This window comes from Silurus meridionalis, chromosome 2 (genome assembly GCF_014805685.1).
Source record: "Silurus meridionalis isolate SWU-2019-XX chromosome 2, ASM1480568v1, whole genome shotgun sequence".
Classification (NCBI taxonomy): Eukaryota; Metazoa; Chordata; class Actinopteri; order Siluriformes; family Siluridae; genus Silurus; species Silurus meridionalis.
This window is the reverse complement of record NC_060885.1, coordinates 3916964-4056131: the sequence shown is the minus strand read 5'-3', so window position 1 is coordinate 4056131 and position 139168 is coordinate 3916964. Positions and strand designations below refer to the sequence as shown.

Here is a 139168-nt window from a genome sequence, read left to right as displayed (position 1 = left end):
ATATATATATATATATATATATATATATATATATATATATATATATATATATATATAAGCATTTATTTACAACAGACACCGCAATTATCAGTTATGTAAATAAACAATCAATAGTTTAGCAATAATCTCATATTATATATATATATATATTTATGTGAAACATTTAAAAAAAAAAGTGTTCATAAATTTCTTTTTCTTTTTAAACTGCTTTTGATAGAAATAAGCATTTTGCACCTCATCAGGATTCGTCTCATTTGTCAGCCTGAAGTGATTGATTCAAGCTGAATCTGAAACATCAAAGAAATTGCTTGAGATCATGAAAAGAAAGGGTGCAGATGTGAAGATGGACAGGGCGTCTCATGTGTCCAAAAAACATGAAGAAAGGAGCAGGACAAGGAACAGACAATGTTTTTAAAAACAGAACAGAACATATAAATAGCTTTAGCTTGCACACTCGCATTATTATACAATACCTTGTGCCAAATGTCCATGTTTGTGATCTAATAGCACAAAAATAGATACGAGATATGCATACACAGCACATTTCAGGACATAGGAGGGAATTTAGACATGCATGTGTAGTAGCTTGTGATTTTACAGCATTATATTAGAGTGTTATACTGATTATACATAAATCTACCATATTGTCTGGATTATTATTTTCAGTATTATCAGATTGAAGCTGTAAAAGCTAAACTGTATACTCCATGAGAAGAAGCCAGAGATGTGAATATGCATGAAATGTGATCATTGTGGTGTTTGTATTAAAAAGTACACTTTCATTAAGGAGCTTTTGTTGGTGGTTATGAATGAATGTATGGATGAATAAATAAATTAATAAATGGATGGATAAATGAATGAATGAAAAAATGGATGGATGGATGAATAAATGAATGGATGAATAAATGGATGGATGGAGAATGAATGAATAAATGGATGGATGGATGAATGAATAAATGAATGGATGAATGCTATTTTCCCTGGACGAGAAATTGAATAAATGAATACAATAATAAATGAACAAACAAACAAAACAATCAAAAAAATACATCCATAAATAAACAAATGCACATTTTGCCTGGAGGAGAAATTGAATGAAGTAATAAATTGAATGAATGAATGTATGAATGATATAAATCTGTCACTCAGACATCACAATGTGTGTATACATATTTTTAAATAAGATTATTAATTATATTAGCATTTTTATAACGCAGGAAAATACACACAACGCGTGAACATTATATAAAGACTCAAAAGGGATTGTTTTGAGTGTTTTCTTTAATATGCAGTTGTGGTGTTGTAGAGAAGAACAGCTGTTCATAGTATTTGTGACAGCTAGACTGAGACTAACCACAGCTCGGAGCGCGGTCCCTGGGAAAACTCTTTCCCCGACTTTTTTTTATTCGCCTGTTTTGCAGAAAGCCGTTAGCTGAAGGAGTTTACACATCAACACTCATTTAGGAGGGATATTGAAAATGATATGAAATTTAATCTCAGAGTGTTTATCGTTTTCTACATGTTTTTATTTAATTTAAATTGTATTTACGCAAAAAAATTAATTGGAGCCGACATCTAAATGTGTTAATTTTTTAGATAGTTTTTCCACAGATATGAGGTTTGTTTATTTCACTGATATTGTATTTACAAAATTAAGTCGTGAAGGAAAGCAAAAAGATTTTTTTTACAACTTGTGGATATTTTTTCCGACAAATAATTTCTCAGATAAAACATCCATAAAATCTTTAAAACCTGCCGACAATAACTACACCTTACTTTCAAACACGTTTGGTAATTTCTTTTTATTAAATATCATGTTATATATGTAGGACCTTTTTTAATAAAACCTTATTTTAAAGAAAATCGGCCAAAAGATCATGAAACATTATGTCGCAAAACCTTTAACCAAAAATCTTACCTGAAGACAAACACTCCTTTGAAATGTTTGGAACAAACCACAAGTCACGTGACCAACAGGAAGTTTATCATTCAAATTTCCGGAAGCTCGTTTTAATCACGCCCTTATTTATTTATTTATTTATTTATTTATTTATTCATTTATTTATTTATTTCCAGTGGTATTGCGATATTGACTGATGAAATTCAAGTTAAAAGTGCAACTCTGTTACACATATAATCAATTACATTTTATTTATACAGTTTATATGGTTGCTCAGAATAATGTAATTTATTCTTTTAACAATGTTATCCTAGTCATTATTAATTGCAAAAATATATACTTTTTGGAATGATTACAACTTATTTTAAGTTATATGCATGTTTTCTTCAATTCCACATTGAAACTGATATAAAACAAAAATGTTTCATAGCAAGAGTTATAACAATGAGGCAAAAATCGTAGTATTGTTCCCCATATAGAGGTTCCTAACATAATCACTGGAGCTCCATCTCCTTGTGTTCCTAGAACATCCTACAGACTTTTCTACAGGCATCAGGTTCATTTTAAACACTGAAGTAAACTTCGATGGAATGGGACTCCTCTGGAAACATCGTCTGGTGTGTAAAACTGCAGTGATTTCCTTCTACAGTATGGATGTGGTGTGTGAAATGACGTTTTGCAACCCTTCTTCATTATCAGCCACTTCACCCTTGAAAAAAACCCTGGATGTTCACAGTTTCTCAGACAGAAACATGGCCAAAGAAAACCGGCAGAGAGAAAACTTAGGCCACAGAGTTGTGTGTAGAAGTTTGTTTTGGCACCCCGGTGTTCTCCCACATTACTCGTCTCTCAGGGTTCAGGGTTGCTCAACATGCCAGCACGAGAGATCGTGACTGGTGGAAGACGTACACACTGGCTACAACGTGACTGCTGTGACTCGACAGGTACCATTCTCAACATATCTTTGGATTTCTGTTGTTTTTTCGACACATTGTTGAGAATGGCATTTCCAGTTTTATGTTTTGTTTTCTCGAGTACTATCGACTTTGTATTTCTGGAGTACTTCTGAGGGAAAAACCTTTAATTTGGATTCCCATTAGGATCATTTTGTTGTCAGACTCATTTTGTCAGCGTTTTTCAGATCCGACATGGACTGCTCGTTTACTGATTTAGCTAAACCGTTATACCGAAATTATTCATTATTATTCCTGAAATGTTTTGAGATTACATCTGATGAAGGGCTTATAAATGGCATCTGACCAATTTCATTTTAAAAATGAAAAATAACAAGTAATTTCATTGACACTTTTACCACTTTTTAACCACGAAACCTAAAAGGAAACCACGTATTGACTCCTAATGCACAAGCTGAAAGCACTATCTATCTATCTATCTATCTATCTATCTATCTATCTATCTATCTATCTATCTATCTATCTATCTATCTATCTATCTATCTATCTATCAGCATATTATCCAATATCTCATATTATTCAGGACAGCTATAAAGCGAGACAGAAAGTCTGCGCCTGGACCTATTAACTGCTCCTGGGAGTTTTAGGGTTTGACAGAGGAACTCTCTGACAGAGTAAAGATGGCCCGGGACATTGTTGTTTATAAGGTGAGCTTTCACATCAATGCTTGAGACAATATTTAGCAGAAGCATTTGAAAGTACTAACAAACTTGTAATTATTTAAATCTGCTCCGTCAGACATTTTCACAAGCAACGTTTTTAACAACGTCATTATCAACTCAAAATAATTAATAGAACATTGATTGTGTTCGCTATCAGCTGGAATGACCAGGCTACTAATTTGGATTATTTTAGTTCTACGATAGCTGGAGACCACCCGCTGAATCTGAGGATGTTCTCAACATGAACAGACATGAACAGGGTAAACTCAAGAACCATGAAAATGGATTTGGACTGTAATTACAGTTGATAACCTAAAAAATGACGCTCTATAATGGATTTGGGGTCACCTAGATGATCACGGGTTCCCTTTTGAGTTCCTCTAGAGGTTTTTTCTTTGTTACGTCTGAGGAAGGTTTTCATTGTCGTTTTTTTCCATCCGTTTTGCCATTAGGGAAAAAACTGAGAGTATACGGACTTTCTATACATTTCCAAAATTTATATTTGCAATCTATGGAATTCTGTAAAGCTGCTTGAGGACAATGTCTATTATTAATATTAAAAAATTATTAAAAATAATGTAAACAATGTTACATTGCACGTTGCACAATTTATACAAAACTTTGTATATTTGTAATTATGTCTTGTGTGTTTTTTTCCTTATATTTATTGTTTATTCTTTTCTTTATATTTATTATTTATTATATATATTATGTCATAGGCAGATGACTGTATAATCTGAATCTTCAATAGGAACAAATATAGTGACCAGAAAAGATCTAAGTATTTATATATTCTAAAAAAGCTCCTCTTAAAAAAAGCCTCAAAAGCTCTGAGTGTGGTATCTTCTCAGCCAGCTTTATAAAGAGCTTCACTCAGGACCTTTGTTGAATCACAGCTTCTTAATGGAATCTTTGAGGAACTTCAATTTTTTCAGATTTTCACATATACACATGCAAATGAAAAGAGATTTTCAACCTAGCATTTCCCGAACCTCGGTGTAGGTCCGTGTAAGGCTAGAGAAGGACGTGTTTAAATTTAAACCCGTCTTTAATTTCAATACGCATGAGGATAAATAATGTTTCAGATTTTGAATTTATTGAATGATTACCCGATTGTTGTTAAAAAGGTCCAGGCGAGACGAAACATAAATGAATCTATCAAAGCTTTGGGACGATGATGTATGGCTAAGGAAGTGAGAGAACCTAAATAATCACTCACTCGCTGAGTTCTTGATTTTTTTGGTGCTGGGATGTGTGGCCTTTCTGGATGTGTAGTTGGGGGGCAGCGCAGGAAATAATTACCCAGCAGGGGCACTGTGGGGCTCTGGGTTATAGCGGGATTATGGGAAGGGACATGCGGGGAAAGGGCCAGCCTAAACACACAGCTTCATATTAAGCACTTTACCTTTCCTGAGCCACAGCAGCTTTACGCTGCACATCTCCTGAAACACACACACACACACACACACACACACACACACACACATACACATACATACACGCACACACATACACACACACACCGCCTCAAAGCTCTGCCACACTATAAAGAGGAACGTAATGAGGAACATCGTGAGTATTTCTGACTTCAAATACACACATACAACACTGAGAGATACCACACAGTATAGAGTATGCCACATTATAACACACACACACACACACACACACATGCAAATCACATCAAAACACGCAAAGGCAGAACACACACACCAACATTACCTCATGACACTCAAATACTAAACACAAACACATTATGTAAAAATATGCAAAGGACACGAACACACGCATGCGCACACACACAAAAACACCACGCAAACATGGTACTAAAGCAAACGTAAACTAATATCATGGCTTAACATGGAAACACAGCACACACATAACATTACAACATACACACACACACACAAGAATCAAACCATAAGTGATATTTTACAGACTTATAACACACTGAGTGACAGTTATAGACGTGTATTGAGGTATAACTGCACTATCGGGTGTCACCCAGATGAGGTTGAGTTCCCATCAGAGTCTGGTTCCTCTTCAAGGTTTCTCCTTCATCCCAAATCAGGGAGGTGTTCTTCACCAACATCACCTCCAGCTTCCATAGTTGGAATAGATTTATATCTACATACAAATTTCTGTGAAGCTGCTTTGTGACAGTATCTATTGTTTAGAACACTGTCTAAATAAAATGAGACCGAATTCAATTCAGAACACAAAATATGGCACGCAGGCACGCACACACACACACACACACACACACACACACACACACACACACACACACACACACACACACACTACCTTATACCAGGCAAAGTGAGAACATGCCTGTAATTCACATCACAAATTTTGTCAGTGTGTTATTGGGGTCAATGTGTTTTTGGGGACCAGTGTTGAATTGGGATCAGTGTGCTGTTGGGGATCAGTATGTTATTAGGGTCCTGTGTGTTATTGGGGGATCAGTCTGTTATTTGGGATCAATATGTTATTGGGGACCAGTGTGTTATTTCAGGTCAGTGTGTTATTTTGTGATCAGTGTGTTTTTTTAAGGTTGATGTGTTATTTGGGGTTAGTGTGTCATTGGAAGGTATTGTATTATTGGGATCAGAGTGTTATTTGGGACCAGTTTGTTATTGGAGACACGTGTGTTATTTGGGAGCAGTGTGTTATTGGGAATCAGTGTGTTATTTAAGGTCAGTGTGTTATTGGGGACCAGTGTGTTATTCGAGGTCAGTGTATTATTTGAGGTCAGTGTGTTATTTGCCGTCAGTGTGTTATTTGAGGTCAGTGTGTTATTGGGACCAGTGTGTTATTCGAGGTCAGTGTGTTATTTGAGGTCAGTGTGTTATTGGGGACCAGTGTGTTATTTGAGGTCAGTGTGTTATTTGCCGTCAGTGTGTTATTGGGGACCAGTGTGTTATTTGAGGTCAGTGTGTTATTGGGGACCAGTGTTTTATTTGAGGTCAGTGTTATTGGGACCAGTGTGTTATTGGGACCAGTGTGTTATTCGAGGTCAGTGTGTTATTGGGATCAGTATGGTTTTTGTGGTCAGTGTGTTATTCAAGGTCAGTGTGTTATTTGAGTTCAGTGTGTTATTTGAGGTCAGTGTGTTATTGGGATCAGTATGGTTTTTGTGGTCAGTGTGTTATTCAAGGTCAGTGTGTTATTTGAGTTCAGTGTGTTATTTGAGGTCAGTGTGTTATTGGGATCAGTATGTTATTTTAGGTCAGTGTGTTTTTTGAGGTCAGTGTGTTATTAGGAACCAGCATGCTATTTGGGGATTAGTGTGTAATTTGTGATCAGTGTATTTTCGGGGATCAGTGTGTTATTGGGGACCAGTGACTTATTGGGGGTCAGAGTGGGATTGGGAATTAGTGTGTTATTGGTGGTCTGTGTGTTATTGGGGGGTAAGTGTGTTATTTAAGGTCTGAGTGTTATTTTGGATAAATTTCAAACATACCAAACATAATTTCCCATCAAGTGTTTGTGAATAGATTATGCTTTATAGGTATTATTGGTGTCCCTCTTACCTGGTTCAGATACTATCTCTCTGGGTGCATTCAGTTTGTCCAGTTTGGCTCTGTTTTGGACGCTCTTTTATTTATTATTGACTTATTACCACTTGGTCATATTTTTAGGTATGGCATTGATTTTCATTGCTGCACAGATGATACCCAGCTCTATTTGTCCTCCAAGCCAAATTGTACTCCTCTTTCCTCTTCTCCTTTGAATTGTTTAGAACAGATTAAATCTTGGTTCCCGTGCAATTTTCTCAATCTGAATATTGACAAATTAGAGGTTCTTTTGGTTGGCACCAAGTCGAATTTGTCAAAATTCTATCATTTCTCAGATTCTATTGATAATTCTATAATCTCCTCATCTTCTCAGGTTAAGAGTCTGGGTGATGTTCTTGTACATTGTCCTTTGAAAAGCATGAGAACAATATTACTCGGTCTGTGTATTTCCATCTACAGATCATCAGCCATCTTCGCCTGCTCCTCACAATCTGATTCCACAGCTATTCTTGTACATGCTCTAGTTACCTCACGCATTGATATTGTAACTCTCTTCTGTTTGGGTTGCCTCACAAACTCCTTCATAATCTTCAATTGGTCCAGAACTCGCTGCCCACTTAATTACTAGAACCTCCTCCTTTAAGCATATATCTACACTGGCTTCCTTTTAAATATCGAATAGGGTACAAGATTCTGCTTCTCAAGCTCAAATCTCTTCATAATTTTGCACCCTCATACCTCTCTGACTTGCTTTATAGCTGTTTGTTGTTTGTTATTTTTACCTAATTTCACCCCACTGTACAGTGTCTTTGAGTGTTTTAAAAGGCGCCTTTAAATAAAATGTGATAATATTATTAATATAAAGTGTGTTATTGGGAATCAGTGTGTTATTTTGGATGAGTGTGTTATTGGGGATCAGTGTGTTATTGGGGACCAGTGTGCTGTTGGGATCATTGTGTTATTGGGGATCAGTGTGTTATTGGGAATCAGTGTGGTATTCAGGGTCAGTGTGTTATTGGGGTCAATGTGCTATTGGGATCAGTGTGTTATTGTGATTAGTGTGTTATTGGGGACCAGTGTGCTATTGGGATCAGTGTGGTATTGGTGATCAGTGTGTTATTTTGGATCAGTGTGTTTTGTGGATCAGTGTGTTATTGGGGTCAATGTGCTATTGGGATCAGTGTGTTATTGTGATTAGTGTGTTATTGGGGACCAGTGTGCTATTGGGATCAGTGTGGTATTGGCGATCAGTGTGTTATTTTGGATCAGTGTGTTTTGTGGATCAGTGTGTTATTGGGGACCAGTGTGCTATTGGAAATCAATGTGTTATTCAAGGTCAGTGTGTTATTCAAAGGTAGTGTGTTATTTGAGGTCTGTGTGTTGTTGGGGATCAGAGTCTTATTAGGGACCAGTGTGTTATTTGAGACCAGTGTGTTATTTTGGATGAGTGTGTTTTGTGGATCAGTGTGCTATTGGGATAAGTGTGTTAGGAATCAGCGTCTTATTGGGGATGAGTGTGTTAGGATTCAGTGTGTTATTGGGGATGAGTGTGTTAGGAATCAGTGTGTTATTAGGGATGTGTTAGGAATCAGTGTGTAATTGGCCAGTGTGTAATTGGGGATCAGAGTGTTATTGGGGAAATGTGTGTTATTGGGGATTAAAGTGTTATTGGGGACCACTGTGTTATTGGGGATCATTGTGTTATTTGTGGTCAGTGTGTAATTTGTGGTCAGTGTGTTATTGGGGATTAGTGTGTTATTTGTGGTCAGTGTGTTATTGGGGATCATTGTGTTATTTGTGGTCAGTGTGTTATTTGTGGTCAGTGTGTTATTGGGGATTAGTGTGTTTTGGGGACCAGTGTGATATTCGAGGTCAGTGTGAATTGGGGTCAGTGTGTTATTTGGAATCACTGTGTTATTGGGTAGAAGTGTGTTGTTGGGAGTCAGTGTGTTATTGGGGATCAATGTGTTATTTGTGGTCAGTGTGTTATTGAGGGTCAGTGTGTTATTTAGGATCAGTGCATTAATAGGGGTCAGTGTGTTATTTGGGATCAGTGCATTATTGGGGTCAGTGTGTTATATGGGATCAGGGTGTTATTGGGGTTAGTGTGTTATTGGAGGTCAGTGTGGTATTGGGGTCAGTGTGGTATTTAGTATCAGTGGTATTGGGGTCAGTGTGGTATTGGGGGTCAGTGTGTTATTTGGTGTCAGTGTGGTATTGGGGTCAGTGTGTTATTGAGGGTAAGTGTGTTATTTAGTATCAGTGTGGTACTGGGGGTCAGTGTGTTATTTAGTATCAGTGTGGTACTGGGGGTCAGTGTGTTATTTAGTATCAGTGTGGTATTGGGGTCAGTGTGTTATTTAGTATCAGTGTGGTACTGGGGGTCAGTGTGGTATTGGGGTCAGTGTGGTATTTAGTATCAGTGTGATATTGGGGTCAGTGTGTTATTTAGTATCAGTGTGGTATTGGGGTCAGTGTGTTATTTAGTATCAGTGTGGTACTGGGGGTCAGTGTGTATTGGGGTCAGTGTGTTATTTAGTATCAGTGTGGTATTGGGGTCAGTGTGTTATTGAGGGTCAGTGTGTTATTTAGTATCAGTGTGGTACTGGGGGTCAGTGTGTTATTTAGTATCAGTGTGGTACTGGGGGTCAGTGTGTTATTTAGTATCAGTGTGGTACTGGGGGTCAGTGTGGTACTGGGGGTCAGTGTGTTATTTAGTATCAGTGTGGTACTGGGGGTCAGTGTGTTATTTAGTATCAGTGTGGTATTGGGGTCAGTGTGTTATTTAGTATCAGTGTGGTACTGGGGGTCAGTGTGTATTGGGGTCAGTGTGGTATTTAGTATCAGTGTGGTATTGGGGGTCAGTGTGTTATTTAGTATCAGTGTGGTATTGGGGTCAGTGTTATTTAGTATCAGTGTGGTATTGGGGGTCAGTGTGTTATTTAGTATCAGTGTGGTACTGGGGTCAATGTGGTATTGGGGGTCAGTGTGGTATTTAGTATCAGTGTGGTACTGGGGTCAGTGTGTTATTTAGTATCAGTGTGGTATTGGGGGTCAGTGTGTTATTTAGTATCAGTGTGGTATTGGGGGTCAGTGTGTTATTGGGGGTCAGTGTGGTATTGGGGGTCAGTGTGGTATTTAGTATCAGTGTGGTATTGGGGGTCAGTGTGTTATTGGGGGTCAGTGTGGTATTGATTGTCAGTGTGTTATTTAGTATCAGTGTGGTATTGGTGTCAGTGTGGTATTGGGGGTCAGTGTGTTATTTAGGATCAGTGTGGTATTGGGGGTCAGTGTTATTGGGGGTCAGTGTGGTATTGGGGGTCAGTGTGATATTTAGTATCAGTGTGGTATTGGGGGTCAGTGTGTTATTGGGGGTCAGTGTGGTATTGGGGGTCAGTGTGATATTTAGTATCAGTGTGGTATTGGGGGTCAGTGTGTTATTGGGGTCAATGTGGTATTGATGGTCAGTGTGGTATTTAGTATCAGTGTGGTATTGGGGGTCAGTGTGTTATTGGGGGTCAGTGTGGTATTGATGGTCAGTGTGGTATTTAGTATCAGTGTGGTATTGGGGGTCAGTGTGTTATTGGGGGTCAGTGTGGTATTGATGGTCAGTGTGTTATTTAGTATCAGTGTGGTATTGGGGTCAATGTGTTATTGGGGGTCAGTGTTATTTGGGTCAGTGTGTTATTTAGGATCATTGTGTTATTGGGGGTCAGTGTGTTATTTAGGATCAGTGTGGTATTGGGGGTCATTGTGTTATTGGTGGTCAGTGTGGTATTGGGGGTCAGTGTGTTATTTAGGATCATTGTGTTATTGGGGGGTCAGTGTGTTATTTGGGTCAGTGTTATTGTATAGTGTTTCATTTGATGCATGTGCAGTTTCCTTTCATTTCTTCTCTCTCTTTTTTACATTTTATCCCCCCTATTCATTTTGACATCTGCTTGACAGCTTGAGCCGAACTGCGTGGAAAAGGTCCAATAAAACCACGGCTCCGTTAATCCTGCTTCAGAAACGGCCAGAATAAAATCTACTTATGGATAATGACGCGGCATAATTAATCGCGCATGCGCAACAAAACATATACGCTTTCTTTTCCCATTGTTTTGAAGTTTCAATTTCTGGCATACATCAAAAATGCGTATTGGTAGTTTAACCAGTGTGTGTGTGTGTGTGTGTGTGTGTGGTTGAGAGAAAGAGAGCAATTCTGCAGACTGATACAGAAACTATAGCGCCCTAATATAACTCATTTGAATATTACCTATTTATTGTTAATATAATAATTAATTCTAAAAATATTTATAAATATATAATAGAAATACTTAAAAATATTTAAGTAATACGCACTATTACTACTTTTACAAAAAAAAAAATATATATATAATATAATAATAAAAATAATAAATTAAACACGTTTTTTTATTTTTTATTATTGTTATTATTTATTTATTATATATTATTTATATTTTAAGGTTAATTAAAGCTCTCGGAATTCGGTTCTGACTCATGTTTTGCACTCGAGTCCTTTTACATTTCCCCTTTTTTTTCCCCCCATTTTTTTTTTTGTTCGTTCACTCGGTGTCTCGGGTTTTTGTGTTGACGATCTGCAGCTCTCCTGCACATAAGGACTTCATCAATCATGCCAAATTACAGGCCAAGCCTCGCCATTAATGCACACGTCACCTCACATAAACAGCCTTTCCCCAATAAAGCTCTGATAAACACAGCAGAGACATCAGCTCTAACCTGGAGCAGCAGTGAAAATCAACTCCATCTCCTCCCTGACCTTCAGTCATTCACCTCAGTCCAGCATCTCCACAGTCAGAGGAAAGTGCAGAATTTATTCATTTTAATATTTTAACAAAAAAACAAAACAAAAAAAAAAAACAACCTTAACAGCAATTAAAAAAAATAATAATATGTATTTCTTGTTACAGTTTAATTAAGCAAATTAGAGATTATTTATATATATATATATATATATATATATATATATATATATATATATATATATATATATATATAAAAAAGAAAAACAGTTCAGTAATTTATTTTATTTTTTTTAAAATAAAAATGGTCATGGCAAGAAAAAAAAAAAAAAAAAAGACCCTTTTTTAGACCAAACTCCTTCTGAAGCCCGATTATTTCTCTTCATAATGACCATTTTGATCAGTTTGCGTTGTTTAGCCCGTATTTATTTATTCCCTCATTTTCGTGACACCACGAACAATACTTCATAAAACAAATAATTTCGGATAATTTTACCACTTGGTCATATTTTTAGGTATGGCATTGATTTTCATTGCTGCACAGATGATACCCAGCTCTATTTGTCCTCCAAGCCAAATTGTACTCCTCTTTCCTCTTCTCCTTTGAATTGTTTAGAACAGATTAAATCTTGGTTCCCGTGCAATTTTCTCAATCTGAATATTGACAAATTAGAGGTTCTTTTGGTTGGCACCAAGTCGAATTTGTCAAAATTCTATCATTTCTCAGATTCTATTGATAATTCTATAATCTCCTCATCTTCTCAGGTTAAGAGTCTGGGTGATGTTCTTGTACATTGTCCTTTGAAAAGCATGAGAACAATATTACTCGGTCTGTGTATTTCCATCTACAGATCATCAGCCATCTTCGCCTGCTCCTCACAATCTGATTCCACAGCTATTCTTGTACATGCTCTAGTTACCTCACGCATTGATATTGTAACTCTCTTCTGTTTGGGTTGCCTCACAAACTCCTTCATAATCTTCAATTGGTCCAGAACTCGCTGCCCACTTAATTACTAGAACCTCCTCCTTTAAGCATATATCTACACTGGCTTCCTTTTAAATATCGAATAGGGTACAAGATTCTGCTTCTCAAGCTCAAATCTCTTCATAATTTTGCACCCTCATACCTCTCTGACTTGCTTTATAGCTGTTTGTTGTTTGTTATTTTTACCTAATTTCACCCCACTGTACAGTGTCTTTGAGTGTTTTAAAAGGCGCCTTTAAATAAAATGTGATAATATTATTAATATAAAGTGTGTTATTGGGAATCAGTGTGTTATTTTGGATGAGTGTGTTATTGGGATCAGTGTGTTATTGGGGACCAGTGTGCTGTTGGGATCATTGTGTTATTGGGATCAGTGTGTTATTGGGAATCAGTGTGGTATTCAGGGTCAGTGTGTTATTGGGGTCAATGTGCTATTGGGATCAGTGTGTTATTGTGATTAGTGTGTTATTGGGGACCAGTGTGCTATTGGGATCAGTGTGGTATTGGTGATCAGTGTGTTATTTTGGATCAGTGTGTTTTGTGGATCAGTGTGTTATTGGGGTCAATGTGCTATTGGGATCAGTGTGTTATTGTGATTAGTGTGTTATTGGGGACCAGTGTGCTATTGGGATCAGTGTGGTATTGGCGATCAGTGTGTTATTTTGGATCAGTGTGTTTTGTGGATCAGTGTGTTATTGGGGACCAGTGTGCTATTGGAAATCAATGTGTTATTCAAGGTCAGTGTGTTATTCAAAGGTAGTGTGTTATTTGAGGTCTGTGTGTTGTTGGGGATCAGAGTCTTATTAGGGACCAGTGTGTTATTTGAGACCAGTGTGTTATTTTGGATGAGTGTGTTTTGTGGATCAGTGTGCTATTGGGATAAGTGTGTTAGGAATCAGCGTCTTATTGGGGATGAGTGTGTTAGGATTCAGTGTGTTATTGGGGATGAGTGTGTTAGGAATCAGTGTGTTATTAGGGATGTGTGTTAGGAATCAGTGTGTAATTGGCGGCCAGTGTGTAATTGGGGATCAGAGTGTTATTGGGGAAATGTGTGTTATTGGGGATTAAAGTGTTATTGGGGACCACTGTGTTATTGGGGATCATTGTGTTATTTGTGGTCAGTGTGTAATTTGTGGTCAGTGTGTTATTGGGGATTAGTGTGTTATTTGTGGTCAGTGTGTTATTGGGGATCATTGTGTTATTTGTGGTCAGTGTGTTATTTGTGGTCAGTGTTATTGGGGATTAGTGTGTTTTGGGGACCAGTGTGATATTCGAGGTCAGTGTGTTATTGGGGTCAGTGTGTTATTTGGAATCACTGTGTTATTGGGTAGAAGTGTGTTGTTGGGAGTCAGTGTGTTATTGGGGATCAATGTGTTATTTGTGGTCAGTGTGTTATTGAGGGTCAGTGTGTTATTTAGGATCAGTGCATTAATAGGGGTCAGTGTGTTATTTGGGATCAGTGCATTATTGGGGTCAGTGTGTTATATGGGATCAGGGTGTTATTGGGGTTAGTGTGTTATTGGAGGTCAGTGTGGTATTGGGGTCAGTGTGGTATTGGGGTCAGTGTGGTATTGGGGTCAGTGTGGTATTGGGGTCAGTGTGTTATTTGGTGTCAGTGTGGTATTGGGGTCAGTGTGTTATTGAGGGTCAGTGTGTTATTTAGTATCAGTGTGGTACTGGGGTCAGTGTGTTATTTAGTATCAGTGTGGTACTGGGGTCAGTGTGTTATTTAGTATCAGTGTGGTACTGGGGTCAGTGTGGTATTGGGGTCAGTGTGGTATTTAGTATCAGTGTGATATTGGGGTCAGTGTGTTATTTAGTATCAGTGTGGTATTGGGGTCAGTGTGTTATTTAGTATCAGTGTGGTACTGGGGTCAGTGTGGTATTGGGGTCAGTGTTATTTAGTATCAGTGTGGTATTGGGGTCAGTGTGTTATTGAGGGTCAGTGTGTTATTTAGTATCAGTGTGGTACTGGGGTCAGTGTGTTATTTAGTATCAGTGTGGTACTGGGGTCAGTGTGTATTTAGTATCAGTGTGGTACTGGGGTCAGTGTGGTACTGGGGTCAGTGTGTTATTTAGTATCAGTGTGGTACTGGGGTCAGTGTGTTATTTAGTATCAGTGTGGTATTGGGGGTCAGTGTGTTATTTAGTATCAGTGTGGTACTGGGGTCAGTGTGGTATTGGGGGTCAGTGTGGTATTTAGTATCAGTGTGGTATTGGGGGTCAGTGTGTTATTTAGTATCAGTGTGGTATTGGGGGTCAGTGTGTTATTTAGTATCAGTGTGGTATTGGGGGTCAGTGTGTTATTTAGTATCAGTGTGGTACTGGGGTCAATGTGGTATTGGGGGTCAGTGTGGTATTTAGTATCAGTGTGGTACTGGGGTCAGTGTGTTATTTAGTATCAGTGTGGTATTGGGGGTCAGTGTGTTATTTAGTATCAGTGTGGTATTGGGGGTCAGTGTGTTATTGGGGGTCAGTGTGGTATTGGGGGTCAGTGTGGTATTTAGTATCAGTGTGGTATTGGGGGTCAGTGTGTTATTGGGGGTCAGTGTGGTATTGATTGTCAGTGTGTTATTTAGTATCAGTGTGGTATTGGTGTCAGTGTGTTATTGGGGGTCAGTGTGTTATTTAGGATCAGTGTGGTATTGGGGGTCAGTGTGTTATTGGGGGTCAGTGTGGTATTGGGGGTCAGTGTGGTATTTAGTATCAGTGTGGTATTGGGGGTCAGTGTGTTATTGGGGGTCAGTGTGGTATTGATTGTCAGTGTGTTATTTAGTATCAGTGTGGTATTGGTGTCAGTGTGTTATTGGGGGTCAGTGTGTTATTTAGGATCAGTGTGGTATTGGGGGTCAGTGTGTTATTGGGGGTCAGTGTGGTATTGGGGGTCAGTGTGATATTTAGTATCAGTGTGGTATTGGGGGTCAGTGTGTTATTGGGGGTCAGTGTGGTATTGGGGGTCAGTGTGATATTTAGTATCAGTGTGGTATTGGGGGTCAGTGTGTTATTGGGGTCAATGTGGTATTGATGGTCAGTGTGTTATTTAGTATCAGTGTGGTATTGGGGGTCAGTGTGTTATTGGGGGTCAGTGTGGTATTGATGGTCAGTGTGGTATTTAGTATCAGTGTGGTATTGGGGGTCAGTGTGTTATTGGGGGTCAGTGTGGTATTGATGGTCAGTGTGTTATTTAGTATCAGTGTGGTATTGGGGTCAATGTGTTATTGGGGGTCAGTGTGTTATTTGGGTCAGTGTGTTATTTAGGATCATTGTGTTATTGGGGGTCAGTGTGTTATTTAGGATCAGTGTGGTATTGGGGGTCATTGTGTTATTGGTGGTCAGTGTGGTATTGGGGGTCAGTGTGTTATTTAGGATCATTGTGTTATTGGGGGGTCAGTGTGTTATTTGGGTCAGTGTTATTGTATAGTGTTTCATTTGATGCATGTGCAGTTTCCTTTCATTTCTTCTCTCTCTTTTTTACATTTTATCCCCCCTATTCATTTTGACATCTGCTTGACAGCTTGAGCCGAACTGCGTGGGAAAAGGTCCAATAAAACCACGGCTCCGTTAATCCTGCTTCAGAAACGGCCAGAATAAAAATCTACTTATGGATAATGACGCGGCATAATTAATCGCGCATGCGCAACAAAACATATACGCTTTCTTTTCCCATTGTTTTGAAGTTTCAATTTCTGGCATACATCAAAAATGCGTATTGGTAGTTTAACCAGTGTGTGTGTGTGTGTGTGTGTGTGTGTGGTTGAGAGAAAGAGAGAGCAATTCTGCAGACTGATACAGAAACTATAGCGCCCTAATATAACTCATTTGAATATTACCTATTTATTGTTAATATAATAATTAATTCTAAAAATATTTATAAATATATAATAGAAATACTTAAAAATATTTAAGTAATACGCACTATTACTACTTTTACAAAAAAAAAAAAAAATATATATAATATAATAATAAAAATAATAAATTAAACACGTTTTTTTATTTTTTATTATTGTTATTATTTATTTATTATATATTATTTATATTTTAAGGTTAATTAAAGCTCTCGGAATTCGGTTCTGACTCATGTTTTGCACTCGAGTCCTTTTACATTTCCCCTTTTTTTTCCCCCCATTTTTTTTTTTGTTCGTTCACTCGGTGTCTCGGGTTTTGTGTTGACGATCTGCAGCTCTCCTGCACATAAGGACTTCATCAATCATGCCAAATTACAGGCCAAGCCTCGCCATTAATGCACACGTCACCTCACATAAACAGCCTTTCCCCAATAAAGCTCTGATAAACACAGCAGAGACATCAGCTCTAACCTGGAGCAGCAGTGAAAATCAACTCCATCTCCTCCCTGACCTTCAGTCATTCACCTCAGTCCAGCATCTCCACAGTCAGAGGAAAGTGCAGAATTTATTCATTTTAATATTTTAACAAAAAAACAAAACAAAAAAAAAAAAACAACCTTAACAGCAATTAAAAAAAATAATAATATGTATTTCTTGTTACAGTTTAATTAAGCAAATTAGAGATTATTTATATATATATATATATATATATATATATATATATATATATATATATATATATATATATATATATATATAAAAAAGAAAAACAGTTCAGTAATTTATTTTATTTTTTTTAAAATAAAAATGGTCATGGCAAGAAAAAAAAAAAAAAAAAAGACCCTTTTTTAGACCAAACTCCTTCTGAAGCCCGATTATTTCTCTTCATAATGACCATTTTGATCAGTTTGCGTTGTTTAGCCCGTATTTATTTATTCCCTCATTTTCGTGACACCACGAACAATACTTCATAAAACAAATAATTTCGGATAAGTTTAGAAATAAAATGTAAGTTGCATAAAAACGATCAATGAAAAATGCGTAAAAAAGTGGCGAAAAAAAATCTTAAAACAATGTGCAACGATACGAATATAATTAATAATCAATCAATATATACATAAAAAAATAATTTACATTTCTTATGATAAAATAATGAATAATGATAGCGTTTATAACGTGCAAATAAAGAAATAAAGAAAGAACGGTTCATAGAGAAACCGGATATTACACCGACTTTTACATTTTTTATATTTTAACAGTTTTGCAGAAACATTCTCACGTATTTTTTTCGGTCCGTGTGTGTGTGTGTGTGTGTGTGTGTGTGTGTGTCACACATATCTCATCATTCTTTCAGCCGTGTGTTTTTATTGAAAAGCCGCTCTGGGTTAAAAAAATTAAATAAAAAAATAAACAAATTGAAAATCTGAACAATGAACGTGTTTAATTTTTTACAAAGAGATTTCTACAGTTCATAATATTATTTTTAATATATCTGCGTATCAAAATGAATACAATAATAAATGTAGGTAACATTTATTAAAATAAAATGTAAGCAATTGAATTAAATATCAGTAACGTCATTAGCGACTATTTTATATTTACATTTATCATATTTTTTATATTTTTTTATATGCCATTATTTGAGCATTTGAATGTATTAAACTTTAAACAACAATGCTCCAAAGCCAATACTATAAATCTATATAAAAAATATATACTTTTGAAGTCGCGATCAAAACGATGAGGCAAAAACCCCGCCCCTAACTCCGCCCTTTAATAATAACCTTAACCCTAATAAATATTTGCTTTTCCTACAAGTTTGACTTCGTGTATAGAACAATAAATCAGTCCTTATTTCAGTTTATTTCCTCTTCTTTACTTTGTAGTTTTATTCTAAATATTATTTTAGAAATCAGTAATTTTATTCTGAATTCTAGATCTAATCACTGATCCTTATTAAAATTATATATACACACACTGTATATATAAATCACCTTTTTATCAGGTTCAGATACATTTTTCCATAATTACACATCATTTAGCAGAAACATGGTACTTTCCTCAGTGAGGTGATTTGTGGACACCTGAGCAGAAGATCCAAATTCTCCAGTCGACATTTAGTTATAGTATCCTGCACTCTTCTGGGAAAATGTTCCACTCGATTTCAGGGTGTGTTTCATCAGTCAGCAGGATGTTAGTAAAGTCATGTATGGTTGTAGGTGAGGTGAGGAGGTCTGGTGTGCAGTCGACGTTCACATGCACGTTCTCAGGAAGCTGTTCCTCGCCACAGGCTCGCTCATTAGGGACGAACACAATTATAAAAGCTGCTTTGAGACAATGTGCATTGCTAAAAGCGATAAAGAAATAAAAAAAATCTTCCCACATCTTCCCACCTGTGTGCAGTATATCTACATGAAGATGGCTTTGTGCACAGGAGCGTTGTCCTGCTAAATCAAGTAAAACAGACTTTTTATACAACTGTGTAAAAAGCTCCAAACACAGGATTGTTTTTATGCTTTGCACCATTTTATTTAATTTTTGTATACAATCTAGAAGTATTTAGTCCAGTGTCATCATTCAGAAACCTCTTAAACAAAACAATTAGCATTTTTAATTCATTCATTTGCTAATAGTATTAAATAAATCTGGTCAAACGGCGTCGGTTCAGCGTTGGGGATTTTTCTGCTGTCAGCAGAACTTCATTTGTCGTGATCTTTCATTGTTCTGTCCTGTAAGGCCTCTTGGAAAGATTTATAAAAACAAAAACAAACAAACAAAAGAATAAATAGGCATGTGCCGGTATCACAAGAAAATAAAAAAAAAAGGAAAAATGTAAAAGTGTGAACGAACTCCATGGTGTCTCACGGAGTCCGTTAGATCTTCATGTCTAGTGCATGTGACACGTATTTACTCTCGATGCTCAACCACGTTCAGCTCGAATGATCGTGGGACGTGTGCTGAAAATATAGTGCGAGGGTTTACAGGCACAAGCCTCCTACAGGCATATAATAATAATAATTAATAATAATTAATAATAATAATAATAATAATAATAATAAGGCCAAATCATGTGATCAAGTGGAATCATATGGATTCCTCTAGAATTTCTTTCCAGAACAGTAAAATAATAAAAAAAGAAATAATAAAATAAAAAAAAAAAAAAAAAAGTCACCAGATACAAACGGGACTTTTGTTTGCATCGTTAGTGTTCGTTTACTTCTTGATGAAGGACATCAGCGATGTGAGTGGTTTATGAGTGCGTGTGTCCGCGTGTACGAGACGGAGGAGGAGACGTGGCAAAAAAATGTCCTAAGTGCAAAAAGGCAGAAGTCCCGCATTAATAAAAAGGGAACGTTTATTTTAAAAAAAAAAAAAAAAAAAAAAGTAGCTAAAATATTGAAAAATAAAATTATATATATATTTCTATATAAACCTCTTAAATATGTACATGATGTGCAAATAAAATCGGGTCGTATTACACACACACTACATACGAGAACGTGTAGGAGGTCGAGTCAGTGCGCACGCTTCCTTTACAGCATTACGATTGGCACTACTGTGGAGCTCCTTCGGATGTGCATAAACCCAGAAAGAAAAGAGAGAAAGAGAAAGAGAAAGAGAGAGAGAGAGAGAGAGAGAAAATATATACAATATGACAGATAAAAAGATTTCCTTGGGTTAAAGTGCTCTTCAGCGGCCGAACTGCAACACAGCAGAAGCAACGACGGAATATATAGGCAGCTTGAGGGTGTGTGTGTGTGTGTGTGTGTGTGTGTGTGTGTGGGGGACACTTTAGAAGCTACACATACACACCGTGGTGTTAGACAGCGAACAAGGACGGAGGGATTGCAGAAAAATCGAGTCCGTCGGGCTAGACGTCTAGACGAAAAAAGAAAAAAAAAAAAAAAAAAAAAAAGGTTCGACAGTGTTAGAATTCCACTTGTATTTAAGATAAAGGGATCATCACAGGTGTGGGGCGGGGCAACAGCCTGGACGATGAGACGCCCTGCACGTATTCACACCTTATTTACGAATACGCCGTAGGAGAAAAAACCCCCGATGAGCAACCCAGGGCCCTCTGGGGAACCAGGCTGAACATGAATCTTCATATCCATGTGGGGTTTCGCGCCTCGTTACGTGTGCTCCGTTATAATCTCTTCACACGTGTGGTGATTATTAGGTCGATTTCCTTCATCATTGCCATCGAAAAATATATCAAAGGCTTTTCGGTTCTATCCGGGTCTTTTTTCTTTTATGGATATAAAACGAAGAGGAAAGAGGCGGAGACGTGGAACGAACAAAAAACAAAAGAGAAATGGCTTCATTAACGGACCAGACGTCTGGAATATTATAAGCGAGCAAACACGAGTTTCGCGTCGAGTAGCTACATGGCTCTGCGTGGTTTTTCAGCTGCGATTGAGGTGCTACCCTTTTCGCCTCGGGTTGCTAAGGCAACCGGTGGTTTGCGCGTGTGTGATTGTGTGTGTTGCTGTCTGGCTTTCCCAACGCTATACTAAAGAACACCTCTAGAGGTCAGCGTCCATTTCGCATAAACGTTTCAGTGGCGTAGCCGAGGGTTTTATTGGCCGGTGTGTGTGTGTGTGTGTGTGTGTGTGTGTGTAAGTCATCTGCTAGGCGGCGACATGGCCGATCAGATAGATGTTGTCATACAGGTGGCCCACGAAGTCCTCGCTGATGTTTTGCGCGGCGCGGCGCGTGTTCCGGATGAACTCGCGTTTCGACATCTTGTTCTTCACGTGCGGGCTGCTCAGGTCGATGGAGAGCAGGATGAGCGAGTAGCACAGCACGTACACGGCATCTGCAACACAACGAAAACTTATTTTTCAATACTTAGACATAATAATTGATGCCGATAGATTTCTCTGGCCTAAGCCCCGCCCCCTTGTCCTGAAGAAACCCAAAGAGAACGTCTTTATAAACACGTGAAAAAGGTTAGACAGCCGTCAGTCTGGTTTGCACGCATCTGATGATTTTGGAACGAGAGATGGATCATCAGTGGACCGGAAACGTGGAAGTAGTTACGAGATTTTCAGTAGTTTAGAGATTTTGTGAGATGCAGATGTCGTGTGAATAAACGAAACACTTTTTCGGGAGTCGTTCCGGTGCGTGTTCTTTGGAGGAACATCACACACTGCTTCCTGGATTGGATTAATGCCTCGCTCTGCTAACACTATAATCCTGCAGACTTTACTGTGGCTTTAGAGAAGACAGCCACGGCTATAAAGCCAAGCCAAGCTTCAATTTCCACGTGAGGAACCATGTGAAGCCAAATAAACCCGGGTCCTTCCTTTTTACTCAATTCCGATTGGTCAGAAACGTGCCGAATCATTTGCTCGTTGCTATAGGAACAGCGCTCAAGGATTTGCAGGCTGGGCGATTCACGAAAACCACGTATAAACACTGCTCTTATTTTAGGTGATGTCCATGGAAGGAGCCTCGAGCACTTTGGAAATTTGGACTGACGTGGCCCGGGTTACGCTTTGGGGATTCTCATGACAAGATACGAGTAAAAATAACATCATTCATTTAAAAAAAAATAAAATAAAAAAAAATAAAAAAAATAATTGTTAAAGTCGATAACAAACAATAAACAATTTAAAAAAAACACTATGTGAAGTTATAGAAGAATAAATAAAGTCTAATTCAACATGGAATCAGAATCTCTGCTTCATCACACGTCTCTGTCCCGGATCGGTTTCCTGAAAGAGAGAGTCTGGGAGTCTTTTTTTTTTTTTTCTCTCAACTGTTTTTGTGAAGCATTCTCTTTTTTTTTTTTTCCCCCCCAATAACTTACAAGTACATAATTTTTTTTCAAAATCTCTTAGTTTTTTAAAAAAAAAAAAAAAAAAAAGGAAAAAAAAAATTTGAATTAAATAAATTAAAACATTGTTGATAAAGCACTATATTATATATTATATAATTTATTTATTTTACAAGGAGAATACATTTTAGCTATTTAATATATATATATATATATATATATATATATATATATATATATATATATATATATATAAATAAATAAATAAATAAATAAATATAGTGCTTTATCAACAATGTTTTAGCTTTTTTTCTATTTTGTACAATACAAGAATCAAAATGATTTAGTATCAAACTTGGGGGAAAAAAAAAAAAGTGATTATACTTTTATTTTTTTGCATCTAGAACAAGAAAACCTATAAATTATCAAAATTTAATCATTTTCTTTTAAGACGCAAAACAAACATCCAATCAAAAGGCTTCATCAAATAAAAAATTGTTTAATAGAATTTTTTCTTCATCAAAATATAAAAAAAAAAAAAAAAATCAATAAAAATGACGAGATGATCAATTAAAGCGTACTGTGACATCATTTATCACAATATTGACATTACAAGCAGCATTATTTTTATTTATATTTTGTATTTTATTATTTTTAATTATAAATTTAATGAGCCACAAGAATTAATTTAAGGATCTTCACCATGTAAAGACAAAAAATTAAAAATAAATTTATTCTTACATAAAATACGGCATAAAATGAATAATCTTTGGTCACAGTGCATTTGTTGTGATATAATAAGCATGTTATTTTTTGTAAAAAAAAAAAATTTGTAATTTTTTTTAAATAGGAATGTCATGAAATTTTTTTGTATTTATTATTAAAATCCATTAAACAATGTTGCCATCAGATTTGTACAGATCGCACAAGGAATATTGTTGTGATGGTCTTCGAGAGTATAATTAATGTGATCTGTTTGTTGCGACTCACCAGGCGTGAGGCCGACGTCCCGGACCAGCGCGGGGTTACAGGCACAGAAACGGTGTGAGAACTTGGTGATGAGCGTCTCCAGGTACTCGCCGCGCTCCTCGGGCGCGTGGATGTGTCTGAAGAAGTCCCTCAGCGCGTTGGGGAGGAACTGGTTACTGAAGTTGTGTAGTGTGACCAGCTCGTCCAGCACGTCTCGGCTACAGGGGGGGGTTTGATCAGAAGGGGTGGGGAAATTCAATAATACTGCTTTTATAATGGCGGATAAATAACTAGATTTCAGATTTTATGATTAAAATTCACCAGCCAGTAATGTAGATAAAAATGGTAATGAGAAGGTCATCGGTATTTGTTGCACATTTAAAGAAAGGGGTGGGGGAGAGAGAAAAAAAAAAAAAACCTTGCGATTTCGCGGTATGCTGTGACCGTTAAAGTAAAAATTAAATATCAAATAGAAAATATGAAAAAATTAATATTTTATTTTTAAGGAAATTTTACAATTTATATTTTTTCTACTCTTAAAAGGCCATAAATCTCCTTGTATTCTACAGCTTGTGACCTGGAATTTTTTTTTTTTTAATATTAAATTAATATTTAAGGCCATACATCTTATGTTTGACATTTTATTTATTTATTTGTGAATCTTTTTTTATTTTTAATATGGGGGGTAATAGGAAGGCTTAAGTGTTATAGTGGTATAGTCCTTACAAAAAAAAATAAAAAATATAAATAAATAAATAAAATACACAAAAAAACCTTCAAAAAAACTAAAAGAGAAACAGAAAGATTGATTAACAAACCGTTCGTCGAGATAAATACGCAGCATCTTCCAGTTCAGCGTTCTGGTGTAAAATATAAACTTGGCGATTTCCTTCGGATGGTCCAGGAGAATGCTTTTGGACATGAGGTAAGCGATACCCTACACACAGAAAGAGAGAGAGAGAGAGAGATTCAGGTCGAAAACATGCAGTAGAACCCGAAAAGCTGTGTGACTTTAGCTAATGACATTCACAAAGCTATAAAACATGAACGGCTTGCACGCTCTCACGTCGTTAACCAGAACGCTGGAGCGCCCCGACGCCGGCCTCTGATCTTAGCGGTGAAAAGAAGCAGGCGTGTTATCGTGAGAACGTGGCGTGCCGGTTCTGCTCACCTCCTCAGGGTTAGCGTTGAACGTCAAGCTTCCTTCATCAAGCTGCATGTAGAGTTTTCTGTAGGAGAAGCCGGGGGGAAGAAGACGGTTGTAGATGGAACAGTGACCCCAAGTGGACTTGCACAAGCTGAAAGAGAAAAGGGGATGGGAGGGGAAGAGAGAGAGAGAGAGAGAGAGAGAGAGAGAGAGAGAGAGAGAGAGAGAGAGAGAGAGAAAGATAAGAAAATCAGCAGGAAAACCTGAGAAACAATTAAATTTTTTCAGAATCAAGCATAAAAAAATAAAAAAGTCACTATAATAAGGCTGAAACGATTCCCCTGAAAGTAACCTGAATACAAAAAAATAAATAAATAAAATGCATTTTAAAAAAAATGAATTAAATAAATTACTCTGCATCGTTCAGTCCCTTTCACTACACATGGAGCATTGTGTTTCCCCACGGACCTTTATGACTGACACACCACTTGTTAAACTATGAAACGCTCTGGACGAGTAAACAAACAGTGCATAGTGAAAAATGGAGAGACGGGAAAAGAAAAAAAAAAAAAAAAAAACAGCAAGGGGCGAAGAAAAGATTCATATAGGATCCAGTTTCCTCCACAAAAATAAAAAATGTGCCCAATTCCGACTTTATTTCTGGCAGAGTTTATATTCCTTCGCAATTTTCTTACAATTCCCCCTTTTTATTTTTAGTTCAATCAGGCAGTCTCTGTAGTGCCAGCTTTTACACCGTACAGTGCATTACTTTTTTAGAAAAAATCTGAAATGTATTTGTATATACAGTATTTATTTATATATTTATGATTTATTTATATATTTGCATTTTGATGTATTATAGCAAACAATGCACTAAAAGGGTTTAGTTTTCACAGATATCCCTGAATGCAATTTCAGCAATAAAATGTGACCTTTTCTATAAAGGAAACAACTTACTTTTAATTTACTTTGCAATAGTAAATAAATAAATAAATAAATAAATAAATAAATAAATAAATAAATGAAATAATGAAATAATGAAATTAAAACGATGCTCGTTCAGAGTGTGAGTTTTGCTGAAGTATCAGAAGAGAAAAGTATTTGTACATTTATTCTATAGCGATAATAAAATTTATTATAAAATATTCAGATAAAGAAACTTTCGCATGGATTCACGTTAGTTTTTCCACTTTAGCGGTTCTGCTCCGGCTGCTTGTGTGGATGAACTGATTAATAGTTGAAAATGGAAGTTACATTAAAATGAATCAACACGATAAAAACATCACGATATGAGTATTTAAGGCACATGTCCTTATTCAGAATCATTCAGATTTGCCTCTCATTCCTACACAGGGGCCCAGGAGTGATGGCTTAGTAAGGATTTAAACATGAACCTCTGATCTAAAGTGCAATGACGGCCACTTCTGATTAAGACGGAGGGATAAAATGATGGCACAAGAGGTCTATCATGATGGACGGATGGAGGGATTCATTGGTGGAAAAACGATTGAATGGATAGATGAATGAACATAAGTGGACAGATTGGTGGTTCAGTGGAAGACTGTGTATGTGGACAGACGGATGTGTGCGCAGATAAATAGATGGAGGGGATTTAGGTTTGTAAATAGGCCACCGATACACTTCTGGTTAGATGTTAACTGCATTTCATTGGCTCTGTATAATGACAATAAAGTTGAATCTAATCTACTAGATTTGAATTTGAATGATGGGACAGATGGATCTGTGGACAAAAAGATGGATAGATGGGTATGTGGAAATATGGATGCAGGTATGGGTATGTAGGTGATTGGATAATATAAACTTTTCTGTTCTTTAATGGGGTGATCGGTTTAATTTTCTCACGACGGACATGTATGTGGACGGATGGAAAAATATACGGACATGCAAACAGACGGGTAGACAGACGGGCAGACGGACAGGCAGACACAGCTGTAGATTTACACACACTCACCCCTGCCACAGGTACTCGTCGTTGCCCAGGTCTTGCCACACGCAGGAGGCCAGGCACAGGTCGGTGGCGTTCAGGTAGGACAGGATGGTGATGCTGAGCTCAGGGGGCAGCATGTCCAGGTCTATGAAGCCCTGCTCCTCTTTGGCCTTGCGCATTCGCAGCAGGTGCCCGATGTCGGCGTGACACTGTGGCACACGGCGCGAGTGCGGCGGCGTCTCGTTCAGCAGCTCAGTCATCCTGCGCCGACGCTCGCTGCGCTGGAGGAAACACTGCTCGCTGTACTCCTGCTGCAGCTGCTGGTTCCTCGCCACCCTCCACAGGCCCTGACCCATCTGCTGACCTCAACCAGCACACACACACACACACACACACTTATTTCCCTTATTCGGACCAGGCAAATGTCCCCACAACATTAGAAATTCCCATCCGCATGGGGACATTTTATCTACAAGGAGGCACTTCAGATCTGTTGGTCCAAATTCAGGAGTTAAAAAAAAAAAAATATATATAAAATAATCAATAACAATAAAAAAAATAAAGTATCAATCACCACTTGAGCCGTATCGGAAACACCATTTGTCTGTACGCACGTGCAAAAATGTGTTTGTCTGATATTTTGAAACAATTTACGTCGGTATTTAATCAGCATTTTATTTTTATTAAACTTAAAAAACACAAAAATGGCGTATAAAAAAAAGAAACTAGAGTTACATATTATAAAATTGTAAATATGTATACCAGTGGTGAAATAGTTCTTTAATCGCGATATAAAATACACTTTTTAAAAATGACATTAAATTGATAAAATTAAAAAAATTTAATTAAAAAATTTAATTAGTTGACATTTGTTAGACCCCATTTGGGGTAATCCAGAGGTGTATAAAAGTGTGTGTTTTTTACATTTAATTACATTTATTTATTGTTTTTATTTGTATTTGAGAAACACACAATGAATGAATTCCTTTATTCACGCCGACATGCAGAATTGTCAAGAATTTCTGCCTTTAAGAAAGAAACTTGAAGCTGTACATAAAACGCAACAGAATATACTTTTAATACTATCAAGTCACTGCTTTAGAAACCATGACGCAGTAGTAAACGCAAAACCCTGATCGCGACTGCGAAAACAGGAAATGAGTCAAAACCTTTTGACCAATCAGAATCCGGGGTTCAACTGAGTGGCATCGTATAGATCAAAGGCTATATTCGTGCATGGAGTATAAAAAGAACAAGAAAAAAATAATACATAAACAAAAGCTCCTTATTGTGTGTGTGTGTGTGTGTGTGTGTGTGTGTGTGTGTGTGTGTGTGTGTGTAATGACTCAGAGAGAAGCTATTGGACCTGCTCAGTAACATTTTCATCATTCATGTTCATTTCATCATATTTTCAGTAAACGTAAAAAAAAAAAAAAAAAAAAACCCAGCCTGGATAAAACCAGCTCACTTTTTTTGTTTTTAATCCAGTACACACGTACGTGCTTCTACGTTTGTTTATTTATTTCTTCATATAAATGTAAAATATTTCTTTCACAACAAAACTCAATTAGTTTATCAGTCTAAAATAAATAAATAAATAAATAAATCACACCTCTGTCCAGGACTCTAATAAACTACACTAAACTACCAACATTTTACAACCTCTCTCAAGTAAAAACAAAAAAGTAAATAAAGACAAGAAAGTCAGAAAATAAGTGGACAGATATTTTACACTTACAGATAAACTGATAGACAGAGACACAAGCCAGACAGGTAAGATAGATAGAATCTGTAGATAGAAAGACAGACAGATGGATAAACAGATGTGATGTGATCAGCAGTAGGAAAGTGGTAGCTCAGGAGGTTAAAGTGAAACTTCTCTAAAGGTTGAGAGCTCATTACTGTCTAAATAACTGGTAACAAAAGTGAGTACACCCTCAGGTGAGAACGGCTGTACGTGGTGTAACCGGGGAAAGTCACGTGTCCTAGTCATCATGTTTTTGTCTGCTTGACAGAACCAGACAAATGTGTGTATCGTGTATTAGAGCAGTTCAAATTCTGTGCAAGTCGAAATTCTCTCTGGATGTTCTCCATGGACCTCATGGTAAAGAATCTCTGAGGATTTGAAAATTTGAATTGTTGCTCTCCACAAAGATGCTGAGGCTGTAAGAAGATCAAAAACACCCTGAAACTGAGTTACAGTACAGTGGTCAGGGTCATACAGATGTTTTCCAACACGGGTTCCACTCAGAACACCTCTCAAGGGTCCTTCAGAGAAGTTGAGTCCTCGTGCTGTGCGTCAGGTGCAGAAGCTGCTTCATAAAACACTTCATGAGTGCTGCAGCGTTGCTTTAGAGGTTGCAGAAGGTCCACTTTTTAGTGCTCAGACCATACTCCACACACTGAAACAACAAGGAGGAAGCCTCTTCTGAAGCTGCTCACAAAAACCACAAACCGTTTACTGTCCAAGAGTATGAATTACTGGGACCATGTCCTGTGGTCTGATGAGTCCAGGATAAACTTCTCTGGCTCAGATGGTGTCTGTGAGGAAGAGTAACAAGACTATTTGTGTCTTGTCTACAGTCAAGCATGGTGGTGGCACAAACATGGATTCCAACATGTACTGTGAGATTCTGAAGCAGAACATGATGCCCTCACTTCAGAGACTGGGACGAACTGCAGTTTTCCAACATAATAACGACCCCAAACAAGATGACGAGTGCCTTGCTGAGGAAGCTGAAGGTGATGGAGTGGAAAAGTTTGTCTCTGATGTCATTATAAAGGCGTGGATGAGGATTACAGCAACAACCTGTGCAGCTCTGGTGAATTCCAGGTCCAGGAGGATGAAAACAGTGCAACATAACAAAAGGTGCTCAAGATATTGACACGTTCGACACAGTTCTGACACGTTTACTGAGGGTGTACTCACTTTTGTTGCCAGTTATTTTGACAGTAATGTCTGTATGTTGTTATTTTTAGAGGACAGTAAATCTGTACTTTATACAAACTGCACAATGAGACTCTAAAATATGTTTCATTTCTATAGTATTGTCCCTGGAGAAGAGATTTTGTGAGATACTGTAAATTAAAGTCTGCCAAATACCATGGATATGAGTGCGAATGCAAACGTAGATCTTCATGTAGACAGAACAGGACAATAATTCACATCAGACACAATTATATCAATTAAAAATGGATCATCTGATCAGATTCTGCCTCGAGAGTCCAAACTCATGATTGTGAGGGACAGGAATTGAGAGGTGAATGTTGTGTATCTCAACATGTTCGTTCTTTCTTTCTTTCTCTCTCTCTCTCTCTCTCTCTCTCACACACACACACACACACACACACACACACACACACACAGTAGTTCTGTTCTGAGATTTCTGGTAATTTTAGTCAACACATGTGTTTAGAGTAAATACTGACTCAGCATCATGTATCTGCACAATCATTCAGGCAAATTCAGGTACACGTACACACACACACACACACACACACACACACACTTCAGGTCACTCAGGACACCTGCTATAGCAGATCGTTTGTTTACATTTGCATTCTGACTGCTGGCCTCAAACTCAAGTCTAAAGTCATGTTTTAATACCAAATAAAAACCAATAAAAATCCTAACGAAGCGGTAAAAAGATGAAAAACACAAATCCGAACTGTTTTGCTTTGATTTCGCTTTAAAACAGCAACAACAAAGTCGCCATTCCATGCCAAGTTAGATTGACGTACACCCATAAGCCCCGCCCTCTAAGTACGCGATTGGCTTACAGACAAGTCCATCAAGCCAACTAGCTATTTGATTGGCTCCTCCAAACGCCACTTCACCACGTATTGTTAGGGGGCGGCACCGCCCACCACCTTACCTGTGTGTTGTTGGGGCTTTAATTCTACCGCCGCCGCGACGAAAGAAAAGCGCCTGTCTGTGCGTTCACGGAGCGAAAATGTCCTTCAGCCTCCGCACTCAAGCGAGGGGCGCATTTCCAGCACAGTCGCCCGGCGTCCAAACTCCACGAACTCCCGCTGCTCCCTGAGCGACTCCGCACTCTGACGCTCGAATCAGCTTTAATCCGCTCGGCCACGCCCCCTCTTCCGCTTAGCCACGCCCACTTGTCATTACACGAACAGCATTTATTATCAAACGCAGCAAAACGAAAATGCAATTAAAATCATTCCGTTTGTAAATAAACACTTTTCTAATGGGGGAAATATCGAAAATAGGGGATTGTTAATTTTTTTTTTGCATTAAAAAAAAAAATTCCAACTTGGCATGCTCTGTTGTCAATTTTGACGTTCGTTGTTTTAGTTGGATGTGACGTCATTCCCTCTATCTGAAGAATGACATCCGCATTTTCGATTGAGTGTAGTCTTTTAGGATGAGTAAGAAAAAATAAAACATTTACAATTAATAAAAAAAATAATGCAAGCTGTAAATATGTATTTCTGATCATTTATATTGATTTATATTATATTTTATTACCTGGTATATTTCAGGAAACTAAATTGGATCAATTGGTTAAGATGTAATATGTTATTACAGTTAAAAGCGCAGGAAAGATTAAGTGAAATGATATTTAAATTACATTTTTGTAGGTATAAAAGACCCACAGACAGACAGACAAGTGAAATAGATAAACACAGATAGGCAGATAAAGTAGATATTAGTATAGTTATTTAAATAGATAGACACACAGACAGACAGACCTATAAACAGACAGGTGAAGTAGATATTAAGACAGACAAATGAAATGGATAAACACACCAACAGACAGACAGATAGACAGACAGATAGACAGACAGACAGACAGATGAATTAAATATTTAGACAGACAGACAGACAGACAGACAGACAGACAGACAGACAGGTGAAATTAACAGACAGACAGATGAAATGGATGGACCCACGGACAGACAGACAGACAGACAGACAGACAGATGAATTAGATATACAGACAGACAGGTGACATTGACAGACAGACAGACAGACAGACAGACATATGAATTAGATATACAGACAGACAGGTGACATTGACAGACAGACAGACAGACAGACAGACATACAGACATACAGACAGACAGATAAAATGGATAGACCCACCGACAGACAGACAGAGAGAAATATAAATTAGATATTTAGACAGACGGACAGACAGACAGACAGACAGATGAAATTGACATAAAGACAGACAGACAGATGAAATGAATGGACCCACGGACAGACAGACAGACAGACAGACAGGCGAATTAGATATACAGACAGACAGGTGACATTGACAGACAGACAGACAGACAGACAGACAGACAGACAGACAGATAAAATGGATAGACCCACCGACAGACAGACAGACATATGAATTAGATATTTAGACAGACGGACAGACAGACAGACAGACAGATGAAATTGACATAAAGACAGACAGACAGATGAAATGGATGGACCCACGGACAGACAGACAGACAGACAGACAGACGAATTAGATATACAGACAGACAGGTGACATTGACAGACAGACAGACAGACAGACAGACAGACAGATAAAATGGATAGACCCACCGACAGACAGACAGAGAGAAATATGAATTAGATATTTAGACAGACAGACAGACAGACAGACAGACAGACAGGTGAAATTGACATACAGACAGACAGATGAAATGGATAGACCCACGGACAGACAGACAGATGAATTTAGACAGACAGACAGACAGACAGACAGACAGATGAAATGGATAGACCCACAGACAGACAGACAGACAGACAGACAGACAGACAGACAGACAGATGAATTAGATATTTAGACAGACAGACAAACAGACAGACAGATGAAATGGATAGACACACAGACAGACAGATGAAATAGATAGACAGACAGAAATACGAACAAAATTAATAGACAGAAAGACAGTTTTTGTTTTTATTCAATGAAAGAATTTTTTGCGAATGTGTCAATGTGAATCTGCACTTAGCGTTAACGGATCACTGCATAGAAACCGAACAAAGCGGTCTGAACTAAAATGTCTTCGGTTCTCTCTCCTAGTGCACTATGTAGGGTGTATATTACATTAATTTGGTACACTAGGTAGTGCACTTATGTAAGATGTACTGAGCGAATTGGAATGTAACTATAATCTGTTCTTACTCGCAGGTCGGAGTAAAGTGAGTGAGTATTGGAGGAAACTGAACCTGAATAATAATAATTATATTTTGAATTGTTATCAGTTCGTGGAGGAAATAAAACGCGCTGTTTGTATTTATGAAGTTTATTTAACAGCCTTCCGGCTAACAGACGAGTGTGTTTGACTCCGGAAGTGTAGTTTGAGTGAAGAAGAAGAAGAAGATGGCTACAGGTGATGTGAAAGGAAGTCTGAGGAAACTGCAAGCATCACTCCGATCTATAAAATACCCCAGAGATGTGGATTATCAAGGGTAGGATATACCTTTACCTTTTAGATAAAGAGTAGACTTTAATTAGGAAATCACAGCTTTGTGATTGATGTTTCACTGCTTTTTTATAATGGGGTGTAGTAAAGGTGCAACAGGAAAAGTGCGAGTTAATGAGTCGAGTAGGAAGATGAGTCGGCTCTTTGAGGCGGTTGTTTGAGTCGGCTCTTCGATGCCGCTTTTTGATTCTGTTCTTTTGAATCGTTTTTTTAAGTCGGGGTTTTTAAATCGGATCTTTGAATCGGATATTTGTATCGGCTCTTTGAAACTGCTCTTTGAGATGTAATATAGACAGACAGATGGACAGACTGATAAAAAAAGACAGACTCACGCATTCACTAACTGAATCACTCACAGACTCACTGAGTCACTTACTTACAGACTCACTGAATCACCCACTTATAGAATCACTGAATCACTCACTTACAGACTCACTGAATCACCCACTTATAGACTCACTGAATCACTCACTTTTAGACTCACTGAATCACTCACTTATAGACTCACTGAATCACTCACTTACAGACTCACTGAAACACTTACTTACAGACTCACTGAATCACCTACTTACAGACTCACTGAATCACCTACTTACAGACTCACTGAATCACTTACTTACAGACTCACTGAATCACTTACTTACAGACTCACTGAATCACTTACTTACAGACTCACTAAATCACTCACTTACAGACTCACTGAATCACTCACTTACAGACTCACTGAATCACTTACTTACAGACTCACTGAATCACCTACTTACAGACTCACTGAATCACCACTTACAGACTCACTGAATCACTTACTTACAGACTCACTGAATCACTTACTTACAGACTCACTGAATCACTTACTTACAGACTCACTAAATCACTCACTTACAGACTCACTGAATCACTCACTTACAGACTCACTGAATCACTCACTTACAGACTCACTGAATCACCTACTTACAGACTCACTGAATCACTCACTTACAGACTCACTGAATCACTAACTTACAGACTCACTGAATCACTTACTTAAACGAGAGACATGTAACCTTTATGTAATGCTCTAGTAGATGTTTGTTCCACCAGATTCCACACACTTGCATGAACCTGATACATTCACATTTCTAGCATTTGGGACATGCCTTTGTACCGAGTATACCGAGTGGCAGCTTGATGGTGCTGAGAAGTCTAATGGTTTAACCACTGAGCAACCGCCTCCTGATAGAGACCCTGATTCATTTTTTTCCATCCATGGCAGGTTATCTAAAGGAGATCCATCATGCTGTCTGCCCATCATGAGCTACACCTTCACCTCCTTCTCCACTGCTGTAGCTGAACATCTGGTGGAGCTCGGCATCGAGCTCACAGGGAAAAACGACCTTAGCTTCATGGAGTCTGTTTACAAGGTCAGTCAAAAGTTTTTACACCCTCACGTATGAAGATACTACTGACTTTCACAAACCACCGTATCTGGTGTGTATGGTGGATTGTAATAATCTTCATGCACAATGAAATACTGACTATGAGAATCTCTTACATTGTTGGTTGGCTTTATTAGACTTGTAGCAACGGCAGCGTGTGTGTGTGTGTGTGTGTGTGTATGTGTGTTTGTGATTTAGGTCCTGCGAGATCTCTTCAGTTATAAACCCCTGCTGACCAAGCAGCAGTTCCTGCAGTCGGGTTTTGCCGAGAGGAAGATCTCACTTATCTGCGACATCATCGGCTTTGTTTTGGAGAAACACAAACAGCTCACAAAAGGCACCAAGGTGTGGCTCGTGTTTCCCGCTTCTCTCGCTTCTGATGTACAAACTCATACGGACAAAATGTATCAGTTTATGACCATGTCCATCACAATTCACGTTTGAGTTCACCCCAGAACACTTGATTATTACCAGAGCTTGGTGTTAACCTTCACTCTGCTTAGATGTTGTTCCACTAAATTCTGAAGTGTGCTCTTTTAAGGGTTTTAGTGAAATCAGGTGAGGAGGTGTGGAGTGCAGTCAGCGTTCCAATTCATCTTATTCAATAGGTTTGAGGTTAGGAAGCCATTCAAGATCTTCTAAAGCATCAACCCATGTACACCAGATCTTCATGGAGCTGGCTTTGTGCACAGGGGCGTTGTCATGCTCGAACAGGCCAGGTCACATTACACAGAGTGGTTTACTCCTTAATTAGCTTGTGTTTATTAAATAAAAACAGTAAGCGTAACACCACTGACTCTTTGAACGTGATTGAAAACGACTTGCCTTAATAATGTATTTTTATTTTCCAGCCTGTTGGTCAGATGAGGAGGAGGCAGCTGTCTCGTTCTGACTCGAAATCTGTGGAAAGTTCACCACCCAGAGAGACCCAGAGGACACCAGGCCCGAAAGTAAGCAGATTATTCATGTTCTTTAATTAACAATGTCCTTCATTTTGATGAACAGAAAGCCATCATAAGGGAATATGGTTTATTTTAAAACACATGCAGTTGTTACTCTGTTATACAGAATATACAGATTATAGTATCGCATCATTTTTATCTATTCTTTACAGTGTACTAGTCCACTTCATTACAGAGATTTAACCCTTTAATCATAATTTATCCATCCCAAATATTGATAATAATAAAGCGCAGAGTGTACAGGGTCTGTGTTCTAATAATTATTGAGATTTCTCTGTTTTTTTTTAAAAATAGAATTAAAAAAAAATAATAAAAGTATCAGTTTTTAACTGATGCTGAAATAATAACAAAACTACTCATTATATTGGTTTATATAATAATAATAAAATAATAATTACATCATTATTCATATTTTCTATAGAGATGAAAAAAATCTAGTTTTTATTCATTTGTACGATTACTAGTATTTTTTATATTTTTATAATTATTTCAATTAGTTATATTAATTTTTTATAATTATTAAAATTAGTTTTAATAAAAATCTCAAAAATAGAATATGTTGATGATAATTACAGTTTAGTTCTGGTAATTGTTATAATTATTAAACTATAATTCTAAAAATATAATAAAATAATAATATTAATATAAATAATAATAATAATAACAAGAGGAAGAATCCTATTATTATTATTATTATTATTATTATTATTATTATTATTATTATTATTAGTAGTAGAAATAGTAGTTTAATTTTTTTTATTGTAGTGCTGAGCTGGAAGTACGTATTTAATTGTCCTTAAACAATTTCACGCTTGTTTATTTACTTTCGTTATTTAGTTATATTTTGGTAAACATTTTTTTTTTTTTATTCAGTTTTCATTAAGACCAGCATTTCATTTTAATGTTTAAAACATCTAGTAATCTCATTTAAGCTCTAAATGACTTTAATTGAATTCAATAAGTAAATGAATTAAAAATGTGTCAGTTGATGCTGTTCAGATTTCGACCCCATGTCCTATAGACCTGCTGCAACCTTCATGTCCCCAATAATCCTTTCATCTTGGATTGTTAGATTTAGTCTATAACTCGCTACTCATTAGAAATTCTCACGAGGTTCCATGTGATTGGTTGCTGCAGCTAGTTAAAAGCAGGTCGCTGGTGGAAAGGCACTCGGGTCACCAAACCCCAGCTCACGTCAGCTTCTCCTCCGATGATCAGCTCGAGGATCAGGACGAGGACGGAAGGCGGAGACCTCAGGATCTAGATCTTCCTCGACCTGTTGCTCAGACGGTGAGAAAAACCGCGTCCAAACATCCGTGTCTCATGCAGATAGATACACACGGATTCAGTGAAATGTTCAATTAGCAAAATAAAGACTCTACAGTATAAGTAAAGGCACACACACTTTCACACAATTTCCCCCCTGTAGGAGTGTGTATTGGAGAGCAGGTTGAGAACAGTGGAAGCAGGTCTGCAGGAGTGTGTGAGCAGACTGGAGCAGCAGCTGAGCATGCTGGACGTGAGAGTGCAGGCGCTGGAGAAGGACACCGCTGGAAAGATCTGTGTAGAGCGCAGTGTGTGGGAGGAGCTGGAGAACCGGGTCCTTCTGCTGGAGACGGGACTGACGTTAACACGGGCACAGGTACAGAGATGTCACCTGAATCCACTGAGTCAGTGACTTACAGCTGCCTCGACACACAGTCCGTACTCATTCTGTGTTTATTACCGTGTCAGAAGTTACAAGGTGATGAAGATTCACAAGAAGATCTAATCTAATGAGCTTTAACCTCTTTAGCTGTTACTAAGAAGTGTGTAAAAACGTCTTTATCTCCATCAGGATCCGATGAGAACGAGTGTGGAGATGAGACAGCATCCTGATGAGACCGGTGAGGAAGAGATGCCCATGTAGCCTGAGATGCTCACATCCAAAGCTTTGATTTAGATTGGAAGCAAATGCTGGATTAGAATCAGGAGTATTCCCACCACCATATTCCCACCACCTGGGAGAATAGAGATTATTGACCAGAGTAAACAAAACACTTACTGATGATGAATTCATACAAAAAAAAAAAAAATAATGTATATATTAATATTAGGGCTTGCAATCGGTTAAAATATTGTTAATGTTAACTTGTGATTAATCGCAATTTAATCACACATTTATATCTGTTCTAAATGTACCTTCAATGAATACTTTTCAAGTTTTTAATACTTTAATCAACATGCGCACGGACAAATATTTGTGCTACTTTATGCAATGTTTATTATTAGTGAAACCAAACTCAACATGACGACAAAATGTTCTTGTAAATATTCTAAAGCAAATATGGTGTTTTAAATGACGCAAAAATCATCAGCACACCAAAAATAACTTCTGCAGTGTTTCCACACGGACGGTTTTAATTGACGGACGAGTGCATCATGGTGGATTTTGGTGCTGATTTGAGACTTGCACCAATAAAACAACCAGTAAAACTAATGTTTAGTGATTTAAAAATAATTTTTCAGTGGAAGTAAAGAAAGGACATCGTGAATAAATGTGTTGCAGTAAATGATGCCTCTTTTTTATTTATTTATCTTTTTAATAAAAATGGTAACAGAAATGCGTGCTGCAAAACTAAAACAAAACTGGTGCCGTTACAACTAATTTGCATTAATATTGATAGCCCTAATATATATATATATATATATATATATATATATATAAAACACACACAGATGTGAGCAAAATTGTTGGTACCCTTGGGGTGTGTGTGTGTGTGTATAATATAATACAATACACATACATATGACGCAGCTACCGATGCGATACGATTCACGCCTGTTCTGATGCAGTGCGATCCGGATTCCATTCAACGCAATATGATGCAGTGAAAAAAATTTATATATAAAAAAAAAAAAAAAATACTTACTATATATATACACTGAATATTTTTCTATTCTTGTTCTTTCATGTTAGTTAAGGAGCCAGTCAGTTGTCCCAGTGTGACACACCAAACCTCCCCAGCCCACCAGTTATCATCATCCTCAGAGGTAATAATAATCTGTTCATCTTTCTATCTCTCTCTCTATCCATTTATTCTTTATCCATCCCATCCATTCATTCATCCATACATACATCAAACTGTTTATCTAATCTGTCTATTCATTAATCAGTACATATACCATCCATCCATCCATCCATCCATCCATCCATCCATCCATCCATCCATCCATCCATCAGTCTGTTTATCCCTTAATCCAGACAATCATCAATCTGTCCATCCTTCCATTTGTCTGTTGTTAATCTGTATATCTATTAATTCACCCACTCATCTATTAATCTGTTTAGTCGTTAATCCAACCCCCTGTTAACCAGTCTATTAGTCTTATCATTTATTCTGTACTGTTTTTTGTTTTCAGGAGAATATTAAAGAGCGATTGGAGAGAATAGCCAGTATGTAAGTATTATATTTCTTCAATCCAAATACAGTAGAAAAATCAGTGGACTGCAGCACGACACAGCAGTCTGTCAGTAAACTGATCTCATGTGCAAAGCTGACGATGTTATTTCAACTTATTTAAAGCTGAATATTTATTCTTCATTGTATGATTAATAATATGTTTATTGCGAATCGCTCCTGGCTGGAAAATAAACCTCTGCAACTGTTCCAGCAACTAGTTCTCTGTCACCAACCCACTGCTGCTCCCCAGCCTGCTTTCTACTGGCTTCCTGAAGCTCCTGCACCAGATTAAGAACACTGATGTTGGCCTACAAAGTCAAAATCAGAGTTTAACACTCAACACCATCCTCCATCACTGCTCCACTGATCTCTGCATCTGCTCCACTGCTCCACTGATCTCTCCATCCTCCACCACTGCTCTACTGATCTCTCCATCCTCCACCACTGCTCCACTGATCTCTCCATTCTCTATCACTGCTTTTCTGAATCTCCACCACTGCTTCACTGATCTCTCCATCTTCACTGATCTCTCCATCCTCTACCACTTCTCCACTGATCTCTTCATTCTCCACCACTGCTCCACTGATCTCTCCATACTCTACCACTGCTCTACTGATCTCTGCATTTCAACCACTGCTCCACTGATCTCTCCATCCTCCACCACTGCTCCACTGATCTCTTCATCCTCCACCACTGCTCCACTGATCTCTTCATCCTCCACCACTGCTCCACTGATCTCCATCCTCCACCACTGCTCCACTGATCTCTTCATCCTCCACCACTGCTCCACTGATCTCTCCATCCTCCACCACTGCTCCACTGATCTCTCCATCCTCCACCCCTGCTCCACTGATCTCTTCATCCTCCACCACTGCTCCAATGATCTCTTCATCCTCCACCACTGCTCCACTGATCTCTTCATCCTCCACCACTGCTCCACTGATCTCTCCATCCTCCACCACTGCTCCACTGATCTCTCCATCCTCCACCACTGCTCCACTGATCTTCATCCTCCACCACTGCTCCACTGATCTCTCCATCCTCCACCCCTGCTCCACTGATCTCTCCATCCTCCAACACTGCTCCACTGATCTCTGACTCCACCACTGCTCCACTGATCTCTCCATCCTCCACCACTGCTCCACTGATCTCTTCATCCTCCACCACTGCTCCACTGATCTCTCCATCCTCCACCCCTGCTCCACTGATCTCCATCCTCCACCACTGCTCCACTGATCTCTTCATCCTCCACCACTGCTCCACTGATCTCTCCATCCTCCACCCCTGCTCCACTGATCTCTCCATCCTCCACCCCTGCTCCACTGATCTCTTCATCCTCCACCACTGCTCCACTGATCTCTGACTCCACCAATGCTCCACTGATCTCTCCATCCTCCACCACTGCTCCACTGATCTCTATCCTCCACCCCTGCTCCACTGATCTCTCCATCCTCCACCACTGCTCCACTGATCTCTCCATTCTCTATCACTGCTTTTCTGAATCTCCACCACTGCTTCACTGATCTCTCCATCTTCACTGATCTCTCCATCCTCTACCACTTCTCCACTGATCTCTTCATTCTACACCACTGCTTTACTGATCACTTCATCCAGACAATCATCAATCTGTCCATCCTTCCATTTGTCTGTTGTTAATCTGTATATCTATTAATTCACCCACTCATCTATTAATCTGTTTAGTCGTTAATCCAACCCCCTGTTAACCAGTCTATTAGTTTTATCATTTATTCTGTACTGTTTTTTGTTTTCAGGAGAATATTAAAGAGCGATTGGAGAGAATAGCCAGTATGTAAGTATTATATTTCTTCAATCCAAATACAGTAGAAAAATCAGTGGACTGCAGCACGACACAGCAGTCTGTCAGTAAACTGATCTCATGTGCAAAGCTGACGATGTTATTTCAACTTATTTAAAGCTGAATATTTATTCTTCATTGTATGATTAATAATATGTTTATTGCGAATCGCTCCTGGCTGGAAAATAAACCTCTGCAACTGTTCCAGCAACTAGTTCTCTGTCACCAACCCACTGCTGCTCCCCAGCCTGCTTTCTACTGGCTTCCTGAAGCTCCTGCACCAGATTAAGAACACTGATGTTGGCCTACAAAGTCAAAATCAGAGTTTAACACTCAACACCATCCTCCATCACTGCTCCACTGATCTCTGCATCTGCTCCACTGCTCCACTGATCTCTCCATCCTCCACCACTGCTCTACTGATCTCCATCCTCCACCACTGCTCCACTGATCTCTCCATTCTCTATCACTGCTTTTCTGAATCTCCACCACTGCTTCACTGATCTCCATCCTCCACCACTGCTCTACTGATCTCCATCCTCCACCACTGCTCCACTGATCTCTTCATTCTCCACCACTGCTCCACTGATCTCTCCATACTCTACCACTGCTCTACTGATCTCTGCATTTCAACCACTGCTCCACTGATCTCCATCCTCCACCACTGCTCCACTGATCTCTTCATCCTCCACCACTGCTCCACTGATCTCTTCATCCTCCACCACTGCTCCACTGATCTCCATCCTCCACCACTGCTCCACTGATCTCTTCATCCTCCACCACTGCTCCACTGATCTCCATCCTCCACCACTGCTCCACTGATCTCTCCATCCTCCACCACTGCTCCAATGATCTCTTCATCCTCCACCACTGCTCCAATGATCTCTTCATCCTCCACCACTGCTCCACTGATCTCTCCATCCTCCACCCCTGCTCCACTGATCTCTCCATCCTCCACCACTGCTCCACTGATCTCTTCATCCTCCACCACTGCTCCACTGATCTCTCCATCCTCCACCACTGCTCCACTGATCTCTCCATCCTCCAACACTGCTCCACTGATCTCTGACTCCACCACTGCTCCACTGATCTCTCCATCCTCCACCACTGCTCCACTGATCTCTTCATCCTCCACCACTGCTCCACTGATCTCTCCATCCTCCACCACTGCTCCACTGATCTCTCCATCCTCCACCACTGCTCCACTGATCTCTTCATCCTCCACCACTGCTCCACTGATCTCCATCCTCCACCACTGCTCCACTGATCTCCATCCTCCAACACTGCTCCACTGATCTCTTCATCCTCCACCACTGCTCCACTGATCTCTGACTCCACCAATGCTCCACTGATCTCTCCATCCTCCACCACTGCTCCACTGATCTCTCTATCCTCCACCCCTGCTCCACTGATCTCTCCATCCTCCACCACTGCTCCACTGATCTCTCCATTCTCTATCACTGCTTTTCTGAATCTCCACCACTGCTTCACTGATCTCTCCATCTTCACTGATCTCTCCATCCTCTACCACTTCTCCACTGATCTCTTCATTCTACACCACTGCTTTACTGATCACTTCATCCTCTACCACTGACATCTCCATCTTCTGCCATCGCTTCACCGATCTCACTATTTTCTACCATTGTTCTGCTGGTCCTTCTATCCTTTAAACCATGTAAATGTACATTCCCATTGTTAATAGAATCTTAGCCTGTTTACTGCTAGTCGTTTTTGATCCAGCTGCAAACCACATGAGGAAAGTAAATAGTTTCCAGATGTACATTTTTATGATGAACCCATGAGTGTATCGTTTTACACTTTTTACCCATTAACTGAAAGCACTTTGTAAACAGTGGTTAGTGCAGGTAAAAGACAGGAAACAAAAAAAAAAAAGAAAACAGGAAACGTGTCAACAGCGTGTGCCTCTTAAATATGTTGCAATTCTTATTCACCCTTTCACCTTTCTACGTTTTATTACGCAACAATCTTCACATTTAATCTTCATCAAAATAATATAAAATCTTGAAAAAGCAAAAAGGATTTGACACAAGTGCAAGAAGCTGTCCATCAAAATTATTCTGTGGTGTGTGTAGTGTATATATATATATATATATATATATATATATATATATATATATATATATATATATATATATATATATATATATACAGGAGTGCAGAATTATTAGGCAAGTTGTATTTTTGAGGATTAATTTTATTTGAGGATTTAATTTGAACAACAACCATGTTCTCAATGAACACAAAAAACTCATTAATATCAAAGCTGAATATTTTTGGAAGTAGTTTTAGTTTTAGCTATTTTAGGGGATATCTGTGTGTGCAGGTGACTATTACTGTGCATAATTATTAGGCAACAACAAAAACAAATTCATACCCATTTCAATTATTTATTTTTACCAGTGAAACCAATATAACATCTCAACATTCACAAATATACATTTCTGACATTCAAAACCAAACAAAAACAAATCAGTGACCAATATAGCCACCTTTCTTTGCAAGGACACTCAAAAGCCTGCCATCCATGGATTCTGTCAGTGTTTTGATCTGTTCACCATCAACATTGCGTGCAGCAGCAACCACAGCCTCCCAGACACTGTTCAGAGAGGTGTACTGTTTTCCTCCTTGTAAATCGCACATTTGATGATGGACCACAGGTTCTCAATGGGGTTCAGATCAGGTGAACAAGGAGGCCATATCATTAGATTTTCTTCTTTTATACCCTTTCTTGCCAGCCACGCTGTGGAGTACTTGGGCGTGTGTGATGGAGCATTGTCCTGCATGAAAATCATGTTTTTCTTGAAGGATGCAGACTTCTTCCTGTACCACTGCTTGAAGAAGGTGTCTTCCAGAAACTGGCAGTAGGACTGGGAGTTCAGCTTGACTCCATCCTCAACCCGAAAAGGCCCCACAAGCTCATCTTTGATGATACCAGCCCAAACCAGTACTCCACCTCCACCTTGCTGGCGTCTGAGTCGGACTGGAGCTCTCTGCCCTTTACCAATCCAGCCACGGGCCCATCCATCTGGCCCATCAAGACTCACTCTCATTTCATCAGTCCATAAAACCTTAGAAAATCAGTCTTGAGATATTTCTTGGCCCAGTCTTGACGTTTCAGCTTGTGTGTCTTGTTCAGTGGTGGTCGACTTTCTGCCTTTCTTACCTTGGCCATGTCTCTGAGTATTGCACACCTTGTGCTTTTGGGCACTCAGTGATGTTGCAGCTCTGAAATATGGCCAAACTGGTGGCAAGTGGCATCTTGGCAGCTGCACGCTTGACTTTTCTCAGTTCACGGGCAGTTATTTTGCGCCTTGGTTTTTCCACACGCTTCTTGCGACCCTGTTGACTATTTTGAATGAAACGCTTGATTGTTCGATGATCACGCTTCAGAAGCTTGGCTATTTTAAGACTGCTGCATCCCTCTGCAATATATCTCACTATTTTTGACTTTTCTGAGCCTGTCAAGTCCTTCTTTTGACCCATTTTGCCAAAGGAAAGGAAGTTGCCTAATAATTATGCACACCTGATATAGGGTGTTGATGTCATTAGACCACACCCCTTCTCATTACAGAGATGCACATCACCTAATATGCTTAATTGGTAGTAGGCTTTCCAGCCTATACAGCTTGGAGTAAGACAACATGCATAACGAGGATGATGTGGTCAAAATACTCATTTGCCTAATAATTCTGCACTCCCTGTATATATATATTACACACTATATTGCCAATAGTATTGGGTCACCTGACCTTTCCTGCTATATGTGGTTCTTTTCCAAACTGTTACCACAAAACTGGAGACACTCAATTGTACAGGACGTCTTTTAGATGGCGCTATAATAACATTTTGCATTCCCTCAAACTTGGAAACACAAACCTGCTCCAGCATGGTGATGCCCCTGTGCACTAAGTGAGCTCCTTGAAGATCTGGTTTACATGCTTTGGAGAGGAGCTGCTATAGAGCTCTGATCTCATCCCTACTGAACACCTTTGGGATGAATGTGAATGCTGACTGCACTCCAGGTCTCCTCACCTACATCAGTACCTGCCTTTTATAACACCCTTGTGTCTAATGAACATAAATATACATAAGCACACTCCAAAATCTAGTGGAACATCTTCTGAGAAGTGGAACATCATCTTTATTTAGATAAAAAATAAATAAACTTCACCAAAAAATCATTTTTAATTACTAAACATTTGTTTTACCCATGCGCTACGTCTGAAATCAGCACAAAAATCTACCATGATGTGCACATCCGGCAATTAAAACCGTCCGTGTGGAAACAGTGCAAAAGTTCTGTCTTTTGGTGGACGCTTTTTTTAAACGCACGACGATGCCAAAAGATAAACTCCCGAGAGGAATAGTTGTGAAAGGAAGGAGGAAGACAGTGAACAATGACTTTCTTGGTAGGCTCCTGTTTAGATACAAGCCGTTGTAGCGCGTTGAGTCTGGGTGAAGGGAGAGCTCGCTTCTGGCAGGCTATTCCCAAAATACAGCTATGCTCCTAAAGGAAGCGCAACATATTTCACCTGTTACACCGTGTGTAACGTGTCTTTTGTTAAAGCCTGTGTAAAGTTCATTAGTGTACACACCTGCGGCTTATTTATGCTAAAAATAAAAATATTTGTAAAATTACGGTATTTTTTCCCTATAATATTATATTATATCAAATAATTAAATACAATAATTGTATCAAATAAATATTAAATAAAAATATATAAATATATAAATGTTAATTAATAGTAAAATGTGAAAGAATTATCGATTTCTCATATAATTATAAAAGTAACTTTGCTCTACGGAGGTCCTAAGAGGCCATTCATTATAATGCATGGCCTCTTAGGACTTCCGTGAGAAAAGTTACTATAATTATATGAGAAATCGATAATTCTTATGAATTTTATACTATTCGTTTGATTTTCATTAATTTTTTAATATATATTTAAAAAATTTATGAAAATCAAACAAATAGTATAATATTCATAACAATTTTAAATAATATTTAAAAACAACCTTTTATGAAAAAAAAAAATCCATCAAAATTAATAAAAGCTCAGTGGTTAAGGTTGTGAGTTCAAATCCCAGCACCACCCCCTGAGCAAGACCCTTAACCCTCACCTTCTCAATTGTATAAATATAAGTTGTTCTGGATAAATGCCGTGAATGTAAAGAGACCAGGCTAAAGAGTCAGAGGAGCAACCCAGTCCCTCAGGTGTGCTACTACCACCACCATGCTTCACCGCAGAGAAAGGAGGATCACTGGGCACCTAAAAAAAAAAAAAAGAAATTCAATGTCTTGCATTTATCTACATATGTTTTTGCTTTACAGGATGAAGGACACATCCAGCCTTTTGAAGAACATCGAGCCAACAATATGAGTTAATCCTCAGTGATGAATGCAGAGGTTTGAAGAAATTGAAAAATCCTCAGATATGAACTTCCTCATCGCTGTATTTATTTAAAAGGTTTTTTTTTTTTTTGGACAAGATGTGATGAAGCTGCTTCGTAGTGACGTGTCATTATGACCTCTATTTTTTTAAGCTCAGGTGTGTGTGTGTGTGTGTGTGTGTTTGTTTTTAACACGGTATGAATTCATGCTGGAACCGCATTTCTCCTCTTCGTGCCTTTCGACTAGAATGTTATCGAGGTACCTTGTCCAGTAGATGTCCCTGTAACACTGTAGCTCAGATTCCTGCCTCTCTGCTGCCCTCTATGGTCAGTGACCTGCTGTAACACCATGTTCTCAGCAACAAGGCGAACCTACGTTGTATTCCGTTTGTATTTTTCTATCAGCCCAGGCTTACAGAAGCTGTTATATATATGTCTTTATAATGAACACAATTAAAGCAAAGACGTCGCTTTAGATTCATGTGCAGTGGTTTATGATCTTCATAGTCTTATTAAATCAAATAACCCACATGGGACAAGTCTACACGGTTTACTGTAGACCCCCACAAAAAATGTACACAAAACTAGTAAAAAAAAAAGAAAAAAAATTAATTTAGGTGATTTAAAAAATAAATAATTATATATATATATATATATATATATATATATATACATACATAGTAGTGGAAAAAAAAAACTATTAAAATAATTGTTTAAAAATATTACCCTATAATTGATTTACTTTTAACTGAGATTTAATTAATATTCAACATTTTTATTTGTCACAAACATTAGCGGGCGCCACAGCGGATCATCCGTCTCCATACCCCCCTGTCCTCTACATCTGCTTCTTTCAAACCATCTACCTGCATGTCTTCCCTCACCACATCCATAAACCTCCTCCTTGGTCTTCCTCTTTTCCTCCTTCCTGGTGGCTCCATCCTCAGCATTCTCCTACTGATATACCCCATGTCCCTCCTCTGCACATGTCCAAACCATCTCAATCTCACCTCCCTCACCTTGTCTACAAAACGTCCTACATCCGATGTCCCTCTAATAAACTCATTTCTAATCCTGTCCATCGCCGTCACTCCCAACAAAAACCTCAACATCTTCAGCTCTGCTACCTCCAGCTCCACCTCCTGTCTTTTACTCAATGCCACTGTCTCTAAACCTACAACATCGTGGAAGATCTTCTGCTATAGAACTCTGACCTCATCCCTATTGAGCACCTTCAGAATGAACGTGAAGGCTGACTGCACCTCAGGCCTCCTCACCTTCTCACCTACATCAGTACCTGACTTCACTTACTGGCTGAATGACCACAAATCTCTACAAGCACACTCCAAAATCTAGTGAAACATCTCCCAGAGGTTTTTATGACAGCAGTGTGAAATTAAATGTTCATGAAGCACACCAACTTTATATTCTGTCCACAAACCTTTATCTATATAGTGTATATTCTATTTAATCCTGTTAAATAACTTCGATGCTAGTGTGCTAGTCAGCCACTATGCTAGCTGTGCGCTCAATTATCTGAAGTAAAATACAGTGCAGGTGAACAGTAAAAACAGATGTCATTAAATGTCAGTAAAACCAAAATCGATATTCCAGAAAATTCACAAATTTATGGTACAATATTTTAAGTTCACTGTTAGCATCCTTCACGTTTTAGATGAAAAAGTGAACTAACCCTAACTAGCATCTTTTGTTGTTGTTGTGAAGATACAGTAAATATGTTAAAATGATGTCCAGCTTAAATCACACACTGTTTTAAGTTTCTGCTGGGAAATCAGTCAGTATGTAGACACACAGGAAAACATAAGGTAATCTCATAGTAGCTTCATTTCTAATCTCTCAATGTTCTCTGCTAATATCTCTCATGATACAAACTACGTATTAATAACTACCTAAAAAGGCTAAGCTAACAACAGCGTCATTCCCAATCACTCAAATCATAATTAGCATCAAGTCAAGTCAAGAAGCTTTAATTGTCATTTCAACCATATAGCTGACTCAATACACAGTGGAATTAAACAACGTTCCTCCAGGAACCCTGGTGCTACATTTACAATAGATACGAGATGGTATCAAATGTGCAATTATAATCCTGACAAGGCAAACTAATGCTAATATCTCCCACAGTATTAAGTCTTATTCTGACTTATATACACTGATTGATACAAGGTTGTATAGAAAAGTTTTGCCAACAGGTGATAGCACAAGGCTGCACGCACAATCACAGGGAGCACCGACCTTCTGAAAAGTCAGTGTGCGAAAAGACAGGTCTGTTTGCGACTGGTGCTGTTTTGACCACATGCGTTTCCACTTCTGCTTTTCTGACCCCTTGCGCACCGTCACCGAGTTCTCATCGCACATCAGTTTATCACTGAAAAAAAAATACACAGTCTCACGTCCCACCCTACTTATCTGATTTGGCTCCTCTGGACTTCGTCCTCCTCCCCCTAGATATAGATCCAGATCAAAGATTGACCCAACTGTAAAGTTTCAACGCCGAATCGCAGAAGTTTGCTTGACACGCTTCGAAAAGAAGACTTCCAGGACACGTTCCAGATGTGGCAGGAACGCTGGGGGCGCTGTATTGCTGTGCAAAGGGGACTATTTTGAAGGCGATAGTGTGCAAACATACATAAATAAAGTACTTGTTTCTAGTCTTGAAACATTTGATTCCACCTCATATCTTCCCAGAAGAGTGGAGGTTCTTATTTCTTCAACATTAACCAGTATTGATAAACATATGTTGCATTTACATGTCTGCAATGGGTTAAGCAACATATCCTGACTTGAACCTGACCTGAGGGAAAAAAAACATTAAAGAAATGACTGAGGAACTGAAAGGTTTGTTAAGTAATCAGGAGGAATCGCCATCGTGTGGCTTATCGTCCTGTCGAGATTTAATCAGCTGATGTAACAGGTTTCAGTTTGCGTAAGGAATGGCGTAAGAAACAAACCAGTTGGTCCAGGATGTAAAACACAATCACACACACACACTCACTAGTCTTTGTTTTCCCTCAGGCATTGTGTTATGTCTTTTTGATGTGGTTTCTCTGCTGGTGTACAGAGTGACAGACTGAGATTTGAGGCATCAGAAGTTATGAGAAGTACAAAAAATCATCAATTAATAAATAACCTGTGGTGTACACGTTATTTACTTTTCTTCTAGATTTATTAAATGAAATATTCTAGGAATAGCATACCTGGTGCTGATCAGTCACAGGGTTGTGCGATGAAGCAGAGACACTGCTATAGAAATTAATAAAATATCATTAATTTCGGTTCAATTAATGTATTCTGTGTTTTATTGCTCTTACATTAAAAATAAATAAATAAATAAATAAATATTGAACTATGTCCTACTTTATATCTATTTATGGCTAGTTTGATTATTTTGGAGGGTCTGTTCGTATTCTCGCTAACAATTACTGTTATGGCATTTGGTAGACGCCTTTATCCAGAGCGATTTGAGGGTTAAAGCCTTGCTCAAAGGCCCAGCTTTGGTGGTGCTGGGATTTAAACTTGTGACCTTCCGATTCAGTCTTCTGAGCTTCCACCTCCCCGTTATGTTAGACCAGCGCATCCCACGCCAGCCTACCTTTCTATTTCTCATATAGTTAAGGAGATGAAAAGCAGGGTTTTTGATGTTCCTGAGAAACCAGAAAGTGTGAAATCCAGATAAATTTGAGTTGTCTAAAGTTATTGTCTAAAAAACGCTTCACGTATCTGTTTTAATTTTCAATCATTTTCCAAAAATTGCTCATTCAAACTAAAAATGCCTGAAAAACGCTTACGTCCCTGTACTGTACATGACCAGAAGACACTTTGATCGTTTATTTACTTTCCGGCTCTTTGAAATGTCACGTTTTTAACCTTTGGAGAGTGTTTTCAAAAAGCCACATTGATTGAAAATGCCATCTCAGTGTAGATAGAAGGAAAAACGGAGAGAAATATATGCGTTTTCAAACCAAAAACGTATTAGTGTGGACACGGCCCTGAAGGCACTGAAAAGCTTGGTTACCGCTGTCCAGTGTGAGCTTGCGAAGGTCAATCAACAGACTGAGAAGACTGAGAAGCAAGACTTTATTAGTGCAATAGGACCATTATGACACTTTAGTGTTTGTAATTAAGCACATTACAGCAGAACAGTCCTCTAATCTGTGTTTGTGTTGCATGCTGAAATAAATGAAGTTCCAGTCGTGCATGGTTTGATGGGTTCATTTAAATGTCTTTTCTTTCTCTCTGCTTACAACAATAGAACCGCTAATTGGAACACACTCTTTTTACTTCTTCCCAAACTTAACCCTTAGTTTCCATGCCTTGCTTGCACATTTCTCTCTGCTAGAGCCCCCTGGAGTTAGATTGCTAGAACAACATGCCTTCTTGAGCAATAATCACAGCAGATAAAGCAGTTTTATGTGCATTTGCACCAACAATGTTTCAAATAAGACTTTATACATTAAACCCATCATGGATCCAAAACACAACCATCAAATAAACTACATAATACAAAACCAAAAAATGTATTAAGCCAGGGGGGTGTCCAATCTTTTCCATAAAGGGCCGGTGTGGGTGCAGATTTTCATTCCAACCAATCATGGGCCACACCTGATAGTCATTTAGAATTTGGTGAAGACACTTGTTTGGAATGAAAACCTGGAAAAAGAAAATCCTATCCTAGAGATTTAAATCAGGTGAAACCACAATGCTTTTCTTTACTTTGTCTTCTAAAGGAGCAGATCTGGAGGAATCACGTATATCTGGCGCTCATCCACGTGCCCTGCTGCCACAAAATTATCTTTTGAGATCACAAAACACAAGCTCGATTCTAAAGTTCGGACTGAAAATGAGTCCAGCGGTGCTAAAAAATGTAGTACAGTAATAAAGTTAAATACTTTTACACTACTGGGAAAAGAATAGGAAAACACTAAATTAAGTATTCCTGATCGAAATCCAATATAAACCCAGAATGCTAATTCACTTCAAATGAGCTGAGAATGTTTTTTTTTCCCCTCTTTTTTATTTCTGATCCACATAAACATTCGTAAAACGATACCTCATAACATTTTAAAGCCACGATGTACATGACCACAGAAAGATATATTTTTTCTTTAGTTTTATTTGGAATCAATAAACCTAAAAAAAATTATAAATAAGTGCAGAAAGAACACACTGCAGACAGGTTTTGCAGCTCACATGTCAGAAATTCAAATGAAATCGGCCGAATTGCCTGTGCGAGCGTGCTCTCTGTATAGAGCGCAACATCGATGCACTAGAATACTTATAATGCGTCCTAAATCTAGCGTTATTTATTTCATTGGTTGAATATGATGCTGCTTTTGGAGAGAAAATGAGAATAACATTTGAAGAGAAAGACAATGAGAGAATAACATTTGGAGAGATAGAGAATAATAGAATAACATTTGGAGAGAGAGAATAAGAGAATAACATTTGGAGAGAGAGAGAATGATAGAATAACATTTGGAGAGAGAATGATAGAATAACATTTGGAGAGAGAGAATAACATTTGGAGAGAGAGAATGATAGAATAACATTTGGAGAGAATGAGAGAATAACATTTGGAGAGAGAGAATGATAGAATAACATTTGGAGAGAATGATAGAATAACATTGGGAGAGAATGAGAGAATAACATTTGGAGAGAGAGAATGATAGAATAACATTTGGAGAGAGAATGATAGAATAACATTTGGAGAGAATGAGAGAATAACATTTGGAGAGAGAGAAAGAGAATGAGAGAGAGAATGAGAGAATAACATTTGGAGAGAGAGAGCGAATAAGAGAGAGAATGAGAGAATAACATTTGGAGAGAGAGAGAATGAGAGAATAACATTTGGAGAGAGAGCGAATGAGAGAGAGAATGAGAGAATAACATTTGGAGAGAGAGAGAATGAGAGAATAACATTTGGAGAGAGAGAGAATGAGAGAGAGAATAAGAGAATAACATTTGGAGAGAGAGAGAATGAGAGAATAACATTTGGAGAGAGAGCGAATGAGAGAGAGAATGAGAGAATGAGATTTGGGAACTGTTTTGTTAGTGAGCTTCAGCAGAACAATGTCAGAGGTGTGTGGAAGGGGCTCAAAACCATCACGGGTCATAAGGAGTCCAGTTTTCAGGCTGAGGGTGACCAGAAGTGGGTGAATTATCTCAATCTATTCTTTAACAGATTCGATCAGCTACCCTCCCCTGCCCCCATCCAGTCCCCCCTGCTGCAATCCCCCCTCTCTGTTTCCACAGCAGCTTCAGCCCCACCTCTCTCTGCACAGCTATAGATAGATAGATAGATAGATAGATAGATAGATAGATAGATAGATAGATAGATAGATAGATAGATAGATACAACTTTATTGTCATTGCATTGTACAGGTACACAGCAACGAAATGCAGTTTAGCATCTACCAGAAGTGCAAAATGTAGCAGTCGTGCAAAAGTGCAGATAAATATCTAGCATATTTACAGTGCAGATAACTATCTGGCATATTTACAGCAGTGGTATATATATGAAGTTTATACAGTGAATAAATATAAAGGCTATTTCAGTTCAGAGATGTGTGGACATTCAGAAGTACAGTGAATAAATATAAAGGTGTACAGTAATTAAGAAAATGTGCAGAAATGAGAGGTTACAGATCACAAGATTATGGCATTAAGGAGTAGCAAGCTGAATAAACAGTCTACTATATATAAAAAAATATATATATATAAATATATACACATACATTATATACACAGATGAATGTGAAATGTTGGGCAGAATGTACAGTAATGATAAATATACATACAGATATAAAAGTGCAGATGTAATGAGGAGTGAAAAGATATAATATGTAGTATGTACATGTATTGTGCAGAGGTTATATACAGTCTTTTGTTTATGTTTGTTTTGTAGTGATTTAGCGGTGTAGTGTTGAGTTCAGTAGTGTGATGGTGGATGGAAAAAAGCTGTCCCTGAACCTGCTGGTTCTGGTGCGCAGTTTCTGTATCTCCTTCTTGATGGAAGGAGGTTAAACAGTTTATGACTGGGATGTGAAGAGTCCTTGATGATGCTGTGAGCTCTGCGCAGACATCTGCTGTGGTGAAGGTGTTCAATGGCAGGTAGTTGGGTGCCAGTGATGCGTTGGGCGGTTTTGACCACCCTTTGCAGTGCTACGTTCACACACAGTGGAGCCTCCGTACCATACAGTGATGGAGTTGGTCAGGATGCTCTCAATGATGCAGCGGTAGAAGCTCGTTAAAATCCCGGGACAGATGAGATTTCTTGAGACTTCTCAAGAAGTACAGGCGTTGTTGTGCTTTTTTCCAGAGCTGACGTGTTCTGCTGCCAGGACAGATCCTCAGAGATGTGAACTCCCAGGAACTTAAAGCTGGAGACTCGCTCTACCTCGGTTCCATTGATGTTGACTGGTAGATGTCTCCTGCTGTTGGATTTCGGAAGTCCACAATGAGCTCTTTGGTCTTTGTGGCGTTGAGAGTCAGGTTGTTGGTGGCACACCATGCTGCCAGATTACGGATCTCTTCCTGTAGGCCGATTCGTTGTTGTTGTCGATCTGGCCGACCACGGTGGTGTCATCTGCATACTTGATGAAGATGTTGGAGTTATACAGAGGAGCACAATCGTGGGTGAACAGGGAGTAGAGCAGTGGGCTCAGAACACAGCCCTGCGGTATGCCAGTGTTCAGAATTAGGGTTGAGGATACCTGGTTTCCCAACCTGACAGATTGAGGTCTGTTGGTGAGAAAGTCCAGAATCCATCTGCAAGTGGAGGTGCAGATACCCAGTTCACTGAGCTTAGTGATCAGTACAGTGGGAGGACTGTATTGAACGCAGAGCTAAAGTCAATGAACAGCATTCTGATGTACGTGTTGCTTTTATCCAGGTGGGTGAGAGCAGAATGAAGAGCTGTGGAAACTGCATCCTCTGTTGACCTGTTCGGGCGATAGGCAAACTGGTATGGGTCCAGTGTAGGTGGTAGGCCCGCAGTGAGGTGATTCAGGACCAGTTTCTCAAAGCACTTCATAGCAATGGGGTGAGTGCAACCGGGCGAAAGTCATTCAGGCATTTAGCAGCTGAGTGCTTAGGCACTGGTATGATAGTAGTGGTCTTCAGGCATGTAGGTACCATGGCTTGGGCCAGTGACAGGTTGAAAATGTCAGTAAAAACCTGTGCCAGTTGTCCAGCGCATGCTCTGAGAACACGTCCCGGTATGCCGTCCGGGCCAGCTGCCTTTCGTGCATCCACTCTGCTGAACACTGAATAGACGTCCGTTGTTGAGATTGAAAGTGGGCTGTAAGCAGTAGCAGAGTCCGTGGTTGGTGTAAAATGTCCTGTGCTTTGGTCAAAACGAGCAAAAAAGTGATTAAGTTCGTTCGGTTGGAAGGCACTACTGGTTGGTTGAGCTGTGGGTTTGTAGTCCGTGATTGACTGGATGCCTTTCCACATGCGTCTGGGGTCAGAGTTGTGGAAGTGCTCTTCTATGTGGCGTTTAAATGTGAGCTTTGCTTTCCTGATGCCCCTTTTCAGGTTGGACCTGGCTCTGTTGTAGTCCTCCGCACTGCCAGATTTAAAGGCAGCATCTCTTGCTTTCAACAGGAGACGGACTTCAGAGTTCATCCACGGCTTCTGGTTAGGAAAGCATTTCACGTGTTTGACAGTAGTGACATTGTCAATGCACGTGTTAATATGGTCCAAAACAGATGATGTGTAACTGTCCATGTCTGTGTGAGAGTCCAGTGTGGCCTGTGAAGCGAACATGTTCCAGTCAGTATCCTGAAACTGTTGTTGTAGAGAAGAAATGGCCCCCTCTGGCCATACCTTTACTGTCCTCACAGCTGGTTTCACACGTTTGATCAGTGGTGTGTATTTGGGTAGCATGAACAAAGAGAGGTGATCAGACTGACCCAGGTGGGGGAAGGGAATGGCTGTGTATGCCCCAGGTATGTTTGTGTATACCTGGTCCAGTGTTTTGTCCTCTAGTAGAGCAGGAGACATTGCGGTGAAATTTTGGTAAAACAGATTTCAGGTTGGAGTGGTTGAAATCTCCAGCGACAATGATAGCTCCTTCAGGATGTGCAGACTGCTGTTTGCTGATAGCTGCATGCAGTTCCTCCATAGCTAGCTTAGCATTAGCATCCGTGGAATGTACACAGCAGTCACAACAATGGCTGAGAATTCTCTCGGTAAATAAAAGGGTCTGCACTTAATCATCAAATACTCTAAATGAACAGAGCAATGACTTTCAGTAACAGTAGAGTCCGTGCACCATGAGTTGTTAACATAAATGCACAGACCTCCACCTCTGCGCTTACCAGAGTCCTCTGCCGTCCTGTCCGCCCGATAAACACTGCGACCCCCGAGCTCAATGGCGCTGCTGGGAATGTTGTTGTTGAGCCATGTTTCCGTGAAAATCATGACATTACATTCCTTAATCCGTTTGTGTGATGATATCCGGAGCAGCAGCTCATCCATTTTATTAGCAAGAGACCGTACATTGGCAAGGAAGACGCTTGGAATCGATGGTTGATGCGGGTTTAGCCTTAGCTTAGCCCTGATGCTGCCTCGCTTCCCCCTCCTTTGTTTACGGTCTCGCCGCCGGCGCTGTGGTCTCGCTGTCGGCCGAGCTGGATCAGCGGTCCGCGGTGTTCGGACAATTTCCCGAGGGAGTTCAAAGTCCGTTGAAAGTCCGTATCTGTGAGTATTGCCGATGTCTAGTAATGCTTCTCGGCTGTATGAGATGTGTGCAAGCCTGTTCTGCGTGAATAAACTTGCTGTTGATGGAGAAATTGCTGCTAAATCGCAAAATCTGGAGAGACGCTGGGCCTCGCGTTGTGCACGCGCCGCCATCTTGGTTTTATCAGCTCACAGACAATACACAACACACCTAACTCCCCCCCCTGCCAATTCCAACACTTCGGCCAATACACACTGCCCCTTACAGAAGCCCAGGTGAGAATGGAGCTCAGGAAGAGCTGTGTGGCATATTGCTGTACATGTTTGACCTGAGCCTGAAGCTGGGAAAGGTGCCACAGATATGAAAAACATCCTGCGTGGTGCTTGTTCCAAAGACGTCGCACCCAAAAGACCTCGGAGACTATCGACCAGTAGCACTGACCTCGCATCTGATGAAAACATTGGAGAGGCTGGTGCTCACTCGTCTCCGACCTCTGGTGAGCCCATCAATGGATCCACTTCAGTTTGCCTACCAACCTGGCATTGGAGTGAAGACCCAGTCATCTTAATTCTAAATCGGGCTATTTCACAACTGGAAAAGGCTGGGAGCACTGTGAGAGTCATGTTTTTTGACTTCTCTAGTGCTTTTAACACCATCCAACCTGCGCTCCTGAGGGATAAGATGGTGTACATGGGAGTGAACCATCATCTGTCTGCCTGGATACTGGACTACCTCACAGACCGACCACAGTATGTGAGGACTCGTGACTGTGAGTCTGACATTATTGTCTGCAACACTGGAGCCCCGCAGGGAACGTTTCTGGCCGCGTTTCTCTTCACCATCTACACTGCAGACTTCATGTTCAGCTCAGCAACCTGTCACCTACAGAAGTTCTCTGATGACACTGCCATCGTCTGTCTGATCACGGATGATGATGACAGGGAGTACAGAGGACTTATACAGAACTTTGTGGACTGGTGCCAACGGAGCTGCCTCCAGATAAATTCGGGGAAAACGAAAGAACTGGTGGTGGATTTCCGTAGGTAAAAACAAACTTCATCACCAGTGAACATTCAGGGAAAGGACATTTTGAGAGTGGACTCTTACAAATACCTGGGTGTTCACCTAAACAACAAACTGGACTGGACAGACAACACTGAGGCAATTTACAAGAAAGGGCAGAGCAGACTCTTTCTGCTGAGGAGACTAAGGTCTTTTGGAGTGCAAGGAGAGCTACTGAAGACCTTTTTTGACTTTGTGGTGGCCTCAGCCATATTTTATGGAGTGATCTGCTGGGGCAGCAGCATATCTACTGCAGACAGGTAGAGACTAGACAAGCTGATCAGGAAGTCCAGCTCAGTCCTGGGGATTCCCCTGGACACTGTACAGGAGGTGGGAGAAGGGAGGACGGTAGCAAAACTATCATCATTGCTGCAGAACGCCTCTCACACCCTGTATGTAACCGTTACATCGCTGAGCAGCTCCTTCAGTGACAGACTGATACATCCTAAGTGTCTGAGGGAGCGTTACAGAAGGTCTTTTCTCCCTGCTGCTATTAGACTTTACAATCAAAGCTGCTCCCAGTAAAAACCGTAAAAAGCTGTGCAATAACATTACCTGTGTGCAATATTACATGAATCATGTGCAATATTATGTGCAATATTACCCGCAATTACGTGCAATACCACCTTGAAATATTACCTTTTTTTCTCTTCCATTTGTATTTATACATTTTACTGTGTATATACTGTTATTATATTATGTGTATATTCTTTTTTTAATATATTTGCATTTATTTTTATTTCTTTGTTTATTATTATTATTATTATTATTATTATTATTATTATTTCTTTGTTTTTATTTCTTTGTATATTCTTTTTTATATATTTTAATTTATTTTTATTTTTTTAAATTTGCTGCTGTAACATAGAAATTTCCCCACTGTGGGACGAATAAAGGTTTATCTTATCTTATCTTATCTTATCTTATCTTATCTTATCTTATCTTATCTTATCTTATCTTTTAAACAGCTGTAGTGTATGCTACAGGTAGACTCGTGTACAGAAACCTGGTAACCAGTGCACTGATTGGAGTATTGTGTTGTTTTATGTGTTTAATTGAAGCAGTTTTCTGTATCATGTCTTATTAAGTAAGATTTAGATTTTATGACATCAAGGGATAAAAAAAGAAAATCGGCCAGACATATCAGCCAAAAATATCGGCCATCGGCTGCTCTGATTTATAAATATCCGCATCAGCCAGAAAAAAAACCAAATCGGTCGACCTCTAGAATAAACCTTTACAGAGTCTTCTAGATGTTGTTAAATATTTAAATCCCTTCTGCTAAGATGCTCCTCTGTCGATCTCGGATTATGGAGAGTGAAACTTAAATCTGTCATGGGGGGATTTGGATTTATTTATGCATGTTAAAAGAGCCTCTTTCATTTAAAATTTTTATTTACATTATTATAATGAACTGTATATTAACTTATTCGAGAAAAACGAAGATTTGACTGTGAGATTGGTAGTCGAATCAGACGCTTTGAGAAGGCTATAAAGATTCAAAGGTGGTTACACATGGCAGAATACTACAGAAGATACTGTTCTAGATTCATCAACAGAGCGATAAAAAATTCTAGAAACTTCTTCATGCTTCAATAGGAGGAGTCTGATTCGAATACAATATTTCAGACTCCAACTATAGTGATGTGTGCTGGACAAAATTCAATATTACTCCAGAAGAATTGAAACACTGCTATGCTCTGTGGTGGCTCAACAGTTATGTCTTTAAGTTACAGGTCAGCATGGGTTCAAGCCCCAGCACTGCCAACCTGCCACTGTTGGGCCCTTGAGCAAGACCCTTAACTCTTTCTGCTCAGGAGGCACTTCATCATGGCTGACCCTGTGTTCTGAAAAAGAAAAGCATTTTACACTTCAGTAACATACTCTACACTGACAGATGTTTGTGGACGCCTGACCATAAGATTTGTGATTTTTGAACATTGTATTCCATATTTAGTTCCCATTTGTTGTTATAATAACTTTCACTCTTCTGGGAAGATGTTCCACTAAATACAAGTGACTGTGTTTTTCTTTATTTTAATAATTTGGTATTAAAATCAGATTTTAATATGGAGTTTCTGTGGTTCATACCGATTTAGCTCATGTAGCTTTACATTCATTTACCAAACTAGCAGAATATTTTGGTTTCTTGAAACTACTTTGACAATGACATCCTGGTATGCTGAAGAATTATTAACATCCACTCTTCTGGGAAGACGTTCCACTAGATTTTGGATGGTGTTTGTAGAGATTTGTCAGGTAGTGATGTAGGTGAGGTGAGGAGGTCTGAGTTGCAGTCAGCATTCACATTCATCCCAAAGGTCTTCAGTATGGTTCCGATCAGTGCTCCGTAGCAGGTCCCTCAAGATCTACTACTTAAACCCATTAAAACCATATCTTCATGGAACTCGCTTTGGGTCAGGTTTGGGTCCTAGTTCAATAAAGAGAAAATGTAACGCAAACCCATCCAAAAACATTTTGTCTACATATATTTGAAAGTAAAATCTCTATGATTGTGAATATCTGACGTTCATACCGATTTAGCTTGTGTAGCTTTACATTCATTTACCCAACTAGCAAAATAATTTGGTTTCTTGAATCTGCTTTGAGCTCAGAATTCTTTAGAATAGACCTCGCCATGCTAGCTTTGGCCTGTCTCGCTTTGCAGATCGCCATAAAATCCATTGTGCACTTCATTTTCTTCCTGCGGTTTGGTTTATTAGTCTCTCTCTCTTCCACAAGTTCCTCGTTAACTTGAGTGATGAGCTCAATTAGCCCAGGGTGAGCCAGAAACGGCTGACAGCGACCAATCAAGACGGAAAACGCTTCAGTGGCGTCCACGAAGTTCGGCTAATTATGGCTGAGAACGAAACTAATGCAAACTGGGGTCTGGCAAAGCTACACAAACAGACGCTTACAGACGCTAAGAGGTCTGGATGGAATGCTGTGGAATGCTCTTTTCCAGTCTTGTAAAGCAGGACGTGAACCCACCCCCTCACCCCCACCCTTTCTGAACATTAAAAAGAAGTTTTTCTAACAGGGGCAACCACGTACAACACACTCCCCCCTCCTCCCCCAATGGTACCCGTTATGAATGAAGGTACAGATTAGCGTAACGCTAAAGACCACCAGAGCCACGTGCTCCACGGCTAATCAAGAGCAGCTAATGACACGTTCGGCTCAGTAACGCCATTGCCTTTTCACTTTGGCTTTTGTTTTTTGAACGCATGCTTATGATCCTGATTGCGATTGCAGTCATTAGGACTGGCCTCATGAGCGCCTTAATATCCGTTTCTTCCACCTGAGGCAGTGTTTTTGTGATCAGGGTCATTATTTCACACACAGAACTCTCAGTGAAGCACTGATTGGAGTTTCATCTGATTTAACTCTCCAGGATTATTTTTAGGTAAAATCCTAATTGAAGTGGAGCAGCATAGCTTTTTTTTTTTTTTTTGTGGAAAAAAACAGCTCTTTTGTGGAAATCATGTCCTGGACCAAGCTAATAAGTGTCAAGTACGGCTTAGTTCACATTCTGAGGAAAATAAACTATTGGAAAATGCAAAAGGAGCACATGATTTGTCTCACCCTGACATCCTGATTCGCAGGAAATTACATCAACATATCAAATAACACTGTTCATGTATAAGTAAATTTAGTCCTGGAATATTCTGGAAGAGGGCGAAGTCTGCAGGAGCCAAATCTGGTGAGTAAAGAGGGATCACATGGATTGTTCTCACCAACATAATGCACAAGTTGGAGAACGGTTTTATCAATTTTAGGGGTTGAGCTCTTTAAAGGTCTTCCTGATTTCTCGCCGTCTTTCAGTGATATTCTTCCGACGACTCGCTGCAGCGTCGCCGTATGTCAAACGTCTCTGTGGCAGATTTGCCCAGTTTCATGCAAGTAATTTTGCTCTATGTTCTAACTTGCTGTTTCTGATGAAATCACAGATGTGGTTTGAATAGAACCAGTTACACCGTTTTTTTAATACCACCTCGTAAGTTCTGTCCGCAAGTGATTCCACATCAATGAATGAATGAATGAATGAGTGAATAAATTGCGACACTGCAGACTGATTGTTTGCCTCGTAATTGAAGTTTCACCCTTAGTTCGTGCAAATCCTGATGGGGCATTGGTAAAAAGGTGGATAATGCATTAAAAAAACAAATGTAGAAACATCTAAGTGGCTCTTACAGTTCATCAACCTCAGCTAAATTCAGTGCAATTGAATTTTATTTGAATAGCGCTTTTAAAAAATTGAACAATGTCTCAAAGCAGCTTTAAAGAAATGAATAGATTAGAGTATATCTTTTACATTTATATTTAATCAGTCTATAAAAGTTTATCTCTTCTAATTTAACCCTAACGAGCAAACCAGTGGCAACATTGGCAAGAAAAAACTGAATGAGGAGGGGGGGGGTCGGCATCCGAATATCCCAGTTTACTGAAACATTACAACTCCAAATGGTTATCGTCCATGATGCTGCCTCTGAAACATGCTCTTAATCCGAATACACAGAAAAATTTAATACTGATCATGAGGAAACAATGTTATGCCGAGATTACGAGAAAATTAAGTCCTGATAATTAAAAATATAGAAAGTAAGAAATATTACAATGGATTTCCTCTTGGGACTTTTTTAAATTACAGAGTCATATTTTCTATTTATTTATTTTTTTCATTATATTGATCATAAATGAGAGAAACCATGGCAACTAATTTTAGTGTAATGTTCGTTTATTGCAACATTTATTTTCAGCCTACGGCCCTCAATCAAATTCTATTTATTTTGCCCTTCATAGGAACATATTTTGGGAATCTCATGTCTAAATAAAAATTTGTAAAGGGAAAACAGACAGTATAAACCCACAAGGACATTTTTTACACACTATACAGCAGCTGAAAACGCGAGTCCAGGCTTTGATATAGAATAAAAAAATAAACAAAAATTACTTCCTGTCTAGAGTCACAAAAATGCTGCTTGTAAAACAGTTGTTTTCAGGTGAACAAATTGTGGCCAGATATAAAAAAAAAAAACAAAGAAAATAGACAAGGTTCTTAAGTATGTAAACAGGCGAAATCAAGATAGATCTGTGTCAAAAATATCGAAATTGTGCAAACCCTGAGGAACTATAAAGGCAGCGTGATGCAGACGCACTCTTATATAACACACAGAACACACCGGAAGCTTTCCACGGCTTGTGTGTTTTCACTAAAAGCAGGACATTGTGTTTGCTTTTCCCTCCTGAGATCATAATGAATATATGAACTCCACATTCCATGCTAAGCTCTACTCTCGCCTGTGTTGCTTTTCAACGTCCTTAGTGTGTCCCAATGATGTAGACAATGTACACAATCTTGGGTCATGCAAAGTTTTCTGGGAACTCATTATACAGCTGTTGACAGTCATGTGCTGTTACTTTTTGGGACATATTTTAAAGTCTTCATTTCGGATTGAACAGCGTTGCACTTTGTGAAGCACATAGTGCTGTTGAGTTTTAATGAACATCTGCTTTCTACATATACTGTAAAGGAACGTCATTTGGCAGACCTAATGTTATGTATTCTGTCATGTATATGTATATCTATTTCAAATGTCACCGTAATGTCTTTGTATGAATAACAGTGATGAACAGTAATGAAGTAAATGTAATTCGTTACTGTTCTTAAGTAGCATTTTAACTTTTCTGTACTTTACTGAAGTATTTCAATTTAGGGAGACTTGTAATGTAACCTCACTACATTTCAAAGTCAAATATTTGACTTTTTACTCACATTTTGCGAAATCACTCGTCCCTTTTTATTAACGAGGATAAAAATGTAACTGGTCAAACACACAGGAAGACAGGAAGTCACCAATCAGGGTCGAACTGATCACCAATGTACAGTTCAGCATCAGTTCAACAACAAACAGAACATTTAGAGAGGAATAAATGATGGAAGAAACTCCAGACTCGAACTCAACCCACAACACCTGTGAACTTGTATGCAATTTTTTTGATGTAGGTTTTGGGCTCATGATCATTGTAATAGAAATCAATCAGTGTTTGAGTCATTAATATCATTCTATTAATAGATCAGTGTGCTGAAAGTCTTTTCACATAAACTGAGTTGATTAAGCAAAGTGATAATAGGAACATTATAGCTATAATAAATCATAGTACTTTGGATACTTCTGTACATGTAAAGGCAAATACTTTTGTACGTTTACTCAACTGAAAGTTGAGCACTTTTACATTTATTGGAGCCATATTTTAATAAGTTTATCTCTAATCAAATACTTCGTCCACCACTGATAAAAAATTCCAGTCATTATATTAAAAATGTACTTTTTGACAGTTATCAGGCTCTAGATATGAAATGCTGCAAAAAATTTTCTTGTGCAGTTTGCACTTAATGTCTTTATGAAAAATTGATGTCAATGGTTGTGTAGATTTTAACCAACAAGTATCAGTCGAGCTGCCCACAGCTTCCAAATACACTAAAATGCAAAATACTAGAATACGTCTGTCAATAAAATTGGTTTTACTCATAATCTTATTCTTCCTGGGTGGTAAATGATCGATTTCAGGCCACATGTGCCTTTAATTGCAGGATAAATGTATAATATAGAAGATAGAAAAGCTAGCAAAATGACTTTTGTTTTGTTTTGTTCTTGTCCTAAAAGTGACAAATATTGTATAGACCATAAGAGTCATATATACTTTTTAAACATCCCATTCCACATTTAGTCCCCATTAGTCCTTATAATAATATTCACTCTTCTGGGAAGATGTTCCACTAGATTTTGGAGTGAGCTTGTGAAGAGTTATAAGAGATTTATGCAGGAGGCCTGGGGTGCAGTTAGCATTCACATTCAATATCAGGAGATCTTCCACTCCAACCCATGTAAAGCATATTTTCATTGAGCTGGATTTGTACACAGGGGCATCGTCATGATTTAACAGGTTTGGATCTCCTAGTTGAAGTGAAGGAAAAATTTTATTTGACTGCAACCACAAACTTGCACCTTTTTATACAATTGTGTGCCTCCAAACTTTGTGGTAACAGTTTGAGTAAGAACAATGCATGGCTGAAAAATTGTCAGGTGTCCCAATACTTTAATAGTGTAGGTGCGTTTTTATAAAATCACAGCGTATCATAGCTAGATGGGTGTACCTGTGCAAGATATGATTCTAGGATAATGACGATGTGATAGGAGTTACTTAAAAAGAGTTGCAGGATTACCTGAAAACAGCAAAAATAACAGTTAAACAGAGACGAATAAGTTCTGAACTGCAGTCATCTCCATTGCGAAATTTCGAAATAGTCCGGTTGTGTTTGGAAAAAGAATGGTTGCACATTAGATACCAACAGTAAAGCATGGTGGTGGAAGCTCTGTGATATTCGGTTTTGATTTTTTTATTTTAATTAATAAAATACTGGGGAATTAAATGCCATTAAAGGTCACATGACAAGAAATCATCTATAAGAAACATTAAACATTTCTATAGGAATTCAACCGTAAACATCCGGAATGTCTTGAGAAGACATGGCATAGCAATGATTTTGGTGGTCCATCAGGTGGACCCACGTAACCACGTAACTGAAAACGATTTGTCAAGAACAATGAACTGATCCACAATAATGGAAAAAGCTTTTTACTGTAGATGTCTAGAAGCAGTTCTACTTACTGTAGAAGTCTAGAAGCAGTTCTACTTACTGTAGAAGTGTAGAAGCAGTTCTACCTACTGTAGACGTCTAGAAGCAGTTCCACTTACTGTAAAAGTCTAGAAGCAGTTCTACTTACTGTAGACGTCTAGAAGCAGTTCTACTTAATGAAGACGTCTTAAATCAATTCTACTTACTGTAGAAGTCTAGAAGCAGTTCTATTTAGTGTAGACGTCTAAAAGCAGTTCTACTTACTGTAGACCTCTAGAAGCAGTTCTACTTACTGTAGATGTCTAAAAGCAGTTCTACTTACTGTAGAAGTCTAGAAGCAGTTCTACTTACTGTAGATGTCTCGAAGCAGTTCTACTTACTGTAGACCTCTAGAAGCAGTTCTACTTACTGTAGATGTCTAAAATCAGTTCTACTTACTGTAGAAGTCTAGAAGCAGTTCTACTTACTGTAGACGTCTAGAAGCAGTTCTACTTACTGTAGATGTCTAGAAGCAGTTCTACTTACTGTAGAAGTCTAGAAGCAGTTCTACTTACTGTAAAAGTCTAGAAGCAGTTCTACTTAATGAAGACGTCTTAAATCAATTCTACTTACTGTAGAAGTCTAGAAGCAGTTCTATTTAGTGTAGACGTCTAGAAGCAGTTCTACTTACTGTAGACCTCTAGAAGCAGTTCTACTTACTGTAATGTCTAAAAGCAGTTCTACTTACTGTAGAAGTCTAGAAGCAGTTCTACTTACTGTAGATGTCTCGAAGCAGTTCTACTTACTGTAGACCTCTAGAAGCAGTTCTACTTACTGTAGATGTCTAGAAGTAGTTCTACTTACTGTAGCCGTCTAAAAGCAATTCTACTTACTGTAGACGTCTAGAAGCAGTTCTACTTACTGTAGATATCTAGAAGCAGTTCTACTTACTGTAGATGTCTAGAAGTAGTTCTACTTACTGTAGCCGTCTAAAAGCAATTCTACTTACTGTAGATGTCTCGAAGCAGTTCTACTTACTGTAGCCGTCTAGAAGCAGTTCTACTTACTGTAGATGTCTAGAAGCAGTTCTACTTACTGTAGACCTCTAGAAGCAGTTCTACTTACTGTAGATGTCTAAAATCAGTTCTACTTACTGTAGAAGTCTAGAAGCAGTTCTACTTACTGTAGACGTCTAGAAGCAGTTCTACTTACTGTAGATGTCTAGAAGCAGTTCTACTTACTGTAAAAGTCTAGAAGCAGTTCTACTTACTGTAGACGTCTAGAAGCAGTTCTACTTAATGAAGACGTCTTAAATCAATTCTACTTACTGTAGAAGTCTAGAAGCAGTTCTATTTAGTGTAGACGTCAGAAGCAGTTCTACTTACTGTAGACCTCTAGAAGCAGTTCTACTTACTGTAATGTCTAAAAGCAGTTCTACTTACTGTAGAAGTCTAGAAGCAGTTCTACTTACTGTAGATGTCTCGAAGCAGTTCTACTTACTGTAGACCTCTAGAAGCAGTTCTACTTACTGTAGATGTCTAGAAGTAGTTCTACTTACTGTAGCCGTCTAGAAGCAGTTCTACTTACTGTAGACGTCTAGAAGCAGTTCTACTTACTGTAGATATCTAGAAGCAGTTCTACTTACTGTAGATGTCTAGAAGTAGTTCTACTTACTGTAGCCGTCTAAAAGCAATTCTACTTACTGTAGATGTCTCGAAGCAGTTCTACTTACTGTAGCCGTCTAGAAGCAGTTCTACTTACTGTAGATGTCTAGAAGCAGTTCTACTTACTGTAGACGTCTAGAAGCTGTACTTTCACAACAGTCCTAATGTTGGTCATTTGTGGTGCATTAATATTTTTGCACCTATCAATTTTAATATTTAATTTTTAGACAGTTATTTTTTGCAGTGTGTGGTTCACATGGGTTGGAGTGGAAGATCCTGATTGGCCTGTTATAGCTCTGACCTCAACCCTATTAGGATGAATTGGAACGCATACTGCACCCCGAGGCCTCCTCACCCTACATCAGAGCACACATCACATCACCAAACCACACCACACAACACCACAACCATAATATTAGTTAAGATCTCAGAGCATGAGTGATTCATGGAGTCATGTGACCTTTGTTAATATGTCCCTGGTACTCAAACCACTTCATCCCTGCCCTTGATTCTTCTGCTGTAGTCAGTTATTATGATAACGATACATCCAACCCCGGTCAAACTGATGACTCTACGTGTACGTTATGTGAATTACTGAGTGACTAATAATCTCCTCCCTATCAAACTCACCCTGATAAGAACACAATGTTTCCCTTGTTAGGAATTGCAACTGATTTGTAATCTTTCCCTGCACTTCAGGCGTCACAAGAACAATTCATAATTACTGTGATTTGCTGCAGCACAACTGTCAGATAACTGCTGTTATAGAAAACAAATCCATGCCTTCTGGCCAATCAGAATCCAGAATTTTAACAAAATCTAAAACAACAAACTGTGGTAGTCGTACACAAAACTTTCAAAGAAATTCTTAATGCTGCATTTTTTCACAATAATGTAAGAAAATTACATTAAAATGTAAATATGCTATAAATATTTTCTGTTTTGTTTTGCTCCTGTGAGTAGATTTGTTTTGCTGTTGTGTGTCTTTTTATGTTGTGTTTTTTTTTACAACGTTTTTGTTTTGTTGTGGTTTTGTTTTTTTTGGGCTGTTGTGTGTTGTTTTGATGTTTTTGTTGTGGTGTGCCTATTTGTCTTGGTGTCTTATTTTGTATTATGGTGTTTTGTTTTGTTTCCGTGTGTCTGTTTGTTTTGCTGTTTTTGGTGTATTGTTGTGTTTTGTGGTGGTGTGCTTTTTTTGTTTTGTTGTTGCGTGGTATTTTGTTTTGCTGTGTTTTGTTTTAATGTTTTTGTTTAGCTTTTTTGTGTTATTTTGATTTGTATTTTTTGCTGTGTTTTAACTAATGTTTTTTATTACGGTGTTTTGTTTTACTGTTGTGTCTTTTTGTTTTGTTGTGTTGTTTTGTATTGCTGTGTTTTGTGTAGCTGTCGTGTGTTTTGTTTTGTTGCAGTGTATTGTTTGCTTTGCAATTTTTTCGTATTGCTGTTTCATTTTGATTAGCTGTTCTGTGTCATTTTGTTTTGTTGTGGTGTATTGTTTGTCTTGTTGTGGTGCGGTGTGGTGGGGTGTGGTATGTTTTGTTTTGCTGTTTTGGTTTACTTTTGTCTGTCATTTTGATTTGTTGTGTTATTTTGTTTTGTATTGCTGTGTTTTGCTGTGGTGGGGTGTATTGTTTTGATGTGTAATTTTTGTTATTGTTTTGTTGTGGTGCGCTGTTTTTTGTTTAATTTTGTTTGGACTTATAATTACTATTGTTGTTGTTGTTGTCATTATGTTGAGGTTACATTTATGGCATTTGGCAAACGCCCTTATTCAGACAACTGAACAGTTTAGGGTTAAGGGCCTTGCTCAAGGGCCCAGCAGTAGCAGCTTAGTGGTAGTGGTATTGGTGGTACTGGGTTCTCGTATGATCCAAAGCCTGAACCCCTGAGCTCCTGCTGCCTTGTGATCATCTATTATAATGAATTGCTTCTATTAATCCTTTCCATCTTGGACCCAGCGTTCTGTTCATTTAATTTTTTTTTAACAGGTAAATCTGAGAGATAATTTGTTTATGATTTGTTTATGAAACTTCTTGCACTAATATCCGTATCCAGTTGAAGCCCAAAGCTGAGCAGTTGAGGTTCCTCTCAGTGCTGATATTTAATGCGCTGCCATTGCTGGTGTGTTGTGACTTTTACTGAGTGAATCCTCGATCGTTCAGATCGCAGATAAGTTGAGATCTTAATCTTTCGGCACAGGCGCATGACAGCCGGCAGCACAACCTACACATTCTTATCATGTGTTCTCACTTGTCCACACCCTCTTCAGCCTCAGGGATCATACGAGTGTGAAAGCTTTCTCTTTGGACATCATGCACGTGTTTGCATTCTGTACATGAAGGTACACACATGTAAAAGTGCTCGTGTGAAAAACTGTGTCACGCGAACCCTCTCAGTACACGTTTTCACGCTGTGACGTGAGCAAATTCCACAGCCGTGTCTTTATGTAATCATGTATCGCATTGTCTAAACCTGTAACGCAAACTGCTTTCCACATGCTTCCTTTCTTCTGCCAGTTTCCTGTTTATACCTGGGGTAAACTGGGAAGGCACATCACATGACCCATTATTGGGCTCAAGCTTTTTAATGATGAGTGAAAGACTGTTTAAAAAAACGTTTTGTTCACGTATCAACACCTTGGAAATTGGGTTTTGACAAAGAAATGAGAGGAACTTTTTTATGTATGATTCTTGGCTCCTTTGGAGATCACATGAACTCACCTTCAACATCTTTTAAAGCCCAATTTCCCCATGCTAGTTATGCTAACTCTGCTAAATCTGCTGACTTTTCTCATAGTAGGTGAAAAGTCAGAACTTGAAATTATGTAATTTCTTTTGCCCTGTATTTGTTCAAGCTACAAAAGCGGAGGAAAAAAACTAAACAATGGAAGCCCTCCATGTTTGTCCTTTGGTAGCAACAAACTAGCAAGCTTACTGTGATGAGTCATATATATTACATGCTATATATATATATATATATATATATATATATATATATATATATATATATATATATATATATATTTTTTTTTCATCTATGTTCCTCAAACTGTAACCACAAACATAGAGGCACACAGATGCTGTAGAAGTATATTTTCCATTTATTTGAACTAGGAGACACAACCCTATTCCAGCATGACAATGCCCTTGTGCACAAAGCCAGCTCCATGAGGATATGCTTTACATGGGGATGTTGAAGTTGAAGATCTCCTGTTATACAGCTTTGATTACAGCACTAATGTATCGAACACCTTTGGGATGAATGTGAACACTGGCTGCACCCAAGGCCAAGCATCTCTCGGGGAACTACTTCAAGACTGTTGGAAGACCATTTCAGGTGACTACCTCTTGAAGCTCATCAAGAGAATGCCAAGAGTGTGCAAAGCAGTAATCAAAGCAAAAGGTGGCTACTTTGAAGAACCTAGAATATGACATTTTTCAGTTGTTTCACACTTTTTTGTTATGTATATAATTCCATATATAATTCCACATGTGTTAATTCATAGTTTTGATGCCTTCAGTGTGAATCTACAATTTTCATAGTCATGAAAATAAAGAAACCTCTTCGAATGAGAAGTTGTGTCCAAACTTTTGGTCTGTATATATCTTATGGTCTAAAAAACTTTTGTCTATTTTGTGTATCTAACATGATTCAGCATTTTTTTTTCCTTTCTGAGGAAAGTTGTTTTGGTAGCTTTTCTAACTTTTATTTTCTATGTTTATTCCACATTTAAAGGCACATGTGGCCTGAAATTGATCATTTACCACCCAGGAAGAATGTTTACGAGTAAAACCGGCTGTTCTGCCTGAGCCCGGTCAGTCACTCGGCATGTTTACAGCCGTCAGCTTGCAGCTCCGGGACATAAAGCAGAATAAAAAGGTGTTTAAGTGCACTGAATCGTGTGCATGTGTGTGTTTAGGTGGCTGAACACATAAACACAGGAGTAGGGGAACATTTTATAGAGACGGTGTGTGTGTGTGTGTGTGTGAGAGAGTGTGTTTCTGACATCATTAATGAATGTTAGCCCTGATATACACTTCATGTCTCTAAATCCATGCCAGATTTTTCCATCGTTTTTTGATTCTTTCAGAGTGAAAGAAATAATAAAAACAAAGACGAATTTTATTCCTCGATCACAATAAACACCGTGACGCATACTTTTACGCCTCGCTGTCGCATTTGATGTCTTTAAATATTTCCTGAAAAGCCAGTACTTAATGATTGTTCCAGATTCTGGAAAAGAAAGAAAAAAAATCCAGGCAATAACATTATTGCATCATAAAATATAACAGCCAATCAGGTTTCGATATGCAAATAGGAATGATGCAGCAACAATATACCAGAGGAAGGTGACTTTTACATATTGACAGATCTGAACTTCAGGGACTTTTCAAGGATTGTAACAATTTCTGGAACATACTTGTTAATATGCGGTCGAATTCTAATTGGTTAAAGGATGATGACTCATCACAACAGCATTCTAGGGCCAAGTCAAAATTGGAAACATTTTAAGAACAAAGTTGTAGCAATACAAGTTCAAAGTGTTAACGTTTTGAGAAAAAATGCAGAATTGCGATTTAAAAAAGGGAATTTTTTGGTGCATCCATGTAGAGTTATAATTAGTAAACGAACATTTACTTTATTTTAAAAATATTATGACTTTATTCTCCTAAGTTTGACTTTGTTCTCAAAATATTACGACTTTATTCTCGTAAGTTTGACTTTATTCTCAAAATATTATTCTCAAAATATTACGACTTTATTCTTGTAAGTTTGACTTTATTCTCACAATATTACGACTTTATTCTCGTAAATTTGACTTATTCTCAAAATATTACGACTTTATTCTCGTAAATTTGACTTTATTCTTAAAATATTACAACTTTATTCTCGTAAATTTGACTTTGTTCTTAAAATATTACGACTTTATTCTCATATTGCTACGACTTTAATCTCCTAACCTTGATTTTTTTTTAACGTGGCACTAAAACGGCGTCATAAGTTTGATATGTCACTGTAATATCTTTTTTTTTTTAGGGATTCAAACAATTGTGGCGAAGCCTGTATTACTATAGTGATAGTAAAATATATAAAATATTTGTATGAGTTTCAGAATGGTTTAAAATGATTTGCTATGTTGTTTATTTTTGCTTTATTAACAAAATAAAATTGTGTCATTTCCAAGACTTTTTCATTCCACTGTAGAAAGATTATAATTTTATCTAAAATAATTCAGTATGCAATTTCTCATCAATGATGGAACTCTGCTGAATTCATGTTCGATGCTGAGGATGAGTCTTTTGAGTCTGGTTCCTCTCAAGGTTTCTTCTACCATCTCAGGGAGGTTCTTTCTTGCTATAGTCACCACTGGATCGCTCATTAGAGATAAAATAAATCATAAGGAACAAACTTATAGTACATTTATACAACTTTATGACCACTTTATCTCTGTAAAGCTGCTTTGAGACAATGTGCGTTGTTAAAAGTGCTCTAATGGAACCAAATTGAAACATAAACAGTCAACTTGGTTGTGTATTTATTATTATTTTTTATTTAGTTTGTGTATTTATTTCTTTATTTTACAATTTTATTTTAAAACTCCATAGAAGGCATATTTTCTAGCACACCTTACACTCTAAATAGGAACATCACTATTTGATAAAATCATATAATAAAGAAGGATTTTCACTGTCGATTATAGCAGGAATAAAAGGAGATAATAAATATAATAAAAGCAATTACAGATTTTTTTTTTTTAAGATTCATAATAAACTTGGCTTCAATCGTGCTCAATACACAACAATCACACAACAGCGAAGAAAAAAAAACTGATCTATACTACATGGACAAAAATGTTGGGACACCTGACTTTCCTAGCCATATGTGGGTTTTTCTCCAAAATGGTACCACAAACTTGGAGGCACACCATTGTAAATTGTAAGTCTTTGGATGCTGTAGCATTGAATTGTCTCTTCACTTGAGCTAGGAGACCAAAACCTGTTCCAGCATGAAGATGCCCCTGCACAAATCCAGCTCCATGAAGATCTGCTTAACATGGGTTGGAGTGGAAGATCTCCTGCAATAGAGCTCCGCCATCAAGCTTATTGAGCTTTTGGAATGAACTGGAGCTGCACCTCAGGCTTCCTCATTTGAAATCTCCACAGGCGCCCTCCAAAATCTAGAGTGGAAGTGGAATGGGGACTAAATATGGAATAGGATGTTCAAAAAGCACATAATTTTACAGTCAGGTGTTCCTAAACCTTTGTCCATATAGTGTATTTAGCTGTAAATCACAAATCACACAACAAACGTTGTTCTGCTTCACTTTGTGTAAATACACCGCAATTTCACGATCCGTAAGCAGTGGGTTTCTTTTGACCGTGTAAAACATTCCGCCTGATGTGTCTTAACTCATTCTTTGTGTTTGCAACAGCCAACGTCTTCAGGAATCCCGGGCACATCTGTGCTGATCTCGGATTGTTCTGGAGACCAGTCTGGACAAGCTGCTGAATGAGAGCCCTGAGCCGAGAGAGCAGCTGATTAAGTGCTGGTTCAGGCTGACAGAGGCTCGTACACGTGGAAGTGAATCCCTTTAGAGCAGGTGATCTTCATCACGGCTCCGTTGAGGCTCTCGTCTGTTATAAGGCGCATCATTCCCTCTGCGATCAGAGATGGCCTAGAACACACACACACACACACACACACACACACACACACACACACACACACACACACACAGGATAAGTTCATTACAGTGATCATCAAATTACAGTACGTTTATGGCATTTGTCAGACGTCTTTATCCAGAGCGACTTATTTAAGCCTTGACTAAGGGCCTTGCAGCTTGGCAGTGTTGGGATTTGAACTCGTGACCTTTAAATCAGATTTCCAACTTCTTAAGCACTGAGCTTCCGCTTCCATATGTAAGTGTATGCGGTATTGGAGAATATAAAATTTCAAATGTTTCATTTGGGACGTTTCTCCATCATGGAATCACAGGTAAACAATAAAACCCACGAATGTGCCAACAAAGAGGAATTTTTTTTGTAAAAAATTATATATAAAAAAGTTAAATATTTTAACCATGAACTTGCATTAAAATGTCAATTAAAAAAAGAGAGACAAAAAAATTCTTCCTGAGATGATTTGAGAAATTGGACAAATAAAAACGTGCATTATGCCAAAGGAATATAACAATAAATCAATCAACCAATCAATCAATAAAAAAAACCAACCAAATAAATTAATAAATAAATGGAACTCCCACATTCATAAAAAAATGTTTTTTTAAAAATGTTTTAAATAAATAAATTTGGTTAAAAGAAATGCACAATATGTAATCATTACAAATAAATAAATAAAGAAAGAAAGAAAGAAAGAAAGAAAGAAAGAAAGAAAGAAAGAAAGAAAGAAAAAAAAGACTGTTCCATCTGTTCCACAAGACCTGCTGTTTTAGAGATGCTTGGACCAATCAGAAATGGTCTTTTAGACACCAGTTAGTCACTCAGGAATTGTCCATTGTTCCTGTTAACTTCAACTACTGACATTTAAAAAAAATCCCAGGAATATCACACTTTTCTATAGATCTACTTGACCTCATGTCAAAGTGAAATCTGTACATATTATAAATTTGCTGATGAGCCTCAATAAAAGAGAATGAGTCTGTAATTTAACGGTTTTAGGACCCAGCCTTGAGGAACTCCTTTATAATCACAAGCTCAAAGAAATCACTCCAGACCAGAGTGATCCAAAACCAGATCAAATCACCAGGCTGCCATCTGACCAACATTATCAGTCATCAGTCTACAGAACAGGTTTCTGCCCTGTAGGTCACTTTATCCCCACTTGAGGCACTCTTTACCCTATTTTAATGAAATACTAGTACTTCAGTGTTTTGCTGTTTCTTGTACAGTACGTAGGCAGTCGAACGGCACTTTAGCACAAGCAGCTGAAAATTGTTTTCTTAAAAGTGTTTCTTAAAGACATTAAACCTGAAAGATTTGCAGTGAGATCTCGCTGATGATGGATAAACATTACAATGAGTGCACAATTAAGAAGGCGTTTAGTTTCCTGGCGAGTGACTGCTTTATTATCGCCGTATCCCAATGAGTCACTAAGCATTGTTAAAAACAAGTTCCTTTGACAGAAACAAGAGCAGTCGCATTAAGATAATGGCAAATGTTCTGCTCAAGCGTGAACATGACGTACTGCTGGAGGAATGCATGTACCATACTTTGTGTATGAAAGACAGCAGAACTACTGAACTGTACATCCCAGGTAATTGATTTCCACTTCAAGATCTTTTGATCTTTATAGACATCTCTGTGAGTTTAACTTCTGACACTGCAGGCAACCTTCAACATTTCTTCACACAATCTGGCAATATGACATGGTCATGTCCATTTTTTTTCCATTACAATTCTAGTCAAATTCGTTTTTAGCTACACTGGGTTCTCAGGTACTTCTTCAGTTCTTCGTCATCCCAAGATTGGTCTTCTGCAACTCAATCCTGGAAGATCTACCTATGATGATGAGATGTTTGACCTCTCAAATTGATCGGGAATGAAGCACGTCTATAAAACCAAACCTTTCAGCACTTTTCTCACTATGCTCCACTGATCCTTCCATCCTCTACCACTGCTCCTCTGTTCCTTCCTTCCTTTACCACTGCTCCACTGATCCTTTCATCCCCTACCAGTGCTCCACTGATCCTTCCTTCCTTTACCACTGCTGCACTGATCCTTCCATCCTCTACCACTGCTCCACTGATCCTTCCATCCTCTACCACTGGACCACTGATCCTTCCATCCTCTTCCACTGCTCCACTGATCCCTCCATCCTCCACCACTCCTCCACTGATCTCTCCATTTTCCACCACTGCATTACTCATTACTCCATCTCCACCACTCTTCCACTAATCCCTCTATCTTCTAGCACTGATCCTCCCATTTTCCACCACTGCTCCACTGATCCCTCCATCTTCTACCACTCTTCCACTGGTCCCTTCATCCTCTAGCACCACCCTACTGATCCCCCCAACCCCTATCACACCTCCACTGATCCCTCCTTCCTCCACCACTGTTTCAATGATCCCTTCATTCTCCACCAGTGCATCACTTATCCCTCCATCTCCACCACTCTTCCACTGATCTCTCTAGTAATTTATAAATTGAAATGTGGACAGTTTTGCATCATTAAATGAAACACATTCTGCAAATTATTCAAATACTCACTTTAAAACCCCGAACTTGTCCATCTTCTGCTTTAAATCGTCTTTGTATTTAATGAATTTGCCCATGGTTTCTTCACGCTCGACGCTAAGGAGGAGCTGCGTGTCCACGAAGGCTGGACACAGGACATTAATCCTCACTCCGTAGTTGCAATGCTCCGATGCGTCCTGCCCACAATGACAAAAAAGTTCAGTCTGAGTGCACACATAGCACAAACAGTGAGTCAACATTCTGGATCTGTGATCAGTGTGTGTGTGTGTGTGTGTGTGTGTGTGTGTGTAATAAATCACAGTGGCTTGGAGCATTTCCCAACTTGAAGGACTCATTTTTCAACTTGGTGACTTGTCCAACATTTCTCACTAGCCTTCAACATATTACTCTTATCATGCAATTTGTTGGCCAATAGTTACAGATATGGTGGGGAGTTACAGATATGGTGGAGAGTTACAGATATGGTGGAGAGTTACAGATATGGTGGGGAGTTACAGATATGGTGGGGAGTTACAGATGTGGTGGGGAGTTACAGATATGGTGGGGAGTTACAGATGTGGTGGGGAGTTACAGATATGGTGGGGAGTTACAGATGTGGTGGAGAGTTACAGATGTGGTGGGGAGTTACAGATATGGTGTCAAGTTACAGATATGGTGGGGAGTTACAGATATGGTGTTAAGTTACAGATATGGTGGGAAGTCATAGATATGGTGTTAAGTTACAGATATGGTGGAGAGTTACAGATATGCTAAAAAGTTACAGATATGGTAAAAAGTTACAGATATGGTGGAGAGTTACAGATATTGTGAAGAGTTTGAGATAATGTAATGATATTCAGATTAGTGTCAAGTTACAGATATAGTGGAGAGTTACAGATATGGTGGGAAGTCATAGATATGGTGGGGAGTTACAGATAATGTAATGATATCCGGATATGGTGTCAAGTTACAGATAAAATGAAAAGTTACATATATGGTGGAGAGTAAAGTAAAAGTAATGCATAAAAAACAATTGCATAAAGACATAAAAAACACAGCACTTGGATAGCAACATCCTGGTGAGTGATTACATTTGGTGGCTGGGAAAACGATGGTGAACAGCCGCATACACCTACATCTTGGCCAGTGGACTTCTCTTCAGGCCCGGCTCAGAAAACGAGGAACGGCTGCATCAAACAAGTGGCCACTTGCAGGACTAGAGCAGGGGGAGGGGGACACGAAAAGTGGAATTTCTACGACTCGGCCTAATGAATCGAGTAAACAATGAACGTGGGAGTGAACTGTATCAAATCTGGTGGTGTCTGGGCTTTTAAACAACATAAAATAATGAAAAATTGCAATGCAACACTATATAATAATTTCATTAGCCAGCAAAGTAGCAATGATAAAGCTAGCAATCATAAAACTAGCAATCAGAAATACTTTGCTATATATTTTAGGCTTGAAATTATTGCACCAAATAAGCTGTGTCTTATATGGCATCAGATCGCTATCATTTCTGCATTTTCTCCTTAAGTCCACATCATTCCTTACTCCCCCAAGGACCTAATTTAGCACATTTGCCCAAATATGGTAACGGAGCGAACCCTAAAATGGTTCCCTCAGACGAACCCTGGATTCCCTCAGTAAGGAAATAGCTCAAATCAACAAGGGCGTGATAAAAGATTTCGCTGATATACGACCCTATAGTTCATCATCTAGCTGATTTATGTTAACAATTGGTATGTAGATTCTATTCCAGGCTCTGTATGAGGGTCAGGATGCTGAGCAAGCGAAAGTGCTAGATTCACTCACCGCCAGGGATCTGGAGAAGCCGATCACGCCGTGTTTGGTGGCCGTGTAGACCGGCTGATAAGGGGAATGAAGGAATGCTGTAGGAAACAAACAACACTTGGTCAAAACATGGTCATTTAATCCTTCCAGCCTTAAACACGGGTAAACAATTTACACACGACACAGAAAAAAACACAGCAGGAGCAGATTCTGTGACATGTGACGGTTGTTCTGATGTCGAAAAATTATCCATTATATTAGAAGTAATGTGATGAAGTGGAGTAAAATATTGTTGACAAACGATTGCCATTTTTCCTCGAATAAGAATTTAAAAAGAAAATATAAACCCTGCCCCGTATCTGAATCCGTACTCACTGACACTGGAGACTCCTTCCGTAAACTCTACACACGTTAGCATGTTAAGATTATGTAAAGACTAGCAATAATTTCCTGTGTAAGTCGTTACTATAGAAACTAAAGGTCGACTGATAAGGGATACTTAGATTGGATTATATTTGCTGATAACCGATTATATATAACACTCGACGTGAAATAGTGCTGAACTTCATATAAAAAAACAACAACAACAAAAAAACAGTACTGAATCATGAAAATGTGCTAAAGGTAATAAATATGAAAATATTCATTAATAAATAGAATTATATGATGAATAAATTATAAATAACATATAATATAGCGCTATAATATAGCGTCTTACGTGTAAAAACAAACAAACAAATTTGCCTCTAGGGTCCGCTATTGTAATGACAGCGGACCGAAAGACGGAAAAACTATCGGTATGGATTTTTGCCGATAGCTGACAGTTCCAGCAATTAACGTCCGGTGCCGATTAATATCCAAAACCGATGAATTGGTTGACCTCAAATAGAAACGACGACACCTATTGAACCAATTTGTCGCATCGCATCGCTTCCTACGCATCGATCGATATATTGAATGTTCTTGCACTAATTCAGTCTTCCAGGATCAATGAAAAAGCAGCACCCACAGCATCACTGTGTCACCATTCCCAAAGTCGTCATGGAAAAAAAAAAAAAAACTGGAGCAAATTTTTTCTTTTCATCCGTCAGTTTTAAAGCAGCGCATTAAAAATTCCCTCCAGCAGCCGAGCGCTCAAACAAAAAGCCATGCTCCAGGACTAAAAATTGGCCAAGGATCATTTCCTGCACTAAATAAATCTTCAGGCTCAGCACCACTTTTTCTTTATAGACACACACGGAACCTCTTCATGCTCTTTTTCTTTCTACGCACTAATAAATTTCAGATGTTTGTCGGCTCTGTTTAGTTTTTTGTCTCTGCTATCACGCCGCATTTGTGTTCTTAATCCGTCGCCTCGAACCTCGAGGCTCTGACATGATAAACAACTTTACGACCGGCACCAAGCCTTCAATTACCGAGACGAAGACATGCAAAGGCAGCGTTTACAATTAAAGAGCTTCCTGTGGGTTCTAGATGAGTGAATGCAAACACGCTGTTGACAAGACTAATCCTTGCCGGGACAATGGGAGCCTCTGTTTTCATGTGTTTTCCCCGCAAAAGGTCATATGACTACAAACTCTGCATCAGGATGTGATAAAGAGGTAAGTATGGAATGAGGTAATGCCACAGAGACGTGTTGCAGAGATGACAGCTGTTGCTGTAAGTGCAGAAATATCACACCGGAAAGGTTGTGCTTCCAAAGTAAATACTGCAGCTTCCAGCTGATCAGAATCAAATTTTTAGACAGACCATGGTGTGTGTTTAAATACATATATATACAGTCCCAAAAAGCACTTTCAAACTGTCAAAAGTATAAAAACACCTAATCTTGCAGACGCATGCAGAACTGGACAGTGGATGACTTCGAGAAAGTTCTGTGAAGGCCATTTTTGGCTCTAACAGAAGAGAGAGAAGATTTGATCAGACTCCCTCACCCCCACAGTCAAACATGGAGGTGGAAGCGAAATGGTTTTGGACCAGGGAAGTTTAAAGACTTATTCCGGAAAGTGAAAAGAACCATTCCAAACTTCAACACGATGAGATTCCGTCTGGACTGCGGCTCATTGGAACCGACTTCACCGTACAAGACGATGAGCCGAAGCGTACGTCCAAGTTCTTTAAGCGTTATTTAGAGAGTCGTCTGGAGTGATATCTATAATAGAATGACCTCCCAGTCACTGCACCTAAATCCTATTGAACTGCTCTTTATTTATTTATTTATTTTATTTATTTATTTAATTATTTAATAGCGGCGGTGCTCATTGACCAACGGTACAATACTGTAAATAAGCTAGTGTTAGCCTCAATGGCTAATTTTTATTTGTTTCGCCATGCCAGATTTTAAAAAGGCAAAAACACAGTAAGTTATCACACATACAATAACATTACAAATGACAAATGACTTTTAACCATTTCTTCAATTTATTGGATAAACTGGATCCCAAAGTCAGAAAGAAATCTCCAACTATTGAGGAACCCCCTTGGCAAGTTTTACAAGAGGCATGGCAAAGTATTTCAGCTGAATGTTTGGAGAAATGATCTGTCCACCTCCTAAACAAGGCCCTTAACCCCTCCACTGCTGTAAATGTAGTGCTATTATTGGACAGTGGAAGGGTTTAGGAACATGTGGAAGACCGAGGGGAACACTATGTACAGTCACAGTACAGGGATAACCGAATGCTGAGGTGCTGGAATGAAAAGTCACCTACATTCTGCTAATTCCATAGCTGAAGAGTTCCAAAGATCCTCTGGCAATTAATAATTCATATCAGCACAAGAACTGTGTTGCAGAAAAACTGCATGCAGAAAGTGGAAGGACAGCAGGTATTATATATATATATATATACATACATACAGGTAGTTCATAAGTTATGATGGTTCAACTTCAGATTTTTTTCTCTTAAAATACTGATAGTGATACAGCAAATGTGGAAGCATTCATGTGGTATGAAACATTGGGATGCCGCCAGGATGTACGCATCTCCCACCTTTACCCTCATCAGCGGTTGAGTTCAGTTGTCTCGTGGTAGAGCGTGTATTTATTTTGGTATACATATATGTGTATACATATGGGATATTCTGATTATGTATGCATTCAAACACACACACACACACACACACACACACACACACACACACACACACACACACACACACACACACAAAACCTAATCAGTACTTTTGGCCCGGACTTGTTCTTCTATCTGCTCGATCTTCATGTACTTGTTTGTTTAGGTTTTCCAGGAAGTCTTATTCTTCCTAGAACAGTATTCAGTAGACCAGGTGACGCTTTAATTGCATGCAATTATTGTGACATGTATTGGGCGGATACAACTGCAACTTTCACATGTTTTGCTTTGTAAACGATCTACCCATTTTCCCACTTTATCTAAGATTATAATACACGATTATGCTTATGCACCCTTTATTTTTCGGTATATAAGAATAAAGCCATTCCAAAAAAATATACATGTACAAAGCAAATTTGAAGGACCGTCCGAATCACTAACAACTACAACTCCGCCCTCAAACGTTAAGCCACGCCTCCATTGCCGTGTTTCGGCTTCAAAATTAAACCAAATTCGTCCGTTTCTATTCTGACCGTTGGGTCATATGGCACCAGAACTGAGACGATTTAATGTGTGTGATGATCTAGGGATGAGATTTGTGATAATTAGCTGTATTTTAAGCAAACCTTCAGCAGGAATGTAAGTCAGGAATGTGGTGGATCCTGATGAACATGCTAAGAAAAATTAACCTGTAATTTCCAAAATAGCGATTTTTCGATGTTTTGTTATAAGTTTAAAAGTTATTGCACCCCATCGATCGGAAAAAAAAAGAATACTGCAATGAATCTCAATGGATTTAAGGCTGTTTATAAGGAAATGGTTCCAGTCATAAAATAATTAAATAAATAGATAAAAAAACAACCAAAAAAATAAATATCTAGGGGCAATCTATCTAGCATGTGTTAAGAGTTGGATAGAAACTGGAGCAGATGTTGATGCTTCTAAATTCTATAATTGTATATAATGTATATATATAATAGGGGTGTAATGGTACACGCATTCGTCTTGAATTTTTTTGGTACAGGGCTTTTTGTTCGGTGCATATTTGTACTAAATGCAATTTTTACGATTGGAATATAGTTATAGTACAATCTGTGTTCCTGAGGGAACACAGATTGTACTATAACTATATTCCAATCCCTGACCGGGAACCATCCCCAGCCACTCTCAGTGCCGGTCCCAAGCCCGGATAAATTGGGGAGGGTTGCGTTAGGAAGGGCATCCAGCGTAAAAACATGTGCCAAATCAAACGTGCGGAGGATCCGCTGTGGCGACCCCTAACGGGAGAAGCCGAAATAAAGTTTTATCTGTACTTTCTACTTCTAACATTTTCAAACCAGACTCGTTACTTTAGTTTCAATCTATTTAGTGGTGATCAATATTTCAGCCCATCAACATATTTCTTGTTATTGCGAGGCTTTTTTAATCCACTGGTGTATCATTTCCTGTCTCTCACACACCGGAGATGTAGACGAGTTTATGAAGCTCACAACGACCAGGCAGAAGGCAGTAAGAAGTCTGGGGGTTAACGTGGATGAGACAGAGGGAGTCAGTGATGTAAACATGACTGAGAACAGAGACGTTCCTGATCATCATCTTTTCTCTGCTTGTGTTCTACATGGTGGTTGTTCAGCCTGGATACATTCATTGGGTTACAAAATTCTTTTGTATGAATTTATTAATATGACGTGAGGTCCAATTACCAGCGTGACACTAAAACAGTAGTAGTAGTAATGACTACTTTTATTTAAACAGTTTAATTTGTGCCAATTTAATTTTTTTTATTATTGTTATATATAGAATTTTTTTATATAAAAAAATATTTTAGAGATTATTTAACAAAGCAGCCATTTTATTAAACATTGTTTTAAAAAATGTAAACTGTTAATGTTCACAAATGTAAAATCTACGTACTGTGAATTTTGTGTAGGTTACACCCCTAAAATATATAGAGTGTGTGTGTATATATATATATATATATATATATATATATATATATATATATATATATATATATACACACATACGGATCTTCTTTCAGGCAATCATCCATCTCCATACCCCCCTGTCCTCTATAACAACTACCTGCATGTTTTCCCTCACAAATCACTTCTGCCACTTTTCTCCACTCTTCTCACATTATTTTAGTCAGCAACTTGTCTTTTGAAAATCATTTCAACCATATTAGAAAAACAGCCTTGTTCTTCTTCTTCTTTCGAAATATTGCTAAGCTAAGAAACATGCTGTTTATATCTGATGCAGAGAAGCTCGTCCATGCGTTCATGACCTCTTAATGCATTACTAGGTGGATGTCCTGCATCATTAATAAACGAGCTACAGTTTGTTCAGAATGCAGCAGTCAGAGTTCTCACAAGGTGGAGAAGATATGATCATATAACCCCAGTCTCCTCATCCTTACACTGCCTACCTGTCACGTTTTGAATCGCCTACAAACTACTGCTACTTACCTACAAAACACAAAATGGTTAATCTCCCATGTATCTCTCCAGTCTTTTAACACGCTACATTACATCACGCTCCTTGAGGTCTCAAAACTCCGGACTTCTAGTAGTTCCTAGAATAGCAAAGTCCACTAAAGGAGGTAGATCTTTCTCACATTTAGCTCCTAAACTCTGGAATAGTCTTCCTGACAGGGTTTGGGGCTCAGACACACTCACCCAGTTTAAGTGCAGATTAAAGACGTACCTTTTAAGTGAGTTCTACACATAACACACATCACATATCATAACCTTGTGCTCCAGAACATCTAATTTCTCTCCACTGATTCTCTCTCTTTACCCATTCCGGGGCTTCCTGAGGTTGCTCAAGCCCCAGTCATGTCCCACCTCCTGAAGATTATGGACCTTTAAAGAAGTAGATGCCGAACTCGCAAACATCCCAAACCATCTAGGGATGTACCAGTGCCAATTGGACCCAACCTCATGTGGAGTTTGGACATTGGACCTCTTTGAGTGTTTAAAGTTTCTGGCATGGAGGAGCTGGTGTTGGATCTGTGATTATCTCAGGTGTTGATCTATTTTATGACCTGCTCAGTACGTCATGGTTCCACAACGTCAAATGACTGTAATTCATCTTATCTCTTAAATTCTTTAAAGCTGCTTTGGGAGAATGTCCATTGTGAACTGACTTCCTCATACAATACCACAGCTCCTCTCTCCACCCTGTCGTATGCTTTCTCTAAATCCACAAACACACAATGCAACTCCTTCTGACCTTCTCTATACTTCTCCATCAACATCCTCAAAGCAAATAATGTGTCTGTGGTGCTCTTCCTCGGCATCTAACCATACTGCTGCTCACAGATGGTCACCTCTTCTCTCAGCCTGGCTTCCACTACTCTTTCCCATAACTTCATGGTGTGACTGATCGACTTAATCCCCCTGTAGTTACTGCAGGTCTGCACATCTCCTTTATTTTAAAAGATCAGTACCAGCACACTTCTTCTCCATTCCTCAGGCATCCTCTCACCATCCAAAATCTTGTTGAACAATCTGGTTAAAAACTCCACTGCATCTCTCCTAAACATCTCCACGCTTCTGGTCATCTGGTCCAACCGACTTTTCACCCTCCTAATCGCTGCTCTCACTTCCTCTTTACTAATCCTATCTACATCCTGTTTTACCATCTCCACATCATCCAACCTTCTCTCTCTCTCATTGTCCTCGTTCATCAGCTGCTCAAAATACTCCCTCCATCCTCTCAACACACTCTCCTCACTAGTCAACACATTTCCATCTCCATCCTTTATTGCTCTAACTTGCAGCACATCCTTCCCAGCTCGGTTCCTCTGCCTGACCAATCGGTACAAATCCTTTTCTCCTTCCTTAGTGTCCAACTTCTCCTACAGCCTTTTCCTTGGCTTTCGCCACATCCCTCTTCACCTGCTGCTGCATCTCCTTGTAATCCTGTCTTCTTTTTTTTTTTATCTCTCTGCCAATCCCAATTTATATTATTTAACCTGTAGCTCAGTGGTTAAGTCGTTAGACTCTGGACTGGAAGGTCACAGGATCAAATCCCAGCACTACCAAGCTGCTGCTGTTGGGCCCTGGAGCAAGGCCTTTAACTGCTCAGATGTAAATTGCTTTGGATACGGGTGTCTGCCAAATGCAGTAAACATAATGTTCTATTTTTATAGCTGTAACATATTTCTTTACGAAAATGAACACCACGGAGCTTAAAGAGTCTCAATGCTGAATGCAAGACAGTAAATCAGATTTATTCATTGAGTTCGAACTGTACAGTAGTCTGACCTGAATAAATTCCTCATTAGACAAGCCGTCATAACATAGCCTTGGTGCATGGAGCAGTGTGTGTGTGTGTGGGTGGGTGTGGGTGTGGGAGTTGGGGTGTTGTGCGCACGTGGGGTGTTTGTAAAAACTGAAACAGATCCGGGTACTTTGCCTATCACCGACTCTCATCACAAGACTCTCTTTAGCCCATGAGCAGTATTACTCTCAGCCATCTGAAGACCATATGCTCGTGTTTGAACGTGCCTCAAGCGTGTTTAGAGGGAATGTCATGTTTTGTTTAACCGAGTCTAGTTCCTCTGCTCGAGCAAAAAAAAAAAAAGAACAGGCTAATGTTAACACTGACAGAATGCATGGTTTTGATGCTTAGCTACAGTATTCCCAGCAGTAAAGTATTCCCAGCACTTTCTCCACATTTTATCTTACAGTCTCATTCCAAAATGGATTAAAATAATTATTTTCCCCAAAATTCTACAAACAAAACCCCATAATGACAATGTGAAAGACGTTTGTTTGAAATCTTTGAAAATTATATAAAAAAAACAACAGCAACAAAAAAAAAATCACGTACATAAATATTCACAGCTTTTGTTCAATACTTTGTTAAAACTCATTTGGCACCAATTACAGCCTCAATCTTTTGAGTTTGATGCTACAAGCTTGACACCTATTTTTGGCAGTTTGTCCCATTCTTCTTTGCAGAACTTCTCAAGCTCCATCAGGTTGGATGGGGAGTGTCAGTGCACAGCCATTTTTAGATTTCTCCAAGATGTTCAATCAGGTTCATGTCTGGGCTCTGGCTGGGCCTCTCAAAGACATTCACAGAGTCATCCTTTCTTTGTCTTTGTCCCACCGGCCTAGTCTGAGGTCCAGAGCGCTCTGGAGCTGGTTTTCATCAAGGATGTCTATGTATAGTGCTACATTTATCTTTCCCTCGATCCTGACCAGTCTTCCGGTTCCTGCCACTAAAAAACATTCCAACGTCATGCTCATGCCACCACCATGCGTCACTGTAGAGATGGCCAGGTTTCCTCCAGACATGACGTTTGGCATTCAGGCCAAAGAGTTCAATCTTTATCTCTCATGGTCTGAGTGTCCTTCAGGTGCCTTTTACTCCAGGGGGGCTGTCAAGTGCCTTTTACTGAGAAGTGGCTCCCGTCTGGGCCCTCTACCATACAGGCCTGATTGGTGGAGTGCTGCAGAGATGATTGTTCTTCTGGTCCTGGTGGTTCCAAACCTCTTCTATTTATGGATGATGGAGGCCATTGTGCTCATTGGGACATTCAATGCTGCAGAAATCTTTCTGTTTCCTTCCCCAGATCTGTGCTTCGATATAATTCTTACTCTGAGGTCTACAGACAATTCCTTGGACTTCATGGCTTGGTTTGTGCTCTGACATGTACTGTTAACTGTGGGACCTCATATAGATCAGGTGTGTGACTTTCCTAATTATGTTCAATTAACTGAATTTACCACAGGTGGACTCCAATCAAGTTGTAGAAACATCTCAAGGAAGATCAGTGGAAACAGGATACACCTGAGCACAATGTTGAGTGTCATGGCAACAGCTGTGAATATTTATGTACATGTGATATTTAAGTTTTTTTCTATTTAATACATTTGCAAACATTTCTAACAAACTTCTTCCACGTTGTCATTATGGGTTATTGTTTGTAGAATTCAGAGTTAAATAATAAATATTTTCCAGTTTGGAATAAAACTGTAACATAACAAAATGTGGATAAAGTGAAGCTGTAAAAACTTTCCAGATGCACTGTATGTTAATGATCTATATCCATATACTCTATGGACAAAAGTATTAGGAAACCTGTCAAATGTAAATCTTTCACAAACTGTTACCACAAACTTAAAGGCACAAAAATGTTAAGGATGTTTTTGATACCATTAAGTTTTCCCTTCTCTTAAACTAGTAGACCCAAACGTGCTCTACAAGGATCTGTTTTAAATGGTTCTGCAAGAGTGCTCCAACTCTCTTGAACACCTTTGGGATGAATATCGACACTGACCGCACCCCAGGACTCCTCACCTCACCTACATCAATTCCAGACTTTACTAACACACTTGAGCACAAATCTTGACAAAGTCTATTGGAACATCTTTCCGGAAAAGTTGAGGTTATAATAGGAGCAAATGGGGACTAAAGGTGGAATGGGATGTGTGTATATGAGTGTCTGAATTAAACACGTCACAAACAGAAACACATCCCAAAGTGTCCCTCAATCGCAAACTTTTGCTATTGTTGAAAAGCATGACACACATTTCAGCTCACGCTGCCCGGATCTCATTTTGTTCGTCACATTTCGTTTTCTTGACTCGGTTAAAGAGGAGTACTCCTTTCAGAAAACCCACTTATGCAATCTGTTTGATTTGCTTTCATTCCTCTCCATGCTGTGACGATTGTGACGACTCAGTTTACATAGCACAATCTGTTATTTGACCTTGGAACATTCAGCGTTGTGACAGAAAGCAGCTGTAAGGACTTACGTGGGCTGAAATGAAATAGAGAATTAGGTTTAAACTACTCCTGAAGTTCCTTAAAGGGGTTAATTTGATAAATGTTTAAATCTTCCATGGTCAGGTCACAATCCGTTTTACTGTGAATAAAACAGTTTATTAGGACCTCTGTAGAAAAGTTTTTAAAACTTAGGTAGTGATGTCACAACATTGGACCAATCACACCCAGTATGCAAATCATTACAGCAACTCAATGTTATAACTGGTAGCTTTGAAGCCATTGACTAAATAGTGTAATAAACAATAAACTTTTTCCTTTTAAATGGTAAACAAAGATGCATGGAAGTGTAGAAGGTTAGTTAGACTGTGACCTTCATGATCCTGAAACCCATGGAAAGAAAAGTGCATAATAGTGGACTGAGACTGTCGAAGGCTTTAATTCGTAAGTTATGAAAATACCCATTTGCTCCAATTTTTATTAGAGATTGATTCAGCCATTAGGGTGTTACTGATGCAGGTCAGGTGAGGAGGCCTAGGGTGCAGTGCAGGGTTAAAACTCAATAACAGGGGATCTTCCACTTCAACACATGTAAAGTATATCTTCATGGAGCTAGCTTAATGCACAGGGGCATTGTCATGCTGGAACAGGTTTTGTCTCCTTGTTCACAATAGGAGAAAGTTTCTCAAATTTTGTGTTACAGTTTGGAGAAGAACTGCATCTGGCTGGAAAAGTTGGGTGTTCCAATACCTTTGGGACTCAGCGTAATCATGCTCCCATTAATAATGATTAGAGGAAAAGGAAAAGAAGACGAGTGAAATGAAGAGAATCAGCTTATTCAATGCTGCTGTTTATCTACAGTGTGAAAGACCTGCAGCTGTTAGCACTTGGACAGATGAGAAACGCTGAGGAAACAGCCAGGGCTCCAACACACACACACACACACACACACACACACACACACACACACACACACACACACACACTCAAACACACACTGTAGTTCAGGCTTTGCCTGCATTCCAGGACCCTTGAACCTACATGGAGCTTCTCCAGCTAAAACTCAGCAAGCCAGAGGATTAGGAGCAGAACGCAAATTCATCACTCATCAGCTTTTAAAACTTCTACTCCTACTCTTACTACTACTATCAAACACACACACACACACACACACACACACACACACACACACGTATTATTGAGACATATTTGTCTATTACCCAGGAATGTTTAATATCCATCAACAGCACTGTTACAAACAACTGTCTCCTGTTTGCATTTTAATGAATCATTTTGTTCATGAATTAGTTTTTTTGCACCAAGAAAAAAGGTGTAGAATGCAAAAGGGAAAACCTCTGCCCTTTAAATCCCACCCTTGAAGTTCTCGTGAACTGTGTAGCAATGTTTAGTCATTTTCGCTTTGTTATTCCTGTAAGAAATCTGTTGCGTCATTGCTGGCAAAAAAAAAGTACATACACCTACATTCATTGATTCTTAGCTCAGAAGAAAAATATGTCATTTCACTGTTTGCTTTTTCTGCAGTGATGTTTGATACATTGATATGAAATTCAGCAGAAAAGCAACAGGAGATGTTGTGTGTCCCAAATTAACCTTAACAGTGACAGACAGTAAATTCGGTGTCATTTGGTGTCACCCTGATGAGGAAGGGATCCCTGTTGGGTCTGGTTACTTTCAAGGTTTCTTCCTCATACCATTGAAAGAGTTTTTCAATGCTACAGTTGCCACTGGTTTGCTCTTTGGACAAATATCCAGCCATGATGATTCATTTGATTAGCAAAAAGAGTTCCAGCATCAAGCAGTGCTTAGCATCTATACTTTGTAGTTTGTAACATTAGCATGTTTGATTTGAACAGCTAGCATGGCTGTAGCCTATACTGTAACACGCCTGTACGCGAAAGTACGCCTGAAAGATTGTTAGCAAACATCCTGCTACTTATAGGACAGATTAGCTTCTTTCTTTCCTAACAACAGAGTCTCACAGAGTTTAGGGTTTAAAGCTTTCACTTCAGAAGTTGTTTTTTGTTTCTGACTCAAGTTCTGCTGAAATAAAAAACTGCTTGATTTTAATTATTTTCTCAACTGGAGGCCTAAAGGAGAAGGTTGGACTTGGAGTCGGTGAGTCAGTATCTGAGATGAGAGGGAAAAATAGCTGGAGAGATGGAAAAAAGATAAGAGCTGCAGTTCAAGAAAGTGTAAAAAAAAATACTGTATAGAGTGAAAAAGGAGTTCAGCGGAACGGAAACTTTTTTATATCGTCTCTTTCTCTGTGAAACAGTGCCTGCTAAAAATAGCATCACTTTTGGATGAGCTGTTCATCATTTCTGCAGCAGCCTCGAATCGGTCATGTGGTTGTTTCGGTTACGGTTTCAGGTCGAGGCAAAGTCAAGTGGCTTTTACAGTCGGTTTAACCACATACAGTACAGTACAGAGTGAAACGACACAACGTTCTTCCAGGTCCAAGGTGCTCCATAAATCAGCATAACACAAGATTAGGCAAAAACTAAACTAACAACGAGGCTACATATAGTGTACGTGCAACCTTTAGTGCTGATAACACAACACAATGAGACAGTAAACACAGCGACAGTGCAGCATGCAGCAGTACAGCAAATGTGTATTAGTGCAAATAGATTGTCCCTATAATAATAAATACTGTACATGTAAACATTAGTTGTTTAGCAGCAGTTATATGTTCTTTTGAGAGTGTCTGTGTGTGTTAGTCCCTTTTTACTGCTACCATAACATTGATAGGATGTTATTTAGTGAGGACTCAGGACTAGGAGAAGCCATGGATCAGTGGTGGATGAAATACGTTGTTAAAGCATAAACACAATCAGTTAAAGTGTCTCTTTAAACTTCCTCTTGAGTAAAAATACAAAAGTATTTGCCTTCAAATGCACTTAAGTGTCCAAAGAACTATGATTTATTATGGCTCTAACAACAACAACAATGTTTAACTGTAATAAATAGATATTCGGTGCAACCCAGATGAGGATGGGTTTCCTTTTGAGTCTGGTTCCTCTTAAGGTTTCTTCCTTATTTATCTCAGGAAGTTTTTCCTTCGCCACAGTCGCCACTGACTCACTCATTAGGGGACAAACTTACACTTATAAAGAAAATCTTACAGATTTTTTTATTAGCGCATTATCCGTGTAAAGCTGCTTTCAGACAATGTCCAATGTTAAAAGCGCTATAGAAATAAAAACATATTGAATTGAATAATGTTTCTATTATCATTTTTGTCACAAGACTTTTTCAACTCAGTTTATGTGAAAAAAGACTCTAATGTGACTCTCAGCACACTGATCTATTAATAGAATTATATTAATGAACCAAAAACCTTCTTTTCAACTACTTAAAAAAAAAAAACACACAAATGTTGAGGCGAGTTTGAGTCTTGAGTTTCCTCATCATTTTAGTAACTGAGTATTCTAACGATTATTCCATCAATTAATTGGATAAAATGTCCTTTTTTTATTAAACAGCAATACTAAATATACGAGAGAAAATAAGACGGGTTTCTTAAAACGAACTAGTAATGTGATTCCTTTTTAGAAAAATTTACATTTTTATTGCTGAAATTGCAATCTGTGAAAACTAAACCCATTTAATTGCCAAATTACATAAAATGCAAATACAAATATATAATTAAGAAAATCAAACGTACTATTTTAAATAAAAATAAAAAAATCTTTTTTAATGAATTTTTTTTTATGCAATTACATTTTTTTTTTCTCGCAATTGTGTCTTTAATCACAAAAAATAAAGTTGCAATTCCAAAATCTGTCAAAATTAAGAAATAGAGTCAGAATTGCAAGAAAAAAACTTAAAACTTAAAACTTAAATAAAGTCTTATCTGTACATTGTGAGTTTAGCGGGTGGTGCGTCAGTAATAATGGTCCGTTGGGAAACACAGTGCTCTGTGTGTAGTGAAATTGACTAAACGAATAGATATTTTTGTATTTGAACTACTCGAGTTACTTGAGGAATCATTTCAGCCCTATGTGTTATTTTTTAAAATTTAATTTAATTCAATTCAAGTTTATATCTATAGCACTTTTCACAATGGACGTTGTTTCAAAACAGCTTTACAGAATGTAAGAATTACAGAACAAAAAATTGTAAATAAGTGAACTCCATGTATTTATTCCTGATGATGAAGCCTGGGGTGAATGTGGAAAGAAAAAACTCTCTTAGATGCTTTGAGAACGAAACCTTGAGAGGAACCTAATTAAAAAGGGGAACCCATCCTCCTCTGGGTGACACCAAGAGTGTGTTTACAAATCATTTAAACATTACGCTGGAGATTAAGAGATATCCTAATCATTAAAGTGTGTGATTATGGTTAATGTTATACTGTATATACCGTAAGTTAAACCATATGCTAAAATTCTCCATGTTTCACTCTGTATGGAACTGGAACTGGATGTTACTATGGTTACAGGAGTGCAGAAGTAGGGCATTGTTTTTTTTCTTCAAGCCAATCACAATCCAGCATTTACATTGACCAGATGTTAGAATGAAAATGATGTTAGTCAGACACAGGTTTTTTTTTTTTATGCTAGGTAATATATATATATATATATATGTAGTAAAAAAAATTGCATGAATTAAATTACCTCTTGTGAGAGCACTTCTTTTTGCACCTCCAGCATTCAGGAAATCTTTTCAGATTATTTTATTTGCTTTGACTTTACTATACACTAATGATAATAATAATAATAATAATAATAATAATAATAATAATAAAATAAATTAGCATTTTCTCCATGTCAGCTTTTGCACTCCATAACAAACTCCCATGTCTGTCCATATTAGGACCGAAAGCTGGGTTTTATTTGTTTAGGCGTCACCGCGAAAAGCAAACACACATCCGATACGCAGAAACAAAAGTGTAAAGTCAACACCTTTGTTTTCCTCCAGTGGGAAACGTTTGCCCTGATCGCCTGTCGCTATGCTTTGCGCCGATGCCTGACGAGCCTGAGGGAAAAGTTCTTGTGTTTTTTTTTAAAGTTTGAACAATCATTTTTTCACAAGTGAGTAAAGCTATGGAAGTAAAGTCTAGTGAAAATATTTTCTTATGAAAAGGGTTGTTCTAAAATGATTAATATTAATTAAAGAGCCTGTCAGCGCACTACAGCGTTCACAAACCCACTTCTTTATTTACACATAAAAAGAGTCATAAAAAGCATTTTACAGCATGTCGTTCTCTGCATGAATGTGTATGTGACTAATAAAATTGGATTTGATTTGATAATCAACAGCGGGAGGATGTTACCTGCCATGGACGAGACGTTGATGATGACCCCTCCTTCCTTGCCATACTCCTTGCTCATGTGGTCCAGAGCTAAATATGTGCCTTTAATAACAGACGTCTGGAAAAAAAAAATAATAATAAAATGCACACATATTTACATTAATATTAAACAGGAAATACACTTTTATTCAATGTCTATTCAATTCATTTTTATTTGTAAAACGCTTTCAACAATGGACATGGTCTTCAAGTTCAATTGGTGGAAAAATGTCATGCGCTTTGCAAAAACATGCAATACCATTGTTTACCACCAGGTTTGCAGTAACAATTTGGAGAAGAACCACAAGAAAAAGTCGGGTGTCCCAATGTGTACTTGTGTACTTTACATTCTTCTTTAAACAATTACCACAAAGTTGGAACCACATGACTGTATATAATAACTTCCTGCACTATTCACCGAAAGTCCAAAAAGTAGAAGAACATGAGATTCCTGCATAGAGCCCTGGGATGAACTAGAACTGGAGTGTTAACTCGCCTAACAATCAGTGCCTGATCTTAATGCTCTTGCATTTGAATAAACACAAATCCTAACATCCACGCCCCAACATCCGATAGAAATTAATTCCAGAAGTCCAAAGTGGAACGATTTTTTTCAACAGGAAAGATGGGATGAATCTAAAACAGGCTGTTCAACAAGCACATGTGAGTGTGACGATCATAAAACTGCTCTTATTAAAAAATATGAATCAGCACCATGTGACCAATCGGAATTGAGTTTTACTTAGTTGACTTGTTAGAGCTGTTTTGAACGGCTGCCTAAGACATCATCAGAAGACGTCTGTGCGAAAACGAGACTTCATGTGAGGACATGCCAGAAAAACGATATCAGGATTATGTAAGGATAAAAGCCTTGAGGGTGTACTGATGGAGAATACATGATATACTCAAAGACATATGACCTACATCATAGCTATTACCCGAGTTCTCCTTTTCAAAAATAAACAATTATAACATTTCTGTTTATAGTAATTAGATTTTAACACTGGAGACTCCTACAAGAAATAAATAAACATCTAGCTTCAGAAATTGTCTATAAAAGCATGATATTGTTGACACAGAGACGTCCACGTCTCATCCTGTCAGAGGTGATGTTCTACATAACTATTTAAGAGCGATGACACAAACACATGTAACCGATGTAATCTGAACGTGGCTACATGGGCGTGTTATGTTTGCTATGTGATTGTATCTCATCTTCTAGATAGCAGGTGCCAGTGTTTGTGCCCTAAAGCAGTGTCTGTGTGTGTGTGTGTGTGTGTGATCACTCCAGCGCTGTGTAAACTATGAATCAGTCCAAATCCCAATCAGTCCAAAGAGTGTGTCCTCACCAGGTTCACCTCGATGGTCTTCTCCCAGTTCTTCTCGTTGTTGATTCCGGCATTGTTGATGACGATGTCCAGCCTTCCAAAGCGCTCCACCGTGCCCCTGAACGCCTCTGAAGCAAAAAAATATCGATTATTAGTAAGAAGAAGAAAGAAATGTGACAGAAAACAATTATATCAGGAGTCATAGCACCATTGTGAGAAGGTGAGATAAAGTTACTGGTTGCTTTCAGGAATTTAAAAACAATTGTATTATTTTATAGTAATGAAGTTTTATATAAAACAATATTTTTTACAATAGGATGTGATATTTTATTGAATTTTTCTTAAAGTAAAATGGAATTCAAAATTGATCAGGCATAAATTAAACTAAAATGAACAATAAAAAAAACCCATTTAAATGCTAAATAATAATAATAATAATAATAATAATAATAATAATAATAATAATAAAACACAAATCCATAGTACATCTTTAAATATTTTTAAGTGTGTTAATTGACCTATTTTAATTTTTATATTTTAGTATATATATATATATATAGAGAGAGAGAGAGAGAGAGAGAGAGAGAGAGAGAGAGAGAGAGAGAGAGAGAGAGAGAGAGAGAGAGAGAGAGAGAGAGAGAGAGAGAGAGAGAGAGAGAGAGAGAGAGAGAGAGAGAGAGAGAGAGAGAGAGAGAGAGAGAGAGAGAGAGAGAGAGAGAGAGAGGGGGAGAGAGAGAGAGAGAGAGAGAGGGAGAGAGAGAGAGAGAGAGAGTGCGCAGCTTGTATACAGTACAGATTAAATGTCCTCTAAAAAATAACAACATACAGCCATTATTTTCTAAATAACTGGCAACAAAAGTGAGTAGAAAAGTGAACATGTCAAAAGTGGGAATATTTTATGTGAGCACATTGTTTTCTCGCACTGCCTTCATCCTCCTGGGGATGGAATTAACCAGAGCTGCACAGGTTGTTGCTGGGATCCTCTTCCACTCCTCCATAATGACATCACGGAGCAGCTGGATGTTATACACATGACGCTTCTTTACCTTCTGCTTGAGGATTCCCGCAGGTGCTCAATAGGATTCAGGTCTGGAGACATATTTGGCAACTCCATCATCTTCACCTTCAACTTCCTCAGGAAGGCATTTTTCATCTTGTCTAGGGTCGTTATTATTTTGGAAAACTACCGCTCATCCCAGTTTCTGAAGTGAGGGCATCATGTTCTGCTTCAGAATCTCACAGTACATGTTGAAATCCATGTTTTCATTAATGAACCGCAGCTTCTCAGTAACAGCAGCACTCATGCAGCCCCAGACCATGATGTTTCCACCACCATGCTTGACTGTAGGCAAAACACGGTTTTCTTGGTTCTCCTCACCAGGGCGTCGCCACACATGCTGAACACCATCTGAGCCAAACAAGTTTATCTTAGTCTCAACAGACACAGGACATGGTTCCAGTAATTCATGCTCTTGCACAGGTCATCTTCAGCAAACTGCTTGTTTGTTTTTTTTGTGCAACAGCTTCAGAAGAGGCTCCTTCTGGGACGACGGCCTGCAAAACCGACTTGTTGCAGTGTGGATCTTCTGCTTCTGCAACCTCTAAAGCAATGCTGCAGCACTCATGTATCTGTTTTATGAAGTAGCTTCTGCACATAGCACGAGGACTCAGTAACTCAGTTTCAGGGTGATACTGATCTTCGTAAAGCCTCGGCATCATTGTGGAGAGCAACAATTGTTATTCTCAAATCCTCAGAGAGTCTTTACCATGAGGTCCATGTAGAACATCCAGTGGTCAGTATGAGAGAATTGGACTCGAAGCACCAAATTTGAACTGCTCTAATACACCATACACAAATTTGTCTGGTTCTGTCAAGCAGACAAAAACATGAACATGATAAATAGGACACGTGACTTTGCCTGGTTACACAACATACAGCTGTTATCACTGAGGGTTGAGCTGTACTCACTTTTGTTGCCAGATATTTTGACAGTAATGGCTGTATGTTGAGTTATTTTTAGAGGACAGTAAATCTGCACTGCTATAAAAGCTGCATATTAATCATTAATGACCCTTCACACCCTGGACACAACATCTTTCAGCTCCTCCCTTCTGGCAGGCGCTACAGAACTTTGTTCTGCACAGAACTGTCAGTCATCACATTCATTCAGTCATCACATTATCTGTATGTGTTGCACACACTATTGCTTCTATATACTATTGCTGCTATATACTGTACAAAGTTTTATAGTAAACTCTCTCATCATACCTGGCACACAATACTGTCATTTGCACTACCATGCACTCCCACACTTTATGTACATTACTGGTCTGTATCCCTATTTATTACCCACACTGTCTATACTGTCTCATATTGTCTGTATTGTCTGTATTGTCTTGTATAGTCTGTTTTTGTCTTGTCGTGTCTGTTTTGTCATGTATAGGTTTTATTTATGAGAGTAACAAACAGCTGGAACCAAATTCCTTGTGTGTGTCAACACACTTGGCCAATAAACCTGATTCTGATTCTGATTCTGATTCTGATATTGACTTCTCTAAAATATATCCAAGTTTCACTTCTATAGTATTGACCCTTGAAAAGATATATAATTATATATATATATATATATATATATATATATATATATATATATATATATATATATATACACATACACTAAAACACACACACACACACGTAAATTGTACTAAAATACTATTATGAAGATACAATTTTTCAATCTAGCGACGGCAATGGAGATACAACATATTGTACAAATATTGACATTCTCTCGTGGCATCGTGCTTTTAGTGCGATACGCTGGGATTCTGCCAGGATGTTCGCATCTCCCGCGTTGTAATATGCCTTTCTTTCGTTAGAGATCGACAGAGTTCAGTTGTCTTGGTGTTAGAATGCATATTTTTATCTGTGTTTTTGGTGTTTCAAAGCCCAACTGTCTCTCTTCTTCTTATCGGCATCGCCAGACATTGAAACAGAGCGCGTCCCGCTCTGCCCCCCCCACTCCCGTTCCACATACATATAATCAGTAAAGTTTATACATCAGTGTAAATTGCTCTGTTTAGCTAAATTATATACTGTAATTTGTTAAATAATTAACAAATAATAGTATATTACCACAAACTGATCGCCATTCTTTAAAACTCCTAATTTATATTATATTTATATAATACATATAACTATGTATACTTTTGTATGTATATATATATATATATATATATAAAATAGGAATATTTGTACTTCAGTGCAAGTTTATACCCAAAAACACACAGACAAGATTTATTTTCATTTCGGTGTTTACATTTACAGCATTTTGGCAGACGCCCTTATCTGAAGTAACAACCACAGTGAGTCCAGCGTTATCTAGCCTTACGCGGGACATGAGTTCTAGGCTTTCACTTGATACGACTCGAACGGGTCGCTGACGATCTTGACCAAACGGAATGTGTAATGGATCAAACTGGTGTAACAACAATCCAGTCACCAGTCCATGGTGACATCAGAGTGGGCAAACAGGAAGTGCCGGAAGCTGTAGTACCCAAAGAAACTGACTTCAAGAAGATGAGGCGAGTCTGAAATACTCCCTGTATGTGTTCTGTAAGAACAACTAAGAAAGAGTGTCTCAAAAAGAAAAAAGAAAAAGTAGAGAAAGCATGGGCAGAAAATTTTTCAGAGAGTTCAACATTTCAGCCGACAGAAATGTTTGTGTTGTCTCTAGGGGGCTATTTGGCAACTTGACACCAGAGGAAGTGTGGGGGAAATTCTGCCTTCGCAGCCCCTGGGTCACCAAGTGTGCACTCCAGGGTTATTAACATTCTTTCACATCTGAGGTCCCAAAACATAAGTAATGGAAGAGATGCTAGAATATATACACACACACACACACACACACACACACATATATATATATATATATATATATATATATATATATATATATATAAATAAATAAATAAACATAGATTATGTTTACCATTGTTTCCTTTAAGTTGTAATAGTATGCTATATGTGTACATAGAGTACAGGGAAGTACAATGGGTTCTAGTTGCCTAATTTAATTTACACACACACACAAACACACAGACGCACACGCACACACACGCACGCACACGCACACAAACGCACACACACAAACAAACACAGGCTCTCTAGGGGTTGAGAAAGTATGATATAGTTACTTCATTTACATACACACATATACACACAGAACTGAAATAGAAAGTGAATTTGAGTGAAGGTAATCTCACAAACAACCCACACACACACACACACACACACACACACACACACACTGAAAGAGAGAGAGAGAGAGAGAGAGAGAGAGAGAGAGAGAGAGACGGTGTTCACAATTGTTCCAGTATTACAGCAATCCTTTTTTGCCTCCTATGTCCACAGATGTTCGCTTCTATTGTCTAACTATTACAACGTACCCTAGCGTGTGTTACAACCCTCCTAGTGGGGGGAACATCATGTACAGTATTTGACTCTTCAGATACTGAGCCTGGTATTGAGATATGCCCTGCGAAGCTTTGAACTGGTGTCATCTTACACACACACACACACACACACACACACATGCTCGGTCTGCCTTATTTGAGAAGTCCCAAATCCTTACTACAACACCACGAACAGACCTTACACACACACACACACACACACACACACACACACACACACACACACACACACAGAGACAAAGTAAGGGATCTCAGGATGTCTTGACGTCTCCTATCTTTCTTATGCAACCAACAGAGAACATTCCAGGGGTTTGGCCCGAGGTGCTCTGGAGGTCGACAATGCAAGCTGGTTGTGTTTGTAACAATCACACCTTGTTAAAGTGAACAGGTGAGTAAAGGGGATTTCATGAATGCATACACCTTAAAACACACAAACACTCTCACACACTCACGCACATAAATATGTCGGTAAAAAAAAGAGAAAAAAATTGAATATTGAATGTATTGAAGGTTGAAGTTACCTTGCAGCTTTCCTCCATCCGTGACGTCACACTGGATGAAGATACAGTTGTCTTGTCCATACTGCTCATCCAACTCTTTCTTACACTCCTCTCCGACCGACTGGTTCAGGTCTACCAGAGCAACCTGGAGGACACACACGCACACACACGCACACACACGCACACGCACACACACGCACACGCACGCACAGAGAATAAAGCAAATCTAATAAGAGACAGACAGAGAGAAAGAAAGAGAGAAAGGAAGGAGAGAGAGAAAAGGAAGGAATGAACTTAATGAAGGTGTTAGAACCTTAGCATGGTTCTCCAGCAGGCTCTCGACTGCAGCTCTCCCGATCCCCTGCGCTCCGCCGGTCACCAGCGCCACTCTACCGAGAAGCGCCATTTACCGCCGCGGACTCCCAGCGCCGCCGCGCCGCCGCTTTAAGTAGCTGCCGGAACCCGATTCGTGAATCGATTCTCTACAAGGAATCGGCTCCTTTTTTTCACCTAGTTTGCATGTTTCGAATAGATTCCCGTAGAAGTGACTCGATTCCTGAGAGTCGACTCTCAAAAAAACAACAAAAAACACACACAAAAACCCCCAGCAGTGACAGAGGAACTTCTACTGCGGCAGGTGGTATGCCATACAGGTTAAATTATGCACGAGAGGTAAACAACAATCACAAACATACATACAAACAAACAAACCACTGTTAGTTTGAGGTTAGGTAATGGATGGCGGTATGCCTGGAATATAATTTTTTTTTCTTTCAGAAAATAATAAAAGATTCTAATAATTTTTTCCTCTGCAGCAGAGGAAGCTCTTGGTTTTCCTTTCCTGTGATGCTCCCTGTTTCATCATAATGTTTGATGGTTTTTGAGGAAGGCACCTGTGAATACATACGATCCTTAAAGGAATTATAGACTGTCTTTTTACTTTTCCTTAAATGTTGTAGCAGCACTAATAAAGCTATTAAATCTGGACTCACCCTTTCCCTGCAAAAAAACAACTGATGCACGTTAAAAAAGGCACACCTGTGTGTGTGTGTGTGTGTGTGTGTGTGTGTGTGTATATATATATATATATATATATATATATATATATATATATATATATATATATATATATTTATACACATCTATACCTATATCAGCAAATAAAACCCAAGAATCACAAATCTTCTAATCAGCTGACAGTCACTTGATCCAATGGGTTCAATAATTTTCATCAGATTTGCTAATTTTACAAATGTACAAATCATATAATAAATATTAGAAAATGGAAGCTGAAATTCTGATCTTTCATTTTAATCTTTATCTCTAACTTCAGCACATAAAGTCACTTGATCCATCACTTTTTTTGAAATAATTAAAGGGGTCTAAAAAAATCAACAAAGTTGCTAATGCTGATTGTTACCATATAATAACTCGTGATCTTTAGAAAACAGCAATGGAGAAAAATGTGGTTGAGTAGAAGAAATTCCGAAAAATATATGTCTTGCCCTTCAACCATGTAAAAGTGTATGAGGAGAACCTTACAGAAGAGATGATTTATAGATGCCTTCAACTAGGACATGTTTACCAAAACCCTGAACTGCTTGAAGACCAACTGGAACTTCACGTTTTCTGTGTCATGTGTAATAACACCTTGGGAAACACACCAACTTTTACTCGTTCATTCCTTTATTTCCACTTGTTTTGTACAGAACTTTAGATATTAGATATGAGACAAATATTTACAGGATCTCTCTCTCTCTCTCTCTCTCTCTCTCTCTCTCTCTCTCTTTTTGAGCAGCAGGAACAGAAAGAGAGAAAAAAAGCATACATTCATTTCATTCTGGCTTCATGCATACACAAGTGTACAAAAAACTATTAAGTGTTTTAATGTGAAATGTTACACAAACATCATGTTTATGTAGCAATGGAATAAAAATGATGTTTGTATGTTTGATGAGGTGAATCAAATGTGCAATTGAAAATGAATATATAATAGACACTGTATGGACAAACCTTTGTGGACACATGACCATAAGATTCCACATTTCATCCCCATTTGCTTTTATAATAAGGCCACTCTTCTGGGAAGATGTTCCACTAGATTTAGTGGAGATTTGTGGAGCCACAACGGCATTAGTAAAGTCAGGTACTGATGTAGGTGAGGTGAGGAGGCCTGGGGTGCAGTCAGCATTCACATTCATACTAAAGGTCTTCTCTTGGCAGGAGATCTTCCACACCAATCCATGTAAAGCAGATCTTTATAGAGCTGAATTTGTGCACAGGTGCATTGCTGGGTCTCCTCATTAAAGTGCCCAAAAAATGTGTATAAAATTGTGATAGTGATTTCCAGTAATTACACAGATACATCATTTTGTACATAAAACCATGTAGTCAGTACTGGGAGATTTGACCTCATAACCTTCACTTCTTTACCATTTCTTTCACATTACCCACAATGCATTTGGATTTCCTAATGATAATGTATTAGTGTTGTCTTTGCTTCATCTCTAGTTGAAGAAATGTAGTGTTGCGGTGGCACTTTGGTCTTTCCGTGCCTAAAACACCAAATTTCAATCTCAAAGATCATTAACTAGCACGGAGAAGCGCCGCATTCTGGCGCATTAATGCTGAATTCCTTGTGAAGTCCTTTTTACGCTTTGTAACAACAACAACAATTCCCAAGTGCTATTCCCTTTACAGCAAGAAATCTGCAGTCTCACTAGATCCTCAGGGAGCTGAAATTTCTTTAAATACCTGTTGCAAATATGGCTGCCGACCGAATTTGCCTTCACACACCACTGTGGTTGTGCAGTGAGAAAAAACGCAAACCTAAACCAAACCTTTTCTGTTTATTGTTGATTTTATATCCATTTAAAGAGCAACAGGAAACAAACCCCTGGGACAGATTGGAGTACATTTGCTGTACATTACATTTTACATTTAGCAAATTGGCCATTGCCATTTGGCAAAGCCTCTAATCCAGAACGACTTACAATTATCTCATCAGTTATAGTAATTATCTCAATTATCAGAGTGATCATTAATTATCTCAACGATCTCTTATCAATTATAGAATGATCTAATTTATACACTGCACAGTTAAGGGTTTAGGGCCTTGCTCAAGAGCCAAGCAATGGAGGTTTGGTTGTGCTGGGATTTGAAATCACAACCTTTCAATCAGTCCATTGTTTTAAGCACTGGGCTACCTCTTCCTCTTGTAGTGGTGTGACAATCAGCCTTCTATCGGTCACATGTGTACACATGATATGACTTCACAACAGGGCTTCCGTTTTCTAGTCGACGGCGTTCACACACATACCAATTGAAGTCAATGGAAAGTGTACTGTGACTGAAGCATAACTTCAACAAACGAATTTCTGGGATAATTTCCAAACAATTCTTTGAAATTTTTTTACACATAAAGACATGTAGCTCACGTTCATGAAACTTCTGAAAGAAACTTACACACACTCAGACAGTGTCTCCTGTACACGGTGTTTGATTTACGTACTGTGCTACGTCCATTTCTTCTCCTAGCTTTAGTGTTTAATCTCGCCTCGATACGGTAGATTTGAACTGCTGCTCTACTCACAAACACTCATCCCAGCACTTATTAACCATCCCAATCTTTCTGAGTTGAGGTTTCCTCCTCAGGTAGTTTGTTTTTCACTACTCACAATCTAAATCAGCTTTAAAGTCCAATGCTATAGAAATGCAATCGAGAGTAAAACGGATCCTCACACTGGTCTCACAGAGAACCTTCTCCTATACATCATACAATCCAAATGAATATCATATTCCTGTTTCATTTTAAACACATGGGCAGTATTGGCGATCTGGCACGGCGATTAGCACTAAAGAGCGGCAGTGTTGTGCCGAACAGGCCTGCTTTTGTTAAAGGGAAAATTGAAGTAATATGGACGACTGGGCCTGATTACTGTGACGGACTGTTACTGAGAAAGATCCAGGGTTGTTTTTTTGTCTTTTTAAATACATCGACATTACAGACATCATTTTGTTCTAGATTTATGGTAAATTACTTCTATGTCCCAACAAGAATGTGTTTGGAAGACTAAATGTGTATAATCAATTAATCTTAAGTACGGTTTGATGCTCCGCCCACTTCCTAATTGCCTCATTTCATAGAGTACAGTACAGTAAAGTCATACAGTTCGCGCAAAGTATGTTTTATTTACACAGATCGGGCATAACATTATGACCACCTGCCGAATATTCTGTTGGTCCCCTTTTGTTGCCAAAACAGTCATGACCCATCAAACATTAACAGCATGAACTTCTTCAGCAGTTTGTTGAAGAAGTTCTATTCTTCAACAAAGAATAGAACTTGTCTATTGGATCCACAACCCTGTCGCCTGGCCATCCCAATTTGGCCCTTATCAAACCTGCTGTCACTCTTCTCCACCCACTCCACCCTGCCTGCACTCTTTTCTTCACTTCTCTAACACACTCTCCATTACTTTGCACTGTTGACCCCAGGTACCTGAAATCCTCCACCTTCTCCACCTCTTCTCCCTGCAAACACACCCCTCCACTGCCCTCCATCTCATTCACACACATGTACTCTGTCTTACTCCTACTGACTTTCATTCCCCTTCTCTCCAGCACGTACCTCCACCTCTCCAGGCTCTTCTCAACCTGCTCCCTACTCTCACCACAAATCACAATATCATCCACAAACATCATAGTCTATGGAGACTCCTGTTTGACCTCGTCCGTCAGCCTGTCCATCACCACTGCAAACAGGAAAGGGCTCAGATCCGATCCTTGATGCAGTCCAACCTCCAATTTGAACCCGTCTGTTGTTCCTACTGCACACTTCACAGCTGTCACACTGTCCTTATACATGTCCTGCACCACCCTCACATTCTTTTTTGCCATACCAGCCTTCCTCATATATATATATATATATATATATATATATATATATATATATATATATATATATATATATATATATATATATATAATTTTTAGGGCTATCACGATTACCAGGTTAATAACGTGTTAATGCAAATTAATTTTAAAGGCAAAAATTTTATTTACACACAATGAAAGCAGCACGTATTTCTGTTTGACCTTTTTATAATTTTTCATAAATAAATATTAAGCAGGTGAAATGAAAACCTTTAACGCAACAAATTTCCTGTCTTTACTCAGATATGAAAAAAAAAACTGAAATTCTTTTTGAATCACTAAACATCCGTGTGGAAACATAGCAGAAGTTCCGTTTGGTGTCTTGATGATTTACGTAATTTAAAATGCCATAATTACTTTAAAATATTTACAAGATATTTTGTCTTCATGCTCTACATTGAGTTTGGTTTCACTAATAATAAACATACATGTGCATAAAGCATCAATATTTCTCTATGTTCATGTTGATTAGAGTATTAAAAACTTGAAGTAATTATTTAAGGTACATTTAAAACAGATAAAAATGTGCCATTAATCATGTATATATAATCATATACAGTGCCCTCCACAATTATTGGCACCCCTGTTTAAGATGTGGTCGTGGACTTCTAAAAAATTATCCTTTTTTAAAAAACAACATAGAACCCAAATGCAAAAAAAGAGAAAAATCCAACCTTTCATTTAAGTACATAACTTTGGTGGTAAAAAAATCACACATTTAGAAAGAAAAAAAAAAACTTGAAATCATGTGTGCCACAATTATTGGCACCCCTAACAATTCCTCTGAAAATATATATATTTTTTAATATATATATATTTTTTTATATATTTTTCTGTAGTTGCTAAGGTTGGTCAGGGTATCTAGGGACTTTTAATTAGTAATTCATGATTTCCTGTTTCCCTGGGGTATAAATATGATGTGACACAGAGGCCTAATTCTCTTACCCATTTGTCAACATGGCAAAGACAAGAGAACACACCATTCAAGTAAGGCAGATGTGTGTCGACCTTCATAAGTCAGGCAATGGCTACAAGAAAATAGCCACTCGCCTTAACTTGCCGGTATCTACAGTCAGAGGAATCATTTAGAAGTTTAAAACAACTGGAACAGTGACAAACAAGGCTGGAAGAGGTCCCAAGTTTATCTTGCCACAACGCACAGTGAGGAGGATGGTAAGAGAAGTAAAAAAATTTCCCAAGCTCACCGTCACAGAATTGCATCAAAGAGTGGCATCTTGGGGTCACAGAGTCTCCAAAACAACCATCAGACGCTCTCTACATGCCAACAAGCTGTTTGGGAGGCATGCAAGGAAAAAGCCTTTTCTCACTAACACTCACAAACGTAAACGCCTGGAGTTTGCTAAGCGGTACTGGGACTTCAACTGGGATCGTGTGCTTTGGTCAGATGAGACTAAGATTGAGCTTTTGGCAACAAACACTCTAAGTGGGTCTGGCAAATGAGTATGCCGAAAGCACCTCATGCCCACCGTGAAGTATGGTGGAGGATCTGTGATGCTGTGGGCCTGTTTCTCTTCCAAAGGCCCTGGGAACCTTGTTAGGGTGCATGGCATTATGAACGCTTTGAAGTACCAGGATATTTTAAATAAAAACCTGATGGCCTCTGCCAGAAAGCTGAAGATGGGTCGTCATTGGGTCTTTCAGCAGGATAATGATCCAAAACATGTGGCAAAATCTACACAAAAGTGGTTCAGCAGTCACAAACTCAAGGTCCTCCCATGGCCATCTCAGTCCCCAGACCTCAACCCAATCGAAAACCTGTGGGGCGAGCTAAAGAGAAGAGTGCATAAGAGGACCCAGGACACTGGATGATCTAGAAAGAAGAATGGTCAAAAATCCCTCTCTCTGTGTTCTCCAATCTTGTGAAATGTTATAGGAGGAGATTAAGTGCTGTCTTGTTGGCAAAAGGAGGTTGTACAAAGTATTAACATCAGGGGTGCCAATAATTGTGGCACACATGATTTCAAGTTTTTTTTTTTTCTAAATGTGTGATTTTTACCACCAAAGTAATGTACTTAAATAAAGGTTGGATTTTCTCTTTTTTGCATTTGGGTTCTATGTTGTTTAAAAAAAAAAGGAGAATTTTTTGAAGGCCACGACCACATCTTAAACAGGGGTGCCAATAATTGTGGAGGGCACTGTATATATATATATATATATATATATATATATATATATATATATATATATATATATATATATATATATATATAGTATGGTTACCGTGGAGGGTTAAACTCAAGAATCATGAAGATAGATTTGTAAATAATTTAAGTGACATTAGTAAACAGGTGATAGCCTCAACAATGATGGAACTGAATGGACTAATTAATGGACAGTCAGTGTCACTCAGATGAGGATGAGTTCCCTTCTGAGTCTGGTTCCTCTCATAACATCTCAGGGAGGGTTTTTTCACCACTGTCTAATTAGGGATAAACTTATAGTGACTAATTTATGATAAAAAAATATATTTTCAATAATATATTAATAATAATTGATTCTGTAAAGCTAATTTGGGACAATGTTTAATGTTTAAGTGCTATTTAAATTCAAATATATAATAATAATAATAATAATAATAATAATAATAATAATAATAATAATAATGTCTAATATAAACCATTCATTACAATTTCATCATTGTTGAGGTTGCCAACTGTTTTCACTGATTCACACTTGTGTGCAAAAATCTGTTCTTGATAATCATAATATTGTTTATATATATATATATATATATATAATGTATAGAATGAACCTTTCTTTTTATATATTATATTAATTATGTTTTTATATTAACAGTAATATGATTTTCCAAGATATCTCTAAAGCTTTAAAATGCATCTGTACCATGAAATAAATAAATAAATAAATAATATCCAACATCATCCTACAACTTCACGTATATTTTTTAAAATTACATACGCATCATTTACATAAATAAATATAAATGGTGAGAAAAAGCCATCTAGAAAATCCTGGCAAAGGTTAAATTGGCGGTGTGTATCTGTGATTGGAACATAACACACAAGTTAAACTGTTAATAAAATCTGCTACGAGAGATGTGTTTAAAGCAAACGATTCGGTTTCGGAGCTGCTGTCTTGTGAATTGATATCGTTTGGTTTGATGGAGAAGTACTGAATAAAAAAAATGTTTTGAATAGTGGGAGACCCCTTTTAATTCCTGGCAAACTAAGAGAATATATAAAAGAAAAACACAAAAGAATCTAACAAAAATGTCTATTATTATTACTATTATTATTATCATTGTTATATTTCTATTATAATACAGTTTTACTTCAAGTGTTCACATTATGTCAAGTGCATGCACCTGCAAGGGAAAGAATTTACACACACACACACACACACACACACACACACACACACACACACTATATATACACTATACAGTACTGTGCAAAACTCTTAGGCACCCTTTTAGTCATAACAAAACCTTTCTTTTTTGATCTAATTATTTTTTGATGATTTGCAATAAATAAAGCAGTGTGTACAGGAGAAGTGTATCAGATTCTCCAAGAGTTCTGGTTGTAAACAGTATCATTCTTACTTTTGTCTGGCGTTTCAGCAGATTTTGGACTGTCTGGTTATTATAGCATGTCGTTCCTCACGGCTAAGCTTGTGTACGGTACTGTATCAGTGTCAGTGTTATTACAGCAGTCTGTACACTGAGAAAGCAGGTGTAGTAACAGTTCAGTGAAACATGTTGTGTTGAACATTTGGTTATCAGCAGTAGATATTATAGCAAGAGTACCAAAGCAAGTGTGTGTGTGTGTGTGTGTGTGTGTGTGTGTGTGTGTGTGTGTTAAAATTTATATAAAATATTACAAAAACAATTATAGATATAGTATACATATACAGATAAATTGTAGTGTGTGTACAGAATGTATGTATGAGGGAGAGAAATAGAGTATGCATGTGTGATGTGTGTGTGTGCATATATATTTATATATATGTGTGTGTGTGTGTGTGTGTGTGTGTGTGTGTGTGTGTATGTAAGATAAGGTAAACCTTTATTCAGCAGCAAAGAAAAAAAAGCAAATGCTGTTTATACGTGTGTGCGTATGTACGTTTGTGTGTGTGTGTGTGTGTGTGTGTGTGTGTGTGTGTGTGTGTGTGTGTATATACTATATATATATAAATATATGTTTCGATCCGTCTGCTACATTTAGAACCTGAAACTAAACTCATGCACCTTATAAATGATATACAGCTCTGTAGGTCCTTCACCTTCTTTAAAGTAATTATAATTATAAAACCATTTACGGCTTTCTGGTCTTCGGAGTAAAAAATAATTGTAGAATAATAGAAAAAACATTAATCTATTTATCTGTTCTATTTTATACAACTCTTTTTTTTTTTTATGGTATCGTATTAAAACACACCGCTGGCAGTAAAAGGCTGTAGGACACAAGAGAGATGATAAGAGTACAGAGTGAGGTCCAGGGAGGCTCAGGGGACTGTGTGTGTGTGTGTGTGTGTGTGTGTGTGTGTGTGTGTGTGTGAAAGAGCATTTGTTGCTGTATGATGTCTCTCAGTTGCATAGTGTGTGGCTGATGTGACCATGTGGTCACTGTAATCCGTCCTGGTCTAAATGAAGACAGTGTATGGATACAGATATAAGATATAATGCAGCTGTCCGTCAGACTGAAGCTCTGCCCACCTCAGCGTTTAGGGCTTGCGTAGGATTTTGTACAGAACCCAGTAGAAGATATTGAAGAAGAGGAAGGCCAGTGGAAAGCCAGCACGTGAGATAGTGTCGATCTTCTTGGCACGGTCGATGAAGATCTTCCTCATCTCCTCGGGGCTCTTGTTAGGAACGTTAGCGCTCGTCTGGGCCTGGAGCGAGTTAGAACCCGTGTTATTGGTTGACTTGGGTATGGAGGCGTCTTTCCCTGTGTTAGGGGCGTAGCTGTGACGGCTTTCACGCACCTCCTCCTCCTGAAAGATAGATAGAGAGAGAGAGAGAGAGAGAGAGAGAGAGAGAGAGAGAGTACAATAAGGGAAAAGAGTTAAGTCCAGTGTTGAGTGTTCACACTCTGTGATGATTTGGGGTGCAATGTCATCTGCTGGTGTTGGTCCACTTTTTGAAAACCAAAGTCACTGCACCCGTTTACCAAGAAATTTTAGAGCACTTCATACTTCTGTTTGCTAAAAAGCTTTTTAAAGATGATAATTTTATTTTCCAGAAGGATTTGGCACCTGCACACACTGGCAAAAGCACCAAAATTTGGGTAAATGATCATGGTGATGGTGTGATTAACTGGCCAGCAAACTCACCAGACCTGAACCCCACAGAGAATCTATGGCGTATTGTCAAGAGGAAAATGAGAAACAAGAGACCAAAAAAATGCAGATGTGCTGAAGGTCACTGTCAAGAAACCTGGGCTTCCATACCACCTCAGCAGTGCCACAGTCTGATCACCTCCATGCCACAAACTGATCACTTTCATGCAACGCCCAATCTAGGCAGTAATTAGAGCAAAAAGCCCCGACCAAGGATTGAGAACATATACAGTAAATGAACATACTTTCCAGAAGACCAACAATTCACCAAAAATGTTTTTTTCGATTGGTCTTATGAAATATTCCAATTTTTTTAGATAGTTAATGTATTGGGTTTTTTGTAAAATGTGAGCCAAAATCAATTAAAAGAACCAAATACAAACTACTTCAGTCTGGCAAACTGAAATTGCCTGGGGGCCACTGCTGTGATTGACATCTCATTGGAGGGCCATTTTAACATTTAAGCAAAACAAGAAAGCGCAATATTTTTGGAAATGTATTTGCTGAAATGTTTAATATTTACTTCAAATTCTATTATTAACATATTTTTGTCACACTTAAAAAAATGTATATAGCAATACATATATTGACTGGTAAATCACGTGTGTAGCTCTGCACACATTAATACATCTGAGTTAGACTTTTTTATGCCTACAGAGGAAGAGAACTTGATTTGGTCTCAGACATACATAAAAATACATTTGGAAGAAAAGCTAGACATCGTGAGGAGGTCGGCCAACCCCGAAGCTAGCTAGCGTGTCTCAGCCCGGGAAAGGGTTTGTTCTCCACTTCCAGACCAGTGAATACGAGCGGTACCACTGGATTACAGCCTCTGAGGGGCGCTGCACATTATGAGTCTGCATAATTGCCTTGCTAAGACGTTCGCTCTCTCTGCAACTGAGTGGCTCATTTCTTTCTCTCGTCTTACTGGTTATTCTCATACTGTTCTCCATATTTATTCGAGTAATGATGCTTGAGATTATATTCCTTTAGAACGGGGACTTTTTCTTTGCAAATCAGAGAGGTAGCATTTCCATTAAAATCCACCAAAAATACAGCAAAATCCATCTTTCTTGAAACTGTCTGTGTTCGTCATCCACTTTATTTTTTGGTTTGAAAAGAGACATTTTTCGTTTTCTTTTGCAGCCAAACAACAAAAAAAAGCCCCAAAACCAGCTTATCAAATCTGCTGCATGTGCGGGTTTTTTTTATGCTTTCATTTTTTTTTTTTTTTTTTTACATAGAATCGTGTTTTCGTTTCAACTTAATATAAAGGGGTAATTTTGATACAAATATTTGTGTTTATAATATTTATTTAATATATTTTGGTGGGCTTATGTTTTTATTTTTTACATCAGTTGTTGGCCGGAGGGAGGGGAAGGGGGGCCGTATATGGCTGGCAGTATGAGACCACTCGTCTACAGGTTTATCTTTATGCCTGGTATTGTGATCCCTTGCTATTCTTATAATGACCTGTAGATGGCAACAGTGTGCACGTACAAATAACAGGTAACTACTAAACTAATTTACTCTTCAGTTCGACGGCTAAACAAATAGCGTCCACATGCCATTTTATACAATTTACTTTCATTGTGTTTAATAAACAAACACCACAGATATTATCTTTTACCTACAAGAATCTAATCTCAGGTTCCCTGCTTTTCCTGTTTGTAAATTTTCTACCATTTTATATATGTAGCAAGAGCTATGATTGGAAACTGGAAAGCTGTCAAAAGTCATTTGTCTTCTAGACTAATGTGTTTTGGATGAATCGTGTGGAAAATGTTCCTGCAACAAAAAGATGTTTATTCTGGAGACTCTGTAGTACAAAAAAAACTAAAACAAAAATGACAGACATGTGTATGGAAATGATTTGGCATCGAATCAATAACATACAATCAAACCAGTCAGGCTTTTTCCATAACAGAGTAATCCTGGCAGAGAAACAGAGAGGTTTTTCTTTCTCGCTTTGAAAACACAGAACTACACACATGGAGTAAACATGTCCTACATATGAGCAGTGGGTGGGCAATATTCTGCTACATCACACAGTTACATTACACCAAGACTGAAAACATTCAGTCCTTTAATTCTTCACACTTCCACACATTTCATGCTAGAATTAGGAGTGATTAGGGTTTTTAACATATTTGCATCGGTAAAAACTAATTATTAACGTATCAGTAGATGTTACTTTTATTATGACCCCTGACTAATGATTTGTGACCAATATTTTATATTTAGATCGATTTCTCGTCGCTAAACCGGTTCTCGGGCGCGTTCTCTCAGCGCCGCTGCTGCTACGTGAATATGACGTATCACAACATTACGGAGACCTGAGAGTGACATAGAATACAGATTAACATGGCAGAGGTAGAGCTGCATCTTCCTGGGGACAATACAGAAAAAAAAAACATCTGTTTTTTGTGAAAGGGCCGTGCGTTAGAAGTCAGAAGGCACTTAAATACATTGATGAATTGCCTTCTGTCTGAACCGAATAAATATAACTATCTGTACCATATTGAATTACAGAGCATCATATATTTTTCCATTGCATCGTATTGCATTGAACCTCATTGTGTTGAATCGAATCAAAATCTTATCGCTTTGCATCGCAAAGAGGGGAATCATATCGCATTGCATTGGTAGCTGCTTCATATCTTTAACGTATCATATTGTTGGCTATGAATTGCAATGCGAATCGCATCGGCTTTGGTTATGGAGATCCCCACCTAGCATACATTTAAAAAATGTTTATCGGCGTATCTACTGGATTTACATAAGACAGAGTTTTGTAAAATGTTTTCAAAATTTCCTCCCATCTGTATAGGGTTGTGCTTTATTAGCTAGCAAGAGAAAGGTTAATTGACTTGTTACAAGAAGGACGTAACCATGACATGCTCGAATGGTGATGTCTAGACACCTGACAGAGTGTATCCAAAATCAGTAGGTCTTATGCAGAGTTCCCAGTAAAACACCTATGAAAAGTAGTCCAAGAAAGGACAATCTGTGAACCTGTGACAGAGTCTTGGATGCTCACGGCTCATTCGTGTGACTGAAATTGAGTGCTTTTAATCGGCTTCCACAGACGAGCTACTGCTGCCCAAACTGCTGAAAAATGTAATGCTGGCTCTAAACCAGCATTACAAATAAGCCAGAAAACAGGTCTATGCAGTTAAGATAGAGCTGCATATCTGCAGAAATGTCTGAGCACCCACAATGACCCTTGTACACCACATAAAGCTCCTAAAATTGAAGCATGAGCATGAGAGCTGGACCACAAAGCGATAGAAGAAGGTGGTCTGGTCTGATGAATTATATTTTCATTTAAACCATGTGGTGAAGAGATGGTTCCATGATGCACTCCTAGAAGAAGGCAAAACGTGGCTCTAGCATCATGTCCTTGGTGATGTTCTGCTCGAAAACCTTGGGTCCTGGTGTTTAGTTTAAATTTGATGTGATGTTCAACCTACCTAAACATTGTTGCAGACCAGATGACACTCCTTCATGTTAATGATGTTCCATAATCCATGTATACATGTGATCCATGTACACTGCACATCCACACTGCAACAAATTTTTCAGAAATGGTTTAAGGAACACAATTAAGAGTTTGAAGTGTTGATTCGAGCTCCGAATTCCCAACATCTCAATCATATTGAGCTTCTTTGGGAAGTACAGATTTGAAAAACTGAAGAAGTGAAAAACTCCCTGCATTGGTATGAGGAAGCAACCCTCTGAGGAACCAGATTCTAAAGGAAACCCATTTTCATCTGGGTGACAATGAATGGACTTTAATTATAGTTCTATCATCTGGTCAGTGATTGACCCTTGAATGCAAACAATTTTAGCAGATTGTTTATTTTAATACCAAAATAGTTCTTGAGTTCAACCCTCCAGAGAAACCTTATGGATTTTTAGACCTGGTCATGTTGAGAACATCGTCTGCTGCAGCTAGTGGTATGTAATTCCATAAAACTTCATTCAGAGCACGGTATGAATCAGGCAGGTCCAGAAAGAAGAAAGAAAGTGGCTTTCACTAGCTTTGTGGACGACATAGGGTCATCCCATCCTCTTTGTTTGTTTCACAGCTGCTGCTGAATAAGAATCTTAGCATGGGTGGTGGAAGAGAGGATGAATCCCAGAGGGTTATTCTGTCTTGCTGCCACCTTATATATGTGCCGCACAGTGGGTGTGGTTTTCGGTGCTGGGCGGTATTTGTAACCGATTATATCTGAGTCATAGCTCCATCTCAGTCCAAGAGTGGATTCTTGGGGTTCGGCCTTGTCATGTGATAACCAAAGCTCGATGCTATCTGAGCAGGCCTCTTTGGGAAGATTATTAATGACATTTGGCAGGTTACAAGCCCACTGACGAATCTCAAATCCACCACTGCTAAAAAGGCCACATGACCCATCCACTACGTAATAGTATGTCAGAGCGATCTTCCTGTGAGAGTCTGCACTCACAACGCAGAACTCAGCCCCACCCAATCTTAAAGACTATGAGGTGTAATATCCTACACAGCGTTCACATGGACAAAAAGAGAAGACACAGCAAAGCGCAATGAGAGATAAATCCAGTGTGTTACCCCCCGATCATAGTGATTCTCTTCCTTCAAGTGCACAAGATGATGAAATGAACTGCTGGAGCTATTGGTGCTCCGCATTCGGACGTTGACAATAAACCAGATAGACCCTGCATTTCGAAAGTGATGGAGCTCTGCTAGCTCCTCTGCCACAGCGGGTCAAAGAGACTCCAGTCCCACTGCCCGGAACTATCTATAAACCACCTGCGGTGGTGGTGCTCAGGCCAGTGCCCTATATTCCATGGCCTACTCCCTGCAAATCCCAAGCGCCACCTAGACAGACATTTAGGGCCCAGATCTTGATGACTTAAAGCTGTTTTGGTGGTACTATGGAGATTTACACAATATCAGGTGGATTTATTGTTAAAGCCGATCTGTACTCATGTCCTTTCATCCTCTGAAATTATTCAGAACCATGTTTAACTCCAAATTAATTTCTCTTCGATGTCTGTACAAAGCCGGCTTGCCTCAACGTCCTGTCTACCTTTAATCATATACGACAGCAATCAGATCAAAAGCACAGACAAACCAGAACACCCCCCCTCAAGATGAGCAGCATTACACACTGTTGCATCCGTTTGTTTCTTTGGCACAGGGTCTTTCCTGACAGTCGTTCTAACGTTCAGGAAGGTAATTAATACTGAGAACGTGAGACGAGTTCATAGGAAAGGCTGTTCCTGAAAATATCTTTTTAAGAAAGAAGAACAAAAAGAAACTGTCAGCGCTCTTAGTTCTGGTTTAATAAAGAGGAACGGAAGCTTCTTCTTCTTCTTTTGGCTGCTCCCATTAGGGGTCGCCACAGCAGATCATCTGTCTCCATACCCCCCTGTCCTCTACATCTGCCTCTTTCACACTAACTACCTGCATGTCCTCTCTCACCACATCCATAAACCTCCTCCTTGGCCTTCCTCTTTTCCTCCTTCCTGGTGGCTCCATCCTCAGCATTCTAATACCAATATAATGTGCACATGTCCAAACCATCTCAATCTCTCACTTTGTTCCCAAAACGTAATAAAGAGGAACTGAAGCGACAGATAAAATATAAAAAGTATGCAATATTTATTGTTGTTTTTTTCCCGAAATGCTAGGGAATCCAGTGTTTTTCGATTAAGTTTAATCACATTTATTGGAAGGAAACCCATGTGGTCTAGACAGGAGGTATAGACAATAACCCAAGCTCAGGACCAAACGTGGAACCCTGGAGCTGAGAGGTGGCTCTTTATTACAGTCCAGGTTCTGAGATTATTTACATTTTGTTTGGAAACATAAAATATTACATTTAAATTAGAATAGATTAGATTAAACTTCATTGTCATTGTGCAAGGTATACAGTGGGGCAAAAAAGTATTTAGTCAGCCACCAATTGTGCAAGTTCCCCCACTTAAAAAGATGAGAGAGGCCTGTAATTTTCATCATAGGTACACTTCAACTATGAGAGACAAAATGAGAAAAAAAAAATCCAGAAAATCATATTGTCTGATTTTTAAAGAATTTATTTGCAAATTATGGAAAATAAGTATTTGGTCACCTACAATAAAATCAAGATTTCTGTCTCTCACAGACCTGTAACTTCTTCTTTAAGAGGCTCCTCTGTCCTCCACTTGTTACCTGTATTAAGAGCTGTCAGAGGACACCAGAAACAAAATTGTAGACCTGCACCAGGCTGGGAAGACTGAATCTGCAATAGGTAAGCAGCTTGGTGTGAAGAAATCAACTGTGGGAGCAATTATTAGAAAATGGAAGACATACAAGACCACTGATAATCTCCCTCGATCTGGGGCTCCACAAAAGATTTCACCCCGTGGGGTCAAAATGATCACAAGAACGGTGAGCAAAAATCCCAGAACCACACGGGGGGACCTAGTGAATGACCTGCAGAGAGCTGGGACCAAAGTAACAAAGGCTACCATCAGTAACACACTACGCCGCCAGGGACTCAAATCCTCCAGTGCCAGACGTGTCCCCCTGCTTAAGCCAGTACCTGTCCGGGAGCTACAGAGCTATTGAAAAGCAGTTTGTATTTAACCAGAAGTGCATAAATGGCCTATTTACAATAAATAGCAGTGTGATAAATAGGGTATGAGGTCCATATATACAGGGGTGAGGGGTGAATAATGTACAGAAGGTGCAGTAGGTAATAATATATGGTACATTAAGTAATATAAAATATACAGTGCACAAATTATGCATAGATAGAAATGTCAGAAGGTAACATTACTTGTACGCTATTTTAGCAGACGCCCTTTTCCAGAGCAAAATTACAATGATCTCATTTATATTCTGAGCAGTTGAGGGGCCCAGCAGTGGCAGCTTGGTGGTACTGGGATTTGAATTTTCAATCTTCTGATCAGATGTAGTAAAACTTGGTGAATTTTAAAGACTGGAAACTTTACATGGGAATTAATGGGAATAAACTAAGTTTTTTTTTTTTGTTTGTTTATTTTATTTTTACAAAATTGCAGGTTATCCTAAAACTTTTAATTTGATCATTTTGGTTGAAACAACCAGATGTTATGCAATTTCAGAGGTTATAACTCTTAGACAGACAGTGAAGAATTTGGGCAACTCTTTAAAAAAATGGACCTGATGGTAAACTTGCTATTGTGTAACACAGATGTGTACAGATGCAAGGCATCTTCATTGTTATCTAAATCTTCAGGGTAAAGAGTTTCCATTTTCTTTTTATAAAATCAAACGTATTTTATTATTAGCAGATTTCAGAAGTATAAACAAGAGCAAAAGTGTTGGGACACCTGACTTTTCCAGCCATATGTTCTTCTTCCTCAAACTTTTAACCTCATAGTTGGAGAAACACAATTGCAGAGGATGTTTATAAATGCATTAGTATTACATTTACCCAAACCTGTTCCCCCTCATGATGCCCCTGTGCACAAAGCCAGCTTAATAAGGATTATGCTTTCCATGGCTTGGAGTGAAAGATCTCCTGCTCTAGAGCTCTGACCCTCAACCCTTTTGGGATGAATGTGAACGTTGACTGCACCACAGGTTTCCTCACCTCACCTAGGTCAGTACCTGACTTTCCTAACACCCTTGTGGATGAGTGAATCTCACACAAATCTACACAAGCACTCTCCAAAATCTAGTAGAACATTTTTCTAGAAAAGTGGAGGTTATTATAACAGTGAATTGGGAGTAAAGGTGGAATGGGATGTTAAAAAAAACACATATGAAGCCACCCTGCTTCTAATGAAACGCCTGTTGTCAATTACACACACATTCAGACTGTACCAAGCCTTACTGAGCTTTACTGCCTGAACATTTAATCTCTTGCTCTTTACTCTATTTATCATTTTTTGGATAAACCCTTGTACCCTGTTCATTTGCAAGACCTTATTCTTGATTATGGTTTGTATTTTTTTGCGGTTTGTCCATTAAACACTGCATGTGCATTTAACACCCAGGCCTTCAGTGGTGTCCTACCTGAATCAATCCACCTCGTAATACCTTCATTATGCCCACACATCTATAGAAAGCATCAATAATATAGAGAAGTGCAGTAGAACAGAGCGCTGCATCACAGACTGGAATCTCATACAGTGAGAATGAATGCCATCACTAAAGCAAGAAACCCAATGAACACAATTCAACACGTCTCCTTTCACTGTAGCCACAACTGCACCGCCCGCATACATCGTCTCTAACAGAAGCATCGATATTCACCTCATTAAATTACTCATAAAATAAACCATAAAATGTTTTTTTCACTGCATTACGGTTTTAAATGCAAATGATGTGTTTTTGTGCAAATTCTACATAAAGAAAACACAAAAGTATAAATATTCCTTGAAAAAGTTTAACAACTTGACCTTTCCAAGGGTGACCTTTCCTCACGATGTCCAGCTTTTCTTGAAAAATCCATCTTGTAATCGTTCTTGTTAATGATTCTGTGACTAAATTGATTTCTTCTCCTCTGCCAGGCATTGTGGAATAAAAACTGCTAATAAATCTACATGAATATATTTGAGCTTTTGCAGTTTGCTACAGATGCAGTTTGTGAGCTCTGACTAGTGCGCTCTCTGATCAATCAAAAGATGTAAATATTGCCAATGTTATTGTACGCCTGCTAGATGACCCCCGTGTCTACAACTTGAAATCTGATTAGTTAAAGCTTCAAGCAAAATTACTTTACTTTACACTACAGGCCCCAAGAGTGCTGATTCAGTAGGTTCATGGCAGATTTAAACCCTGGTGTCACGTGATATGACGGCTGAAATCTGATCGAATAGAAACTCCAGATGCACACTGTGTGATTCTGCCCATGATTTGGTCGTCTGAAACAAAGATTCCTATAATCCGAGGCTCTTTCTGCAGTGTGACTTCACCTACGATGACCGTCAAACCAAGAACAAATAGAAGCGTCGAACCTGATGATGCAATTAGCGCCTTCATTATGACAACTGAGATCCTACAGTGAGAGGTCATGGAGATCATGATCGTACAATCAGACCAGCAACAATCGCAAAGGACTGGTAAAAATAGCACAGTGTGTAACTGGGATTGGCTAAACCTACACAGCACAACAGAGAGAAAAGATAGGAAATTAAAAGGAACTAAAATTAGGAGTAATTTAATATATATTAATAGAAAAATATATTAAAACTTAAATCAGTGATTTTGATAGTGTTTAGGTCAGCAGAAAAGGTCTTGCTGACCCTAATGGCCTGCCACAATATGACCAGTGGTGGACAAAGTACACAAACCATGTACTTGAGTAAAAGTAGAGATACACTCAGTAAAATATACTCCAGTGAAAGTGCACCCTTTAAATTCTCAGTTGAAGAAAAGTACAATGGTACTTATTATACATGATTTATGTCTATATTGTTCTTATCATTTTTAACACAAGATTTTTTGCTTAATCAGCTCATTTTATGAAAAGACTCGAATGTGACTCTCAGCAAACTGATCAATTAATAGAATGATATTAATGAATCAAACACTGATTGATTTCTATTCAAATGATCATGAACCCAAAACTTTCTTTTTAACTATTAAAAAAAATTCACGCAAATAAAACCACGTTTGTTGTGACGAGTTTATAGTCTGGAGTTTCTTCATAATTTATTCTCTCTAAATGTTCTGATGCTGAACTGTATGTTGGTGATCAGTAGATACACCAAGCGCCAATCGAAACAAGTTCAAAACAAGCTCCTGTGCTCGACCCTGATTGGTGGATTGCTGCGTGTTTGACCTGTTACATTTTTATCCTCATAAATAAAAAGAAACGACTGATTTCACAAAATGTAGTTGAGTTAAAAAGTACGTTATTTGACTTTGAAATGTAGTGAAGTTACAGTAAAAGTTTCCCCAAATGGAAATACTTCAGTAAAGTACAGATACGTAAAAAAGCTACTTAAGTACAGTGAAGATTTACATTTACTTCATTACTGTTCATCACTTTATTTGACACTGATAATCAAACTATTTTCCGTTTGTAGCTGAAACATGCATGAGCATGGTGTAGTTTTCAGATGATAAGTGATGCATGGACATGCCAATAATTGATGGATCTCGTGATCGAATACGCAAATACAAAGCATTCACCATAACGCAGGAGTGAAGAGGGAGAGAAAAAAAAGCTATACAAGCTATACAAGATGGCTTTTAGCTTGTAGAAGATGCAGGAGCTCGTAAAAAATGGGACAAACAATGCATTCAGTGAATAAGGAAGAAACTCAGACCCTGAGTGTGAGAATAAACAGGAAGTGTGATTAAACCCTCTGACCACAGAGCGATGGTGAAACAGCATATCACGCATGCTGACTGGAAGCTAAGCTACAACACTCTTCTTCTTCTTCTTTTTGCTTCTCCCATTAGGGGTTGCCACAGCGGATCATCCGTCTCCATACCCCCCTTGTCTTCTACATCTGCCTCTTTCAATCCAACTACCTGCATGTCTTCCCTCACCACATCCATAAACCTCCTCCTTGGTCTTCCTCTTTTCCTCCTTCCTGGTGTCTCCATCCTCAGCATTCTCCTACTGATATACCCCATGTCCCTCCTCTGCACATGTCCAAACCATCTCAATCACACCTCCCTCACCTTGTCTCCAAAACGTCCTACATGCACTGTCCCTCTAATAAACTCATTTCTAATCCTGTCCATCCTCGTCACTCCCAATGAAAACCTCAACATCTTCAGCTCTGCTACCTCCAGCTCCACCTCCTGTCTTTTACTCAATGCCACTGTCTCTAATCCATACAACATCTCAGGTCTCACCACAGTCCTATAAACTTTCCCTTTCACTCTCACAGATACTCTTCTATCACAAATCACTCCTGCTATCACTCTTCTCCACCCACTCCACCCTGCCTGCACTCTTTTCTTCACTTCTCACACACACACTCCATTACAACTATAGCACCTGTATTACAAGCTACAACACTGTAGTTTTATTTGTTAATAATTGACGTATTATTTTTTTGTACAAAACTGTACTGCTGTATCTGTTGCAGCTATGGAGTGAATGTAGCTGCTAATCAATAGAAGCTTATAGCTAGCAGTTTAGCATTACGCATCATTACACCTAGATGTCTTCAGTGTCTCTGCGTCTCAGGTGTGTTTCATTAAAATGTGTATGCTGTGGGAGTTAGGGGTCTCTGGGTCAAACTTTTGTGGACACCTGACCATAAGATGTGCTTTATGAACATCCCATTCTACATGTCATAACCTCCACTCTTCTGGGAAAATGTTCCACTAGAATTTTAAGTATACTTGTTGAGATTTGTAGAGATTCCTTCAGCCACAAGGGTGTTAGTGAAGTCAGGTACTGATGTAGATGATGTGAGGAGGCCTGGGGTGCAGTCAGCATGAACAATTCAATAGTTTTGATTTCAGAGCTTTAAAGCAGGAGATCTTCCACTCCAACATCCCCATGTAAAGTATATCTTCATGAAGCTGGGTTTGTTTACAGGGGCATTGCTGAAACAGGTTTTGGTCTCCTAGTTCAAGTCAAAAGATGACCTATACAAGTGTGTGTTTCCAACTTTGTGGTAACAGTTTGGGAAAGAAGCACATATAACAAAAGAATAAATGTATTCGTTGCACAGTGTCGTAATTTCTAACATGGCTGGAAAAGTCCCAATCTTTTGTTTATTCGTTTCAGTGGTGGGCAGTCAGGGCCTTCAAAGTCTTCTCTGCTGGTCTAAACACTATCAGAAGCACTGACCTACATTTACAACCTAAACTCTAATATTTGTTCCATGAAATTGTATTAATTTATTCCCAACAGTTTATTCCCTTCATTTCGTAGAGTTTCTCTCGGCTGCTTCCAGTACGTGTATGTGGATGTTGATTTTTTTTGTCCAATCAGATTTCAGCCTCTGCCATGTCAATCTAATCTGCCCAGGGTCTTCAAAGTCAGAACTGCTGGTCTTTATATTATAGATAATATTATGAATGGGTCTGTTTCTTTAACCAATTTTATATTTGCCTTACAGAATAGCATCAGAATTTTTCCGTCCTCTGATTGGTTGGTCAGAGATAAACTGTTACAGCCAAGTTCAACTGGCAAAACACGTGTGTAGCTCTGCACACATTAATACATCAGAGTTTAGTTTTTATGCCTGAGGAGGAAGAGAAATTGATGTGGTCGTTTTAAGAAAAGCTAGACATCGTGAGGAGGTCGGACAACCGCTAATGATGTAATAGCTGAAGAAACATGACTTTCATTCTATGAGGTTAGTGCAGGCAGGAAACTAAAAGATCAACCACATGCTAAGCATAAATACGGCCATGTTCACATGAACAGGTTTTTGTCTGAAAACGCATATTTTGCTCTTTGTTTTGTCCTCTGCCTACACTGAGAGGACAGAAACTTGAAAACGCTCTACAAAGTGGATCAATTTAAAATCGCCGTTTTTGCCATGCGATGTGGACTGTGTCAAGTCAAGTCAAGTCAAGTTTATTTCTATAGCGCTTTTCACAACAGACATTGTCTCAAAGGAGCTTTACACAAATCAACAGTGAAGGTGTTGATTTGTGTAAAGGTTGTAGATGTAATGAGGAAGAAACCTTGAGAGGAACCAGACTCAAAAGGGGAACCCATCCTCATTTGGGTGACATATAACAGAGAAAACAGAGGCTTCAAAACGACAAAGCTTTTTAATTTTTTTTCTATTTTTGAATAAATAAACGCCAGGCGGAAATGACGCAGGTCGAAGTGTCCTATGTTTCGCTCATGCGTAGTACAGGGATGAACGTTTTCAGACGTTTCAGTGTGGATGAGCAACTTTTGGGAAAAGATTGAATACGATAGTGTGGATGCAGAGCTTTTTTAAACAAAAACATTTTCAAATGTATCTGGATTAGTTTAGACTTTAGGTTAGACATAGCCTAGGCTACTTCAGTGTGGATGGGTTTTACATATCCAGGCCCTAAAATATCATTTTTTGATGTCAGCTGATAAATAATAGCAAAGTGGAACACTGTATTTGTATAGAATGTTATTATCAAGTTAAATGCACCACAAAGAGGTAAGAGTTAAGATTTCACCTCTGTGTACTTTAGAATCACATCAGCTGCCATTACAGGTCATGGCCTAAAGGTGGCAGTGTTGTAGAGCACGTTCATTTCACCAAGCAATAATAAAGCGGATTCTGTTTTTGTGTCTGTGTCTGTGTGTAGGAGAGAGAAAGACAAATATATATTACAGCTTCTGACTGTTTTGACCTTCAGTCTGTATTTCATTTTATTCTATTTTATTATATACAATTACTGAAGTATAATTCACAATAAAAGAAACACACAACAGACAGACAGACAGACAGACAGACACACACACACACACACACACACACACACACACACACACACACACACACACACACAGAGCTAAATATATTTACTCAAACCTCTTCCACTCTCCAGAAGGCTCATATACACCAGTATTTCTTCAAATAAAAGACTCAGATCTGCTTCTCTGTTAGAGAAGTAAAGAAAAGAGTGCAGGCAGGGTGGAGTGGGTGGAGAAGAGTGATACCAGGAGTGATTTGTGATAGAAGAGTATCTGTGAGAGTGAAAGGGAAAGTTTATAGGACTGTGGTGAGACCTGAGATGTTGTATGGTTTAGAGACAGTGGCATTGAGTAAAAGACAGGAGGTGGAGCTGGAGGTAGCAGAGCTGAAGATGTTGAGGTTTTTGTTGGGAGTGACGACGATGGACAGGATTAGAAATGAGTTTATTAGAGGGACAGCGCATGTAGGACGTTTTGTAGACAAGGTGAGGGAGGTGTGATTGAGATGGTTTGGACATGTGCAGAGGAGGGACATGGGGTATATCAGTAGGAGAATGCTGAGGATGGAGACACCAGGAAGGAGGAAAAGAGGAAGACCAAGGAGGAGGTTTATGGATGTGGTGAGGGAAGACATGCAGGTAGGTGGATTGAAAGAGGCAGATGTAGAGGACAGGGGGGTATGGAGACGGATGATCCGCTGTGGCGACTTCTAATGGGAGAAGCAAAAAGAAGAAGAAGATTTATTTATTTATTTTTACTGCAATACCCTTTGTATCTATTTCTTTTTTTCGGCTTCTTCCATTAGGGGTCGCCACAGTGGATCATCCGTATTCATGATCCGCATGTTATTTGTTGTAATTTTCCAACAGTGTCTGCAAATTTTCACTGGTTTAAGCTTTTATATTTTTGTGCTTTACATATATTTACACTTACATTACATTTACCTTTGCTTTCTACATGTACTTTGTATTAACAAAGTTTTATCTATCTATCTATCTATCTATCTATCTATCTATCTATCTATCTATCTATCTATCTATCTATCTATCTATCTATCTATCTATCTATCTATATCATTATTTATTGCTGTAGAGATTTTCTTTGTGCCATCCATCCATCCATCCATCCATCCATCCATCCATCCATCCATCCATCCATCCATCCATTCCCATCTTCAGAATTGGCATGTTTATTCATTATTTTCATGTCTATTTCATATTTCTTTATGAAGGTTTTGCCAGATTCCTCATCCTCATCTTCATCCTCTGCTCTCTTACCTTTCTCAACTTCTTTCTCCTCCTCCGGAACCGCAGCAGCTCCTTGTGCTGTCTTGAGACGAAGTTCACCGCTGCATACTCCAGCAGAGCTGAGAACACGAACAGCAAACAAACGGCCATCCAAATATCTATGGCCTTAACGTAGGAGACCTGCATTTTGCACACACACACACACACACACACACACATACACACACAGTCAGCGTAATGAATTTCGGTATAAATGTGAGCTTATTGAATGGAATGTCAAAAAGTGGAATGTCAAAAAATGTCATTATAACAGTGTAAGTGTAAACATATTTACACTGATAGACAAATTTACAGACAGACGGACAAAAATAAGCCTAGAGGGAGAATACAGGTGGTCTAACAGTCAGACAGACAGGCAGATAAACGACAGAAAAAATATTTTTGGAAGTAAAGCTAAACCATGTTTACTTATTTACAATTATATTTACAGTTCTTGATACAAATCTGATATCATTACCTTATCAGGACTATTTTCCTGTCAGGGCCATGCATCAGAGCTGCAGGTCTAAACCACACTCTGGTTAAAAAGACCTGGTTTTACTCCAGTGAATGGAAAGACTATTACTAAACAGTGAATAAAGACTTACTAGACAGTGAGGTGATAGTTATTAGTCAGTGTTACTAGAAAATTACAGCAGAGATACTAAAGAGTTATTAGGCAGTTACAACAGAGCTACTAGAGAAGGTACCAGAGTACTAAATACTAGAGAGAAACTGGAAAGTTGCTAGAGTTATTAGAGATTACTTACTAGAGAGCTTTCTCAGAGTTTTAGAATCTATCTAGTAACTCATCATCTCTCTAGAATGTAGTATAATGTCTAGAGCAGGGGTCAGCAACATTTGAAAATGTAAATACTTGCAGAGATTTATAAAAATAAAGTTTTGCATATTGATATCTATCTGTTTTCTACTTTGTTAAATCATTGTTGATAATTATTGTGAGAAATCATTAACATGATATCTTCACATAGATGAATATCATTAATTATTAATAATAGCATATAATTAAACGTAAATTGAGCAGATTAGTTTTTTCAGAAGTGTGTACCCCTTCACATTATTCGGGACCCAAGAAGTAGCTCTCAGTTTCAAAAAGGTTGGTGACCCCTGATCTATAGACATGCTAGAGAAATACTAAAGAGTTACTAGAAATTTTCTTAAGAGTTAATTAAAGAGGTTCAAGAGAGTTATTAGAGAATTCCAAGATAGTTACAGGAGAGGTGCCAGAAAATTCCTTGAGAGACACTAGAGATATAAAAAAGAGCTACTAGAAAGTTGTTATAAAGATACCAAATGTACCTCTTAAATAAAAATAATGTATTTCTAGTATTTCTCTAGAATCTTTCTAGTAACTTTTATACACCTATCTAGTAACTATCAAGAAACACTCTAGTGTCGCTTGAATAACTCCTAACTAAATGGCTAGCAACTCTCTAGTAATTATCTAGAAACTTTCTAAAAACTTTGTAGTAACTCTTTAGTATCTCTCTAGTATTTACTATAGTTACTAAAGAGGTGCTGGAAAGTTACTAGTGAGATATTAGAGATTTGTTAGAAAGTTTCTAGAGAGATACTAAAGAGTAACAGGAGAAGTAATACTGAGTTAATACAGAGATAAAAAGAGTATTTTATAGTAAAGTATTACTAAAAAGTTGCTATAAAGTTAGTAAAGAGGGACTAGGGAGTTCATAGAGAGTTCCTAGATGCTTACTAGAGAGCTTTCTCAGAGTTTTAGAATCTATCTAGTAACTCATCATCTCTCTAGAATGTAGTATAATGTCTAGAGCAGGGGTCAGCAACATTTGAAAATGTAAATACTTGCAGAGATTTATAAAAATAAAGTTTTGCATATTGATATCTATCTGTTTTCTACTTTGTTAAATCATTGTTGATAATTATTGTGAGAAATCATTAACATGATATCTTCACATAGATGAATATCATTAATTATTAATAATAGCATATAATTAAACGTAAATTGAGCAGATTAGTTTTTTCAGAAGTGTGTACCCCTTCACATTATTCGGGACCCAAGAAGTAGCTCTCAGTTTCAAAAAGGTTGGTGACCCCTGATCTATAGACATGCTAGAGAAATACTAAAGAGTTACTAGAAATTTTCTTAAGAGTTAATTAAAGAGGTTCAAGAGAGTTATTAGAGAATTCCAAGATAGTTACAGGAGAGGTGCCAGAAAATTCCTTGAGAGACACTAGAGATATAAAAAAGAGCTACTAGAAAGTTGTTATAAAGATACCAAATGTACCTCTTAAATAAAAATAATGTATTTCTAGTATTTCTCTAGAATCTTTCTAGTAACTTTTATACACCTATCTAGTAACTATCAAGAAACACTCTCTAGTGTCGCTTGAATAACTCCTAACTAAATGGCTAGCAACTCTCTAGTAATTATCTAGAAACTTTCTAAAAACTTTGTAGTAACTCTTTAGTATCTCTCTAGTATTTACTATAGTTACTAAAGAGGTGCTGGAAAGTTACTAGTGAGATATTAGAGATTTGTTAGAAAGTTTCTAGAGAGATACTAAAGAGTAACAGGAGAAGTAATACTGAGTTAATACAGAGATAAAAAAAGAGTATTTTATAGTAAAGTATTACTAAAAAGTTGCTATAAAGTTAGTAAAGAGGGACTAGGGAGTTCATAGAGAGTTCCTAGATGCTTACTAGAGAGCTATTAAGGTGTTTCTAGAAATTTATTAGAGATTTATTAGTAAGATATTCGATATGAAAAGCATTACAACAGCGTTATTAGAGAGGTACAAGAAGTTACTGGAGAAATTCTGAAGAGGTACAAGAGATTTATTAAATACTTATAATATTAACAAATGTATAGAAAGTTATTAGTGTTAATACAGAGTTATTAGAGGGTTATACATGTTTTATTATAAATTATTAGTTGGTTATTGGAGTGTAAGTGGTGGAATCTGACCTTAGGCAAAGAGGTTCTGGATCCAGAACTCTGCGTGGTCATGGTGAGCACTGTGGTGATGCCCAGAGCCACGCGAGCAGGAGCAGCATCCATGTTGATCCAAAAGGACACCCAGGAAAGGATGACGATGAGCAGACTAGGAATGTACATCTGGATCAGGTAATAACCCATCTGTCTCTCCAGGTAGAAACGCACCTCGATGCATGTGAACTTTCCTGCAGGAAATGAAGACATTTCTTATATTAATTCACACAATGCAAAATTGGCTTAGTGGGTGTGCCATTGGATTACTAATCAGAAGGTCATGAGTTTAAATCCCAGCACCATCAAGGTGTACTGAAGACTCAATGTATGTCTGGAGATGGGTGTTAAACCTACAGCTTTGCCTCTGGCAGTTACAAAGCGCTGACACTGGAGACTCCTTCCATAAATGTTTAATAAACCCCTGTTTTTCAGCTACACTGTTTGTCAAAACTGCCATTTTTTAGGAATTTTATGAACACCTTCAGTCAGAAATCGGAATTATGCTAACAATATGGTGTAGCTTTTGACAAAACAAATGGGAATCTAAAAAGACATTAAAACAGTTAGACAACATAAAATGTCTTTGTGAAACATTTATGTGTGTGTGTGTGTGTGTGTGTGTGTGTGTGTGTGTGTGTGTGTTCACTGATAATAGAATTGTAAAGAAAGTGTGAGTTCATCATAGGACTTTGAAACATTTTTTTTTTTTTTATCAGTTCAGAACAGTCTCAAAGAAAAGTCTATTAGGAGTAAAAAGGCTCAGCAGTGGAGAACACAAAGCCAGCAGTGTGTAGCAGTGTGTAGCAGTGTGTAGCAGTGTGTAGCAGAGCACACTGAACCACATTGCTCTAGCCTTGATGTGGCTCACTTTAATGAAAACGGCTTTCGCTCCAAGAGCGTCTACCAGGAAACCTTTTCCTCAGGAAGACAGGCTAGGAGTAATTACAGAAGATGGCATTTAATAATGAAACCTTATAGCTTGTTAATTATGAAAGAGGAGAAAGGGCACAACCCCTCTCATGCCCCACCCCCAACCTCCCCTCCTCCAAAGAAAGAAAAAATTTAAAAAAGAAAATCAGAAATCCTAGCAAGTTTCTGTAGATGTTGCATACACTGTTATTTATGCTTATTGTCATAGATACATTCTGGAATGGTTACACTGTGTTAATTTAACGGCCCCTGTTTGGAAAGTATGCCTGTGCGATTACACACAATGCTAACTGGAGAACAATTAGCAAACAAGTAGCATGTGACAAGTTTTTTTAGTAATGCTAATATGAAATTCTATTAACCCCAAGTTATAAGACTTTATTATGCTAATTCTAGGATCAAATCCACACTTTGTACCTCTTTTTCTGTCTCCTTAAAAGCTCCAATCTGAACCAAAGAAGACAAGACGAAGAACAATTGAGCACATTCCAGCCTTTGAAGCAGCTCTGATTGGGTGGGACTCCCTCCTCTCCGCCATGCTTTTGGACACTGTTGTCTCATTGCTAGTTTAAAATTGATGAGCGTGAAAACAGATCCATAAAAAGACCAGACACTATTAGCTTATGCAGGCTTCATTAATCCTAATGAGCTTGGCTCACCATTTCTGCTCCAGACTTTCTTTACAGAGGAGCAGAAAACTCCAACTGTGGGGAACAATCACAGATACCGAGAAGGACTAAAAAATTGAATGCCCACACTGTGGATTTCTGATTAGCGGCTGCGGAATTCTAAATATCAGTCAAAATGATTTAGACTCAAATACATTATTATATAATATTTTTGTGACATGTATTATAGAGAGCTGAACATCTTTTGAACATAATGAGACACAATTGCTGGTTTACTCGCTGAAATTAAGCCACAAATGAGGAAGAAAACAAATACAGAATAAACATTTCGCTGTTAGAAAGATTTATAGGTCAAAGCTCTATAGTAAGCCAATTAAGATCTTCCACTCCAACCTATATCTTATTGAAGCTGGCTTTGTGGACATCTTCATGCTGGAACACGTTTGGGTCTCCTAGTTCAAATGAAGACCAAAAAATGATGCTACCTGAAAATGCCTACACAAAAATGGTTTTGTGTCAGTGCAGAAAGTCATTGCTGCAATGAAGCCTTACTTCTCTTTTCAGTGGCTTTGCTGTCAGATTCGTTGGTCTGAAAACTGATAACCTTTGTCCAGATTGGTCCGATGTTGGCAAATTTTAAACATGCATTTCAAGAAGTATTGGGTCACCTGACCTTTCCTGCTATATGTGGGTTTTCTCCAAACTGTTACCACAAAGCTGGAGGCACTCAATTGTACAGGACATCTTTAGATGCTCTCTAATAAAATTTTGCATTTACTTAAACTTGGAAACCCAAACCTTTTCCAGCATTGCAATGCTGCTGTGCACAGTGAGCTCCTTGAAGATCTGGTTTACATGCTTTGGAGAGGAAGATCTTGCTGCTATAGAGCTCTGATCTCATCCCTACTGAACACCTTTGGGATGAATGTGAACGCTGACTGCACCCCAGGCCTTCTCACCTACATCAGTACCTGCCTTTACTAACACCCTTGTGGCTAATGAACATAAATATCCATAAACACACTCCAAAATCTAGTGAAACATCTTCCCAGAAGAGTGGAGGGAATTAGAAGAGCAAATTAAGACTAAATGTGGAATGCGATGCTCAGAACTCAGTACTTTACTCCACTAGCTAGGTATAAATCTGTAGATAATACTGCACGGATAATTGAGGCTGTAAATTCACAATGAAAAAACCTTTCAATTACAGGTTTCTTGCTGCCACGGTTGAGTGTGCTCCTCTGGAAATCTTTGACCCTTGACCTGGAAGTGCTCATTTATGTCACACAGATATTTCACTTCCAAGGACTATGAGGACACAGTACAAGAATGGAAAAAAATAGCTGTTCAGTATTTTCTTGTAGGCTTATTAATAAACCGTGCAATGGCTTGTTTGGGATTACAGTACTAATATTAGAAATATCACATACTCTGGTAATCCAAAGTACAAGAACTGTTGATGTTTTATTAAGTCATACTGCAAATACATTTTACTCCAAGTACCAAGTTTTGACATTATAACTTACATTTCAGCTGCATGAAGGATCATTTCCATATCATATCCAGTAAAGTCTAAGAGAAACAGAATTTGGATCCGAAATGGGATCGACAGAGTGATGAGAAAAGTAGGCAGGAGTACAAGGAGTTGCTGCAGCAGGTGAGGAGGGATGTGGACTATGATGTTTGCGGATGATATTGTGATTTGTGGTGAAAGTAGGGAGCAGGTGGAGAAGAGCCTGGAGAGCTGGAGGTACGCACTGGAGAGAAGGGGAATGAAAGTCAGTAGGAGTAAGACAGAGTACATGTGTGTGAATGAGAGGGAGGGCAGTGGAGGGGTGCGGTTACAGGAAGAAGAGGTGGAGAAGGTGGAGTAGTTCAGGTACCTGGGGTCAACAGTGCAGAGTAATGGAGAGTGTGTTAGAGAAGTGAAGAAAAGAGTGCAGGCAGGGTGGAGTGAGTGGAGAAGAGTGATAGCAGGAGTGATTTGTGATAGAAGAGTATCTGTGAGAGTGAAAGGGAAAGTTTATAGGACTGTGGTGAGACCTGAGATGTTGTATGGTTTAGAGACAGTGGCATTGAGTAAAAGACAGGAGGTGGAGCTGGAGGTAGCAGAGCTGAAGATGTTGAGGTTTTTGTTGGGAGTGACGATGATGGACAGGGTTAGAAATGAGTTTATCAGAGGGACAGCACATGTAGGACGTTTTGAAGACAAGGTGAGGGAGGTGAGATTGAGATGGTTTGGACATGTGCAGAGGAGGGACATGGGGTATATCAGTAGGAGAATGCTGAGGATGGAGACACCAGGAAGGAGGAAAAGAGGAAGACCAAGGAGGAGGTTTATGTATATGGTGAGGAAAGACATGCAGGTAGTTGGGTTGAAAGGGGCAGATGTAGAGTAAAGAGGGGTATGGAGACGGATGATCCCTTATCCCTAATGGGAGCAGCCTAAATAAGAAAAATATCCAGTAAAGTCTTAAAGTATAAAAGCACTAATGAAAATTTCCCATTTGCAATCTTTTCTCATTTAATAAAATTTTCATTGCAAATTATATTATAAACATGATACTGTATTGTTTTTAAGATTTATAATCACACTCTTGATATCACCCAAATGAGGATGGTTTCCATTTTGAGTCTGGTTCCTTTCAAGGTTTCTTCCTCATACCATTTAAGAGAGTTTTTTCTTACCACAGTCGCCCCAGACTTGCTCACCAGGGATACATACACATAATGTAATTCCTATGCATGTCTGCACTTACATGCACAATGCCTTTACTTTCTGCTGCACTGGAAGCTCCTGTTGCCAAGTCAAATTTCCTGTGTGTATAAACACACTTGGTAATAAACCTATTTTTGATTCTGATAATTCACCTAAATGTTTATTTGTTCTATCATTTTTACGTTCTGTAAAGCTGCTTTTAGACAATGATCATTGTGAAAAGTGCTTCATAAATAAACTTGAACACCAATCCAGGCAGAACTTTGAACTTGAATATTTACATGAAGAGCTTCTCTATATTTGGATAACAGGCTGCTACAGTTTTAATTTATCTGTGTTGTCTCAGCAAACTCACTTTAATAGAACGAAATCTGACCTTTATTACAAAGCAGATATAATTAATTTTAAAATGTAGTTGTAAAAATGTATGTGATGAAGTTATAACAGTATTTCTCAGTTGCTTTGGAGCATTTCTCAGATAATAATTAAATTCTGAAAACTACTTGTTCAACCTCCACATCATGGAGACACTTGTGCACATTCTAAAAGTTTTTCGCTGCTTTGGGCAAATTGCGAATGCTTTTGTAAATTTTTTTAATAGATTGTGTACAAGTGTCTGCTGTTTCCTACATTACCAGTTGTTTATGTTCATGTTGATCAAAATATATTATACTGGTTTCTAAACCCCCAAAACATCTCGGCATCAGTTCATTGCACAAGTCATTGAATGTAAAAATGGTTTAATCAGTTGTAATAATGTGTCAAGCTTAAATATCTATTGAACGTTTTTGTAAATGTGTCTTAGATTGATGAATTGTGCAGTTGAATCTTGAATGTCACTAATGAAGGCGAGTGAACGGCATCAGATCATCAACTAGTTCTCTAAAACAGGTCAAAGGTGAATCTCGTGAACCTTCAATTAGCGATAAAACACTTTTCTGAAAATGGACGAACAACATTACAGTTTACTTTACACATTAAAGTACAGTAAAAGTGTGAATCTTACAATCAATATAAATCAAATATGCAATCTTAAAAAATACATTTGTGCTGCTGAAATTCATAGATGTAACTCGGAAGAAATTCAGAATCATGTATTTTCTATCATTGTAACCTAAAACATAGTTTATATCAGGAAATACTGAAACTGACAACATGACTAAACATTGTGATCATCGTGTTTGTGAAAAACAGTGTTGGGCAGTAACGCGTTAATTTGACAGTAACTAATACTGTAACGCATTACTTTTAAAAATAAAGTAACTTCATTACTGTTACCATATGGTGCGTTACCCGTTACTTTTTTAAATGAATGAATTTGGGCTGAAGTGTAGACTACAGTCTAACCTGTTTACAGCAGCGTCGCATTGTAGGATTGGAGGATGAACCACTGTAAACACGAAGAAGACGCACTGTGGGCGTGTCTCCGTTTATTCAGGTCTGTGCGGCAGTAATGGCGAGTCGAGGCGAGAGCAACACGAGTTTCTCAAAGTGAAAATATGATCATTATTTCACTTTAGTTGAGTATAAAGACAAAAACTTTTAAGTTAAATGTAAGCTGTGTCTATCTGGTTCGAAGGTCGTATCTACTGCGATAAACAGCAACTCCAATCTGTTGAAGCTTCTCCAGAAACTCCATGCTAAATAAAATAGTGTTTAAAAATTACTTTGTGTTTAAGTCAGTTTTGTGTTTGTAGACCATAACTCATAAAAGGGCATTAATGGGAACATTGAAGAACGTTCTTTAAAAAAGTAACTAAAAAGTTAGTTTTAACAGTAACGCATTACTTTTTAGTGTAAGTGATCAACAAAGTAACTAAGTTACTTTTTGAATGAAGTAACGAGTACCTGTAACTAGTTACTATTTTTTGTACCTAGTAACTAGCACAACACTGGTGAACAATGACAAAAGGACTTTTTCATTCTGATGGTAATGAGATGTTCATTGACATAAATACTTACTTTTGAGAGATAACTGAGGATTTTGAGAAAAGTACAGGCTTTTCAAGAAATACAATTTTTTTCAGAAATGCACTTACTGGTTTGCAAATATTAAGGGTGATCGATAAAGGCTCCAAATCAATTTAGAAAAAATTGCAAGTTTGTTGTAATGTTTTGTAAAGTATTGTAATGTACAGTTATGTAGTTTTTTGTACATTTTTGTAATGTAATGTACACTTTTAAAGTTTGTTGTAACGTTTTGTAGAATATTGTAATGTTGTAAAGCTCTTTGTTGTAAAGTTTTGTAGTGTATTGGTATATTGTGCAATTTGTTGTAAAACATTTGCAGAGTATTGTGATGCTGTAAAGCTCCTTGTTGTAAAGTTTTGCAGTGTTTTGTAATATTGTAAAATTGTGCAGGTCTAAAGTTATGCAGTGTATTGCAATGAAAGTTATTCTGTTTGTTGTAAAGTTATGTAAGCTATTGTAAAGTTTTAAAGTTTGTTGTGAAGTTTTGTAGTGTATTGAAGTGTTGTAATTTTCTGTAAAGTTTTTATTGTAAATTGTTAAATTATGGAGTTTGTTGTAAAGTTTCGTAGTCTAATGTAAAGTTACAGAGTTGGTCGGTTTTGTTGTGTATTGTTATATTAAAAAATTGTGCAGTTTTAGTAACATTCTGCAGTATATTGTAATATTGTGTAATTATCTAAGCTTGTTGTAAATGTAAAGTTATAGAGTCTGTTGTACAGTTAAATACAGACATAACGGTAGTACAGAATCAAGAATATTAACTATTCAAGATATTGAACAAAACTGTGTTGAATAAGATTGAACATTACATCATATTGTGTTTGCAAAATCATGCATTCTATAAAAGTATAAAAAAATGTTAAGCAGAAAGAAATTATTTATCCAATCCAATGCATCTTTTTGTTAAAGAAATGAATCATCATTCCATTCATCACTCCATTCTACTAACAATGCAGAGACTTTCCTGCTGTTTCTTGCTTGACAGTGTGTGTCTCCCCGAGGTCAGTCGCTTCATTGCTGCATTTGACTGACAGAAATCCTATGCGCATCACTGACACGGAAAATGGCCCACGTCAGGCATCGAGTTATTGACTCTCACTCGGGATGGGTGCAGTGGAGTGGCCTGGAGGTTAAGTGATTTCAATCAAGCTGAGGCACAGTGTCAGTCAGTCGGAAACACAAATGCAGAGGGGGTGTTCGAACATACCGGAGAGACAGAGAGAGACAGAGAGACAAAAAAGTAAGAGAAAGAGACAGACATTATGTAATGTCCCTCACCCTGTCTTGTGATTTTTTATTTCATTCATTTATCTTAAGTTTTTACAACTGTTTGTAGTTTGGTTAGTTTTTTGCCAGTGTCTATTTAGCAAAGTAACTCATTCAGTTCACTGCTGATTACCGAGCCGTCTCTCTTCCATATTTTATGTGTTTCTGGTTTTGATCTCATTCTCTTTACCAGTTTTTATTCTTGCCTCACCTGGTTTATTGTTATTTGCCGACCAACTCACGCCTGTCCCACGTTCCTGACTCTGCTCTGCTATTTTAAAATTCAATGCCTGTTTTATTAAAACATTCGCTGCACTATTTCCTGTACTTTCTTCTGCTATTGTGTATTCTGTGCATTACATGACCGAGAGAAACAAAGAGCCCATAGTTTTAGCACAACATCATGCAGAATGCTAAACCGATCTAACCAGAAAAAAGAGAGAGGATTACTTTAAAACCAATTTATATAAATCATTATAATAAACCTAAAGAATGGTTGATAAAGATCTTATGCTGCATTATAATGAATCCTAGAACATAATCTACGAGGCAAAACTTTATAACAGAAAGACAGACTAGAAAAAAGTAAAGCTTTTGCTCCAAATGAATAAATAACTGCACAAGTAAAAAAAAAAAAAAGTTTACAACATATTGGAAGAAAATTTTGCAACTTTACAGCACACTATTTTAGTCTTAAAAAAATTCCACAAAGATCAATTATATCACAATGATTACATTAAAATTCCACCATTAAAACATTACAATATTACAGCATACAAACATTTCTAATTATCATAAGTTATGTTTTGTAAAGTTCAATTTTTGTGTGTGTAGAGTTTTGGGCTTTTTGTGATGTTGTAAAATGTTGTAGTTTGTTACAGTGTTTAAAAAGGTCCGTAGTTTGTAGTGAAATCTTTTAGTTTGTTGCCTTGTTTTAAAGTCCTGTAGTTTGTCGTAAGGTTTAAAGATCTGTATTTGGTTGTAAAGTTGAGCAATATTAGATGTTTTATATATTAAGTATAAAGCATATATAATATAGAATGTATTTCATATTAAGGATATAATTTTTTTTAATTTTGATAAAAAAAGTGTCAAAGTTACACTTTGTTAAATATATTAAATGAATATAATGCCTTGTGAATGTATTATATCATGGCATGGATGTGTTCATACAGTAGATAATTAACTGTTAATAATGATTCGGGATTAAAAACATACACCGTTTTAATGATTTTAGATGTACAATTTATATTGTAAAATAATATATTAGAGAGAGAGAGAGAGAGAGAGAGAGAAAATGTGTAAATGAGCTGTTACTATAGAAACAATAAAATATTAGAATGAGTGGATTTATATAAACCTGTAAATTGCTGCTGCACTACTGTCAGAGCTGCTGTTATAGATAATTAATCAACCAGCCAGAATCTGGAAAGTATCAGCACAGTGGTAAAGTATCAAAAAAAACCTTTTCCAACAAGTTAGTGAAGTACAACCGAAAAGAGAAAATAATTAAATGTTGCAGGTTGTAGCTTCAAATGACTTTTCACTCGCGTCTGAAGCGCAGCAGAGTGTAAATTAGGAGTGTATAAATAAAGAATCACTTGTGCACCACAGACACACAGAGGAAGGCTCTTGTGGTGCTAGATGAGTCTAAATGACTTCCTCTGTGCAAGAAATCATCTTTTTCGGCGGCGCTGATTAGACTGACACGTTTTCAGCCAGCTGTCTCAGATAAAACCGAACACATAAAGACACTGCAATGTCCTGACGCTTCCTACACACATCGTAATCACACAGCTCGCTTGGTCAGCACTGCTCTCTTTTTAGGTCAGGGTCAGGCAATAACACAGACCATATACTGTACAAGTGAGAGGAGTAAAACGAGGTGCGAAGAAATGAAGCGAGGAGGAGAAATGGAGATGAAGGAGAAAGCCATCATGGTCAATAATTAGATCCATTAAAGGCATCACTCTTACAGCTCATTAGCTGTTACTCATTAGTCAATGTGATATTGCTCACACACACACACACACACACACACACACACACACACACACACACACACACACACACACACGCTAAAGCAGGATATCAAAAATTGTTTCACAACCTCAAAAAAGTTAAGAAGCTCTCCCACTTGACTTATGCTACGGGCTGCTATCTACAATCTAGCCAATTTATGTTATTTCTTTAGCTCAAAAATCACTCAAAAGGCTTGAAACTAGCATGAAAAAGACAAACAGGGACACATTTTTCTTTATTCTCTCAGCCTTTGTATGGGAAACAAGGTCACACCGTGTTGCACACACATTTTTAATATACAGAAATTAACAATCTGCTATATTTTCACTGTATTAAAGTAAAAAATCTCGTTCCAACTGTCTGCAGAAAGATTTCATTATGTTTACTTGTTATTGAAGAAAACTCTTTGCAGCCGGTGCAGTGTTTCTTTACACAAGTGTGATTTAGTACAAAAAAAAAACTGATACCTTGTCATAAATTTCATATATGACAGACTTTAGCTCCACAATGGGGCATCATTGTACCCGCCCTAATGGACCCCTGTTAATATTTGTTGCAGTTCCTGGTTTTGACCACTAGGTGCAGTAATAACTGGTGGTAGTGAGTATGAAATTTCATTTACACCATAATGAATAAACCACTTAATCCTATAAAACCTGTGGTTGTCAAATTACAAAATTAACATTTAGCTGTCCGAAAAACACATCTGCAAATATTTTTTGGGTTGTACTGTTCAGCCTTAAAAACGCCATTGGATAGTAAATGTGTATATACAGTAGGAATAAGGCCATGAACTCATACGACCTGCAAACTTTTCCTGGCGCACATCTTGTTTTATTGGACTAATTATCTCAACACTGAAGTAAATAAAACTTCTGATTTTTATTATTATTGTTAGGATGTCTAGTTCAAATTTTGGAGTTGTTGCACTTTTGAAATGTTCACATTTCGGAGAAATTCTAACAGAAATATAATGTATTTCATGATTTACAATTTCTAAATATTATTTATCATTTCTAGTTCAGACCAGATTTGAATTATTGTATTTAAAAAAATAATTTCTGGTTGCAGAATTTCAAATTCTTTCAGTACCAGTATTTAAAATTCTTGCTCTTTGTTAGTAATAAAATATAATTAACTGTTTTTTTTTTTATCTAGGCTTTGTTTTTTTTCCCCAATATCTACTTGTTGTAAGGCAGACACTGTTTGTGGAGTTCTTTAGAGGATGGTTATTCAAGGACAGGACAACAAGCTGCCAAAGTTTTAGAGCAAATTTTGTCGAGAGTTCTGGATTTAGTTAAATATGCAATTCATTCATTAGTTGAAAGAGACCCAAACCTCAAATATTACTTAGGAATAGTAGGTTAGTAAGGTTAGTAAGTGATATATATGTGTGTGTGTGTGTGTGTGTGTGTGTGTGTGTGTGTGTGTGTGTGTGTGTGTGAGAGTGTAAGAGAGAGATTAATAAGATAAAACGTATATTTGTGTGCCGACTGTGTGATATGTTCTATATGGTCTAAAAGTATTGGGACACCAGACGTTTCTAGCCATATGTGTTTCTTGCCCAAAACTGTACCACAAAGTTGGAGCCACACAATTGTTGCTGTAATGTGTAGCACTTTAACTAGGAGACCCAAACCTGTTCCATCATGTGCACAAAGCCAGCTCCATGAAGATTTGGTTTACATGGGATGGGGTGGAAGATCTCCTGCTATAGAGCTCCAACCCTATCGAACATGATGAATGTGAACACTGCGGAATGAATCTTGCACAAATCTGCACAAGCATTTTAGATATACAGATATTCCATATGCGTAATGAGTAACGTCATTGCTGCTCCTCCTTGTTTCGTATCCATTCTATTTAGTAGCATGGTAATAAATTAGCCAGACTTATTTCCTTTCGAGTCTCTCTGTGCACGATCGATGTCGGTATGGCTTTTGGGAGACCATAGCAATTCAATTTAAGTGTGAGATGTGCCTTTGGAGGCTGGGGAGCATTTCTGAGTGACAGAAGCTTCTCTTTAGGGGTCCACGGAGACCTCATAAATGCTCCGGGAGCCGACCTCTAATCTGTCAGCTGTGTGTGAATCATTCTCTTTACAGTACAGGGAAAGGGCCATACTGTTTCAGTGTCACTCTTTTTCATGCTATAAATGTTCACCTTATTAATTTACCGCTAAAGCTAACTCTAACTCCATCCAACATTTTGTGTAGTTCCTTACGAGAAGCATCCACGCATACACACACAGGGTGGAAGCAGGAACACAACACAACCATTTTAAAAATTTAAATAAAAAAAATGTGGACACTTGATCAAGATTGTTCACAAAGATGTCCTTTTTGAACATCCTATTTCACATGCAGTTCCCGCTTCCCGTTATAAATACCTCAACTCTTCTGGGAAGATGTTGCACTAAATGTTGTGGAGATTTGTACAGATGAATTCATCTAGTAGGGTGTTTGTAAAGTCAGGTACTAATGTAGGCGAGGAGGCCTGGAATGCAGTCAACATGAAAAATGTATCCCTAAGGTGATCAATAGGGTTGAGGTCAGAGCTCGATAGCAGGAGATCTTCCAATCCATCCCAATGTAAAGCATATCTTCATGCTGGAACAGGTTTGGGTCTCTTAGTTTAAGTGAAGGAAAGATTGAATTTTTCCACATCCAGAAACATTCTATATAATTGGGTGCAACCAACTTTGTGGGAACAGTTTGGGGAAGAACCACAGATGGCTGGAAAAGTCCGGTGTCCCAATACCTTTGCAGATATAGTGTATGTAAGGAGTCATTTATCATGTATTTTAGATAACTTTACATCTGACTGCTATTATTGAGGCAAAATGGCAGAAGAATGTGGACCTTTTGATCCAAATGTAGATACTGTACATGGATGTACATGTGGAGGTATTTGACTGTTCAGTTTTATTGTAATACACCATTTCCACATTTCTACATTTAATCTACCAATAAAATAATAGGATTTTGAGGTGACCAAAGGAAATGAGTTCTCACTTTGATTATTAGCACGATATCCACTTCTGTCTCATCGCCCGAGCTAAATGTTCCTCACTGTGTCTATACACGACTCCTGCCATCACCTCTTCACTTCACTTATCCATGCTCACACTAACATTAGATCAGATATAACGTCTGATGGATTCACTCACGTCTGTTCTGTTGACTTCATTTCTTTGCATTAATGTCTTTTATTAGGTCATTTTTTTTACTTTCTTTTTTAAACTCTTTCTGTCCAAGTTCTCTTCTCAGGTTTGGAAATGAAATGAT

General features: G+C 38.3%; 4 protein-coding genes and 1 long non-coding RNA gene across 11 annotated transcripts in view; 2 read left to right on the top strand and 3 right to left on the bottom strand.

Annotated features, from left to right (window-relative positions):
• The first annotated feature begins 19129 nt into the window (after positions 1 to 19129).
• On the top strand, positions 19130 to 46475 carry LOC124402911. 2 transcript variants are annotated; one of them, XR_006928808.1, is made up of 2 exons: positions 19130 to 20428; positions 46159 to 46475. It is a non-coding gene; the product is annotated as an uncharacterized LOC124402911 (long non-coding RNA). The 2 variants fall into 2 exon arrangements; XR_006928809.1 differs by lacking the exon at positions 19130 to 20428 and adding an exon at positions 27791 to 27816.
• fbxo8 (F-box protein 8) lies at positions 20547 to 30715 on the bottom strand. Its single transcript, XM_046876327.1, has 6 exons — positions 30378 to 30715; positions 26527 to 26866; positions 24579 to 24705; positions 24226 to 24344; positions 23429 to 23625; positions 20547 to 21475 (listed from the first exon to the last, which is right to left on the bottom strand). The coding sequence occupies exons 2-6, from the start codon at positions 26856 to 26858 to the stop codon at positions 21288 to 21290; spliced, it is 963 nt and encodes a 320-aa protein (XP_046732283.1). The 5' UTR covers positions 26859 to 26866; positions 30378 to 30715; the 3' UTR covers positions 20547 to 21287.
• cep44 (centrosomal protein 44) lies at positions 32592 to 46475 on the top strand. Of its 3 annotated transcripts, none has more exons than XM_046876313.1 (11): positions 32592 to 32668; positions 32772 to 32938; positions 34205 to 34352; positions 34566 to 34712; positions 35219 to 35317; positions 36467 to 36619; positions 36759 to 36971; positions 37167 to 37215; positions 38289 to 38362; positions 38732 to 38769; positions 45942 to 46475. In XM_046876313.1, exons 2-11 carry the CDS (start codon positions 32850 to 32852, stop codon positions 45988 to 45990), a joined length of 1059 nt encoding a protein of 352 aa, XP_046732269.1. In that variant the 5' UTR covers positions 32592 to 32668; positions 32772 to 32849; the 3' UTR covers positions 45991 to 46475. The 3 variants fall into 3 exon arrangements, with proteins under 3 accessions (XP_046732269.1, XP_046732261.1, XP_046732252.1); XM_046876305.1 differs by having other exon boundaries at positions 32598 to 32672; XM_046876296.1 differs by lacking the exons at positions 32592 to 32668; positions 38732 to 38769 and adding an exon at positions 40545 to 40582 and having other exon boundaries at positions 32679 to 32938.
• Positions 46476 to 72474: 25999 nt separating this feature from the next.
• hpgd (15-hydroxyprostaglandin dehydrogenase) lies at positions 72475 to 98946 on the bottom strand. Its single transcript, XM_046872424.1, has 7 exons — positions 98788 to 98946; positions 98496 to 98619; positions 93520 to 93626; positions 92153 to 92249; positions 77066 to 77142; positions 75284 to 75447; positions 72475 to 72726 (listed from the first exon to the last, which is right to left on the bottom strand). Exons 1-7 carry the CDS (start codon positions 98878 to 98880, stop codon positions 72603 to 72605), a joined length of 786 nt encoding a protein of 261 aa, XP_046728380.1. The 5' UTR covers positions 98881 to 98946; the 3' UTR covers positions 72475 to 72602.
• An 8841-nt stretch (positions 98947 to 107787) lies between these two features.
• Positions 107788 to 139168, bottom strand: part of glra3 (glycine receptor, alpha 3) — a 79081-nt gene continuing 47700 nt past the window's right edge. For all 4 annotated transcript variants that reach the window (XM_046862597.1, XM_046862606.1, XM_046862615.1 and 1 more), the window contains 3 exons: positions 126321 to 126535; positions 123349 to 123498; positions 107788 to 108383 (listed from right to left, as the gene is read on the bottom strand). In XM_046862597.1, the coding sequence (XP_046718553.1) occupies positions 108114 to 108383; positions 123349 to 123498; positions 126321 to 126535 (635 nt within the window). In that variant the 3' untranslated portion in view covers positions 107788 to 108113. The remainder of the gene's footprint in view (positions 108384 to 123348; positions 123499 to 126320; positions 126536 to 139168) is intronic.

Bases quoted from the DNA above. Each gene is read 5' to 3' on its own strand.
- cep44 (XM_046876313.1), top strand. From the start codon at position 32,850: ATGGCTACAGGTGATGTGAAAGGAAGTCTGAGGAAACTGCAAGCATCA. The intron at 35,318-36,466 runs GTAAGCAGATTA...TGGTTGCTGCAG, and splicing joins AGAGGACACCAGGCCCGAAA to CTAGTTAAAAGCAGGTCGCT. The intron at 36,620-36,758 runs GTGAGAAAAACC...TCCCCCCTGTAG, and splicing joins CTCGACCTGTTGCTCAGACG to GAGTGTGTATTGGAGAGCAG.
- hpgd (XM_046872424.1), bottom strand. From the start codon at position 98,880: ATGGCGCTTCTCGGTAGAGTGGCGCTGGTGACCGGCGGAGCGCAGGGG. The intron at 92,250-93,519 runs GTGAGGACACAC...TTTTTTTTCCAG, and splicing joins AGACCATCGAGGTGAACCTG to ACGTCTGTTATTAAAGGCAC. The intron at 75,448-77,065 runs GTGAGTGAATCT...CATTGTGGGCAG, and splicing joins GCTTCTCCAGATCCCTGGCG to GACGCATCGGAGCATTGCAA.
- fbxo8 (XM_046876327.1), bottom strand. From the start codon at position 26,858: ATGGGTCAGGGCCTGTGGAGGGTGGCGAGGAACCAGCAGCTGCAGCAG. The intron at 24,706-26,526 runs GTGAGTGTGTGT...TTTCTCTTTCAG, and splicing joins GACGAGTACCTGTGGCAGGG to CTTGTGCAAGTCCACTTGGG. The intron at 23,626-24,225 runs GTTTGTTAATCA...CCCCCCCTGTAG, and splicing joins CGTATTTATCTCGACGAACG to CCGAGACGTGCTGGACGAGC.